The sequence below is a fragment of the Oncorhynchus tshawytscha genome, linkage group LG07, assembly GCF_018296145.1.
Source record: "Oncorhynchus tshawytscha isolate Ot180627B linkage group LG07, Otsh_v2.0, whole genome shotgun sequence".
Lineage (NCBI taxonomy): Eukaryota > Metazoa > Chordata > Actinopteri > Salmoniformes > Salmonidae > Oncorhynchus > Oncorhynchus tshawytscha.
In genome coordinates this window covers 42,910,854-43,042,269 of record NC_056435.1, presented here as the reverse complement: position 1 = coordinate 43,042,269, position 131,416 = coordinate 42,910,854, and the positions used below count along the sequence as shown (strand labels likewise).

General features: G+C 44.1%; 9 protein-coding genes and 2 pseudogenes across 24 annotated transcripts; 7 read left to right on the top strand and 4 right to left on the bottom strand.

Moving 5' to 3' along the window:
• The first annotated feature begins 22,067 nt into the window (after nucleotides 1-22,067).
• On the top strand, nucleotides 22,068-24,092 carry LOC112255272 (olfactory receptor class A-like protein 4). The gene is made up of 4 exons (XM_042323710.1): nucleotides 22,068-22,343; nucleotides 22,708-22,971; nucleotides 23,147-23,401; nucleotides 23,544-24,092. The coding sequence occupies exons 1-4, from the start codon at nucleotides 22,068-22,070 to the stop codon at nucleotides 23,754-23,756; spliced, it is 1,008 nt and encodes a 335-aa protein (XP_042179644.1). The 3' UTR covers nucleotides 23,757-24,092.
• LOC112255271 lies at nucleotides 23,927-27,355 on the bottom strand (annotated as a pseudogene).
• Nucleotides 27,356-30,341: 2,986 nt separating this feature from the next.
• Nucleotides 30,342-32,916, top strand: LOC112255486. The gene is made up of 2 exons (XM_024428466.2): nucleotides 30,342-30,603; nucleotides 30,850-32,916. Exon 2 carries the CDS (start codon nucleotides 31,026-31,028, stop codon nucleotides 32,139-32,141), a length of 1,116 nt encoding a protein of 371 aa, XP_024284234.1. The 5' UTR covers nucleotides 30,342-30,603; nucleotides 30,850-31,025; the 3' UTR covers nucleotides 32,142-32,916.
• A 1,217-nt stretch (nucleotides 32,917-34,133) lies between these two features.
• Nucleotides 34,134-39,050, top strand: LOC112254550 (RNA polymerase II subunit A C-terminal domain phosphatase SSU72). Of its 2 annotated transcripts, none has more exons than XM_024427233.2 (5): nucleotides 34,134-34,427; nucleotides 35,518-35,661; nucleotides 37,117-37,256; nucleotides 37,425-37,543; nucleotides 37,878-39,050. In XM_024427233.2, exons 1-5 carry the CDS (start codon nucleotides 34,348-34,350, stop codon nucleotides 37,977-37,979), a joined length of 585 nt encoding a protein of 194 aa, XP_024283001.1. In that variant the 5' UTR covers nucleotides 34,134-34,347; the 3' UTR covers nucleotides 37,980-39,050. The 2 variants fall into 2 exon arrangements, with proteins under 2 accessions (XP_024283001.1, XP_024283002.1); XM_024427234.2 differs by lacking the exon at nucleotides 34,134-34,427 and adding an exon at nucleotides 34,438-34,934.
• A 902-nt stretch (nucleotides 39,051-39,952) lies between these two features.
• LOC112254549 (transmembrane protein 240-like) lies at nucleotides 39,953-49,733 on the top strand. Its single transcript, XM_042324449.1, has 4 exons — nucleotides 39,953-40,652; nucleotides 40,942-41,048; nucleotides 46,805-47,013; nucleotides 48,144-49,733. Exons 1-4 carry the CDS (start codon nucleotides 40,626-40,628, stop codon nucleotides 48,287-48,289), a joined length of 489 nt encoding a protein of 162 aa, XP_042180383.1. The 5' UTR covers nucleotides 39,953-40,625; the 3' UTR covers nucleotides 48,290-49,733.
• LOC112255270 lies at nucleotides 49,667-56,809 on the bottom strand (annotated as a pseudogene).
• Nucleotides 56,810-58,844: 2,035 nt separating this feature from the next.
• Nucleotides 58,845-68,876, top strand: LOC112254548 (succinate dehydrogenase [ubiquinone] iron-sulfur subunit, mitochondrial). The gene is made up of 8 exons (XM_024427231.2): nucleotides 58,845-58,966; nucleotides 65,405-65,538; nucleotides 66,721-66,806; nucleotides 67,181-67,317; nucleotides 67,428-67,544; nucleotides 67,679-67,780; nucleotides 67,923-68,045; nucleotides 68,165-68,876. Exons 1-8 carry the CDS (start codon nucleotides 58,895-58,897, stop codon nucleotides 68,243-68,245), a joined length of 852 nt encoding a protein of 283 aa, XP_024282999.1. The 5' UTR covers nucleotides 58,845-58,894; the 3' UTR covers nucleotides 68,246-68,876.
• Nucleotides 68,877-71,080: 2,204 nt separating this feature from the next.
• LOC112254546 (microfibrillar-associated protein 2) lies at nucleotides 71,081-77,116 on the top strand. Of its 4 annotated transcripts, none has more exons than XM_024427227.2 (9): nucleotides 71,081-71,205; nucleotides 72,875-72,935; nucleotides 73,117-73,167; nucleotides 75,184-75,210; nucleotides 75,350-75,433; nucleotides 75,574-75,609; nucleotides 75,754-75,841; nucleotides 75,938-76,011; nucleotides 76,163-77,116. In XM_024427227.2, the coding sequence occupies exons 2-9, from the start codon at nucleotides 72,905-72,907 to the stop codon at nucleotides 76,264-76,266; spliced, it is 495 nt and encodes a 164-aa protein (XP_024282995.1). In that variant the 5' UTR covers nucleotides 71,081-71,205; nucleotides 72,875-72,904; the 3' UTR covers nucleotides 76,267-77,116. The 4 variants fall into 4 exon arrangements, with proteins under 4 accessions (XP_024282995.1, XP_024282997.1, XP_024282998.1 ...); XM_024427228.2 differs by having other exon boundaries at nucleotides 71,089-71,205; nucleotides 72,860-72,935; XM_024427229.2 differs by lacking the exon at nucleotides 73,117-73,167.
• Nucleotides 77,117-77,821: 705 nt separating this feature from the next.
• Nucleotides 77,822-106,387, bottom strand: LOC112254545 (rootletin). 3 transcript variants are annotated; one of them, XM_024427224.2, is made up of 38 exons: nucleotides 106,010-106,387; nucleotides 105,467-105,593; nucleotides 105,185-105,330; nucleotides 94,793-94,984; nucleotides 94,602-94,625; nucleotides 94,319-94,402; nucleotides 94,095-94,195; nucleotides 93,834-93,999; nucleotides 93,623-93,729; nucleotides 93,263-93,490; nucleotides 92,968-93,058; nucleotides 92,794-92,880; nucleotides 92,481-92,693; nucleotides 92,034-92,233; nucleotides 91,574-91,756; nucleotides 91,319-91,463; nucleotides 91,011-91,157; nucleotides 90,554-90,784; nucleotides 90,175-90,368; nucleotides 89,974-90,101; nucleotides 89,514-89,683; nucleotides 89,041-89,220; nucleotides 88,752-88,886; nucleotides 88,484-88,627; nucleotides 88,158-88,396; nucleotides 87,836-87,995; nucleotides 87,466-87,633; nucleotides 86,889-87,324; nucleotides 86,601-86,767; nucleotides 86,243-86,363; nucleotides 85,892-86,055; nucleotides 84,692-84,907; nucleotides 84,306-84,530; nucleotides 84,023-84,172; nucleotides 83,654-83,854; nucleotides 82,229-82,360; nucleotides 78,787-78,960; nucleotides 77,822-78,692 (listed from the first exon to the last, which is right to left on the bottom strand). In XM_024427224.2, exons 1-38 carry the CDS (start codon nucleotides 106,061-106,063, stop codon nucleotides 78,606-78,608), a joined length of 6,117 nt encoding a protein of 2,038 aa, XP_024282992.1. In that variant the 5' UTR covers nucleotides 106,064-106,387; the 3' UTR covers nucleotides 77,822-78,605. The 3 variants fall into 3 exon arrangements, with proteins under 3 accessions (XP_024282992.1, XP_024282993.1, XP_042180382.1); XM_024427225.2 differs by lacking the exon at nucleotides 94,602-94,625; XM_042324448.1 differs by lacking the exons at nucleotides 105,467-105,593; nucleotides 106,010-106,387 and having other exon boundaries at nucleotides 77,823-78,692; nucleotides 105,153-105,306.
• Nucleotides 106,388-108,989: 2,602 nt separating this feature from the next.
• On the bottom strand, nucleotides 108,990-113,830 carry LOC112254544 (adaptin ear-binding coat-associated protein 2). 4 transcript variants are annotated; one of them, XM_042324447.1, is made up of 8 exons: nucleotides 113,778-113,830; nucleotides 111,705-111,805; nucleotides 111,455-111,559; nucleotides 111,193-111,274; nucleotides 110,966-111,074; nucleotides 110,703-110,844; nucleotides 110,497-110,581; nucleotides 108,990-110,237 (listed from the first exon to the last, which is right to left on the bottom strand). In XM_042324447.1, the coding sequence occupies exons 1-8, from the start codon at nucleotides 113,813-113,815 to the stop codon at nucleotides 110,198-110,200; spliced, it is 702 nt and encodes a 233-aa protein (XP_042180381.1). In that variant the 5' UTR covers nucleotides 113,816-113,830; the 3' UTR covers nucleotides 108,990-110,197. The 4 variants fall into 4 exon arrangements, with proteins under 4 accessions (XP_042180381.1, XP_024282991.1, XP_042180379.1 ...); XM_024427223.2 differs by lacking the exon at nucleotides 113,778-113,830 and adding an exon at nucleotides 113,311-113,461; XM_042324445.1 differs by lacking the exon at nucleotides 113,778-113,830 and adding an exon at nucleotides 112,623-112,765.
• Nucleotides 113,831-117,674: 3,844 nt separating this feature from the next.
• On the top strand, nucleotides 117,675-126,859 carry LOC112254543 (prolyl 3-hydroxylase 1). 7 transcript variants are annotated; one of them, XM_042324443.1, is made up of 16 exons: nucleotides 117,675-118,246; nucleotides 119,445-119,597; nucleotides 121,610-121,799; nucleotides 121,894-122,025; nucleotides 122,176-122,315; nucleotides 122,528-122,617; nucleotides 122,730-122,782; nucleotides 123,049-123,170; nucleotides 123,270-123,397; nucleotides 123,567-123,662; nucleotides 123,919-124,087; nucleotides 124,299-124,416; nucleotides 124,648-124,723; nucleotides 124,851-124,991; nucleotides 125,183-125,833; nucleotides 125,918-126,859. In XM_042324443.1, exons 1-16 carry the CDS (start codon nucleotides 117,785-117,787, stop codon nucleotides 126,086-126,088), a joined length of 2,892 nt encoding a protein of 963 aa, XP_042180377.1. In that variant the 5' UTR covers nucleotides 117,675-117,784; the 3' UTR covers nucleotides 126,089-126,859. The 7 variants fall into 7 exon arrangements, 4 of the variants coding, with proteins under 4 accessions (XP_042180377.1, XP_042180376.1, XP_042180375.1 ...); XM_042324442.1 differs by having other exon boundaries at nucleotides 125,183-125,875; XR_006083746.1 differs by having other exon boundaries at nucleotides 117,676-118,246; nucleotides 125,183-126,157; nucleotides 126,193-126,859.
• Nucleotides 126,860-131,416: the final 4,557 nt, after the last annotated feature.

The following is a 131,416-nucleotide window of genomic DNA, read 5'->3' as shown; positions in this document are numbered from 1 at the left end:
TGCATTCCTCCACTATTTCCTCCTGTTGACATTTGACCCTCCTCAGCTTGTCATTTCCCAGAGCCACCACCATAGGGCTCAACCCCACAAACAGAGAAGTAGAGAAGTGGGACACAGTCAGCAGACCCTCCGCATGGTGCCCCCCGTTATGGTTCTAGTACGTCACCATCGCAACCACAAACAGCGTCATCATGATCACATGACTACCTCTCTCCTACTGAATAGTGAAAACAGTTTATTTTGCCTTCTTTCCTAGAAGGCCAGAATCCCGGAATCGCCTCTTTACTGTTGACGTTGAGAGTGGTGTTTTGCGGGTACTATTTAATGAAGCTGCCAGTTGATGACTTGTGAGGAGTCTGTTTCTCAAACTAGACACTCTAATGTACTTGTCCTCTTGCTCAGTTGTGCAATGGGGCCTCCCACTCCTCTTTCTATTCTGGTTAGAGACAGTTTGTGCTGTTCTGTGAAGGGAGTAGTACACAGCGTTATATGAGATCTTCAGTTTCTTGGCAATTTCTCTCATAGAATAGCCTAATTTCTCAGAACAAGAATAGACTGACGAATTTCAGAAGGAAGTTCTTTGTTTCTGGCTTCATTTTGAGCCTCTAATCGAACCCACAAATGCTGATGCTCCAGATACTCAACTAGTCTAAAGGCGGCCAGTTGTATTACTTATTTAATCAGAACAACAGTTTTCATCTGTGCTAACATAATTGCCAAAGGGTTTTCTAATGATCAATTGTCCTTTTAAAATGATAAACTTGGATTAGCTAACACAAAGTGCCATTGGAACACAGGAGTGATGGTTGCTGATAATAGGCCTCTGTACACCTATGTAGATATTCCATAAAAAATCTGCCATTTCCAGCTACAATAGTCATTTACAACATTAATAATGTCTACACTGTATCTCTGTGTAAAGGGTGCGTGTCGGTGGCAGGGAAGTCAGGCGCAGGAAAACTAACTTAGTATAAACGGAGTCGTTTAATAAGTGTTCATAAAACTCCAAAAACCAAAATATTCAAAAATAATAATAGAAGTGGGTACAAAACCCGTCGCACACCGACACGACTTGCACATAACATACAATAAAACAATCTCCGACAAGGACATGAGGGGAAACAAAGGGTTAACCTGGGATATGTGGGAAGCTTGCGTCCCACTTCGCCAAAAGCCAGTGAAATTGCAGGGCACCAAATTCAAAACAACAGAAATCCCATAATTACATTTCCTCAAACATACAAATATTTTACACCATTTTAAAGATAAACTTCTTGTAAATTCAGCCACAGTGTCCGATTTCAAATAGGCTTTGGGGCGAAAGCACACCAAACGATTATGTTAGGTCAGCACCTAGTCACAGAAAACCATAAAGCCATTTTCCAGCCAAGGAGAGCCCTCATAAAAGTCAGAAATAGCAATTCAATTAATCACTAACCTTTGATGATCTTCATCAGATGGCACTCACAGGACTTCATGTTACACAATAAATGTGTGTTTTGTTCGATAAAGTTCATCTTTATGTCCAAAACCTCATTTAAAATTGGTGTGTTATGTTCAGAAATGCATTGTCTCAATCAAACATCCGGTGAAAGTGCAGAGAGCCACATCAAATTACAGAAATACACATAATAAAAATTGATAAAAGAAACAGGTGTTATGCATGGAATTATAGATAAACTTCTCCTTAATGCAGCCGCTGTGTCAGATTTCAAAAAGACTTTACGGCAAAAGCACACCTTGCGATTATGTTTGGTCAGCGTCAAGTCACAGAAAAACATACAGTCATTTTCCAAAGAAGGAGAGGTGCCACAAAAGTCAGAAATAGTATTATAAATAGTCACTTACCTTTGATGACCTTCATCAGAATGCACTCCCAGGAATCCCAGTTCTACAATAAATGTTTGTTTTGTTCGATAAAGACCATAATTTATGTCCAAATACCTCCTTTTTGTTCGCTCGTTTAGTTCACAAATCCAAACTCACGAGGCGTGGGCAAGTCCAGGTTAAAGTTCAAACGAAAAATCCAAAAAGTTATATTACAGTTCGTAGAAACGTGTCAAACGATGTATAGAATCAATCTTTAGGGTGTTTTTATCATAAATCTTCAATGTTTCAACCGGACAATTCCTTTGTCTTTAGAAAGGGAAAGGAACGCAGCTAACTCTCACAGGCCCGCGCGAGACTGAGCTCATGGCATTCTGCCAGACACCTGGTTGAAACAGCTGTCATTCTCTCCCCTTTCACAGTAGAAGCTTGAAACAAGGTTCTAAAGACTGGTGACATCTAGTGGAAGCCTTAGGAAGTATTAGGAAATATTACCCCATAGACACTGTATATTCGATAGGCAATTGACTTGAAAAACTACAAACCTCAGATTTCCCACTTCCTAGTTGGATTTTTTCTCAGGTTTTTGCCTGTCATATGAGTTCTGTTACTCACAGACATCATTCAAATAGTTTTAGAAACTTCAGAGTGTTTTATATCCAAATCCACTAATTAAATGCATATTCTAGCTTTTGGGCCTGAGTAGCAGGCAGTTTACTCTGGGCACCTTATTATCCAAGCTACTCAATACTGCCCCCCAGTCCCAAAGAAGTTAAATACACAACATGTAATTGATGGGATTGGAGGAAGACAAGACAAAACCAATGGAAAATGAAAAATGATCAGTGATGGCTAGAAGGTCGGTGACGTCAACCGCCAAACACCACCCGAAAAGGAGAGGGGCCGACTTCGGCGGAAGTCGTGATAGTACACCCCCCTGACACGCGGCTCCAGCAACACGTCAGCACCGACCTCGGGGATGACCCGGAGGGTGAGGCGCTAGGCGATCCGGATGGAGACGGTGGAAATCTCACAGCATCGAAGGATCCAACACGTCCTCCACCGGAACCCAGCATCTCTCCTCCGGACCATACCCCTCCCAGTCCACGAGGCAATGAAGGCCCCTCAACTGACATCTTGAATCCAGTATGGAATGAACGGAGTACGCCTGGGCCCTCTCGATGTCCAGAGGGGGGCAGAGGAACCTCCCGCACCTCAGACTCCTGGAGAAGGCCAGCCATCACCTGCCTGAGGAGAGACACATGGAACGAGGGGTTAATGCGGTAATCGGGGGGAAGCTGTAACCTGTAACATACCTCGTTCACTCTCCTCAGGACTTTAAATGGCCCCACAAACTGTGGACCCAGCTTATGACAGGGCAGGTGGAGGGGCAGGTGGAGGGTTGAGAGCCAGACCCGGTCCCCCGGTGCGAACACCAGGGTCTCACTGCGGTAACGGTCTGCACCAACTTTCTGGCTCAGCACAGCGCGCTGAAGATGGACATGGGCGGCGTCCCATGTTTCCTTCACGCGCCAGAACCAGTCATCCACCGCAGCAGCCTCGGTCTGACTCTGATGCCAAGGAGCCAGAACCGGCTGATACCCCAATACACGCTGGAAGGGAGAAAGGTTAGTGGAGGAGTGGCGGAGCGAGTTCTGGGCCATCTCTGCCCAGGGCACGAACGCTGCCCACTCCCCCGGCTGGTCCTGGCAATAAAACCTCAGAAACCTACCCATATCCTGGTTAACTCTCTCCACCTGCCTGTTACCTCAGGTTTTCACCCCGAGGGTAAGGCTGACCGAGACCCCCAGACCTTCCATGAACGCCTTCCATACCCTCGATGTGAACTGGGGACCCTGATCAGACACTATATCCTCAGGCACCCCGTTGTGCCAGAAGATGTGTGTAAATAGAGCCTCCGCAGTCTGTAGGGAGACTGGGCAAAGGGAGGAGACGACAGGACTTAGAAAAACGATACACAACGACCAGGATCGTGGTGTTACCCTGTGAAGGAGGAAGATCAGTCAGGAAATCCACCGACAGGTGCGACCATGGCCATTGTGGAACGGGTAAGGGTTGTAACTTACCTCTGGGCAGGTGTCTAGGAGCCTTGCACTGGGCGCACACCGAACAGGAGGTAACATAAACCCTCACGTCCTTAGCTAAAGTGGGCCATCAGTACTTCCCACTAAGACAGCGCACCGTCTGACCGATACCAGGATGACCAGAGGAGGGTGAAGTATGGGCCCAATAGATTAGCCGGTCGCGGACAGCAGACGGAACGTACAGACGCCCAGCCAGACACTGAAGGGGAGCGGGCTCTGTACGCAATGCCTGCTCAATGTCCGCATCCAGCTCCCACACTACCGGTGCCACCAGGCAAGAGGCCGGGAGTATGGGAGTGGGATCCATGGACCGCTCCTCTGTGTCATACAGCCGGGACAATGCCTTAATGTTCTGAGAGCCTGGTCTGTAGGAAAAGGTAAATACAAAACTGGTGAAAAACATCTCCCACATTGCCTGGTGAGGGTTCAGTATCCTCGCCTACCGGATGTACTCGAGATTGCGGTGGTCAGTCCAGATGAGAAAAGGGTGTTTAGCCCCCTCAAGCCAATGTCTCCAAGCCTTCAAGGCCTTGACGACAGCCAACAGCTCCCGGTCCCCCACATCATAGTTTTGCTCTGCCAGGCTGAGCTTCTTCTAGAAAAAGGCACAGGGGCGGAGCTTCAGTGGTGTACCCGAGCGCCGAGAGAGCACTGCTCCTATCCCAGCCTCGGACGCATCCACCTCCACTATGAGCGCCGAAGAGGGATCCGGATGGGCCAACACGGTAGCAGAAGTAAACAGAGCCCTCAGTTGACTAAAAGCCCTGTCCGCCTCAGCTGACCACTGCAAGCGCACCGGGCACCCCTTCAGCAGTGAGGTAATGGGAGCCGCCACCTGACCAAAACCCCGGATAAACCTCCGGTAGTAGTTGGCAAACCCTAAGAACTGCTGCACATCCTTTACCGTGGTGGGAGTCGGTCAATTACGCCCGGCTGCAATGCGGTCACTCTCCATCGAAGGAGACGGACTGTTGGAAGAAAAGACATTTCGTGACGTACAGGTCATGCTCCAACAGGTGACCAAGCACTCTGCGCACCATGGACACATGCTCAGCATGTGTAGCGGAGTATATCAAAATGTCATCAATATACACCACTACACTCTTCCCGTTCAGGTCCCTGAAAATCTTGTCTACAAAGGCTTGGAAGACTGATGGAGCATTCATCAACCCATACGGCATGACGAGGTACTCATAGTGCCCAGAGGTGGTACTGAAAGCCATCTTCCACTCGTCTCCCTCTCGGGTACGCACCAGGTTGTAAGCGCTAATGAGATCTATTTTGGTGAAGAAGCGTGCCCCGTGCATTGACTCTATCGCTGTGGCTATGAGCGGTAGCGGGTAACCATACCTCACAGTGATCTGATTCAGACCCTGATAGTGAATACAAGGGCACAGAACCCCTCCTTCTTCTTCACAAAAAAAGAAACTTGAGGATGCGGGTGAAGTGGAGGACCTAATGTACCCCTGACGCAGGGATTTGGAGACATATGTTTCCATAGCCTCCGTCTCCGCCTTTGAGAGGGGATACATGTGACTCCTTGGAAGTGCAGCGTCTACCAAGAGGTCTATCGCACAATCGCCCGGTCGATGAGGTAGTAATTGAGTCGCCTTCTGTTTGGAGAAGGCGAGAGCCAAATCGGCATATTCAGGGGGGATGCGCACGGTGGAGACCTGGTCTGGACTTTCCACCATTGTAGCACCAACGGAAAGCCCTAAACACCTACCTGAGCACTCTCGCGACCACCTCGCGAGAGCCCTCTGTGGCCAATAAACAGTGGGGTTATGACAAGCTAGCCAGGGTAGGCCCAGCACCACGGGAAACACAGGAGAGTCAATGAAGAAGAGACTAATTCTCTCCGTATGACCCCCCCCCTGCGTCCCCATGCGCAAAGGCGCAGTGACCTCCCTAATCAACCCTGACCCTAATGGTCAACTCTCTAAGGCATGAACGGGGAAGGGCACATCCACGGGAACGATGGGGATCCCTAAACTATAGGCTAAAGCTCTATCAATAAAATTCCCAGCCGCGCCTGAATAGACGAGCGCCTTATGCTGGGAATGGGGGGAAAACTCAGGGGACGTGACAGATACAAACATATGAACAACAGAGGAATCTGGGTGAGAGTGGTGCCGGCTCACCTGGGGTGACGCCAGAGCGCCCTGCCTGCTGCCTCGCATCCCAGAGGAACCAACGTGAACCCCCTCCGGTCTCCCTGCTCACCGCCCCTCCCAGCTGACTGGCAGTGTGACCTCTGCGGCCACAGATGGTACACAAGCGTGAACCCCCTCCTGTCTCCCTGCTCACCGCCCCTCCCAGCTCCATGGGTATCGGAGAGGGAGTGTGGGAAGATGGAACCACCAGACCCTGAAAGTCCGCGAGTAGCCAGCAGGTTGTCCAGCCGGATGGACAGGTCCACCAGCTGGTCAAACGTGAAAGTGGTGTCTCTGCAGGCCAGCTCCCAACGTACGTCCTCGCGCAGACTGCAGCGGTAATGGTCGATCAGGGCCCTGTTGTTCCATCCCGCGCCGGCAGCCAGAGTCCTAAACTCCAGGGCAAACTCCAGGGCGAACTCCTGGGCGCTCCTCGTCTCCTGCCTCAGATGGTAGAGGCGCTCACCCGCTGCTCTACCCTAGGGCGGGTGGTCGAAGACTGCCCGGAAATGGCAGGTGAACTCCTCAAACTGGTCCAACGCCGCATCCCCCTCTCTCCACACGGCGTTGGCCCACTCCAGGGCTCTCCCGGTGATGCACGAGACGAGGGCGGACACCCTTTCACGGTCCGATGGAGCCGGGTGGACGGTGGCCAGATAGAGATTTAACTGCAACAAGAACCTCTGGCAGTTCGCAGCCCTCCCGTCGTACTCCTGGGGCAAGTAGAGACAGATCCCACTGGGTTCAGGCGGGAAAGGGGCGCACAGGGGAGACCCTGGTTGTGCTGGTGGAGGCGCTGGAAGAACTCCCTGTCTCTCCCAGCGGTCCATTTTCTGGACAACGCGATCCATGGCGTCACCAAAATGGTAGAGCATAACTGCATGCTCCTGGACGCGCTCCTCCACCTCAATGGCCGTGGTACCCTCTCCTGCTGACTCCATAGTTATGGTCGGAGATTCTGTAAAGGGTACGTGTCGGTGGCAGGGAAGTCAGGCGCAGGAAAACGAACTTGGTATAAATGGAGTCGTTTAATAAGTGCTCATAAAACTCCAAAAACCAAAATATACAAAAAAATAATATAAGTGGGTACAATACTTGTCACACACCGACACATGACTTGCACATAACATACAATAAAACAATCTCCGACAAAGACATGAGGGGAAACAGAGGGTTAAATACAGAACATGTAATTGATGGGATTGCAACCAGGTTTGAAGGAAGACAAGACAAAACCAATGGAAAATGAAAAATGGATCAGTGATGGCTAGAAGGTCGGTGACGTCGACCGCTGAACACCGCCCGAACAAGGAGAGAGAATTCCAAGAACTGACAGTTTATTTTACACACCTGTTTTACACACCTGGGTTTTAGCGAGTGGAAAAGTGGGGACAAATTGGAGGTTTACTTAGTAGCAATGCAAATATCATGGTACAGCTATATAGACACTCAATCATCATGTTAATTTTTAATGGTACGTTTACAAACATATATTATGATAAATAGAATTGAAACTTGTGTCTCTCATTATGGTAATTGGTGAAATAAATATAGCCAGTTATAATTGTAACGGCTTAGCAGAAAATAAGAATAGACAATCAGTATTCACCTGGCTAAAAGAGAAGGACTATAATATCTATCTTGCTACCATGGAAAGGAAAATACCTGTCTATTTGTGGAAAAATCACCCTGATTAACTCTTTAGTCATATCACAGTTTACCTATTTGCTTATGGTTTTGCTTACACCTAGTGACCTGCTTTTAATTTATATGAACAAAAAATATTCAATTTTATTTGGAATGGCAAGCCAGACGAAATTAAAAGGGCCTATTTATATAATGAATATGAATTCGGAGGGCAGAAATGATTAAATATTAAAGCATTAGACTTCTCACTAAAGGCATCAGTGACAGAAAAGTTATACTTAAATCCGAAATAGTTCTCTAGTAAGTTAGTAAGAATGTCTCACCCCATGTTCAAGAATTTCCTTTTCCCCTTTATTCAGATTACAACTGCTCACTTTCCGTTATTTGAATACGAAATCATCTCCAAAATATCATTATTTTTTAAACAAGCCTTAGATAGTTTGCAATTTCAGTTTAATCCACCTGAAAAAAAAACAGAACAAATAATACAACAAATATTGTGGTTAAACTCAAATATACTAATTGATTTTTTTTTTAAACGTATTTTTCGATAGTAAAAAAGAGGTTTAATCTTTGTAAATGATATCATAAATAGGACTGGTAGAGTTCTTAGACATGCAGCTAACACAGACATATGGAAAAGTCTGCTCTACCTAAAATTACAACCAACTAATTGTAGCATTACTACAAAATAGGAAGAGGCAAGTGTAAGGGGGAAAAAGTAAGGAACTTGTCTGTCAGCCCTGCATTAAAGACCAAAAATGGTTAAAGAAAATTGTGATAAATAAAAATATATACCAGTTTCATTTAAGGACCAGAAAATTGACAGCTGTGCCATATAAATTGGAAATTAGTTGGGAAGAGATTTTCGATTATAAGGTTCTGTATTAATTTTCTTAGTCAGCCTTGTGTTCTGTTTCGTTGTGTTCTTGAACATAGGCCGGTTTCTTTGTGTTCTTGAACGTAGCCCTGTCTTTCATTTTTGTTCATTGATTTCACCTGTGTTGGTTACTCACCTGGTCTCATCTGTTCCTTATTTATTTCAGTTCATTCTGTTTGTGCCTTTGTGAGGTATTGTTCGTTTTGATTCTACTAAGCCGTTTTCTAGCTTGTTTATAAGAATCAGTTATAGCCTTCAGTCTTAGTTGATTCACCTGCCTGTTTGCCTACCTGTGTATGACCATTGCCTGCCTGTGACGACGATTCCTGCCTTCTGTGAAGGCAAAATAAACACCTGCCGTGCTCTGCGTGTGAATCTACACTTTTTCTCCCTGAGTATTCATTACATCGATGTACCGATTCCATGGCACATGGTTCATGAATTGACATGCAAAACAACGCCTAATTCCAAACTTAGAATTTTTATACAAAATTATTGCAACCAATAGAATGTTATATACAGTGCCTTGCAAAAATATTAATCCCCTTGGCGTTTTGTTACATTACAACCTGTAATTTAAATTGATTTTTATTTGGATTTCATGTAATGGACATACACAAAATAGTCCGAATTGGTGTAGTGAAATGAAAAAATAACTTGTTAAAAATAAAAAACAGAAAAGTGGTGCTTGCATATGTACAGTGGCTTGCAAAAGTATTCACCCCCCTTGGCATTTTTCCTATTTTGTTGCATTACAACATGTAATTTAAATTGATTTTTATTTGGATTTCATGTAACGAACATACATAAAATAGACCAAATTGGTGAAGTGAAATTAAAAAAATAACTTGTTTAATATCATTCAAAAATCATTCAAAAATAAACAGAAGTGGTGCATGCATATGGAAGTGGTGCATGTATATGGAAGTGGTGCATGCATATGGAAGTGGTGCATGCATATGGAAGTGGTGCATGCATATGGAAGTGGTGCATGCATATGGATGTGGTGCATGCATATGGAAGTGGTGAATGCATATGAAAGTGGTGCATGCATACAATGGGGCAAAAAAAGTATTTAGTCAGCCACCAATTGTGCACGTTCTCCCACTTAAAATATGAGCGAGGCCTGTAATTTTCATCATAGGTGCACTTCAACTATGACAGACAAAATGAGAAAAAAAATCCAGAAAATCACATTGTAGGATTTTTAATGAATTTATTTGCAAATTATGGTGGAAAATAAGTATTTGGTCACCTACAAACAAGCAATATTGGCTCTGGCTCTCACAGACCTGTAAATTCTTCTTTAAGAGGCTCCTCTGTCCTCCACTCGTTACCTGTATTAATGGCACCTGTTTGAACTTGTTATCAGTATAAAAGACACCTGTCCACAACCTCAAACAGTCACACTCCAAACTCCACTATAGCCAAGACCAAAGAGCACCAGAAAAAAAATTGTAGACCTGCACCAGGATGGGAAGACTGAATCTGCAATAGGTAAGCAGCTTGGTTTGAAGAAATCAACTGTGGGAGCAATTACTAGGAAATGGAAGACATACAAGACCACTGATAATCTCCCTCGATCTGGGGCTCCACGCAAGATCTCACCCCGTGGGGTCAAAATGATCACAAGAACGGTGAGCAAAAATCCCAGAACCACACGGGGGGATCTAGTGAATGACCTGCAGAGAACTGGGACCAAAGTAACAAAGCCTACCATCAGTAACACACTACGCCTCCAGGGACTCAAATCCTGCAGTGTCAGACGTGTCCCCCCTTGCTTAAGCCAGTACATGTCCAGGCCCATCTGAAGTTTGCTAGAGAGCATTTGGATGATCCAGAAGAAGATTGGGAGAATGATACTTCCGGCGCCGACAGAGATGGCCGCCTCGCTTCGCGTTCCTAGGAAACTATGCAGTTTTTTGTTTTTTTACGTGTTATTTCTTACATTAGTACCCCAGGTCATCTTAGGTTTCATTACATACAGTCGAGAAGAACTACTGAATAAAAGATCAGCGTCAACTCACCATCAGTACGACCAAGAATATGTTTTTCGCGACGCGGATCCTGTGTTCTGCCTTACAAACAGGACAACGGAGTGGATTCCATGCAGCGACCCAAAAAAATGACTCCGAAAAAGAGGGAAACGAGGCGGTCTTCTGGTCAGACTCCGGAGACGGGCACACCATGCACCACTCCCTAGCATTCTTCTTGCCAATGTCCAGTCTCTTGACAACAAGGTTGATGAAATACGAGCAAGGGTAGCATTCCAGAGGGACATCAGAGACTAACGTTCTTTGCTTCACGGAAACATGGCTCACTGGAGAGACGCTATCCGAGGCGGTGCAGCCAACGGGTTTCTCCACGCATCGCGCCGACAGAAACAAACATCTTTCTGGTAAGAAGAGGGGCGGGGGCGTATGCCTTATGGCTAACCTGACATGGTGTGATGAAAGAAACATACAGGAACTCAAATCCTTCTGTTCACCTGATTTAGAATTCCGCACAATCAAATGTAGACCGCATTATCTACCAAGAGAATTCTCTTCGATTATAATCACAGGCGTATATATCCCCCCCAAGCAGACACATCGATGGCTCTGAACGAACTTTATCTAACTCTCTGCAAACTGGAAACCATTTATCCGGAGGCTGCATTCATTGTAGCTGGGGATTTTAACAAGGCTAATCTGAAAACAAGTCTCCCTAAATTTTATCAGCATATCGATTGCGCAACCAGGGGTGAAAAGACCTTGGATCATTGTTACTCTAACTTCCGCGACGCATATAAGGCCCTGCCCCGCCCCCCTTTCGGAAAAGCTGACCACGACTCCATTTTGTTGATCCCTGCCTACAGACAGAAACTAAAACAAGAGGCTCCCACGCTGAGGTCTGTCCAACGCTGGTCTGACCAAGCTGACTCCACACTCCAAGACTGCTTCCATCACGTGGACTGGGAGATGTTTCGTATTGCGTCAGATAACAATATTGACGAATACGCTGATTCGGTGTGCGAGTTCATTAGAACGTGCATTGAAGATGTCGTTCCCATAGCAACGATTAAAACATTCCCTAACCAGAAACCGTGGATTGATGGCAGCATTCGTGTGAAACTGAAAGCGCGAACCACTGCTTTTAATCAGGGCAAGGTGTCTGGTAACATGACCGAATACAAACAGTGCAGCTATTCCCTCCGCAAGGCTATCAAACAAGCTAAGCGTCAGTACAGAGACAAAGTAGAATCTTAATTCAACGGCTCAGACACAAGAGGCATGTGGCAGGGTCTACAGTCAATCACGGACTACAGGAAGAAATCCAGCCCAGTCACGGACCAGGATGTCTTGCTCCCAGGCAGCCTAAATAACTTTTTTGCCCGCTTTGAGGACAATACAGTGCCACTGACACGGCCTGCAACGAAAACATGCGGTCTCTCCTTCACTGCAGCCGAGGTGAGTAAGACATTTAAACGTGTTAACCCTCGCAAGGCTGCAGGCCCAGACGGCATCCCCAGCCGCGCCCTCAGAGCATGCGCAGACCAGCTGGCCGGTGTGTTTACGGACATATTCAATCAATCCCTACACCAGTCTGCTGTTCCCACATGCTTCAAGAGGGCCACCATTGTTCCTGTTCCCAAGAAAGCTAAGGTAACTGAGCTAAACGACTACCGCCCCGTAGCACTCACTTCCGTCGTCATGAAGTGCTTTGAGAGACTAGTCAAGGACCATATCACCTCCACCCTACCTGACACCCTAGACCCACTCCAATTTGCTTACCGCCCAAATAGGTCCACAGACGATGCAATCTCAACCACACCGCACACTGCCCTAACCCATCTGGACAAGAGGAATACCTATGTGAGAATGCTGTTCATCGACTACAGCTCGGCATTCAACACCATAGTACCCTCCAAGCTCGTCATCAAGCTCGAGACCCTGGGTCTCGACCCCGCCCTGTGCAACTGGGTACTGGACTTCCTGACGGGCCGCCCCCAGGTGGTGAGGGTAGGCAACAACATCTCCTCCCCGCTGATCCTCAACACTGGGGCCCCACAAGGGTGCGTTCTGAGCCCTCTCCTGTACTCCCTGTTCACCCACGACTGCGTGGCCACGCACGCCTCCAACTCAATCACCAAGTTTGCGGACGACACAACAGTGGTAGGCTTGATTACCAATAACGACGAGACGGCCTACAGGGAGGAGGTGAGGGCCCTCGGAGTGTGGTGTCAGGAAAATAACCTCACACTCAACGTCAACAAAACTAAGGAGATGATTGTGGACTTCAGGAAACAGCAGAGGGAACACCCCCTATCCACATCGATGGAACAGTAGTGGAGAGGGTAGCAAGTTTTAAGTTCCTCGGCATACACATCACAGACAAACTGAATTGGTCCACTCACACAGACAGCATCGTGAAGAAGGCGCAGCAGCGCCTCTTCAACCTCAGGAGGCTGAAGAAATTCGGCTTGTCACCAAAAGCACTCACAAACTTCTAGATGCACAATCGAGAGCATCCTGGCGGGCTGTATCACCGCCTGGTACGGCAACTGCTCCGCCCACAACCGTAAGGCTCTCCAGAGGGTAGTGAGGTCTGCACAACGCATCACCGGGGGCAAACTACCTGCCCTCCAGGACACCTTACACCACCCGATGTTACAGAAAGGCCATAAAGATCATCAAGGACATCAACCACCCGAGCCACTGCCTGTTCACCCCGCTATCATCCAGAAGGCGAGGTCAGTACAGGTGCATCAAAGCTGGGACCGAGAGACTGAAAAACAGCTTCTATCTCAAGGCCATCAGACTGTTAAACAGCCACCACTAACATTGAGTGGCTGCTGCCAACACACTGACACTGACTCAACTCCAGCCACTTTAATAATGGGAATTGATGGGAAATGATGTAAATATATCACTAGCCACTTTAAACAATGCTACCTTATATAATATATACATACCCTACATTATTCATCTCATATGCATACGTATATACTGTACTCTATATCATCGACTGCATCCTTATGTAATACATGTATCACTAGCCACTTTAACTATGCCACTTTGTTTACATACTCATCTCATATGTATATACTGTACTCGATATCAGCTACTGTATCTTGCCTATGCTGCTCTGTACCATCACTCATTCATATATCCTTATGTACATATTCTTTATCCCCTTACACTGTGTATAAGACAGTAGTTTTGGAATTGTTAGTTAGATTACTTGTTGGTTATTACTGCATTGTCGGAACTAGAAGCACAAGCATTTCGCTACACTCGCATTAACATCTGCTAACCATGTGTATGTGACAAATAAAATTTGATTTTATTTTATTTTATTTGAATGTCATATGGTCAGATGAAACCAAAATATAACTTTTTGGTAAAAACTCAACTTGTCGTGTTTGGAGGACAAAGAATGCTGAGTTGCATCCAAAGAACACCATACCTACTATGAAGCATGGGGGTGGAAACATCATGCCATGCTTTGGGGCTGTTTTTCTAAAAAGGGACCAGCACGACTGATCCGTGTAAAGGAAAGAATAAATGGGGCCATGTACCTGATTCCCTGAAACAGCAAGTTCTCCATGGCCTTCATGATACAGCGGGTCATCAAGTGCGCACTCGAACACTATCTCTTGCAAGACAATGATTATTTTGGACTGTGATGGAATGTGACATTGAGAATCATGTGAAGAACTGCCATCGACACATTGTTCGAAAGACTCCGGAGCCCCATGCTCGAGCTCCACTTGAAAACACTTGCACCTCAGAAGCAATGGAATTGGTTTGTATCAACTTTTGGACTGCAGAACAGAATGACAATAAGTCCATAGATGTTTTAGTTGTAACTGACCACTTCACAAAAATCGCCCATGCATTCCCATGCAAGAACCAGTCTGCAAAGCAATTAGCTCGTCGCCTGTGGAATGACTCTGCATATTTGGATTTCCCAGGTGTATTCACTCTGACCAGGGAGACCATTTAGAAAGCAGGCTGATAAAAGAAATGTTGGAGTTTGCTGGCGTGGAGTAATCACACACTACTCCCTACCATCCTATCCTTTGGGGCAGCAGGGTAGCCTAGTGGTTAGAGCGTTGGGCTAGTAACCGAAAGGTTGCAAGTTCGTATCCCCGAGCTGACAAGGTACAAATCTGTTGTTCTGCCCCTGAACAAGGGCCGTCATTGAAAATAAGAATTTGTTCTTAACTGACTTACCTAGTTAAATAAAGGTAAAATAATAATAAATCCTATGGGTAATGGGATTACAGAACACTTCAATAAAACCCTTGGTGGTATGATCAGAGCTCTGCCTCCAAAGTCCAAAGCCATGTGGCTCCAAATGCTTCCAACTGGCTTCGCACCATTTATCTCATGGTTGGGAGGATCCCATGACTTCCTGTTGATGTCATGTTTCAGAATGTCCTCGCAGACAACAGTGTAATCTGGAGTTTGTATCACACTTGAAGTGAATGAAGCAGCTCAAATAGCTCAGAAGCACAGCCTTTATGAACATACACGCCATGAAAAGCTCTAGAACCGCAAGGTAAGGTAGGAGACAAAGTGCTACTCGCTAACAGGGGTGAAAGAGGAAAAAGGAAGATTGCAGATAGATGGGACAACCCTATATGAAGTGAAACCAGACATCAACGTGTACAGGATCAAGTATCTACAGACAACCAAAGAGAAAGTTGCTCACAGGAACGTTCCTTCCACTGGACAGGGGAATTGATGAAAACTCTGAGGACAATGAAGCTGTGGAAGTGTACCTGAGATACCTGATGAAGAAGAGGACTGTGATACCTGATGAAGAAGAGGACTGTGATACACGGACAGTAAACTGGCTCATGCAAACCGCTGAAAGCGATGAACGAGTCAAAACAAGAGTTGGATAGATCTATTAGACATCCAAAAAGTCTTATCTGTGAAATCAATGACGAAGTCATAGATGATTCAGATTCGTCAGTTAGCACTTTGCTTTCCTTCGTCATAAGCGTGTTTGCAGTGTAGAGGAGTAGAGAATGTGTCAAGAGGATAAGCAGAAGCCAAGCTGACACAAAGAAAGTGTTTTCCAAGTACTTAAAGTATTATAGTACGTCATAGTGTGAGAGGTGTACAAGGCATCTCTTTAGTCTGCGTTAGGTTTGGGCCTTGGTACCTCCCCATTATCACGCACTTCCAAGAGAAGAGTTTTACAATTGACATGTACAATAGTGCTCTATCAGATGACCATTGAGTTGAATTGTTTATTTTTTCTATTGATGTGCTTTCCAATTTTGTAGAATTAGAAATGTATTAAGCTGACATTACATCATAAAATCCACCTTTTACATCGTACATTAGCAATTTATGTTATTAGTAAATACTGTTGTTAGTTTGGCGTCAAATAAGTCACTCTTTATATGTTATTTGCTGAATCTCAGTTTTTCATGTGGGTTTTATGCTAGCTAAAGTTCCCTCTTTGAAGTTGGTAGCTAACTCAAAAATGCATCTTCTTTCTGAGTGCTATTTGTATCCCATCAACTACTGACCATTAATCCATACTGTTTGTCCCATCATTGCAGTAAATTTATGACAAATGTATAATGTATATGCTTTATGAACTCATGAGCACCAGTCAAGGTATTAGCCTAGTTTTGTTAGTTTAGGAAAATATGTGGTACATTCCAGGTGTATTGTATTTCTTCGCAACAAGAGTGTGACATTGAATAATTTTTCAGGTTAATTTGACATATTTTGTATCCTAAAATGGATGTTATTTTATTCTGATGTTGTAAATATGAGATTACACATGGAAACTTGGTATTTATTTTTATTATAGTAAATGAGGAATTATTAGAAATAGTTAAATCCACTATACAATCACAATGACTTTGATAATATAATATACAGCAGATTTATGGAGAATTGCTGTGGGAGTGCTATTTATATCCCATCGACAACTGACCGTTCATCCATACTGTGTGTCCCATGATTTTAGCTTTGTAAAAAAAATGAGCTATCCATCCATTACTCCTTCCTGTGTTGACTTACTGACCTGAGGGACTGTCACGATCGTTTGTATAGATGGTCCAAGGTGTAGCGTAAGTTGAGTTCCACATAATGTTTAATAATGAAACTTTGCAAAACAAACAAACAAAACAACAAATCGTGACAACAGAGGTGCTACATACACTTACTCAAAACAATATCCCATAACACATAGGTGGAAAAATGCTACTTAAGTATGATCTCCAATTAGAGACAACGATAGCCAGCTGCCTCTAATTGGGAATCATACCAACACACCAACATAGAAAAAACGAACTAGAACCCTACATAGAAAATATAAACTAGACTAAATCCCTAGTTACGCCTTGACCTACTCTACCATAGAAAATAAAGGCTTCCTATGGTCAGGACGTGACAGGGACGGGACCAGGAAGGTCACATTAGTGCACAACACATTAACTGTCTGTGACTAGGCGAAAAAAACCTTCCAAGCCGAACCTTCATATTATAAACGCTAATCGCTACACACCGCCTACATCGTCGTCACCATATTAGCTAACATTAAGTCAACAACATAACTACTAGAACTAACACATTAGTAAACCCGCTACAATCATGCAGTGTGGGCCCCGGTGGCATTAAATTAATAAAACCCTTAAGCTACCTTGACTTAGATGAGTTCCAGTGTTGGATAGCCATAGCCAGTTAGGTACCATAGAATCCCTCTCGGTTTGAGTCGGATGTTTGAGTAGGCTAAACTAGCTAGCTGCATTCACTAGCTAAGCTCTCTCTTGCTTCTCCTTCATTTTTGAAGAAATGAATATGTTCAAAACTGTTCAACTACTGTTTTTCTCTCTCATAGTGGACAAAATCTAAATTGCGCCTAGTTAGATTTGGGTATGTCATTTTAAGCGAAAATGGGAAAAAAGGGTCCTATCCTTAAGAGATTTTTAACTGACTCGCTTTTCAAAGACGTCTAGAAATGCACACGTTTTGTGCTCTTGTAGGAAGCAATCACTCCCCCATTGCTGACTACAAATGATATACAGTATAACTGGGCTAATAACTCACTCACTAGCAAAGGATATGAACGAATGTGTACACTGCGCTACATGTAGCTTTAGCTTTGATCTCAAGACAAGCTCATTCTGTAAAAACAGTCCAGTTCAAAGTGAATATATATATATATATATGGTAGTGTTCTATTTGCAGTGGTGGAAAAAGTACCCAATTGTCATACTTGAGTAAAAGGAAAGATGCCTTAATAAAAAATAACTCAAGTAAAAGTGAAAGATACGCAGTAAAATACTACTTGAGTAAAAGTCTAAAAGTAATTGGTTTTAAATATACTTAAGTATCAAAAGTAAATGTTATTGCTAAAATATAGTTAAGTATCAAAAGTAAAAGTATAAATAATTAAACATTCATTTTATTAAGCAAATCAGATGGCACCATTTTCTTGTTATTTTAATGTATGGATAGCCAGGGGCACACTCCAACACTCAGACATAATTTACAAACTAAGCATGAGTCCGCCAGATCAGAGGCAGTAAGATGACCAGGGATGTTTTCTTGATAAGTGCGTAAATTGGACCATTTTCCTGTCCTGCTAAACATTCAAAATGTAATGAGTACTTTTGAGTGTCAGGAAAAATGTATGTAAAATTAAAAGTACATTATTTTATTTAGGAATGTAGTGAAGTAAAAGTAAAAGTTGTCAAAAATATGAATAGTAAAGTAAAGTACAGGTACCACGAAAAACTACTTAAGTAGTACTTTAAAGTATTTTTCCTTAAGTACTTTACACCACTGTCTATTTGCATATAGGCCTACTGCAACCGCACCGATTATGCCGCACGGGTCGGTCTGTGTAGAGTGCGTTGCGTGCCCGAGACGTGTTTATCAATGCAATCCTACTCGGATGCGTTCTGCCTACAACAAAATATCTTGTAGCCTATAGTTAGTTTTTTTTCGGTATGTTGCATCGAAAGGGGCTAATGTAACGTTGATTCGATCACAATTCCCACGGTAATGGGAAACATTGATAGAGTGAACTAATGGGGAAAACTCTAGAAAGTTGAGTGAAGTTCAATCAAAACTCTTATCCCAGGGTTAAATTTTCAGAAGACTACTGCAGGTTTTCTTCTAACTTTTCACCTGGGTTTGCTGATGACAAATGTACCCAAACATTATGCTGCCACTACAATACTTGAAAAGACTGCAAGGGTTGTGTAGACTTTCACTAGGCACTCTATGATCATTAGCACATGGTTGTGGGCTATCAGATATGAATCTTAATATATAGTCTAGAATTAGCTGCAAAATGTAACTTTTTGGACAGACCAAATTCACCTGGGGCGGCAGGTGGTTAGAGTGGTTAGAGCATTGGGCCAGTAACCAAAAGGTTGTTAGATCAAATCCTGAGCTGATAAGGTAATAAACTGTCTTTCTACCCCTGAACAAGGCAGTTAACCCACTGTTCCTAGGCTGCCATTGTAAATTAGAATTTGTTCTTAACTGAAATGTCTAGTTAAATAGAGGTTGAATAAAAAACATGGAAATGTGAGTTACAGATCTGTCATTATCATTGAAAACAAGTTTAAAAAGCAATAGATCTGTTCTATGTGCTCTGTTTCTATGCTTCCTGTTCTTACGTTTCATTTTTTAATTTTTTACTTTCTGTTTTCTACACCAGCTTCAAACAGCTGAAAATCCAATATAGTCGTTTAATTAAATATATTTTACAGCAGTTTAGGTTGTACAATGATTGTCTACACTATACTTGCATGTTTTGTCATATGAATTGAAATTAGGAGAACTATTAGAATTTTAGCAAACAGGAAATGGCGGAGCAATTTCTGCACAGTCCATCTTTAAATATGCTTTGTCGAAAGTAACAATTTTTGGGGGCAACAAATAGTGACTTTGGAGCTGACTACAACTATTTCAATAAAGATCCCCAGAAATGTCTAATTGTTTTAACTATTAGAATACAGATCTCAGAAAGTAACTACATTTTTAAAACTATTTGAAAACATCTGAAAACGCAACTACTTAAAAAAATACATTTGAACACTTTTGATTACTTATTTTCAGAAACTATTGGATTGGCTGCTTTCAACAAATGGCAGGGCTGTATCTGGAATTGGCAAAAAGAATGCACACACAATTTCCTATACTATTCCAATCTATCTGACAGTAGATCATATTTGATCTACACAATACATTTCGAGCTGAACATTCTGTAAATGCCCATTCTCGCAAATGTTCATTGCCCCAGGTGTAGATAATAATTTTAAACCAAATATATTTAGTACAGATAAGTATTAATAAGTTCTAATGCTCAATTACTGTATAACTCTTTCAACATGCCACTGAAAAGGTCAAAAGTTGCAATTCATTGTATTAAAATATTAAAAATACTACAGACAAATTCATAGCTATGCTTAGCAAAAACAACTTGGAACCTCTTTGTCCATCTGAGGGTAAGTGTTCTTGTTTCAAACACACACTGTACCATCTTTAAATGGATAGTTTACTCAGGATATAAACGGACATGATTTTCCACCAAACCCAGATTTCCGCCAAACCCAGATTGGTCCATCGGACTGCCAGATGAGAAAGTGTGATTTATCCCTTTACACCACTCCAGGCGACGCTTGGCATTGCGCATGGTGATCTTAGACTTGTGTGTGGCTGCTAATGAAGCTCCAGACGAACAGTTCTTGTGCTCATGTTGCTTCCAGAGGCAGGAACTCGGTAGTGAGTGTTGCAACTCAGGACAGACAATGTTTACGCGCTACGTGCTTCAGCACTCTGCGGTCTAGTTCTGTGAGCTCGTGTGGCCTACCACTTCTCGGCTGAGCCGTTGTTGCTCCTAGATGTTGCTCCTGGTCTTCTTAGTTCATTGACTTTCTTTGAACCAGAAAAAAAGTGTCTTGCTTCCTCTTCTGTCTCTGACTCCACTCCTTTTTTGGGACAGTTGGGACAGAAGAGGAAGCGAGAAATCAGACCAGACCCAGTTGCTAATGCATTGGTGCCTATGGAAGAACCAGAACTGTGACATTTTTTTTCAATTGTAAATGGACCAAGTAGGACGTTTCATTTATCCACCATATTTGGTTGGGACACTTTTTCCGGCTATCGGGGAGTTTTCATTCAGTTCGTTTTTCAGTTCATTTATCTAAAGCAATCCCTTTAATTAGAATTTGATTGGCACAATACTAGTATAGCCTATGGAGAATGCTTTCAGAATATGGAGATCAATGAAAGATAGCCATCAAAACATATACATATTCATGTCCGTTTCAGAACCCATGCATAGATTTAAAAACATTATGATATTACACACCTCTGCCACACCTCCATTATTGGGATCTCCACCCCAAAAGCGTAACTGGTTGGCACATGCGTTTCCCCATGCTTAAAATCCGTGCGGAGAGGAAAAAGTCTGAATTTCCCCCCAAAGATCATAGTCCAACGCTTTTGTTCAAACAATATATGAAATGCTTTTTAGATGATCTCTTGTCTTGTTTTATGAATGGAATCATCAAGTGAGGACTTCGTATTGAGCACCATAAACAAAGGCACCTCTCTATTCGTCCCTGGGGGAGCTAGTGTGGCATTATAATGAACCTAGATAGCTGTTAAGGCAGCATGTTTCAATTAGGCTAGTTGATTAATCTCTTGTGTTCCATTTTTATGCACTCTCAGCTTGGTAGCAGAAATCTGAGGTTGAAAGACTGACATTCCCATGGGTATACCCACTGGGCAAAACTGATTGATTCAATGTTGTTTCCATGTCATTTCAACCCCAAAAATCAATGTGGTGACATCAAATCAACTTGGAAAACTGATTGGATTTGCAAAAAGTCACCAACATAAGGACATTTTTCACCAAACTATTAACCTAAATCCAATGACATGGTGACATTTTCTGTTGATTTCATGTTGAGTTCATGTTAGTTGACAACTCAACCAAATGTAAATCAAAACTAGACATTGAACTGACGTCTGTGCCCGGTGGGTACTGTGTACCTGAACTAGCACAGGTTGGGTGGGTAACTAGGGAAAGACCCCTTTGCTGTGGTTTTAGGTGGATGTGTATGGCAGGAACTACTTTGTATTTATCTGGTGTCCATGGTGATTTGACATTGGTAGTTCTGTGGGAGGTTGGGCTTGTGTTCAATGCTACAGAAATAGGGAGTGTCTATACAGGTGTAGCTATAATAGATGGGAAGCAATCAATATATGAGTTTTGCACATTTGTATTTATGATCTATGACCAACAGGGTGTTCATATTTGGAATAAAACATCTAGCAGTGGATTAGAGGCTGCAGACAGATACTGGAATATAACTACTCTTAGAAGAAACTTTTGATAACAAACTGGGAAAACAGATTAAGATGCAGAGAGACTGAAGAGTATTCTACCCAGAACTCTAACTCCAATTCAGTAGCTGAGATGGAGAGCCCAATGCCAGAGTTGAGAGAGTTGGAGCCTGTGGGTGTGGGTCTCCGTGTCACCACGTCTCCCACCCAGACCGCATTCTACATAATCTTGGTCCTACTGGGCATTGTGGGTAACACCACGGTGATTGGCGTGATCTTGGACAGCGTGTTCAAAGACCCCAGTGGAGTACGTAACTCAGATATCATCCTGATGAACATGGTCTTGTCCAACCTGCTGGTGTCTGTTCTGAGGAACGTCCTGCTAGTCATCTCTGACCTGGGGCTGGAGGTAAGGAGCTGGATGGGAATGTGGCAGGGGTCGGGCACTCTGGCAGGGCATGCCATGAAGAATGAGGGCTGTATGTGGGTGCTTGAAACAAGGGGGAAGGAGGTATGCTGATTATGTGTGGTTTGGGCTCTAAGTAAAATGGTTGTGATACTTGAGATATGGGAAAGATTTGGGCTAGTCTTTGAGTAATTGTAGTTTAAAATGCTAGGGTTATGGCGGGTGGTGTGGCTGTAACTAGAGATATGCCATGTGAAAATAAAGCAATCTGACAATATACCATGCCATACTTACTGATAAGAGCATTGTTCAGGTCGGCACTATAGTGTACACACACATAAAACCTCACACCCAGCTCTCTCTCTAGCTGAACTCTTCCAGAGACGGGTGTCACGTCCTGATGGGGGTGTGGGTGTGGCTTCGCTCAGTCAACGTGTGGTCAACACTCTTCCTCAGTGCTTTCCACTTCCAGACACTGAGACGCGTGGCCCCTCCCCCTGGGACTGTTCACGGACCCCGCAGGCCCCCCAAGACCCTCCTGATTAGCCTGGGCCTCATCTGGTTCCTCAACCTAATCTATGCTATACCTGCACACATCTACTCTACCAAGGGGAACAAGAACAGCACAGAGGTAGGACCCTGATTCAATACAAGCGGAGAGATAGACAATTGTGAAGTGTATTCCTCTTTGAATTGTGGGAAAATGTCTTATACCCCTTCTCTACCTTCTCTTCCCTCCCCATCCCATCTCGTCTCCTCGTCTCCTCTTCCCTCCACGCTCCCTCTCGCCTCCCCCTCCCCTCCAGACCCTGATGTTGGTCAGCAGCACCACGCGCCCCCTGCTGGGCTGTGTGTGGAACTTCCCCTCCAGCTACAACGGCCTGGCATATGCCACCACCTCCATGGTGATCCACGAGATCCTGCCTATCATCCTGATGGCCATCACCAACCTGGGCTCCCTCTACACACTCTACACCCACGGCAGGACCCACAACCCAGCACACATGACCCAGGACGCGCCCGTCATCAAGAGGATACCGGCTGAGAGACGGGCTGCCAAGGTGAGAGAGACTGGAATGATTCAGAATGATGTCTTGTTGTGTGTGGCCTGCCACCTTGTTATTGTGGATGGAAAGAAGTACAACATGTCATTTGGACCTGTAACATTGTTATTGTTGTTAAAATGAGGAATTTTCTCTCCAGGTGATTCTAGCCCTCATCATGCTCTTCATTGGGTCTTGGGGAACCAGCATAATTTCTATAAACTACTTCAACTACAACCGAGGTTTGTCAGCCGGGTTCCTTCTGGTTATAGCTCGCTTTGCCAACACTATCTTCATCGCCATTTCACCCATCGTGCTGGCAGTGGGTCACCGGCGGCTGCGTGCTGTCGTTAAGTCTTTTCTTACTCACTGACAGGTCCCACACCCTGAATCACACTGCAACTGACATTATGGGGAAGTCAGTGGAATAATAATAGTACACCTGCCTTAACATAGCCTAACAATACATTAGAATTACGTGGTTGTTGGCATTCCTCTCTATACGGTGGCAACCATTTGATTCTCTTCCAGAGGCAGACTGTTTTAACATGGCACCTATGAGAGACAAACCCATTAATTTATTTTTTATCACAATTTCTATTGATTTATCAGTACTGAGGAACAGCACTGTCAGTTGTTCAGAGGAGTTTAATAGAAAAGGTTGTAGAGTTCATCATTGCAATGAAATGTGTTCATCTGTACATGTCAGTGAGACTACGTTAACACAATTTATTTCTGGAAACCTGCTCTTTTGTGAGCGACAGAATGTTTATGATGTATAGACTTACGTGAAAGGGCACTCCTATCTATAGATAGTTGTTGTTACATGTTCTGTCTTGTTTGCTCTTTAAAAAAACAGTCAAAATAAAGGCCTTTATTTGTACCATCTCTCAATCTCTGAGCCTCTATGCCAGAGGCTCCTCTACATGAAGCTCATTGAGAGGGAGTGAACAGTCCAACAGGATCTGTCTTTGCAGAATGTGAGAACTTATCACAATATTTCAACACTCCAGATCTTAAACATTCCATGACTTTAAATGTTCTAAGGTATTTATTTGGTTATTACTTATTTATACAGGATTTGTATATATATGTGGACATTTAAAAACAGAATGAGGGGAAGGCAAGCACTGGTTATTTAATTATTCCATACAAAGTCGTACTCATTTATTCAGTCACATATTTGTTTTAATAATTTGATATTTGCTTCAACTCTCTCCTCTACTTTTATTACCTCTCTCCTACTGAATAGTGAAAACAGTTTATTTTACCTTCTTTCCCATTGTGTCTGGAGCTCTGCATTCCTCCACTATTTCCTCCTGTTGACATTTGACCCTCCTCAGCTTGTCATTTCCCAGAGCCACCACCATAGGGCTCAACCCCACAAACAGAGAAGTAGAGAAGTGGGACACAGTCAGCAGACCCTCCGCATGGTGCCCCCCGTTATGGTTCTAGTACGTCACCATCGCAACCACAAACAGCGTCATCATGATCACATGACTACCCTTGCGTTCACTGACCACATGACTGTCCAGCTCTCCCTGCATCCCCCCCCCCTGCCTTGCCCGTCGTGCTTGGCCAGTGTAGGCAGGTTGGTGCCCACCATCAGCACCAGTGGAGCCACCTTGTTGAGGGCCAGGGAGGAGGAGGCGAAGGCTGAGCCATGCTCCTCAGAGGGGAAATCCCACACACAGCCCAGCAGGGACGGGCTGCCAAGGTGAGAGAGACAGGAATGATTCAGAATGATGTCTTGTTGTGTGTGGCCTGCCACCTGGTTATTGTGGATGGATAGAAGTACAACATGTCATTTGGACCTGTAACATTGTTATTGTTGTTAAAATGAGGAATTTTCTCTCCAGGTGATTCTAGCCCTCATCATGCTCTTCATTGGGTCTTGGGGAACCAGCATAATTTCTATAAACTACTTCAACTACAACCGAGGTTTGTCAGCCGGGTTCCTTCTGGTTATAGCTCGCTTTGCCAACACTATCTTCATCGCCATTTCACCCATCGTGCTGGCAGTGGGTCACCGGCGGCTGCGTGCTGTCGTTAAGTCTTTTCTTACTCACTGACAGGTCCCACACCCTGAATCACACTGCAACTGACATTATGGGGAAGTCAGTGGAATAATAATAGTACACCTGCCTTAACATAGCCTAACAATACATTAGAATTACGTGGTTGTTGGCATTCCTCTCTATACGGTGGCAACCATTTGATTCTCTTCCAGAGGCAGACTGTTTTAACATGGCACCTATGAGAGACAAACCCATTAATTTATTTTTTATCACAATTTCTATTGATTTATCAGTACTGAGGAACAGCACTGTCAGTTGTTCAGAGGAGTTTAATAGAAAAGGTTGTAGAGTTCATCATTGCAATGAAATGTGTTCATCTGTACATGTCAGTGAGACTACGTTAACACAATTTATTTCTGGAAACCTGCTCTTTTGTGAGCGACAGAATGTTTATGATGTATAGACTTACGTGAAAGGGCACTCCTATCTATAGATAGTTGTTGTTACATGTTCTGTCTTGTTTGCTCTTTAAAAAAACAGTCAAAATAAAGGCCTTTATTTGTACCATCTCTCAATCTCTGAGCCTCTATGCCAGAAGCTCCTCTACATGAAGCTCATTGAGAGGGAGTGAACAGTCCAACAGGATCTGTCTTTGCAGAATGTGAGAACTTATCACAATATTTCAACACTCCAGATCTTAAACATTCCATGACTTTAAATGTTCTAAGGTATTTATTTGGTTATTACTTATTTATACAGGATTTGTATATATATGTGGACATTTAAAAACAGAATGAGGGGAAGGCAAGCACTGGTTATTTAATTATTCCATACAAAGTCGTACTCATTTATTCAGTCACATATTTGTTTTAATAATTTGATATTTGCTTCAACTCTCTCCTCTACTTTTATTACCTCTCTCCTACTGAATAGTGAAAACAGTTTATTTTACCTTCTTTCCCATTGTGTCTGGAGCTCTGCATTCCTCCACTATTTCCTCCTGTTGACATTTGACCCTCCTCAGCTTGTCATTTCCCAGAGCCACCACCATAGGGCTCAACCCCACAAACAGAGAAGTAGAGAAGTGGGACACAGTCAGCAGACCCTCCGCATGGTGCCCCCGTTATGGTTCTAGTACGTCACCATCGCAACCACAAACAGCGTCATCATGATCACATGACTACCCTTGCGTTCACTGACCACATGACTGTCCAGCTCTCCCTGCATCCCCCCCCCTGCCTTGCCCGTCGTGCTTGGCCAGTGTAGGCAGGTTGGTGCCCACCATCAGCACCAGTGGAGCCACCTTGTTGAGGGCCAGGGAGGAGGAGGCGAAGGCTGAGCCATGCTCCTCAGAGGGGAAATCCCACACACAGCCCAGCAGGGGCCTGGTGGTGTAGCTAATGACCATCAGCTCCACCATGGTGTTGCCGTGGACCTGGGTGGTGTTGACCAGCACCAGCAGGGAGAAGGCCAGGTTGACCCCGTAGACCAGCTCCGGGCCCACCCACACCCTCTTCCTTTCACGTTGCTGTGCTAGGGACCCCACAGCTCCTGGCTCAGTAGCCCACGGCCCGCCACCACACCCACTGCAGCAAGAAGAGGTGGCATCAGTCCAGGGCCAGGGACACGTCCAGACACAAAGACGGGCACCGTGAGGAACAGAGACGTCAGCAGGTTGGCAAGCGACAGGTTCACCAGGATTGTGTCAGAGGGAGGGAGCCGACAAGAGAGACTTTTAATGGCCGAGGAACACCTGAGAGAGAGGGAGAGAGAAAGAGTATAATGAACTACTATACTAATTATGTGATGTTATCTCAGGCGGAGATATTTCATGACTATTGACAGTTAGGGTTCTATTTCTCCTCACCTCATGGATGAACAGTATGTTTCACAGGATGCCAGAAAAGACCAGCAACCCAAACAGAATAGTATCTACAGTGAGGACCTTTGACATCGTATCCTCAGCATGGCGCCACAATTTCTTTGTTATTCATTGCCTACATGTATTATTACTATTCTAGGGTCTCAATTTTACCTCTGCCTCTATCCTGTTAATTGTGAACTATTTATATAGACACCTACACGCCCTCATACACAAACAAAGCCATCCCAAAAACAAACTCAGCATCTTCAGTGTTGCTGACCTGGCTCAGGGTAAATTAACTCCAATCATTTGTCGCCTAGGTAGGCCTTCCATGACCTTGCCTGCTGCTTAGGTATGCAGATTTGTCACTGCATTGGCCAGCAGCGAACACACACCACTTACACACCACTAGTTCCCCCTTTGCTGGTATAACAGCCTCCACTCTTCTGGGAAGGCTTTCCACTAGATGTTGGAACATTGCTGTGGGGACTTGCTTCCATTCAGCCACAAGAGCATTAGGGCGGTTGAGAACTGATGTTGGGCGATTAGACCTGGCTCGTAGTCGGCGTTCCAATTCATCCCAAAGGTGTTCGATGGGGTTGAGGTCAGGGCTCTGTGCAGGCCAATCAAGTTTTTCCACACCGATCTCGACAAATAGTTTCTGTATGGACCTCGCATTGTGCACGGGGGCATTGTCATGCTGAAACAGAAAAGGGCCTTCCCTAAACTGCTGCCACAAAGTTGGAAGCACAGAATCATCTATAACGTTATTGATTAAGATTTCCCTTCACTGGAACTAAGAGGCCTAGCCCAAACCCTGAAAAACAGCCCCAGACCATTATTCCTCCTCCACAAAAAGGTACAGTTGGCAATATGCATTGGGGCAGGTAGCGTTCTCCTGGCATCTACCAAACCCAAATTCCGGAGTCCAATGGTGGCGAGCTTTACACCACTCTTAGGCTTGTACTGTATGTGGCTGCTTGGCCATAGAAACCCATTTCATGAAGCTTCCTGCGACTAGTTATTGTGCTGAAGTTGCTTCCAGAGGCAGTCTGAAACTCGGTAGTGAGTGTTGGACCCGAGTACAGCTATACAGCTAATAGCTAAATCCACCCATTTGCAGGGGTGTCCACGTACTTTTGTATATATAGTGTATCAACTCATACCACACAGACAGGTCACATCAACAAGACATGTGAGGCTGACTAACACCTGAGACCATCTATACTATAAAGATATACAAATGGTTTCATGCCAATCTTAGCTCATTTGAGAGAGCGTTCAGGCGTGTATTTCTTTGTTGCCCTTTAACAACCCTGGCTGTAAGTTGTCAATTCAAACAAATAAAACATGGCTAAATCGACCCATTTTAAAAGGGGTATGTGACTGTGGCAGATATCTGTTGGCCCATACGTGTATGTTTAGATGTTTGTGTGTTATGTCATCATCCCGCACATTGTTATCTCCCATTGCTCAGAGGGGAGGATCGTAGAGAGTCATCATTAGACTCATTTACCCAGCATCCCCCGGGGGCTTCCCAGCGGTCTTATTAAAATCATCTCCTCCACTGATGCTGCACACTGTTCCTGTCCTCTCCCTTGGCACTACTACCTTGCAGGCTTGCCAATTTGTTCCTTTTGGGAATGGACATATAATCATTACCTCCAATAACCTCCACATAGAACTGCTGAGTCAAAACTGATCAAAGACTAAATGTTCTCAAATTAAAGATCTTCAGAGAAAGATATGAAGCTTTTTGTGACCATTATAACTGCCAGTAGGTGTTGTTAAACTGTGAGTTTTATTACCTATATGATGATTAGCAATGAATGAGTATTTAGATTGATGTAATCCAGCTCTGATTATCCTTGTTATATTTCTCCATAATTATTTCAAAGATTAAATACTATTTTAAAGGAGTTATAAGGAGGTTGTTTATCTAACCAGACATGAATGTTTCAGCAAAAACTTCAGAAGTGTTTGAATGTGTACAAAAGAAACAATGGCTTGTTGTAGACCGACTATCAATTATTACCACTTGAGGTCACTGTACACTCTAAAAAGAAAAGGTTCCTGGAGTATCCTTTAGGGGTTCTTCAACTTGAAACTGTGGGGGAACCCCTATAAATTATTCAAAGAACTCCTTTTAATGGATCCTGGAGAAACCCTTTGAAGAACCTTTTGGGGTTAATTTTTTAACTCCCCTACTATTATTATTGTTATTATTAATAATAATATGCATAACAACAAGAACAATAACACAATATTTGAGTTGTCTGTGTTTTTTATGATTTTAGTGGCAATTCATAATAAAAAAATCTAAATATGAGGTAATAGGTGATCAGTTCAGTCATCTGCACCCAATACAGCTAGCCTTCAACATATTCTTATAGCCTAAATATTCTTAACTCTTTGTTGATTGATACCCATTGAATTGTGTCCATTTTCTGTTTTAGAAAGATTTGCACAAATATGAAAAGATAGAGAGTATCATTGTAAAACAATGTGAATATAGATCATACAAGGGACAACCCTTGCACCTGCTGTCCTTTCAAATTCAAATTGAAGTTGGGCAGTTAGGTTCCTGCAAGAACCCCTACCAACTAAGGAGGTTCCTTGATTCATTTTCAGTGCCAAGGACCCTGAGGGTCTTTGAAAAACTTTGAGGATCTTAGAAGAACCCTTGTTGAATCCCTGATTATTAGAGTCTAGGTTTGGAAATCGCATCACATCAAAACAAACCATAGTCCTAGATTTCAGCTTTACATTATAGCCCACTATTGACAATATCCAGATGTTCGTTAGTATTGGTAACATCTGCCTATATCATGACGAATGTGTTATAAACTGTTATCAGAGTTTATTTTCCTACAATTTTGAATAAGTATGAATATATCATGCTTAGGCTATTACAAGACAATTATGCCTGATAATAAGAAACTTTTTTTTTGCACAAAACAATCTCAGTATATTGCATTTCCAATAATCTGCCTGATTTGATAGTATGGACAAAAGACTACACACAGCAGCATTGAATACTACAGCCTAGCACCCTATGTGGTAGTAAGGAGTGGGAGTTAACTGGAGGAAGGTCGGTTGGGTGGAAGGATGGAAAGGCACAAAAAAACAGAAAGGGTGGCAGGGAAATTAAGATTGGAGTAGGGACTTGAAATGATGACTCATGTAATTGACTGCTGATGACTACGCTACAAACATTCTGACAGACACAAAAACACACACTCTTCCTCACGACAACCATCACAGACAGCCAGACAGGAGAAGACAAATGTACCTGAAAAGATAATTGCCGCCGTCTTCGTTCTCGAAAACCTAGAAATGTAAGTTCTCTCTCAATAGCAAATTGCATCTTACATTTATTGCCGTTTACATTAACCATTCTAATAAGCGGTGTGACCTATTTATTGGTCTGTTGAGTGCGTGCGTAACCAACATGTGGTGTATGGCTTAAAACAAAGCATTCGTAAGTGATAGCAGTCTGGCTCATTCTCTAAAAGTGTGGTCTGTATCAATCAGCCATCTATTATTCTGTGGTATATAATTTTTATTGTCCAATTTTACCGCAGATTGTTCTCGTGCTGGCCATCGGGGGAATACAGCGCTTTGATGGTGGTGTAGGACTGTGTAATGGAAGCCACCTGCCCCCATAAATCTCTTTTTCGACTCGGATCTCCGCCGACAGTAACGGTGCTGTCCACTATGCATTTGCACTAAATACAGTGAACTGGCAAGAAGAGAAGAAATGAGAAGAAAATCGCTGGTTGCCTTCTCGGCAGTACTGTTCTGTCTGTGCCGCGCGACAATCGTCTCCAACCGGACGCGCGGCGGCCGCGACGCGCAAACTTCATCCACATCATCAGACAAGGGAAGCGATGAGGATGTGGCTGTCTCCCCAATCTCTGGCCAACAGCATATCTACAATGTTGATTATTTCAGTAAGAATGAATCAATGGGCTCACCAAGGCAGCAGGGGGACTTCAGCCATAGGAATGGCACTTCCTCCATCAAAACCAGCAGAGGAAATACAGGCACCACTAAGATATTTGGCAGGCCAGACCATGTTCAAGGTGGAACAGGGTGGGCCATGGACGGAGGAGTGGCACCAATATGTGCCTACAGGGTGATGGAGGAGGGAATCGGGGGGCGGCTGTGTTTTCGACACACACAGCTGGGGTTCAGGTGTCATCGTGGAGACTGCCGGACTGTTCCATCAGCAGGAGGGTCCCTGGTGGCCAACATTTTGACCAACGGCAGCGTGCTACTACAGTGGACATATGAAGATCTGAGGGGAGAGGCTCAAAGGACAAATAAAGGAAACACAGCTGGACATGACCTAGATAAACAAGAGACAGAGACTAGAGGAACAAGTGTAGAGGGACAGAAAGGGGCCCCTGGGACAGGGCTTGGGGAAGAGAGCAGGTTTGTAACTGCCCCACCAAAGAAGGTATTCGGTGGACGACGTGTCAGAAGGGGTGGGTTTGGGCTAAGCTGCTGGTGGAACGGGAGCTACACCCAGTTTGAGTGCGCTAACACCCATCTTGGCTCTGGTTGCAGGGACTTCTTGCTGACTGAGCTGCATGAGAACGTCCCTTACCGCATCTGCCTGCATCCGCTTGCCTCCACCCATACCCCACAGCTCCACTCAGAAGGAGCAGGCCAGAGGGAGGACCTGTGGGACTGTGTGGAGTTCACTGTCTCACCCTTGCGCATGCAGGACATTGTGATTGCCATGACAACGGTGGGAGGAGCCATCTGTGTGATGCTGGTCATCATCTGCCTGCTGGTGGCGTACATCACTGAGAACATCATGAGCCCCATGACACAGCACTCACACTCCACATACCACTCTTACCACTAATGTCACTCACACAAACACGCACGCATGTGTGTGCACACACACGTAACCTTATTCAGCAATATCGCAGTCATTTATTTTAATCTCACATCTAAATCAATACACTAAAAACCCATTTATGTAACATACTGTGGTTGAACACCCACACACACCTAATAAAAATCTCACTCGGATTCAGGGCATTGCACCTTACACACTAGTAGATCTGTAAGCTTGTGGAAGAATGATGAACTAAGCCTCACAACAGACCACCACACTTTCAAATACTATGAAATACTGTTCAAATGATAGGGCTCAGAGAATTCCGTTTGTGTGAGCATTAATTTGTGTGTTTATTTTTCTCTTGTGTATTTATCTCATTAGCCTTTATGCTAGTAATCAATGTGCTCTGTATTAGAGATAGTAAGCTGCTAGTCAGTAGGCCTACCTAAGAGTGAAACATGGTCTATAGTTGAGCAATATTATGAACCAGTATTTAGAACGATTCCTCTTTTTTGGGGTCCAGTTATATATTTGCAGTAATTACATATGTTCAGTGGTAAGTAATAATTGCAAGCACATTAGGTAATTGAATGAATGATTTCTTACTTTTCACCTCAGAGAGGGTTAATTTAATTCATGTCAACAATACACCCTCAGGCACCCAATAATGATTCCTATTTGCCTTACCTTCTCCTGGATGTAGAGATCTATGTATACTGAACATCCCTGTTAGTGAGCATTTCTCCTTTGCCAAGATAATCCATCATACTGACAGGTGAGGCATATCAAGAAGCTGATTAAACATCATGATCATTACACTGGTGCACCTTGTGCTGGGGACAATAAAAGGCCACTCTAAAATGTGCAGTTTTGTCACACAACACAATGCCACATGTCTCAAGTTTTGAAGGAGCATGCAATTTACATGCTGACTGCAGAAATGTCCACCAGAGCTGTTGCCAGAGAATTGAATGTTAATTTCTCTACCATAAGCCAACTCCAACATTGTTTTAGAGAATTTGGCAGAACATCCAACCGGCCTCAAAACCACAGATCACGTGTAACCACACCAGCCCGGGACCTCCTCATCCAACTTCTTCACCTGCGGGATCGTCTGAGACCAGCCACCCAGACAGCTGATGAAACTGAGGAGTATTTCTGTCTGTAATAAAAAAAAAACTTGTTAGGAACAACCCATTCTGATTGGCTGGGCCTGGCTCCCCAGTGGGTGGGCCTATGCCCTTCCATGTCCACCCATGGCTGTGCCCCTGCCCAGTCATGTGAAATGCATAGATTAGGGCCTAATGAATTTATTTCAATTTACTGATTTCCTTATATGAACTGTAACTCAGTAAAATCTTCGAAATTGTTGCATGTTGTGTTTATATTTTTGTTGTAGACTTTCAACAGGCTGGTCTGCTCTGCAGTCTGCCAAATATACTGTGCCAACCTCTAGTTTAGGAGGCCCTGTGGAACCAATAAAACACTGCGAGCATATGATTTTTGTATGTGTAAATGGGTACAGAAAAATATTATTATTTGTGTCTATCCATCTATCTATCCATCCATTGTAAAACATAAAATATAGATGGCTATGCCTAGGCTTTTTGTACAATTAATGTAGGATACATGTGGCACAGTGGGGGCTCCCAAGTGGCGCAGTGACCTAAGGCACTGCATCTCAGTGCTAGAGGCATCACTACAGACACCCTGGCTCGAATCCAGGCTGTATCACAACCAGCCATGATTGGGAGTTCATTAGTGCAGTGCACAATTGGCCCTGCATCATCTGGGTTTGGCTGGTGTAATTGTAAATAAGAATTTGTTCTTTAACTGACTTGCCTAGTTAAATAAAGATTAAATAAAATCAAAAGTGGCCGTCTTTTCCAGCATCATCAGGGCTTGGGAACACTTGAGAAGTTTATGTTTGGATGACGTCATGTATGCACAGGAGGAAAAAAATCGATTTGGTATGAAGCCCTGCCCCCTATGACATCAACTGTAAAACCTTGGTTAAAAGTCCCCGCCGCCATTTTAACAGGCTCACAGAAAGAAGATTGTAACATCGCCTTGAAACGTTTACACCCCGTTGTATTTGCTTAGTTAGCTAGATCAAAGGCCTTCACAGCAGTCTTTTTGTAATAGTTACATTTCTACCACATTTTAACTAGTTGTGTGCTGTACTTAACATTCGATTGCTAGTTATTTCAGAAAAATAGCATTCGCAATGCCGAGCCACCCGCTGCGCGTGGCGGTTGTGTGCTCGAGCAACCAGAACCGCAGCATGGAAGCGCACAACATCCTCAGGTAACATTACTGGAAGAAAACTAAACAACGACGACATGCCAAGAAGCAAGGACCTTTGGTTTTCATCGGCCTGGGTCTTTTACCTGGCTGAGAGCTCACCCTCCTCGACACAACAATGGGCTTACTACGCAGACCGCAGCCTGTTTCCGGCAAACGACGCATTTTATTACAATACACAATGGCTAACTTCCATATTTACACGACAGAGACGTATACTTATTTATTTTTGTATCAAGCTCAACTAGTTCCCAGTGGCACACATGGAGATAAAGCTAATTTATTTTTCTTCGCCGGTGTTACGAATACCGGAAGTAGGGCATTTTTTTGTTAAGTGCAGTGGCCATCCGCATAGCCTCCGTCAGTCACTAGCTGGAGGTAGCTAGATCAAACTCTGACTAGAACTAGGCAACCAACCAGTGAACTACCTGAAATTGTAAAAAGATGGTGAAATATAAAAATAAAAAAAATAGGGAGACCTGCCATGCATCACCTACAACGTACTTTCAGGTTCGGGATTATTCCATGAAAGCGTCATAAAGTAGTTGTCACTCAACAGCCTCTACATTCAAAATTGAGAAACTTTTTAGGTAGGGTAAAGGTCAAATCAAACGCAGCCTCTACATTCAAAATGTATAAACTTTTTTTTAGGTAGGGTAAAGGTCAAATCAAACACGATCGAGCATTGCTTTGCCTCGACGCGAGAGAAATATACTTGCTTTCTAATTTGTAGCGCATGAAGCTTTTGACGGCGTTGTCGTTCGCGACCAGTCTTTTCTCGAGTCTACGCAAAGCAATGCTTGTTTGTGTTTCGTTTGATTTGTTTGGCCTTAACACCAAACAAATGTATCTTAGACTAATTTGTCATTTTACTGAGTAAATAAAAGTTGGAAAATCTCCATGCGTGGGGAGAAAGGTAAGGAGAGCCTGCCTATTGGGGAATGACGCCTGTGATATGGCTCTTGAGATGAGATTACTTTATTGATGGTGACTGATCCACACATTTCCCCTTCTGTGGTCTATATGCTTTTTGTCTTGCATGTGCTGGTCTGTAAGTAACCGTTTCCCCCCATCATTCTCTTTGTTTATACAGCAAGCGAGGCTTTGAAGTTCGCTCTTTTGGGACAGGGTCCCATGTGAAGCTACCTGGTCCTGCACCGGACAAGCCCAATGTGTACGACTTCAAAACCACTTATGAACAGATGTACAACGACCTGGTCCGCAAGGACAAGGAGCTGTATCCCCTGCACTCTTGCATTCACACACAGACACAACATAAACACAGCCCTACCTCTTCATGTTTCTTTTCTGCAGTGAGTTATTATCTTTATCTTCACAGAAAAATATACAGAATTAGAAGTATGAAATTGTTAAGGGTTTCACAGTGTTTATTGTTGGGAGATTTTGTAGGTAAGGGTGTCCTTCACTAACCTGATCTCAGATCTGTTTGTGCTCTTGCGAACACCATTGCTGCCCCTGTTAATCCAAACATTGGCATGACAGACTGACAAGAAGCTCGCATGATAGCACATAGACTGCCACTCAGGCTAGTCCATTGCATCTATTTTTGAGATGTCTCACATGCTGTCACAATGCTTTTTTAACAATGGTGGTGCGCTTGGAATATTTTACCTTCAGCAGGTTTCAACATGTAAACAAGTAGCCATTTACCCTCTATAACCAGGTAGGTTGATTCGGGGCCAAGAAACCAACACTTCTAGGGAACATATCCTAGTCTTTCCATATCAGGACCTGGATGTAGACTTTAAACAAAAGAGGAGGGCTGGTTTGTATAACACTATGTATTTGACCCAACTAGTTGTCAGTGTAGTTTTTTTATCCTACATATTCTTTAGCCAAGGGCACTACTTTTGTATGTGAACATTCTTTCCTTCTGTGCTGTGTCAGTAAATGCTTTCACATGCAAAGAAGTGTAGCCCCTCCCCCCACTACAGGGCTCTCAACCATTTGCTCTTCAGAAAATAAATTAGCCATTGGAGCCAACTCCTTTGAATAGGCATACATTCATACGGCAACTCTGGAACCCACATGGACCAACCTTAAATGGACTCCTACTCCCTTCACACCTAAGATCTGAGAAAATTAGATATGTTTAAGCATTACCATATTGTAGATGCCTATTAAATCCTATCAGGTCTACTGAAGTACATGGTGGGGTAGGCGCTAGCGATCCATTTGGGATTCAGTGTATTTAAAACATTTCAGTGTTGGAAGACCTGCTCAGTAGTGCTTTGGGGTGGGTATGGTTAAAGAGGTATGTTTAAATGTACAAAACTTTATTTTTGTGCAAGAGATATCTGCATGCTCGTAAAAAGAAAGGCTATATATTAATTTTTAGTGGGAACGCCATAGCACTCCTTTCACTTGCCAAGTCCCTATTTGGGAGTATACAAGAGTGGGACCTATTCATCTCGGTTTTTGCTCTAAAAAATAGCATTTTTTTTTCAATTTAAATTGATAGTTCAAGTTATTTGAGGCCAGTTACAATAAGTGTTATTAGTTACATTTATTAGAAGCTTCCAAAGATCAAATACATTTTGAGTGAGTTTTTGCCTCTAGGGGGCATTGTGTCTTGAGTATTCACAGTGACTGACACCTTAAGTTTCATATGTTTGAGGTCTTGTGTGTTGGTCTTTCGTCTTGCTGTGTTCCTTGACCCTGAGCACCTCAGATACACACAGAATGGAATCCTGCACATGCTGGACCGCAACAAGCGGATCAAGTCCCGACCGGAACGCTTCCAGAGCTGTAAGGACCAGTTTGACCTGGTCATCACCTGTGAGGAGAGGGTCTACGACCAAGTGCTAGAGGGTGAGAAGGGACCTGGGACAGAAGGGGAGGTTGGGGGCTTCTCATGTCAAGTTGTGAAATATCAATTAGGAATAGTGAATACGCTTAAAATAAAGTTAGTCTCGGGCTAGGTCACTCTGGATTCATGTTAATCAACGATCACTATTCTCCCCAATTTCTCCCACTCAGACCTGAGCTCTCGGGAGCAGGAGACTTTCACGCCGGTTCACGTCATCAACGTGGACATCCAGGACAACCACGAGGAGGCCACACTGGGGGCTTTCCTCATCTGTGAGCTGTGTCAGTGTGTGAGTGTCTCTGCCTGCCTGGCCACCAGCAACCATTATCACAGGATTACACTGTTACATTGTCATAGCATGGATATATGGTAGTATGGGTACATAGTGTCACGTTGTTGCTACAGTGGGATATGTGTTTCTGCAAGATACATGGTGTGTCTGACCATAATGATTTGGAACGTAGGTGCGCAAATTATATTGGCGATAAATACATGCTTAAATGTTGTATGAGTAAGTGGTATGTCACTGTAATTCTATTACACTGAGCCCTAAAGTGTATGGATGTCTTGCCTTGACCCATGTAGCAGGTGTTGTATGTCTGACCATCCCTTCCCTCTCTCAGATCCAGCACACGGATGATATGGAAAACGAGATGGACGAGCTGCTGCAGGAGTTTGAGGACAAGAGCAACAGGCCTTTCCTCCACACTGTCTGCTTCTACTGATGCCCATGCTACCAAATCTGCAATATCATATGCCCCCTGACCAAACATGCACGTTTATACACAAACTCATGCATACTTCCATATACACTTACTGATTACCTTTCACACACACATCCTCTGCTGTTGGTCAGGGCTGAGGGGACAGGGATGAATGCGCTCAAGTAGGCAGGCTCATCCCTCCTGCTCTGCCTTTCCTCCTCAGGGCCAAGGTGGGCCCAAGGTCCTCCCCCATCCTACAGTGAAACCACTGACACGCCTTCCCACAAAGAGAAATGCCCCTTTTTTTCAAACACGTCCTCCTCTACCTCTAAAGGAGGATGTTTTTCTAAGTCTTGCACAGGGATGCTGATTGCTGCGCAACAATGAATTTAATTCATTTTTAAGAATGATGAATAGATATTGTTTTTATGAAGTATGATTTGTCACATTTACTCTCGATGGTGGAGAGTAGTATTGTTGCCACGGATGGGATAGAGTTGAGACTGGTTAGGCATGAATGTGTGTGTGTGTGTGTGTGTGTATACCAGTAGTTAATTAGGAATTCATCAAAATAGGGGGATAATGAACCAAATAGAGACCACAAGGTTCTCTTTTGCCCTCGTTTCCATTATGTTTTGATTCATGTTTAAAAACTCAGATCTGCTACCTTTTCAGGGTAATATTTTTTTTCTTTTGAAAACTGAAAAGAATGAAAATATTGTAATTATTTGCAAGCTGAGAGTTCAGTCCAGAGTGCCTGAATATTTCTGTATGTACATATGAATCCATTAAATGAACAAACATCTCTAGAAAAACTTGATGAATTGACTTATTTTTAGTGCATTGCACAGATCCTGGATACACCACTCTGCATGCAGATGGAAGATTTTAATTAACAAATGTACCTTGTAAAGGTTCTATAGCCCAATGACCGCATTCATAAAGATGGCAAAAAATGTCCTCTTCCATCTGCTGATGTCCATGGCAACATGATACTGTATATACCATTTCAAATATGTGTTTTATCCCAGGACTTTTTATGCAGTTACCCATGGCATTAACAGCATGCCCAATAAAAATGTTCAGTCCTGAGCTTACTCCAATTTCACTGACTAATGATGAGCAATACAGTTGTTATATTCGGTGCACAGAAACAATTGAATGGCAGGAACACAGTAGCCTGGCCCACCTTGAGTTGCACATGGACTATAATGTCAGAGAATATTATTTGACTGATGCTGCAGTTTGTTCATACTGGGAGAGAAGAGGAAAGGATGGGAGGGCTGCAAGGTCACTGATTTATGGGTAATGCAAAAAGAAAGTCACCGGAGACCGAACTAGGGTTGAAGTGACATTCCCATATCCTAACCTCCCCCTGTCATCTCTAGTGACACAAATGGATAAATGACCTTGTCCTTGCCTCACAATAGGCCTATAAGACCAGGGTGGTTTGGTTTGTCATGGCAATATAATAAGGCAAAAGCTGATTCTGTGACATTTTAGATTTCAGGTGACTGGTGTAGGCCTACGCTCGTCATGGTGCTATATCGTTAGCTGGCACGCTTCGCGGCGCTGTCCATGGTGCTGAATTGTTTATGTGTACGACCTTATAAGGAGACACTGGTTCCATGCAGGTTAGAGAGTCAGGACAACGTTAAGAAAAAGCCTTTCAATATGTGACACTCTATTATTAACCAGGGCTGGCATTCCCGGGGCCCCAATCCACTCAGGCCCAATTCATCTTCTTCTTGTTTGCTTTTCCCTGAGAGACGTCGGCAATAAAGTGAATGTGTTGTCATAAACGAAGCCCAGCCCAACAGAATGGTTCAGAATACATATTTAAACTGCTGATTGTCAGAGAGAGAGTATGCATACCAGTTATGTTAATTCGTTGTTAATTTATGTTGAAGCATGCTATTATAAACTAAACCCTTGACATATGAATAGGCGGACCTACTGAGCTTTTGGGGGCAAATATGGGGTGGAAATTAATTCAGCCTATAATTTGTTTCTCTGAAGGAGTCCAAAAATGCCTCCGCTATTATGAACTGGATAATGCACAGTGGGAGGCTCCGTATTCTCTTTCAGCTGGGCCAAAGTAGCCTATCCTGTCGGACTATGAGAAATGATAGATAGCCTGACAATGAACAAACACCTGCTAGAGGGAGCTAACACGGAAAACGACTTGATTGGAGAAGAAAACACGAATCGATGATTCCTTGCCTAATGCTAGTGGATGCGTCCAGGTAAATAGGCTACACCAGGAAATGTGCAGTGGCTGGCATCACAGCAACGTATGGATCGCGACTTCGTCCTGATATCAACTGTGTTGCCGTGCTCTGGAATAGCCTAACAATTTTTCTGACATACGCTACAGCTTTCACACCACGCCTCCCCGTTGCACGCACCTCGATTAACCATCTTCGCTGGTGCACAGAGTGCTTTTCAAAAGGGAGCGAAAATGAGACTGGTCCTCATCTCCTCATGTCGCGGAGAAAGGAACATTGGATAGACGATGCAATGATGGGTAGTTGGACACTGATGCTGCATCCATGAGCGCCTTCACTTCAGGGTGTTGTTTTTGGCACAGGTATCACAGGATAGTTCTGGAGGGAAAGCAAAAAACTGGAAGTTTTGATTCAATAGTGCACAACCGCCACGATCTTGATGATTTTGGGGGATTTATTTGTGATGGTAAGAAGAACACCGTTATCCTCATTCCCCACACTCCCTTATGTGTAACAATTGAATCTGTTCAAAGCTGTCAAATGGATATTTCAAACGACCTAGACATCAACGTGGCCTACATGAGGCGAAACAATCACTAAACTGTCAAGGAAAACATTGTTTTCTGGAGTAACTACACTTAATTATTTTTTAAATTTACATTTTTGTGTGTCATCTACCTGAGAACTCGGGCAACATATGCTGTTATGGGAATGCGGCTGGTTTTGTCCCAGTTGACTTCAGTGGTTCTTTTCAGGCTGTAGCGTGTCTAACGGACATGAACGCGCTACTGGACCGCTTTCACAACTATATTTTACCACATTTACGAGGGGAGGATCACGTCTGCCATTGCAACTGTGGAAGGTAAAACAAACTTTCCAAAATAATGTGATTTAATGTTATGCAAAACAAGAGCATACATAAACAGTTTGTTTACAACTACACTGTAAAACCAAGTGTTTAGGATCTGAGCACATAACTAAACCCATTTCTGTAACACTTTTTAAACGCATCATTCGCTGTAACCCTTTTAAACACATGAACACGTGTATTCAGCACAGGGCGTTAAGGTTTTAAACACTTAACACTGGGGGTATTATTTTAACACTGTAGGGTAAAGTCATATTTGCATTCTTCCCAGCATGCCTTTCAAGTGAATGTGAGAGATACCCACCAATGACTCTATTTGATAGTGACAGAGGCATGGTTGTTGCATTCAATCACTTATATTCCTGAAGCGTTCACCTGGTGACTGTCTATGTGAATGTGTTCAAATGAAAAGTAAACCCTTTATGAAGACAAATTATACATTTAATACCATAAATCCTTTAGTTATGACCTAGTTATTGACATTGTGGTTTGAAAATCCTGGCTCATGGGCCACATCAGACCTGCAAGACACAATATGCTGGTTTGTGAAGTGATTAGTAATTCCTATCGGAATCCAGCCAGAGGGAGGATACCCAAGAATTGCACTATTTTATCACCCACAACCTGCACTCAGAATGACTGCTATGGTGAAGGACTAAACAAACACGACTACCTAAAATATCTAAACTGGAACAACCATCTCAGTAATGGGTGCAATAAATTCAAGTGACAGATTGGATTAGTTTAGAAAATGTAAGTTATTTATCTCAAAACAAATGTATTTTTGTCATAGGTGCCGAATACAACTGATCTGGACTTTACCGTGAAATGCTTGCTTAGGAGCCCTTCCCAACAATGCAGAGTTTAAAGATAACAAATAAAATAGTAACACAAGAGGAATAAAATAAAATACACAGGAATGGAGCTATGTACAGGCAGTACCAGTACCAGATCAGTACCAGATTAGTACCAGAGGTATTTGAGGTAGATATGTACATAAAGACAAGGTAAAGTGATAGATAATAATAAGAGTAACCTAAATACCAGAGCAGCAGCAGCAAATTATGGGTGTAAAAGTGTGTGTATGTATGTGTGCTTGTGTTGTGTCGGTCTGCATGTGCGTGTTATGTGTGTGTGTGTGTGCGTATGCGTATGCAGTGTATGTGAATGTGTGTGGGTTTTGTGTGGGAATGTCAATGTACTGTGTGTGAGGGTGTATATGGTTTGTATACAGTATATAGTCCAGTGAGTGTGTGTAGGGTCAGTGCAAGATAGAATCAATGCCACTAGTTTGGGTACCATTCATTAAGTGACATGTCACACTGGGAATGTAGACCTGGTAATTTCCATCATGTACAAGAGCATAGTTCAACATAGTTCAACAGCGGTTTCATACATCGTTGATGTACAGACTGTAATGAGATGATAAAAGTGATAGGAGATTCTGTAGGCTACATGCAGATAATGCATTATTGCAGATGCTTTAACATCACTAGTTCACCAGTGATCTCTGAGGTGAGTCGACATAAACAGAACTGTCAACATTCTTTGTTTATAAATAACAACAAAATGTTGATGGACCATCCACCATAAACAGTGCACTATCACCTGCACACTGTATCTGTCACCTTACCCATATTTCAGCAGAACTGAACAGGACATTTAATTCAATAAATCTTTACAATCGCGTGGTGTTTTGTTACTCAACTGGGTTGAGTTAATTTCTGTTTACTTTCTCGGATAGAAAAAAAGATGTGGGAGTGGCTTCATTATTATTATATTTCCCAGCATGCTTTGTTTCAGGTTGATTTTAAGAATAGTTAGAATAGTTTTAATATCTCTGTTTTCTCATGTACATTGATTGATTAATTGATCTTATACTATATTGATTGTATACTATACATACTATATTGATTGTATACTATACATACTATACACAGTAACTATAAGAACGTATCCAAACCAAAAACCATGGATTACAAGCAATATCCGCGCTGGGCTAAAGGCTAGGGATGGGACACGGACGCGTACAAGAAAGTCTGCTACGACATCCGATGAGACATCAAACATGAGAAAAAACAATATAGGAGGAAGGTGGAATCCTATTACACCCGCTCAGATGCTCATCGTACGTGGCAGGGTTTGCAGACAATAACGGATTACCAAGGGAATCCCAGCCATGAGTTCCCCAGCGATGCAGAACTCCCAAACGAGCTACATGGCTTTTGTTTTTCTGGAAAAAAAACAGTTTATCCAGATGCCTGTGTGACTTCGCTCTTCGTGGCTGATGTGAGCAAAATGTTTAAATAGGCTAACAATCACAAGACCGCCGAGCCAGACTGAATACCAGGGCATGTTCTCAAAGCATGCACAGAACAGCTGGCAAGTGTCTTCACAGACATGTTCAATCTATCCTTGTCTGTAATCCCAACATGTTTCAAATTGACCACCACTGCTCCCATGAGCTCCAATGTAACCTACCTAAATGACTATCGCCCTGTAGCACTCACATCTGTACTTATGAAGTGCTTTGAAAGGCTGGTCATGTCACACATCAATACCATCATCCCAGACAGCCTAGACCCCCTCCAATTTGTGTACTGCCCCAACAGATCCAAAGATGACACAATCTCAATTGCACTTCACACTACCCTCTCCCAACTGGACAAGAGGGGAAATAACTATGTGAGAATGCTGTTCATAAACTACAGCTCAGCGTTCAACACCATAGTCCCCTCCAAACTCATCACCAAGCAAGGAACCCTGGGACTGAACCCTTCCCTCTGCACCTGGATCTTGGACTTCCTGACGGCTGCTGCCAGGTGGTGAGGGTACGCAATAACACCTCCACCACGCTGACCCTCAACACAGGGGCCCCTCAGGTGTGTGTGCTTAGTCCCCTCTTGTACTCCCTGTTCACCCACGACTGCGTGGCCACACACGACTCCAACGCCATCAAGATTTTCTGACGAGACGATGGTGGTAGGCCTGATCACCGACGGCGATGAGTCAGCCTAAAGGGAGGAGGTCAGAGACTTAGCAGTGTGGTGCCAAGACAACAACCTGTCCCTCAATGTCAGTAAGACCAAGGAGTTGATTGTGGACTATAGGAGAAAGAGGGGAGAGCACGCCTCCATCTACATCGACAGGGCTGTTATGGAGCGGGTCGAGAGCTCCAAGTTCCTTGGCGTCCACATCACTAAGGACTTAACATGGTCCACCCCCCGCACAGTCATGAAGAGGGCACAGCAGCGCCTCTTCCCCCTCAAGAGGCTGAAAAGATTTGGCATGGGCCCTGAGATCCTCAAAAAGTTATACAGCAGCATATTGGCTGGCTGCATCACCACTTGGTATGGCAAATGCACCGCCATTGACCCCAAAGCGCTACAGAGGGTGGTGCGGACAGCCCAGCACATCACTGATGCCGAGATCCCTGCCATCTGGGACCTTTATATCAGGCGGTGTCAGAGGAAGGCCTGAGAAATTGCCAGACTCCAGCCATCCAAGCCATAGACGGTTCACTCTGCTACCGTCTGACAAACGGTACCGGAGCATCGGTTCTCAGATCAACAGGCTCCGAGACAGCTTCTACCCCCAAGCCATAAGACTGCTAAATAGCCAGACTGCTAAATAGATAAATCCTCTTAAGGATTATCCCCTTTTTTCCCATTTTTGAGATTTAATAAAAGAGTCTACAAAGTTCGACAATGGCTCTAGCATTGAGCCTATTCCTGCAACCACTGGTCTGCCTGGATAGTTGCCTTGTCGTGTTTTAAGTTTGTGTAATTTCGGTAAAATGTATAAGCATGGACGTATGGCACATTTGCAGCAAAGATATTCATATTCAGGTTTTGAGATAAGGTTGTTTAATAGGGCTCCAGATTAGAGCAAGCCCTATTACATTTCACATTACACTTCACTGACCTGAAGCATGACATTTCCACCTTTAGATTTTGTAGCATAGGGAAAGTTAAGATATCAGACAGGGGAGGAGATATTAATAATACTCTGAGTAAAAAATAATGTTTTGGGATTTTCACCCTCCAGATATTATTTCCTAAAGGACTTAATGATGAAATGCCTATGTATGTTATGTTGTGAATTTGAACATGACATATGTGTCTCTTGTAGATTATTCTGACGTTTTTTGTATGATGTACCCAGTGACTAAATAAAACTTACTATGTCCTCAGTGAGATTTTACAGACGTGTTCAATACGCCTTATTTATACACTTTTGTAATATTTATGAAATGCATATTGTTGTATTTGGTAGCACTTATTTGTTTTTCCTTTGCCTCCAACCCCCTTCGATGTGTAGAACGGATGTGGGTGGGGCCAGGTCTACATAAGGGTGCAAATTTAAAAAATCAACAAAGCTCTGACGAAGGCCGTGTGGCCGATACGTAAGCTTATTAAAGATCAGTGATACTATCAAGAGCAGTGTGCGGTTTCCTTTTTCCTTCATCTTGTTCAATCCTTGCCATGCACCTGCAAATAAGATTGCTCAGATGTGAGTGCCTTTTGAATTTTGTACCATCAGGTTTGAAAGGCCATAATGTATTATTCCAGCCCCGGTGCAATTTAGATTTTGGCAACTAGATGGCATTAGTGTATGTGCAAAGTTTTAGACTGATCCAACAAACCATTTCATTTCTGTTCAAACTTTTGTAACAAGACTGCCAAAATGTGCCTAATTAGTTTATTAAAACACGTCACTTGTCAAGTTTTCCATCAACTCCTAAGGTTTCCGTTTACTCACTCAGATAGAAAAAGATGTGGGAGTTGCCTCATTATTATATTTTCCAGCATGCTTTGTTGCATGTTGATTTTAAGAAAAGTTTGTTTTAGTATCTCTGCTTTCTCATGCACATTGATTGATTAATTGATATTATACCATATTGATTGACTTGTTTGTTTGTGCTCTCCACATCCTCCTTTTTTTGTTGGCACATACAGTACCTTTCTCCCTTGCAACTCTCTGGCCACTGGGGACAGACACAGTTTTACTGTCTAGTTTTTGTTTGACTTGTCAACTAACGAGAATTCAACATTCACGTCATTGGATTTAGGTTAAAAGTTGGGTGAAAAAAAGACTAAATTCCCTTACGTTGATTACTTTTTGAAAATCCAATCAGTTTTCCATGTTGATTCAACGTCATCACAATGTAATTGTGGTTGAAATTATGTGGAGACCACATTGATCCAACAAGTTTTTGTCTAGTGGTTGCCCACGTCAACACTCTTCTTGCTGCTATGGTTTCTCTCTACTGGAGGTGATTCCTGCAGCCCAGTGGTAGAGGGGGCTGGTCCACATGCACCCCCCATGCCCCACCTCCCATGGGGCAGTGAGGCCAGCTGTTAGTGATGCGTTTCCTGTGCTGCCCTCCAGCTGCAGCTGTTCACCGCTCAATGATGGGGCTGACAGCAGCACGCCCACCCAACCCCATCCATCCATCCAACCATCCCACTCACCCACACACAGCACTACAGCAAAGTACATAGAACCACACATGGCCTAACCATATACAGTCTTTGTATGGTAGATTTAATTACTCCCTTATGTCATTGTATCTTCCTCAATGCACTTTTTACTCCCCCCCATCCTCCTGTCCCTCCTCTCTTCTTTCGTTCTACTCCCTCCCCTTTTCCTCCCTCCCCGCTCCACGTGTCCTGCTCCCTTCTCTCTTCTCCTTGTCTCCTCACCTCCCCGCCTCCCCTCTCCCTCTGTCACCTCCCTCTGGGCTTCAGGCACCATGTACACTATGTGATCCCGTATGATGGGGACCAGTCTCTGGTGGACTCTGCAGAGAACTACTTTGTGAGTGACAGTGTGACCAAGCAGGAGCTGGACCTGATGTTGGGGCTGCTACTGGGCTTCCTCCTCAGCTGGCTGCTGCTGTGCCTGGATGGGGCGCTGCACGCTGCCCTCAGACGTTGGAGGGCCAAACAGCACCATGGTGAGTCAGCAGGGGGACACAACACAACAGGCCGTCTCCGAGAGGCAGAGAGACAATGTATGGGGAGCTGGTCTCAAAAGCCTTGCACAGCTTTGAGTTTCAAAAATAGCAGCAGTAGAAAGTTAGTAAGGAATACAGATTTTTTGTTCATGGGGTGGGGGTAAAAATAGGATGTTCTTTGGATAAGTGAGGGAATGTATAGGAGAACAAATGTCTAAAGGTGCAAAGGTGTGATGACTCAACTTTGAATTAGCCTTGTTTGATGAAAACTGCAGTATCGTGGGCAGCCTCTGTTCCGGAGACTACAGTACAGTGTGTAAACCTGTCTATGGTTCAATGACTTTTTATAAGTGTGACTCAGCCATCGACCCACTTTATCACAATATTCCCCAGCTTGCTGCTGTTTCTCTTTTGATTTCCTAAAATTCATTTTAGATCAGTGTTTTTCAGGCTTATATATGACAGTGGGAGCCCCCCCCTCCTCAGATTTCTACATTAAACTGTTGGCACTGATAAAGTCATCATACATTCTTCCCCTTTAGTCTAGTCACAGTTTTTCCATATTTCTCTATCCAGTTGTGGGATTAGTATAATTCCCAGCCAGAGCTGCTTGCCGTGTATGAAGTGATGGAGTTGGTTGGTGTAGAAATTAGTCATGTATAGCTTCATGTCTTTTCAAATGGATCTTTCCTCTAATGCACACACACACAGCATTTATTTGAGTGTCTGTGGTTTTAAAACTGTGATTTCAGAGTAGACTTACTGCAATGTTTCAGTGTCTTGTGATTTCTCTTTCTCCTCTCTCTGTATAGATTTGTAATCCCTCTCCCTCGCTTAAAATTCAGTATTTATCTCTCCCTTCCATCTCACCAATTAAATTCATGTTATTTAATTCTGTCTATCCTGTGAAAAGTCTGTGGGCTTTAGTAGTTTGGTGGAGTGGTCTCGTCTTCTCTCAATCCCCCCTCTCACCAGTAACCGAGAGGTAGCTATCTTGAATCCCAGAGCCAGCAAGTGAAAAAGATGCATGCACACTCACACACAAACTAACTGGAGGACACATCCTTAATCTTTCAATCAATGTCGTACATCTTCCCCAACCCACATCTTTTTTCCTTTACTGTGTCCAGATGCGTTCTCCTGGTCATGGGTTCCCCGCTTCTGTAACCTGGGGAGAAGGGTGCACATGAGAAAGCTAGAGGACTCAAGTGGGAACATGGTGCACATTAAGCAGAAGCTGTACCACAACGGACACCCCAGCCCACGCCACCTCTGAGAGCATTGGACTGGCTGAGACCATAGACTGAGACCTGCTGACAACTGACCAACCAGACACAAAGGCAGCTAAACAAAGACTATTCAAGATATACCCTTCAAACCATACTGTTTCTTATTGCCACTGGATAGAACACTTTAACTGGCCCAATGGCCTTCACACACAGTGCAAAACTCCTCACCGTCCATATTTTTCTTGACTGGAAATGATTTCATGTAAAAGGATGTAGGTAATGGAGGGTCCAGTTAGTAGTGGGGTTAGTAATTTGATAAAAGCGTGTCAGTTTTTCAAAATAGTATATATATATATATATATATATTTGGTTTTAGAATGTGAATTTTGCTAGAAGTGGGGATAGGGTGTATATTTTGCTTGGGGTTTGTCCGTTTGTAGCAGTTTGTTTATTTTGCCTGAATATGCCCATTTTGAAATAAAAATATTTATTTTGCTTGAGGGTGGTCAAATTTTGAGAGGGATTTGTGTATTGGTAGTACTTTGTCTATTTTAAAAACTTGGCATGTGAAAGCTGTACTGAAAGGGGCCTAGGGAATGTATTTTTCGTGGGTGGGTGTCATTTCTTTCTTGGTTATTGATGTCAATAATTACACATTATATGGGGTGTGGAAGAGAACATAAATGCTGCCTGCTCATCTAACTGTGTGGTGTGTACAGTATATGCAGTGTGCCAACATTAAAGAGCCATTAGGAATGGCACTGTTGTGTATGTGTGTGTTGATAATTAAGGGGTTAAAGGTTTTATTTGATATTTGGTCCAGAGGGTCATCACCATGGAAACCTGGAGATGAAATTCCAAGAAGGAGGGTTACACTCAGGAACTCTTTATAGTTGACAAAATACTTCACACTGAACAGCCAGCTCTAGAGTGCCTCCATAATAGTAGCTTTGAAAGGGACTGCCTGTGGTGTATTAACTCATATCACAGGTGCCACACAGGTGCCACATGCTCTTGTCATGGCATTGAAGAGTGATACTGTATGAGGACTGTAACCCATTGGGATCCTGAGTGTTCCTCCCTTATGAATTAGTCTCTAGGGAAGGGAGCGGGATGTAGCACCCTTTCACTTCCCTGCACCTCCCCAGCCCACCCCCGTCTCTCTGTGCAGACATCGGTGTTGTAAAAATTAAATGGTTGTTTCATTAAAACTGACCACTGGAGGTTAACAGTGACAGAGTCCTGGTGTGTCATTACACAGGTTCAAGATATAGTTCGTCACCATCTGTTGGTCACATGATTTTTACAATTATTAACATAGGTGCAGCCATTGTAAGAAACCTGGATTATTTTCATCCACACCATCTGAATAATAGAGTATCATCTCTTACAGTCCACATTAACATCAATATTATTAGACAGTGTTTCCATATAAAGTATACTTTTTATACAAATCATATATTATCACAGCTCTCCAACCACTCCAGGATTGTTTCATGATCTGTTAGTGCCTCCATCCCTCCTCCCCGTCCCCCATCTCTTTCAGTCAGACAGACGTATACAGACAGTCAGGAGGAGTCCTCCTGTAAACCCATTAATCCCAAAAAGCAACCCTCTTTCTTCCTTCCCCTAATGTTAAACTGGAGTCCTATCCTTGGTAGGAGTTTCTGTCCCACCCTCACTGCTAGGGGCTGCATCAGTTTGGGCTACGTCCCCACCTCCGCAGGCAGGGTGATACTGTCTGAGGAAGGTGGGGCCGATTCTGCAGGTAGAGGCACCTCCAATTTCAGCTCCTCCCGCTTGACAGGGGTCTCCGGTCTGCTGTCCATCTCCAGGACCGGGTTGAGTACTCATGAGGCTGTGGTGGCTCCCATAGAAGTAGAGCCTATATTGCTGCTGTCTCAGTTGGTCCAGTGCTGTGAGAGGCTGTGCTCTTGGCCCCAGCCTCCCCGTGCAGCCAGTCCATCTTCTGGAGGTGCTGCCGCACGGCGTCGTCCACCCGAGCATCAATCATGGGCTCCGTTAGGACGCCATCCTCTGAGGAGTATGCTGCCGCCTACAGGAGGACATAAAATACATTAAATTATTACATTAAATCTAAATAAAAGATTTTATCATTACAGTTCTTGTCCACAGAATGAGTCTCACAGGAGAGATGAACATGACACAGCAGAAGGGGAGTAACAGTGACATACATAGTGATCTACTTCCCAGCTCTGCTTCTATAAATAGTTGGGAGAATAAATGGGTCTGGACTTCCTTGGTAAACAAATCACCTTGGGTCAGAATTGCCTGCTGTGGCCATCCCTAACCTTTCATCTATCTATGACCCTCTACACAGGCTCTCCTAACAACAAATCATTTATGTCAAATTGGCGTAATTGGATAATTCTGGTTGTTATCGTTTCAAAAAGCATTGACCTATGAACAACAGGGGAAACGCATCACATACCTGCCAGGCCACGCCCAGTTTAGAGATCTCTCTGCCCGACATGCCCTCTGCCTGCTCAGCGATGTCTGAGCACTTCTGACCATAGTCAAATTGAGCCAGCTTCATTCTCCTGCAGGGACAAACAGAGGAACATGGAGACATAGAGAGGGATTACAGACAGATACGGATCTGAATGACATCCTGTCTGGCAGAATGGAAACAAGTCTGCGTTATGAGGTCTTGTCTGACTCTTATCTGGGGACCCACTCCTTAAGTGTCCAAGCTCCCTCCACCAGCTGGCTCGGTTGTCTGAGTGTTGTTGAGCCTGGTCCAGCTTCCTGTGCCCGGTGTGTAAATCTCCCCCTGCCCCTCAGGCCCTCAAAGCCCCACTGTAATTAGTGACTCAGCATGGCTACGGCTGACTGGGATCCTGCTGCTGCTTACTGCTGGGACACCTGCTCTTAAAGACCTGCTCCTGACACTCCACAGCTAGAGCTTATTTTGAAGAAAAATAGAGAGGGGCCTCCTTCCACCAAGGCACTCAAAAGTTAATGCCCGTCCACATGTGTGCGTGGGTAGGTGTGTGTGTGTCAAGGAATGTGGATGACTCCAAGTATGTCTGGGAGTAGTTAATTACTTGGCATTAGAACTTGTTCCATTATACATCCCAGTGTGTGTGTGCTTGTGAGAGTGCCCTATTTAAACCTGTGCTGCTGTGCTGTGTGGGCGTAACGCTGTATGACTCACTGTCTCCCCTCTGTGGCAGGCTCAAGCACGTACCTGTCAAAGTACACCAGCCTCTCATCAGGACCCGGCAGGGAAAAGTTGACTATCTCATCAATGTGGTCGTCGATGGCCCATCAAACTGCTCCAGCTGTTTACTAGCCAGCACCATACTAGCCAGCATCATGAACCTGGAGGAAGACAACACACCAGTGGGCTACTAGGGTTAGAATGCTGTGGTATTTGAGGAAGTTTGTACATCAGAATTCAGGGTGTTGGGCATAGATATGGTGAATTTAGAGTGAATGAGGACTGACTTGTTGCTCTGCTCTCCAGTGCGGTACAGGAATGTGTTCAAAGTTGTTCTGAGCTCTTCACTGATCTTCTCCTGCAAACAAAAAGACACAAACCTTGAATTTTATTTTCCAATATTTCAACAAGATCATTGTTTTGGTTTTGCTATCATTTCAATACAGGAAGGTACAAATACCTGGGTTCAAATAGTATTTGAAATAGCTCAATTACTTTCATACATTCGAAGTAAGTACTAAGATATCTTATATTTGAAAAGGCAAGTAGTTGAATATTTTACTTTATTTGGAAATACACTTGGAAAGTATTTGAAAATAAAAAATAAATATTTGAAAATGCATTTAATCCAGATATTTGAAAATAGTATTTAAGATAAGTATTTGAAAATACTCTCAAATACAATTTGGTAGAGTACTAATTTTATTTTTTACAAATAACCATTCAAATACTCTAATAAAAGTTATTGTTTTAGCCTGTGTATTTTAAAATACTCAAACACACAGAAAAAGGTATTTTAAATACCAGATACTCAAATACATATGTATTTGATCCCGGGTTGTACACAACACACTTACGGTAGATCTCTTGCAAAGGAATGCAATCGGCTTCATCAACAAACAGCAACAGGCTGTGTCAGACAGGACACAGGAGGGCATTAGCAGAGCTGCACTGGTCTTAATTCGTTCTCTGTATATAATTTCAAGTGCATGTCTGTTTATGGCAAGTTAAAATGTATATTATGTAGATACTTACGTTACATGGTTATATCATGGTTACATTTACATTAAGTTCTATCAATAGTATGATAGCACTGCAAGTGAGGGTAGCATACCCACGGCGACTGGTGTTGGCCCAGTCAAAGACTTTGTGCATGGCGGTGACACCCTCACAACCCAGGGGCGCCATATCTCCACCCGTCATGTTGGCATAGTCCATCCCAGAGTGCACGGCTAGCTTCTACTCAAACCACAGAGAGACAGTTACCAACATAACACCTCTTGTCAAAGTCAAGGTGATTCTGTAAGGGGCCTACCTTAGTGAAGAGGGTCTTTCCAGTACCTGGGGGGCCGTACATGAGGATGTTCCTGTAGAGCCCACTGTTCTGCCGTGTGTTCCTAGTTGCTATGGCGATGTCACGTACACACTCTTCTAAGTTAGGCTGTGGGGAGTGGAGGGAATCATTCATATCAGGGAGATCCACATTTTGTCTCAAAGCAGGGCTGTAAAAACATATATTCACTCTACACAAGATGTGTACACAGCATTCTCTATTAATGTCTCTTTAATACATGTGCTGGGTATAATATCTCCCAGGTATAGTTGTGTTGAGACTGTATAAGGTATGACTCTCTGGTGCTCAGGTGTGTGCTGAGTGTTGGTACTCACACTGAGCACTACTCCCTCCAGGGCATCCTGAGGTTTGCTTGTCAGGCGCTTTGAAATCTATAAGAGAGGAAAAATAAGAAAATGTACCTCACCATCACTTCATAGTACTTCTACATAAGTGTTTAGCTAACTTAATTTAATTGCAATAAAAAATATAAAAATAAACACAAAAAGCATCAGACACAGGACTTCTACAATGCACAGCAGGGCCGCTCTATCTTGGTGGGGTGCTTGATTGCCTCCGCCACAGCGATGCGAGACGTCTCTCTGACCAAAGAGGCCTTACCGAGCCGGGCCTCAATGTAGCGCCCTGCCACAGCTGTGGCGTTCCGGGCAGAATATACACCCACAGCCAGCAGGGTCAGTCCTGCCACCTAGTGGTGTGAGGGAACAAATACACTACATTTAGAGACACTCCAACAACAGCTTAGATCAGATATAAATAAACCTTTAAGATATCAGGTACTTATTTAGGAGTCATTGGCAGTTTACATATTAATGAACATAAATGAGGAAGTAGAGTGGAAGGCAGGTCTCACCGTAGCTGTGACTTTATCCCAGTCTGACACAAAGGCCTGGAATCCTTCCCCAAACACAGCACCTGCAGTCCTGAAATGACAGAAATATACAAAGACAGTCAGGTATCCAATATAGTATCTTTCTGTATGGTCTGTAATGTAATACACTAAGTCTGTCTCACCGTACAGTATGTGCTCTGCTGCCTTGAAGTGGATCTGCTCGCGGATGAGGTCTGCGTTTTCCCGTTCAACACATGCACGTGCTTTAGACTCTGCCTCTACACGTAGCAGCTCATTCTTGTGCCTCAGCTGCATCTCGTGCTCGATTGTTGCTATGTGGAGCGGGTAAATCAGTGGATATAATATCATTATACCATAGCATTGTTGAATACTTGTTTCTTATTGGCTTGAAGGACATTCTAGAGCGTGCATTATTTCTCTATAGAACACATACCCCCTCATTGATCATCCCTTACACATTTTGTGATTGCCAGACCCCATATGGCTAAAATGAGCAGTGAAAATCGAAGCAGAACCATATTCCTGGAGGCTGTGTGACTGTATTATACGGGGTCAGTACCTTTCCTCATAGCCTCCTGTTTAAGCACAGAGTCCTCCTGTTTTTCGAAGGTTGTCCTCATTCAGGGCTTGCTGAGGACACAGAAGAGAGGCGACACTCAGTCAGGTGGACACAGCATTTTCACTCTACTTCTTTCTAGCCTAAACAGGACTGAGTAGATATTGCAGCTAATGGCAGTTGGTCTTACCTGTTGCTTGAGTTGATCGTCATACCTCTGTCTGGCAAGTCTGTCTTTGAACTGTGCTCTCTGTAAAGGGATATGAGGAGACGGTAACCATAGTAACATGTTAGTCGCCCTCTGGTGGACAGATATGTAACCCCTATATGTAAGCTCCTCTCCAGCTCTCATTGTAGCCTGTTTCAGAATTAAAGCTAATTGTGCAAACAATTTCAAGCTCTAAACTTACCGACACAATTGTACTCTCTACAAACTCAAAGACATCTAACAACTACAAAGCAAATGCTTGCTTCTACAGTTTACCCATACCTCTGCATTATGATCCATGCTATGAGCCCATCATTGACTCCATACTCTGCAGTATAATGAATACTACTGCACAATCACCCTTTCTGCAGTATCACTAAACCCTCTCAGTACCAGCTCTCTCACCGATTGATGCAGCTTGGTCTCCTCCCTGACAGTTTTCCTTCTCTCCTCCCCTTGAATACACAGCTGACCCCCCCCCCCTTCAGCTGCTCCACTGCTGCCCCATACCTCTTCCACCATCACACACAGAGGGAACACAAATAGCATGATCAGATATTGGATTAATAGTATAATGTATTTGGTGTCCTACACATTACTCTGCATGTGCCTTGTTTAGTGCAACAGTATCTTGATTTCGGTCTTCAAGAGACATACATTTAATTTAATGACAGTAGACTATATTCAAACTAATTAGAAGTTCCAGAAAAATCTACTTAATGTTCTGGAAAATAATGTAATACAAGGTTTTAAACCTGACTGAATTAAGGTATACAAAATGTAATGTAACTAGAACTATCTGGCAAACTGAACTGTATGAAGGAATACCCTTTGCACCTTTCACCTTGAATGCACTCTCGATCAACTTCCAACATGAATGAAAATGTGCAGCACAACGTTCAATGTGATACATGCCATTCTCGTTTACTATAGTGTTGTCCTACTGATAGCTTTCATGAAGACTAATTAACTAGATAAGGTAATCTCCTAGCTAGTTTCCACTGTTATCTATGTAAAAACACCGGCCGGTGTTGCATCAGCATCACTGCTGCGGGTGCATCGCTCTTTCTTTAATGATTACCAATATGTCTCTAGTTAGCTACTAGTTACACAGTCCTATATAATCTAGTTATCATGCAAGACACTTACTAGACTTGTCGAGCTTCTTTACCGCCTGGGTCGCTCGCTCTGGCCCTGTTGGGTCGAAATTGCTCCATTTGTCCTTGGGTTTATCGCCACCACCACCGGAGCTGCCAACCCGTGGAGGGGGTGGCGCTGGAACTGGGAATTCTGAGCTTATTCAGGCAGAGCAGCCAGAAAACATGAAAATAAACTGCTGGCCCAGGCAGGTGGAAGTGATCAGGCTTGGCAGTCTATCACTACACTTCCTTCACACGCGTGTCATGCTGCCGTCTTTGAACAAGCACAATAAATATGAAATAATAATTTTAAAAATTATCCCGTGCTCATTGGTTTGGGAAAACACTATTCCTCTGATTGTTTGTCCTTTGTTGAGATCAAACATATAGCCCATCCGTAAGAGGCTATGGTAGCCGCAGTGGTCTAAAACGTAAGTCTTATAATAACTCTGAATAACCACACTGGAAGGCCATTTGAGACAATGAATGTGATAGTTGCATCATTTGCGGAGTTTTTTTGTACTTCTGTCAACAGAACGCATTTTAAATTAATTGCATTTTACATAAAGCTTACATTGAGAGCTGTTTAGATTTAAGAAATACATTGCAGTAGCATTTCAGGGAAACCTGAATCTTTTCAAAACGTTCTCGAACAAATTCATTGACAGGAACTAAATACTTATTAACGTCTATGTAACAGTACTATAATTACTTGGGACAGTAGTTTAAAATGATCTTGCTTAGGTGAAGTCCTTTAGTAGTCCGTCTTGAAAACCCTAAATTGAGTCATCTCTCGAGGAGAAAGTGCATCGTTTTTTTTGTTGTAATATTAGCAACAACATCAGAACACTGAATAAGTAGCAAAATGTTTTATTTAGTAGACAATGATTTTCATTCTTCTTTTTTTTTTTACAGGAAAACAGGCAAACACACAATCACACATATGTACATAGACACAAGGCATTACAAATGAAGGCCAAGTATTCCCCCTCCGTCATACGTCTCCTATGAATGCTATCATATTGAGTGAGGTGTGGAGTGATTACGTCAACATCTCTCCAGCAGCCATGATTCAGAAAGGGAGTAATATGGTGGCAGGGCAGCACTGTGTTGGTCGTATTGCTAGTAAGGAAACTGGGTTATTAGGTGTGTGGGCCCTTGCTTAGATAAGCAAATAGGTGGTATAGAGTCAAATGCAATTGCCTGTGGAGGAGGTGGCTAAATCACTGTAGTGTGACAATGCATGAGACCACACCAGGAGGCTCTTTGCCATCGCCTAATGCTGCACCAAATCCCTCCTGTTGCCTCACCCTAACCAGCTTTGCAAGAGACAGGAATGACTTAGGCTCTGTGATGGCAAGGTCGCTCAGAACACTACTCTGTAAGGGGAGAGAAGAGGAGGGATGGACACAAATCTTAGGAGATCCTAGGAAAGGGCGAGAGATGATCTGAGTAACAACAGTAAGGGCGAAGGAATGGGATGAGAGGCTTTTTACAGTTCAGTATATACAATCGTGTGACAACATTCACTCTGTACCATTCATCCATATTTGTTAATAATATTAAACATTTTCAGTGAATCCCCTCCAGCTAAGGTTTTTCTGTTCTACGATAAGTGTCTGCTGTGCTCTGATTTCATATGGTTGTGAGCTGGAGCAACATTGTAAATCAAACCTTGGGAACAAAAATGCCTTACAGAGGTGTACTGAATTATCATGAGCTGGAACGGAGAGATAGTGTGTAAATAGGTTAAGACATATTGTAGGCCAGGGTTCTCCAACTGGTGACCCGTGGGAGATTTTATTTGGTCCCCCAACTTTTATTTAATTTTTTAGTTGGACATGAAAGACTGTAAAAAATACCAGCTATTCAGCTCCAAGTGATTTACATTTTTGAAATCTGTTCCAAAGTATTCCCATGCATGCACAACTATACATGAGATGCACTAACTGGACAAAAGTATGTGGACACCCCTTTAAATTAGTGGATTGTGCTATTTCAGCCACACCCATTGCTGATAGGTGTATTACATTGAGCACACAGCCATTCAATCTCCATAGACAAACATTGACAGTAGAATGGCCCGCACTAAAGAGCTCAGTAACTTTCAACGTCGCACCGTCTTAGGATGTCACCTTTCCAACAAATGTCTGCCCTGTTAGAGCTGCACTGGTCAAATGTAAGTGCTGTTATTGTGAAATGGAAACGTCTAGGAGCAAGTAGTAGGCCACACAAGCTCAGACTGCGAGCCAGGCCTAATCGTCCAAAATCTGTGCCTGACCTCACTAATGCTCGTGGCTGAATGGAAGCAAGTCCCAGTAGCAATCTTCCAAAATCTAGTGGAAAGCCTTCCCAGAAAGGTGGAGGTTTTCATAGCAGCAAAGGGGGGGGACCAACTCCATATGAATGCCCATGATTTTGAAATGAGATCTTTAATGACCCGGTGTCCACATACTAGTGTATATGTGATCATATACAAATGTAAACTAGATTTGAAATGATGTTTTAGTAAAATATTATATCTCTTTGGGCTTCTTGTGGTCAATTTGCTGTCTACAAATGATTTGTAATTATATTCCGGCCCAAAATGCTTCGTCTGTAACTAGTTAGGTAGCCATTTTAGCAAGCTTCATAACTAACCATAACATTAATTGATGAGTTACCTGTAGTGTGAAACTGTCACTACGTTGAGTAAATGTTGCATACAAAGTAAATTCTGTAATGTCATTTAAATAGAATAGCTAGCTAAATGGCTACAGTGCTAATTTACCCGTGCATTACTGAGAACTTTTTGTACCTTCTATTATCTATCAGACCCACGATTGCGGATGCAACAAGATAAAGTTTTTTTTTAAACACCACCTTTAACGATTTTTGCTACAATCCTGTCGTTTTCCCCTTTGCCAACCTCACTGGATTATATGATTTTAATAATGCTGTAATGTTGATCTCAAAGAGTATCTGCCGTTAACTTCATTGACTACGCACGCGCGTAGTGGTCCCACATTTATTTTAGCAAAACATCAAGTAAAACTCTTAGTTTACTGTTTTACATACACTGTACATGTGGAATATCATGTGCATAGTATGTGCATGTACATTTATTTAAACAGACAATCATTTGTGACATCTGTATATTGGAAGAGGGTTTAAAATGCAGATAGCCTCTTTGTACCGAGCGTTGCGCAAATGATCTAATCTGCAAATCAATCATATAGTGACAATATAATTTTCGCAAATCTGCATAGTTTCGTAAAACCAAAGACGTTTAACACTGATCACAGATCAGTTTTTATTAAAGGAAATACCGCAGTGCATTCAGGGACAGCAGATACCAGAGAAACACAGATTGCGCAAGATGTCGGTCGTTTGTCTATCGTCTTTGGGTCGCTGTAGTACGGTGGCATTCCGTTCTTCCACTGGAATGGTGGTAAGGCTGTGTTAAGACTGTGTCCATTTGAACGATTGACGTGCGCTTGCTTGTCAGCTAGAATACCCATAGACACTAATGGCTTTAGCAAAGATTTGTATAACTAACCCAAGATCGACCAGAGCCTGTTGTTTCCAATGGGAACAAATTAATCACAGTGGGCAGAACAATCAAGGAGGTGGGCAGAGCCAAGCACGAAGTAATAAAATCCTATTGGCGCGTTCAAGCATATTTCATTTAGGGAATTATGTGCCCGTGTGCAATAACTCAATTCGCCCTTGCACTACTTCTAAACAACGCAATTTTGTGGAACTTTGGCAAAGGTCAAAGTCTACAAAATGCAGACCACTGTTTGTTACAGATGACAGTTTTGGAAGCAGAACAGTGTGTAGATCAGCAGAATGTTGGTTAAAATCCATCTCACTCCATTTATCCCACTTCGTTTCCTCTCATCACCATATTGGTAGTGAGTGTGAACGCTAACCGGATGTTTTACATTTATACATCCGGTAAAATATTTGGCACATCTGTGTCTCTTTTGACGATAATATCTTCTGATCTTGGATATTTTGTTAAGAGCCCTGACGCTTACTCTAAACATGAACACCCATCGCTTTCCTTATGGTTTTGGAATTATAAGGAATGTATCTTTCATAACGGTGAGAAATACCTTTCTATAGTGTTAGGGTTCCCACATGGCCATATTTCCATGTATTTCCATGTTACAGCGCTTGTTTACGGAAAACAGACTACCTGTGCTTAATAAGCTATTTGTGTCTCCTAATGTAACAGTATAACTTTAGTACGTCCCCTCGCCCCGACCCGGGCGCGAACCAGGGACCCTCTGCACACGTCAACAACAGTTTACCCATCGCTCTACAAAAGCCACGGCCTCTGCAGAGCAAGGGGAACCACTACTTCAAGGTCTCAGAGCAAGTGACGTCACGGATTGAAACGCTATTAGCGTGCACCACCGCTAACTAGCTAGCCATTTCACATCCGTTACATTAACACTTGTGCGTAAATGGAAGGTATGCCAATATCGTGTTGTCACTGAAAAATACTGTGGTTGCAACTGTTAGTGTACAGTACTTGTATGTTTTCAATTTGTAAACTTATTTGTGATATTAAAGTAGAGGGATTTATGTTTCTAGAACCGTAATATTACAGCAAATGAGAATCGATTCACATTTAAATTGAGTATTTGGCTGTTTTGGCTTCTTCTGTGGAATTTATATGGAGGTTGGCAACCAACTTTAAGGTGCATTACCGCCTCCAACTGGACTGGAGTGTGGACCAGAGACAGAACTGAGGGAAGGTCTGAATCCTACCCATTATTCTCTAAGTCTAAGGAAACAAAATGCATAATTAAATACTACATCCCCTGAAGATGAACCCCAGCAGTTAACTTAATATTGGTTCTTCAACCCCATTACTCCTTAAATCGAATAACAATCTCTTTCCCTCCCATATTGCTGGCACTAAAATATGTGTTCCACTGTCTCCATCTCTTCCTGACAATCACACTTCCCAGTCAGATGTTTTCCTACCAATTTCAATGTACTTTTGAGCCTTGTGTGTCCCAATCTCAGCCTGTGTGTCCCAATCTCAGCCTTGTGTGTCCCAATCTCAGCCTTGTGATGACCCCTTCCTCCCTTCTCACCTCGACCTGAGGACCTCCCTGCATCTTATGCTGGTGTCTTCCCTTTCCCTCCCTGTTCCACAAATCTTTTCATTTGTTTTTAACCATTGTTCTTATTAACCCCTTGGCTTCTGCTTTACTGATTGACAATTCCATCTCAACTTTAGGATGTTTAGTGAGTCTGCTTGGTGTTAACATCCATCTCCTCATTTCCCTCTACTCCCACATGAGCTGGTACCCAGAGGAACTGTTCTGTGAGCTTGTGTGGCCTACCACGTCACGGCTGAGCCGTTGTTGCTCCTAGAGGTTTCCACTACACAATAACCACACTTACAGTTGACCAGGGCAGACATTTTACGAACTGACTTGTTGGAAAGGTGCAATGTTGAAAGTTATTGAGCTCTTCAGTACAGGCCAAATTACGTTTTTATAAAAACGTAATGCTATGTGACCTCTGTCAAATTGTGCAACGTAATCCACTGTTTTCCAATGGTGTATGAAATTAGTGACTTCAAAAATGCACTACCACTAGATACTTCTATAAATGTCAATTATCTAATGCTTACTTTGTACCTGTGTTTATCCTGATTTGTTATAGAGTTGGAATCCATAGATTTTATTTTAAAAATGTCACTCTGTTTCCCCTGCCAAAATGAAAAAAATGTCCCATGCTATGACAAGGTTGCTCCTTCTCCGTTTATCAAACAACGGCTCACTTGGCAGAGGTCGCAGTTTGCTGCACGCACAAAACAAGTATTAGACAACAGGGATCTTGATCTATGACTCGGGAGGGGATTGATTGTTTCTGCTGTAACCAAGAAGCTTGATCTTGCAAGCTAGACACTTGGTGAGCAAGTTAGCAAACCAAATGCATAGCTGGAGCCCTGTGCTTGAGCGAAATGATTTGACCTTAGTGAAACCAGTGGTGATTTTAGCATTTCAATCTTGGCGGGGCAAAAAAAATAGAAAGTGGGATGCATGCCAGCAAAACCACTACAAAACACAATACATTAATTTCCCTATAGCGGTGACAAACGGTGCCCACAAACTGTTAGGGCCTATATAAAGCTGTCCCAACAACAGTCCCAACATCTTACCACTGCTACACCTGGTTATCAGCGGAGCCTTGTCTGGCAGCGAAACAATTCATTCAGTCTCAATTACTGCCTTTAAAAAAACATAGCTGATATTAAACAAATGTGGTTTCTAGTGACAATTGAGATGTACAAACTATGGCATAAGGGGACAACGAACGGATAAGAGGCAATCTGTAATTTCGATTAAGACATTAATGAGCGAGCCAGGACGGATGTAGTCAACATAACTATCTGTTTAGCACTTTTGAAATGAACAGCAACATAATTCAGAACATAGGCCGTTCTTAGTGTTCTCCCTGTACATCAAGTTAGAACCGTAGGATAAATTAAAGGGGGCATATAAGCAGACAATGAAAGCTCTCACAATATTCGATTATTACATTTCTCTAAAACAGGTTATAGGCTACATGTGCAGCACCAAGTCAGTACAATAGGTGAAATTAAGAGGGGTTAATATACCAAATTATTAGGGTGAGTCACATGGACTACTAACATCTTACTACACAACATACACTTAGTATTATTTCTTATCTACAGTATAAATATTTCCATAGCATATTACATAATTTGTGCAGCAGCATGCAATACATTTTTGCAATCACCTTTGTTGTCCTGTGCTCACTTGAACAGGAAGGGGGTGTGGTGGTCCTTGGTGGGCAAATGTTGTCATGAAAGTCTGGCATTCTCTGGATTTATGGTGCTTTCAAAACAACTGGGAACTCGGGGTGGGTTGAATCATGATGACGTCATTGATCTTCAGGTCGTTGCTCTAGAAAGGATGGATTTACAATTCCGAGTTGGATGACAGTTCCAAACGTATTTTCCCATTTGGAGCTTGTTTATTCCTGACTTCCCAGTTGTCTTCAACTCACTAAAGCGGCACAAATCATGCTTCATTAACAGCATGGCCAATGTTGAATGTTTATCATTTTAAACTTGGAAAAGAGCCCCTTTATCCCAGATTTGGGACCACACAGCCACTCCACTGAATAAGCAGGCTAGTGATTGCTTTGCAATGCTTGCAGTTAGCCACTGTCACTGATTCCTTCCAAACCACTCATTATTGAATTTGCAATTTCCAACTTGTCTAATGTTTGTGGCCGATGAGCACCGCTCATATAGCTATAATTACATTGTTTGCACACTGATATGTGACATGTTTTAATGCCAAAATAACATGCAAAACAGGTAAGCCCCCCCCCCTAAAAAGTTTTAAATGTGGGGGACAAAAAGCCCTGAATGATGGGTCAACACTGAGTGACATTTACAGTGATAAGATATTTACCTCTCAAACAGTAGTGAACTTCAAGTGTAACTTGATCACCTCTTGTGCTGCTCGAGTGGATCGTCATGAAGCAATTTAAATATATATACACTGCTCAAAAAATAAAGGGAACACTTAAACAACACAATGTAACTCCAAGTCAATCACACTTCTGTGAAATCAAACTGTCCACTTAGGAAGCAACACTGATTGACAATCAATTCACATGCTGTTGTGCAAATGGAATAGACAACAGGTGGAAATTATAGGCAATTAGCAAGACACCCCCAATAAAGGAGTGGTTCTGCAGGTGGTGACCACAGACCACTTCTCAGTTCCTATGCTTCCTGGCTGATGTTTTGGTCACTTTTGAATGCTGGCGGTGCTTTCACTCTAGTGGTAGCATGAGACGGAGTCTACAACACACACAAGTGGCTCAGGTAGTGCAGCTCATCCAGGATGGCACATCAATACGAGCTGTGGCAAGAAGGTTTGCTGTGTCTGTTAGCGTAGTGTCCAGAGCATGGAGGCGCTACCAAGAGACAGGCCAGTACATTAGGAGACGTGGAGGAGGCCCTAGGAGGGCAACAACCCAGCAGCAGGACCGCTACCTCCGCCTTTGTGCAAGGAGGAGCACTGCCAGAGCCTTGCAAAATGACCTCCAGCAGGCCACAAATGTGCATGTGCTCAAACGGTCAGAAACAGACTCCATGAGGGCCCAACCTCCACAGGTGGGGGTTGTGCTTACAGCCCAACACCGTGCAGGACGTTTGGCATTTGCCAGACAACACCAAGATTGGCAAATTCGCCACTGGCGCCCTGTGCTCTTCACAGATGAAAGCAGGTTCACACTGAGCACATGTGACAGATGTGACAGAGTCTGGAGACGCCGTGGAGAACGTTCTGCTGCCTGCAACATCCTCCAGCATGACCGGCTTGGCGGTGGGTCAGTCATGGTGTGGGGTGGCATTTCTTTGGGGGGCCGCACAGCTCCATGTGCTCGCCAGAGGTAGCCTGACTGCCATTAGGTACCGAGATGAGATCCTCAGACCCCTTGTGAGACCATATGCTGGTGCGGTTGGCCCTGGGTTCCTCCTAATGCAAGACAATGCTAGACCTCATGTGGCTGGAGTGTGTCAGCAGTTCCTGCAAGAGGAAGGCATTGATGCTATGGACTGGCCCGCCCGTTCCCAGACCTGAATCCAATTGAGCACATCTGGGACATCATGTCTCGCTCCATCCACCAACGTTGCACCACAGACTGTCCAGGAGTTGGCAGATGCTTTAGTCCAGGTCTGGGAGGAGATCCCTCAGGAGACCATCCACCACCTCATCAGAAGCATGCCCAGGCGTTGTAGGGAGGTCATACAGGCACGTGGAGGCCACACACACAATACTGAACCTCATTTTGTCTTGTTTTAAGGACATTACATCAAAGTTGGATCAGCCTGTAGTGTGGTTTTCCACTTTAATTTTGAGTGTGACTCCAAATCCAGACCTCCATGGGTTGATAAATTTGATTTCCATTGATAGTTTTTACGTGATTTTTGTTGTCAGCACATTCAACTATGTAAAGAAAAATATTTAATAAGAAAATGTCATTCATTCAGATCTAGCATGTGTTATTTTAGTGTTCCCTTTGTTTTTTTGAGCAGTGTATATATAAACTGTATTGAGAAACAAGCCATGGGTATTTCAAAACATATGTGTTATATACCAGGGATCATCAACTAGATTTAGCCATGGGCTGAAGATCTTTTCTTTAGCGTATAATCAGGGGGCCGGAACATAATTTCAAATCATTTGTAGACTGCAAGAAGCCCAAACAGATATATTTAACTAAACATAATAATTTAAAACCCTGTTTATATTTGTATATGACCAGAGTATACAGAACATTAAGAACACCTGCTCTTTCCATGACAGACCAGGTGGAATTTGTGACATCAATAAGGGATCATTTGTTAGTGCCACGTCAATCAGTGTAGATGAAGGGGAGGAGAGAGGTTAAAGAAGGATTTGTTGAGCATTAAAATCCAGCAGGTTGCAGCTCTCGACACAAACTGGTGCGCCTGGCGCCTACTACCATACCCTGTTCAAAGACACTTAACTTTTTTGTCTTGCCCATTCATCCTCTGAATGGCACATATACACATGTCTCAAGGCTTAAAAATCCTTCTTGAATCTGTTTCCTCTCCTTCATCTACACTGATTGAAGTGGATTTAACAAGTGACATCAATAAAGGATCATAGCTTTCTCCTGGTCGAGCAGGTGTTCTTAATGTTGTGTATACACTCGACACTGCCAATACACATTCTTCTACCAGGAGCATTGAGTCGTCAGTCATGAAGAAGCTGTTCAATCCCACAGCTTGTAATGTGGTTCATGACAGACAGGCTGAGCTCTCCTCATTCTCTCTCCTCTGTTACTTCAGGCGGTTCGGTACTCCCAGACAGCGGCGGCCACAGCACCCCAGCCCAGAGTCAAGAAGTTCCAGGTGTACCGCTGGGACCCAGACACGGTGGGGGATAAGCCCCGCATGCAGACCTTTGAGATTGATCTCAACACGTGAGTACAGCCCGCCTTATCAGTTGAACACTTCCATTAGGTTATTGGAACAGGCACTTTGTAATTTATCACAGTTTCAGATCTTGTTAGTACAGACCTCCCCTTGTGTTTGCTGGTGATGGAGTACTCGTTGTATATAGACTCATTATTGTTAAGGTACTGTGCTATTTCCTATTATTATTATTTTTTTTACTGAGTGTTGTTGGGGAAGGGCTTGTAAGTAAGCATTTCAAGGTATAAAAGTATACAAAGTACACACCTGTTGCATTCGGCGCATGTGACAAATATTTGGATTTGTTCGAGAGGGAATCATAAGCACCCTTCATATGGAATTAAGGAGGATAACCCAGATACTCTGGACAGGTACCCAGTCCTCTTCCTGTTCTTTCTCCATCTGTCCAATCCTGTTGGCTCAGTTCTGTCAATGAGGCATTGTGACAAAAATACCCTGGAGTACTATCATAGCATTTGTATAGTATACTGAACAAAAAATATAAACGCAACATGTAAAGTCTTTGTCCCATGTTTCATAAGCTGAAATAAAAGATCCAAGAAATTGTCCATCTGCACAAAAAGCTTATTTCTCAAAATGTTTTTGCACTAATTTGTTTATATCCCTGATAGTGAGCATTTGCCAAGATAATCAGGTGTGGCATATCAAGAAGCTGATTAAACAGCATGATCATTACACAGGTTAACTTTGTGCTGCGGACAATAAAAGGCCATTCTAAAATGTGCAGTTTTGTCACACAACACAATACCACAGATATCTCAAGTTTTGAGTAAGTGTGCAATTGGCATGCCATCTGGAGGGATTTCCACCAGAGCTGTTGCCAGATAATTGAATCTTCATTTCTATACCATAAGCCGCCTCCAACGTTGTTTTAGAGAATTTGGCAGTCCATCTAACCGGTCTCACAACCGCAAACCACGTGTAACCATGACCTCCACTTCCGACTTCTTCACCTGTGGGATCGTCTGAGGGGGTGCTTAGCTGTATTTCTGTCTGTAATAAAGGCATTTTGTGGGGAAAAACAAATTCTGGTTGGCTGGGCCTTGCTCCCCAGTGGGTGGGTCTATTTTTGTTCAGTATATAGGTGTCAATCCTGTTCTCATACATCTTCAGTGTACAGATGAGGTTCTTAACAATAAGTGGACTGTCTGCTTCCCTCCTTTCCACAGCTGTGGCCCCATGGTATTGGACGCCCTCATCAAGATAAAGAATGAGATGGACGGCACTCTGACCTTCCGTCGCTCCTGCAGAGAGGGTCAGTGTGTGGAGGGAAGTAGGGTTATTTTGGGGATACTGATGAATAGAGGAAATGGTTGAGATGATTCTAGTGGTGAATCACTAATGTTCTTTGGGGAGTGAGAGAAGAGCTGGGATTAGTGTTCTTAAATGTTGGTTTACTGTGTTTTTGTTACGTTAGGGATTTAGATGTCGTCAAGGTTGGAAAGTGTGTCCAGGATGGAATTCTTAGAACAGGTTGTCCAGGGGTGATACCAGATCAGGTTTATTCTAGTGACTGACTATCCTCCAATGGACATGCCCCTGTCAAGGAAAAATAACACGGATCCGTTCCTTTTGCAACTTCATATAATGTGAGTAAGGCAGTGTTTGTATGTGTTTGCTATGGTGCAGGTATCTGTGGATCCTGTGCAATGAACATCAATGGAGGCAACACACTGGCCTGTCTGAACAAGATTGACACCAACACCAGCAAGGCTACCAAGATCTACCCTCTGCCACACATGTATGTGGTCAAAGATCTGGTCCCTGTGAGTATCATCATTCCATACAAGCTTGTCACACACTGGCTATATTATTTTAATTGTCAATCCCACATTAAAGTTGCAGTGAGTTTGTGATGGCGTTCTTTTGGTTGCAGGACATGAGTAATTTCTATGCTCAGTACAAGTCAATCGAGCCCTACCTGAAGAAGAAGGATGAGACAAATGAGGGAAAGGAACAGTACCATCAGACTGTGGAGGACAGACAAAAACTGGTACACCCAAATTACTTCTGGTTCATTGACAATGAGCAGAATTTAGATGGTTGAACAGAGTGCTGCAACTGTGTCCATTTTGTCAAAATGTCTTCTGTGCTCTCTTTTTTTACTGTCCTGTCTCTCCCTGTCAGGACGGGCTGTATGAATGTATTCTGTGTGCGTGCTGCAGCACCAGCTGCCCCAGCTACTGGTGGAATGGAGACAAGTACCTGGGACCTGCTGTCCTTATGCAGGTCTGTGCTTTTGTGTATGAGTTTAGACTAGTCTGACTAGTTTGATTCAGAGTTGTTGTATTTTGATCAACGGGACACTGATGAGTGAATGTGCGTATGCACCTTGGACTGTTTGTGAGCTCACATGGCTGTCCTTCTCCAGGCCTACCGTTGGATGATCGACTCAAGAGACGAGTTCACAGAGGAGCGTCTCTCCAAGCTGCAGGATCCTTTCTCTCTCTACCGCTGTCACACCATCATGAACTGCACTAAAACCTGCCCCAAGGTAACCTCGGTCTAATAAACATTACTCCTCCCTTCAAAGGGTAAACTTCACTGCTCACTAGCACTCACTTCTACTTTCTCATTATTGTCAAATTCATCACCTCTCTCTTACACTTACAGGGCCTGAACCCAGGGAAGGCGATTGCAGAGATTAAGAAGATGATGGCCACTTACAAGGAGAAGAAATCAGCTGTTGCTTGAACTCTGGGGTCATGACCCTTGACCCCCCGACCCTCCCTTTACATTAATCTACAATTAAGATGCCCTACCAGTGAGGTCTACTGGGCCTGCACACTTGTGAACTTCACCAACTCCACACTCCAGCACTACATCTCTCGAGTCGATCATCCAACAGTAGGTCTGGGGCAGCAGGGTAGACTAGTGAGGTGTTGGGCTAGTAACCGAAAGGTTGCAAGTTCAAATCCCAGCGCTGACAAGGTACAATTCTGTTCTGCCCCTGAACAAGACAGTTAACTCACTGTCATTGAAAATAAGAATTTGTTCTGAACTGACCTAGTTAAATAAAGGTATAATAAAAAAAATAAAAAAATTGGACTCCAAGGGAACAGTTGGGAGAGATGTGAGACATGACCTGCTAACTTCACTAGAATGATGGTTCATTCCCATTGTTTGGTCTGGTGTGGGTGGGTTTGAGTTCAGAGGGTGATGGATTCACAGACAAGAAATATCTGTTGCTCATCCATCATAACTATATACAGTTGAAGTCGGAAGTTAATACACCTTATACATTTAAACTCCGTTTTCACAATTCCTGACATTTAATCCTAGTAAAAATTCCCTGTCTTTGGTTCAGTTAGGATCACCACTTTATTTTAAGAATGTGAAATGTTAGAATAATGGTAGTGATTTATTTAAGCTTTTATTTCTTTCATCACATTCCCAGTGGGTCAGAAGTTTACATACACTCAATTAGTATTTGGTAGCATTGCCTTTAAATTGTTTCATTTGGGTCAAACGTTTTAAGTAGCCTTCATCAAGCTTCCCACAATACGTTGGGTGAATTTTGGCCCATTCCTCCTGACAGAGCTGGTGTAAAGGAGTCAGGTTTGAAGGCCTCCTTGCTCGCACACACTTTTTCAATTTTGCCCACAAATTGTCTATAGGATTGAGGTCAGGGCTTTGTGATGGCCACTCCAATACCTTTACTTTGTTGTCCTGAAGCCATTTTGCCACAACTTTGGAAGTATGCTTTGGGTCATTGTCCATTTGGGACCAAGCTTTAACTTATTGACTGATGTCTTGAGATATTGCTTCAGTATATCCACATAACTTTCCTACCTCATGATGCCATCTATTTTGTGAAGTGCACCAGTCCCTCCTGCAGCAAAGCACCCCCACAACATGATGCTGCCACCCCCGTGCTTCACGGTTGGGATGGTGTTCTCCAGCTTGCAAGCCTCCCCATTTTTACTCCAAACATAACTATGGTCATTATGGCCAAACAGTACAATTTTTGTTTCATCAGACCAGAGGGCATTTGTCCAAAAAGTACGATCTTTGTCCCCATGTGCAGTTGCAAACCGTAATCTGTCTTTTTTATGCGGCTTTGGAGCAGTGGCTTCTTCCTTACTGTGCGGCCTTTGAGGTTATGTCGATATAGGCCGTGTTACTGTGGATATAGATACTTTTGTACCTGTTTCCTCCAGCATCTTCACAAGGTCCTTTGCTGTTGTTCTGGGGTTGATTTGCACTTTTCATACTAAAGTATGTTCATCTCTAGGAGAGAGAATGCGTCTCCTTCCTGAGCGGTATGACGGCTGCGTGGTCCCATGGTGTTTATACTTGCGTACTATTGTTTGTACAGATGAACGTGGTGACTTCAGGCGTTTGGAAATTGCTCCAAAGGATGAACCAGACTTGTGGAGGTCTTGGCTGGTTTCTTTTGATTTTCCCATGATGTCAAGCAAAGAGGCACTGAGTTTGAAGTTAGGCCTTGAAATACATCCACAGGTACACCTCCAATGGACTCAAATGATGTCAATTAGCCAATCAGAAGCTTCTAAAGCCATGACACCATTTTCTGGAATTTCCCAAGCTGTTTAAAGACACAATCAACTTAGTGTATGTAAACTTCTGACCCACTGGAATTGTGATTTAAGTGAAATAATTTGTCTGTAAACAATTGTTGGAAATATTACTTGTGTCATGCTCAACGTAAAGTCCTAACCGACTTGCCAGAACTATAGTTTGTTAACAAGAAATTTGTGGAGGGGTTGAAAAATGAGTTTAATTGACTCCAACCTAAGTGTATATAAACTTCTGACTTCAACTGTGAGTATATATAAATATATATATATAACGGGAGTCTTTGTTTTAATGTGTAATAAATGTAATGCTTTAATGCCTACCGTTGTATCCCTGGTTATTATGCCTGCTTGTGATCAAACGTGCTGTCTGTCCTATACTATTTTGTTAAAATTAATTTTTAACATCACATTCATTGTGGAGTGCTGAAGAAGCATGTACAGCATTAAAATGTCAATTGGTTTTAAGATCAGCTCAAGTCAACAAAAAAACCCTGCTTTGCTTATTAAACTTTGCATGCTCTGTTTGTCAGTCCTGAAGTTTGTATTGGACTTTTTAAAGGTGCTCTCTGCACGTTGTCATGGGCAGCACCAGATATATTGAGATGAGCGAGATGCAGCACTTTGCTGTCACACAGTACTGCACATGTACACCAGTTCGATTTACGCTGTGGTAACCAGGGAACCAAAACAGTGGAGCACTCGTCCTTAATCGCTTTTAGTTGTTGCAGAAATCGACCCACTAGGCTAGTGCACTGTGTCATATACGTGTGTGGAATTTCAATCCATGTCCTCTAGGTGTCAGCCTTTCACAGACTAATCCTGGAGTAGAGAGTCATGCACACTCATAGTGAAAAGGGAGAACAAAATGGGCCACTAGAATCAATCATGTCTACTGCTTTCAATCCTATTTATCCAGCCTGAAGGTTAGGGGGTTTATGTGCAGTCAGTCAGTGCCATGGTCTCCTGACTGTGATTGGCGGGAGTGGGCGATGGGACAGACAGAGGTGGGGAGAGGGGGCTTGAAGGCGGGGCGTTACAATGTGGCGCTCGGTCAGACTGCTGAAGACGGACGCATGAGACTTGCGGATCGCCGGAGAAAAGAAAAATAACGAGGTAAGAGCTACAAATTGATGCAAGTTGTTAAAATGAATATGTCCAAATATTAAATAATTGCAAAAACAGCATAAATGTATTTGTAATCATGTGCGCTTATTTTTTTATTAATTTTACTATTTGAATTCAAAGGTCAAGGGAGTAGTAGGTAGGCTACAGAGTTGTGGAGTTTTTAACCATTTGTCATGGTGGTGTGCGATATGAAATATGCATATACAGTATGTATCCATCATCAGTACTGGAAGTTATAGCCTACCTCTACAACTTTTATCAAATCACGCAATTCACGACATGGTTGGGTCTAATGGAATGTAGTTATTTGACAAGTATTTCAATCATTTAATTTGTTCAGAATGGTACTTTATTTGAAGATTGTTCTAAACTGACTTGAGGTTGTTTATTGGTCGTCTGTTTATACTGGATGGGGCTATCTGCACTCCAGGGGTGGGGTTATTGCTGGAGGCCATGACAATACAATGGAGAGGGGCTGGCCAACATAAATAAAACAGAGGAAAATGAGAAAATGAATGAGGGATATTAAAGAGTATTAGAGGGAGAGGGGAGGGGATTAGAGCCAGGGGGAGAGATGGAGGGAAATTATATGCACTTTTAAAATTTTTACATAGCACTTGAAAACAAACAAACTGTTTAGTAGGAATGAGAGGAAAGATAAGGAGGGACATGGCTCTCCCCTTTCATGGTGGCATTGTTCCCAAGTCCTTATGCTTTGGGGGAGGGGGTCGGGGAGGGCTGGGGAGGGGGAGAAATGAAATGGGGTTGAGGAGGGGGGTGTAATAGCTCCCAGATGTGTGCTGTGAAAACATATGGTTTCCAATAGCCACTGTGATGCACAAGAGGAATGTCTGAACACACACACACAGACACACACACACTTTGGTGACATATACCTTCATACATACATGTACACTCACACATTACATCCAATCATATGCATATGTATGCCACACACCTCATAATATGAAACATATGTGATGACACTCACACATACGGATGATCACATGATAAGTGCACAAAACCGACATAAGCTGGACTGTCTGATTGTGTGCAGTACAGTTAAGCAGAAGCAGAGGAGTATTTGCTTATTCTACAAGAAAAGTGCTTTCTTCTTGAGAGAGAGAGAGAGAGAGAGAGAGAGAGAGAGAGAAAGAGGTGAGGGGGAGTGGTTAAGGGAAATGACAGAGGGTGACAGAGGGAAAATGAGAGACGTGGAGAGAGGGATATAGAAGATGGTGGAGGGGCTCAGTGGTTATTTTCCTGGAATTTAGCCACTGGTCTGTCTGCTTTAGAGCGTTTCACAGTGGAACAGAGAAAAGGAGAAAAACAGAGGGATTGTTAAGAAAGACAGACGTGCCACATTCTTTCTGTCCAAGTTTTCCTTTTTCCCCCTGACTTTATGGGGCCAGGGCAGGGCAGAATGAAGGAGAGAGTGGAGGAGGTGGAGGGGAGGTGAGTCCAGGGAAAGGGAAGAGGTGAGGCTAGAATGCAAGACAGGAGAGATGGAAGGGAAAAGACAAGAGGCTCATGGCTAAAGATTCTGAAAAGTGACATAGAAATACTTCTATGATGCGTGAACACTATGTGACAGATCTCTCTATATCACTTGGAATCAGTAACTCATTTGACAATGTATAAGGTCTCTCTTCCTCAGTGTCAGTCTACCTCCACACAGAAAACGACCATGAGAGTCCTCCTACTGCTCTCCATGCCAGGTGAGTCTAGCACATTACATAATATACACAACATACACAACTCTACTGTAGTGTACACACAACAATAGACCAACCTAATACTCATTCTACACAATACTGTTTTTCACATTGTGCTTAGCACCACCACAAAACACTTGTCCAGCACCTTTGCCTAAACATTTAGCTAACTTTGCCTCAACAGTCCTTCTGCTAGCCCAGCCCCCACTCTACCAAGAACCCTTTCCTTTCCTGGGTGAGTTCATCCATGTCATTACTACACTATCTGTCCATGTGTACAAACACACAGTGACTCAGTACTGTCTCACCACATTTGGTCTTTTTCACATCTTTTGTCTACCTGCCCTGAGGGTAAACCATGACAAATGTTCAATTTGACCAGGCAGGTGGAAACATGTCATGTCCTGTGTGTGGCATGGAGAGCAGTAGGAAGACTCTTATGTTTGCTCTCTATTTTAAATTACATTTTTAAATGTAACCTTTATTTAATTAGGCAAGTCAGTTAATAACAAATTCTTATTTACATTGACGGCCCACACCGGCCCAACCCGGACGACGCTGGACCATGGGTCCTGTGTGGAGGTAGACTGATAGTGAGGAGGAGAGAGAAAACCTTATACATTTCCATTTGGCTCATTCATCCCCCTCCTCTCCTCTGTAACTATTACCCAGGTTGTTGCTGTAAATGAGAATGTGTTCTCAGTCAACTTACCTAGTAAAAATGAGGATAAAATAAGTAAAATACAAATAAATACACTATATATACAAAAGTATTTGGAAACCCATTCAAATGAGTGGGTTCAGTGACACCTGTTGCTAACAGGTGTCCACATTTGAGCATACAGCCATGCAATCTCCATAGACAAACATTGGCAGTAGAATGGCCTTACTGAAGAGTTCAGTGACCTTCAACGTTGCAGCGTCATTGGATGCCACCTTACCAACAAGTCAGTTTGCAAAATTTCTGCCCGCTAGAGCTTCCCTGGTGAACTGTAAGTGCTGTTATTGTGTAGTGGAAACTTTTAGGAGCAACAACGGCTCAGTCGCAAAGTGGTAGGCCACACAAGCTCACAGAACTGGGCCGACGACTGATGAAGTGTGTAGCTCATAAAAATTATCTGTCCTTGGTTGCAACACTCACTACCAAGTTCCAAACTGCCACTGGAAGCAACGCCAGCACAAGAACAGTTCATCAGGAGCTTCATGAAACTGGTTTTCATGGCCAAGCAGCCGCACACAAGCCTAAGATCACTATGCGCAATGCTAAGCATCGGCTGGAGTGGTGTAAACCTCACCGCCATTGGACTCTGAAGCAGTGGAATCGCGTTCTCTGGAGTGATGAATCACGCTTCACCATCTGGCATTCCGACGGATAAATCTGGGTTTTGTGGATGCCAGTAGAACGCTACCTGCCCCAATGCATAGTGCCAACTGTAAAGTTTGGTGGAGAAGGAATAATGGTTCAGGCTAGGCCCCTTAGTTCCATTGAAGGGAAATCTTAACGCTACAGCATACATTGACATTGTAGACGATTCTGTGCTCCCAACTTTGTGTCAACAGTTTGGGGAAGGCTCTTTCATGTTTCAGCATTTCAATGCCGCCGTGCACAAAGCGAGGTCCATACAGAAATGGTTTGTTGAGATCGGTATGGAAGAACTTGACTGGCCTGCACAGAGCTCTGACCTCAACCACATCGAAAGCCTTTGGGATGAATTGGAACGCCGACTGCGAGCCAGCATCAGTGCCCGACCTCGCTAATGCTCTTGTAGCTGAATGGAGGCCCCGCAGCAATGTTCCAACATCTAGTGGAAAGCCTTCCCAGAAGAGTGGAGGCTGTTATTGCATCCAAGGGGGGAAACTCTATATTAATGCCCATGATTTTGGAATGAGATGTTCGACAAGCAGGCCATGTAGTGTAAATGTAGTGTAAATAATGGTCATGTAGTGTAAATAATGTCACTAGTCTTTTGTAAATTTCACTTACTATTTCATCATTTGCTAACATCTTGAATATGAAGGAATGCATAAAGACAATCGCCTATACATTTCCTCTCAATTTTGAAAGCAGGTGGTCAAAATCCCCACTGTATTTGAGTAGATATCTGTCATGAAGGTTTGCTTGCTTGTCTCTGTCTGTCTGTCCGTCCGTCCGTCCGTCCGTCTGTTTGTTTGTTGTAAGATTTTCACATGTTACCAGTCAATGTAACAAAAGCATATCTCATACTGTACCGTTGTTCATTTTGCTTCACAGAGGACTATGACCCTGATTATTTTCCTGGTAAGATACTTGTATGAGCTTGTTACCTATATTACTCTGGTAGTATCATCAGTTTTGATAAAAACGTAGTTTTGATAAACTGATGTAGAAAGCTTCTCTGCCCTTTGATGATGTACTGAAAACTCTCTCTCCCTGTCAGAGAATCCTGACACGGATGTCCAGCAGCAGGTCTTGTTACATGGTCCTCGACCATTCCCTGAGCCAGAACGTCCTGGTCCATCTGGTACGTACCCACCTCTCATTATCTACTCTTCAACATGTATTATCTACAGTTCAACATCTATACCCACTGTCATGTTCTGTTGTCACATTAACAGAAGTATTCCATTTCAATGGGAGTTGAGTTTCTGTTTTGTTTTCCAGAGCCAGAGACAGAGCCTACAGAACCTGGCCCCCTAGGTAAGAAACATAGGGAGAGAGGGGAAGGGAGGGCCCGTGTGTAAAGTGATTCATGAATGATTGGCTTTGTGTTGAAGTATTATTGTGATATCTATAGGGTTGTATGTATTTTCTTGCATGGCTCACTTGTTTTGTGTTGTGTAGATTGCCGAGAAGAGCAGTACCCCTGCACCAGACTCTACTCTATTCACAAGCCATGCAAACAGTGTCTGAATAGCCTCTGTTTCTACAGGTATGCTACTGCACCTTAGTTTTTACCATGAGGGTATTGACAGTGGATTTATATAGTGTTCAATATCACACTGTAACCCCGTTACTCTCTCCTCAGCTTGCGAAGGGTGTATGTGATCAACAAGGAGGTGTGTGTCAGGACCGTGTGTGCGCATGAAGAGCTGCTAAGAGGTGGTCAGCCTACACTTTTTCTGGTTTATGGTGCACAACCCACTGTCCCTAATAAAGAAAAGCACCCACACACCCACACGGACACTCTCAGACGTGGACACGGACAGTACAGGAGCAAACTTGTAACCCTTCTCTCTCTCTCTCTCTGTAGCTGACATGTGCCGTGACCAGTTCTCTCGTTGTGGTGTAGCGGCGGTGAGTGGCCAGTGTGGGTCACTGGGGAGCAGCTGTGGGAAGAGCTGTGGAGGCTGTTGAGAACATGGACACATCAGTGAGAACTCCAGCCCAAATACTGCCACATCTCTTAGGGTCCACATCCCACCCCCTACACCCTTCTCTTCCTCTGTCCCATCTCTTTTCCTGTTTAATCTTCGACTGTATTCCACATAATCTTTGGTTCCAAAAAACTCCTCTATTTGTTTATTTTCTCTACTTCTCTAGTGACTTTCCCCGTCATCCCTTTTTTCATCTCTCTTTCAGAATTATACATAATGCAAGGTGGGATCAGTAGAATGTGTGTATGTCTAAACATATTATTTCATATTCAACAGAACATTGATGACTGTATAACATAACATAACTGGTGCTATAAAATCACTAACATACTGGTGCTAAGGAATTGAAATCAGCACTCAAGAGATGCACATAAAACAATCTTGATCTTGTTTTTTTTTGCCTTACTGTATCCTATATTCTACATCATTGTGTGGTGTTTGTTGTTGTTTACTGTACCTTTGTTGAAATCAGTCATAGTAGTGAGGGTACAGCAAGAGTGGCAGCCACTGTGCACTGACCTCAACAACAGAGGCATTATCAGCACTCAATCATCATCCCACTGCCTCTGCACTTCCTGGGTGGCGAGCATCCACAATCAGACTTGAAGAGACGGATTCTGACCTGACGCCTGATCTCTCCTGAAAGTGTTTTTGTGTAACACGGTCGGCCACATGACTAGAGCTACGGTGGCTGGTGACCTTGCAGTGAGTGCATAGTTTCACATATCAGAGGCAAGAAGTGGCGGCTCATAAATTGTTACTGTACTACTGCTTTGTAAAACCCTTTCACTATAATGGAGGAGAAAATAAATGTTTTTTTTTTACTACAACTTCAGCTTGGAGTGATTTTATTGTGATGAGTTTGTTTGTTGGCACTACGGATCAATCTGCCCTGTTGAGCTGGTTGTCATTGTAGTCAAAGATCCTTGATAAACATTAATATCTTCCAGATACACAACTGTTCCCTCATTTTCAAATCCACATGATTGATGCATGTGCATTCAACCCTATACATAATCCTAATAGTTATCAATAATGCACTTCGATATGTGCTATTTCTAGTTTGTTACAAGTATACTGAACAAAAATAAGACGCAACATGTAAAGTGTTGGTCCCATGAGCTGAAATAAAAGATCCAAGAAAATGTTCATACACACAAAAAGCTTATTTCTCTCAAATTGGGCACACATTTGTTTACATCCCTGTTACTGAGCATTTCCCCTTTGCCAAGATAACCCATCCACCTGATAGTTGTGGCATATCAAGGATCTGATTAAACAGCATGATCATTACACAGGTGCACCTTGTGCTGGGGACAATAAAAGGCTACTAAAATGTAGTTTTATCACACAACACAATGCCACAGATGTCTCAAGTTCTGAGGGAGTGTGCAATTGGCATGCTGACTGCAAAAACCAGAGCTGTTGCCAAATAATTAAATGTTAATTTCTCTACCATAATCTGCCTCCAACATTGTTTTAGAGAATTTGGCAGTACATCCAACTGGCCTCACAACTGCAGACCACGTGCAACCCAGGACCTCCACATCCAGCTTCTTCACCTGCGGGATCGTCTGAGGAGGGGGATGGGGGGTTCTGAGGATTATTTCTGTCTGTAATAAAACTTATTTTTTTGTGGGGAAAACTCATTCCGATTGGCTGGGTTTGGCTCACAAGTGGGTGGGCCTACGCCCTCCCATGGCTGTGCACCTGCCCAGTCATGTGAAATCCATAGATTAAGACCCAATGAATTTAGTACAATTGACTGATTTCCTTCTATGAACTGTTACCCAGTAAAATCTTTGAAATTGTTGCATTAATATTTTTGTTCAGTACACACACACATCTAAAATCACAAACAGTACACACATACAGTGCATAAATATTTCATCTCATGTCTATATATCATGTGCTCTACATATAATAGTGTCCATCTATTAGTCCAGGCAAACTAGTTGGGTCAATCTCAACCAAATACTAGCAAGATGGACGGTACAGTAGTTTCTTCATAGGACTGATCAATTTGTTGCCTAGTGCTCAAACAGTGACTCAGACTGTTCTCCCATTGTATGCTGGTGTGTGTGTGGAAGGGAACCCTGGTCAACTGTATATACTGGCAGAGATGAGGATCTCATTCCTCTGTTGTGCTGGATGACACTTTTATCACCCACAGTCTCCTCCCGTGGCGTCGCTGACTTTCTCCCTGAGTAGGAGGAGAGGCGTGTGTCAAGACAGAGGAGCTGATGATGTGATACTGGTTCTGGAGCTGTTAGTGGGCTGTAGTACCCATGGAGGGACACAGGGAGCGCTGCTCAGTGCTCAGTTCCCCCCAGATATGAGGGAGGTGGGTAGAGAGGGCTGTCTACGACTCATCTCCTGCTGTAGCTGGTCCTTCAGAGTGGACACCTGTGGGACGGACAGAGAGGGTCAGGGACTGACACACAGACATTCATGGTTTGTCTTCTTGCCCTTTAACCTCTAACCTTGTGCGTGTACATACCTGCTCCTCCAGGCCTTTGACACGGTGGCGGTGGGCTCTGTCCCGGGCAGCCAGAATCCTTTCTAACTCCCTCTGGGCGACCCTCAGCTTCTCCGCCTCACGCAGCACCTCATCATGCTGGAGGACAGAGCTCTCACTCTCATTGTGGGACTGCTCCATCTCAGCCAGCTGGGCCTGGATACACAGAGAGACATAGAAACAGATAGAGAGGAGTGTTAATCACTGGGCCACAGAAACACCAAGTCAGAGACTTAGGGAAAGAGTAGTTTTCTAGGTGCTAACAAGAGGTATGTCAACAATACATGGCATAGTAGTTCGGGGATACAGAGTAAAAAATATGCCTGTGCTGATTATGTCTATATCCGCCTGCAAATACAGGACTAGTAAAGGTCTGTTAATACAGGACTAGTAAAGGTCTGTTAATACAGGACTAGTAAAGGTCTGTTAATACAGGACTAGTAAAGGTCTGTTAATACAGGACTAGTACAGAACATTTTTAACTAAATGTATTTGAGTATTAACCAACATTTGTATCTTGAGTCTGATAATTATCTGTACAAAAAAAGTTAATCTGATAATACTTGATATATGTCTTCCAGTTTCTTGGAATACTTTGCAAACGCAACTTATTTCTATGTGAAAACTGAAACGGTCTATTCATTCCTTTTCCATTTTAGTAGATGCTCTTATCTAGAGAAACTTAGCAGTGAGTGCATATATTTTCATACTTGTCCCGTGTGGGAATTGAACCCACAACACTAGCATTGCAAGCACCATGCTCTAGCCACATTGCAAGCACCATGCTCTAGCCACATTGCAAGCGCCATGCTATAGCCACATTGCAAGCACCATGCTCTAGCCACATTGCAAGCACCATGCTCTAGCCACATTGCAAGCACCATGCTCTAGCCACATTGCAAGCACCATGCTCTAGCCACATTGCAAGCACCATGCTCTAGCCACATTGCAAGCACCATGCTCTAGCCACATTGCAAGCGCCATGCTCTAGCCACATTGCAAGCACCATGCTCTAGCCACATTGCAAGCACCATGCTCTAGCCACATTGCAAGCGCCATGCTATAGCCACATTGCAAGCACCATGCTCTAGCCACATTGCAAACACCATGCTCTAGCCACATTGCAAGCACCATGCTCTAGCCACATTGCAAGCACCATGCTCTAGCCACATTGCAAGCACCATGCTCTAGCCACATTGCAAGCACCATGCTCTAGCCACATTGCAGGCACCATGCTCTAGCCACATTGCAAGCACCATGCTCTAGCCACATTGCAAGCACCATGCTCTAGCCACATTGCAGGCACCATGCTATAGCCACATTGCAAGCACCATGCTCTAGCCACATTGCAAGCACCATGCTCTAGCCACATTGCAAGCGCCATGCTATAGCCACATTGCAAGCACCATGCTCTAGCCACATTGCAAACACCATGCTCTAGCCACATTGCAAGCACCATGCTCTAGCCACATTGCAAGCACCATGCTCTAGCCACATTGCAAGCACCATGCTCTAGCCACATTGCAGGCACCATGCTCTAGCCACATTGCAAGCACCATGCTCTAGCCACATTGCAAGCACCATGCTCTAGCCACATTGCAGGCACCATGCTCTAGCCACATTGCAAGCACCATGCTCTAGCCACATTGCAAGCACCATGCTCTAGCCACATTGCAAGCACCATGCTCTAGCCACATCATCACAAACCATTTGATGTACTCCATTACTGTACTGTTTTTCTTCATGGTGATGGAAAGTCTACAGGTACAAACCTAGATGACCAGCCTATGTACAATACACTAATGTACATTTACATTGTGTAAAAAGTGGTTTATAAGGAAGTTAAATTAATACTGCACAAAAAGTGGTTGTTTTCCATGTTATTTGATCAAAAACAATCTGTAATTTGATGTGGATGTTTTGTGTCTTTGTTCATAACTTTGCAACTTTTGATGTAAATGTTTGAGGACAGTTTTTTTTTGGTTCTTTCTGTATTCCATTAGAATGACAATCACAGAGAAAGGGACTGGGTTATGTTCTTTCTGTATTCCATTAGAATGACAATCACAGAGAAAGGGACTGGGTTATGTTCTTTCTGTATCCCATTAGAATGACAATCACAGAGAAAGGGACTGGGTTATGTTCTTTCTGTATTCCATTAGAATGACAATCACAGAGAAAGGGACTGGGTTATGTTCTTTCTGTATTCCATTAGAATGACAATCACAGAGAAAGGGACTGGGTTATGTTCTTTCTGTATTCCATTAGAATGACAATCACAGAGAAAGGGACTGGGTTATGTTCTTTCTGTATTCCATTAGAATGACAATCACAGAGAAAGGGACTGGGTTATGTTCTTTCTGTACCCCATTAGAATGACAATCACAGAGAAAGGGACTGGGTTATGTTCTTTCTGTATTCCATTAGAATGACAATCACAGAGAAAGGGACTGGAAACAACTCTTACAATTCCAACTATTTAACAAAGTCTCCACAGTAAAATACTATTCAACAGTGGCCTACTAGCTAGGCTACATCATGTCATTTATGTACAAAATGTATGTCAAGGATGATGTGCACGTTGTTATAAAACTTCAGTCGTAACAGACACCATCAGGGTCCAGACCAAGGACAAACAAGCCAAACAATTCTGCTTAACATTAGACATCTAACTAGCAGCAGATGCTTTTAGGTCCAGAGGGCCTGGGGCTTCAGCCATTTTGTAGTGATTCCAACTCACGCCTGCATGGGGTTTCATTTAGCTTAAATTTAAAGTGAACACGACCCCCGGAGCTCAGGGAATAACAGACATGAAGAGGAAAGTACAATAATCTGCAACAAAAGCACCATCTCACCTGACTAACCCCCTCACTTATCTGTACAGAGAATTTCAGACAAACTACAAAGTAGAAATGATCCTGGTCTTCTATTATAGCAATGACTAGACAAACACCGGACATAAAGACACTCGCCATAGAAAATGTTATTTTCTTTCTTACATCCACCAACTTCTCCTTTCACAAAGCAGTCAAATAAAACATGTACACCAACATCAGCCAATCGCCTCAGTAAATGAGGGTTGGGGGAGGGGTTGATTGTTATCTTACAATCATATGCTATGGGACTTGACTTTGATGAATGCTTTGCATTATCAAATTGAGTTTGACCCCAGTAAAATACTAATGTGTGCGCCTAGGAAAACATTACCACATTGACCCACACAGAACCAACCAACTAAATAAAGGTCAAGTTAATATAACTAACGCTTGACTCAGCAGGGGAAATAAGATGACTCACATGTTGAGGAAACACTCAGCCACATCTCATGACAGTCACTGTCACCTTACTGCTACCCCCTGAAGTAAAGTTCACCTTTCTTTGCCTTTCTCTACAGTTTACATTCTCCCTACTAGTACCTGCCCACCTGTAGCACTGCTATCTGTCTCTGTGCGTTCTGCAGCTCCTGCTCGGCAGTGGTGAGGGAGCGATCCAGGAGGCCCTTCTCTGCAGACAGACGCATGCTACCCTCCTCAGTCTTCAGCTTCTGACGCTCCACCTGACAAGAGACAGTCCCAAACGGTCACAATCACCTCAGTGCCACTCAAAGGTTAGAGTCCATTTCATATTTAATTCAGTCAATTCCGCATTTTAATAGAAAATTAGATTTGGCATTTTAGTCACTTAGCATACACTCTTATCCAGAGCGACTTACAATTAGTGAGTTAATCTCAAGATAGTGAGAAAACCACCTATTACAGTCGTAGGAAGTACATGATCCCCCTCAATAAAGTAGTTACATTTTCCCCTCAATAAAGTAGCTACATTTTCCCCTCAATAAAGTAGTTACATTTTCCCTCAATAAAGTCAGTGCTAGTGTAATAGTATAGCTTCCGTCCCTCTCCTCGCCCCTACCTAGGCTCGAACCAGGGACCCTCTGCACGCATCGACAACAGCCACCCTCGAAGCACCGTTACCCATCGCGCCACAAAAGCCGCGGCCCTCGCAGAACAAGGGGAACAACTACTTCAAGGTCTCAGAGTGCATGACGTCGCCGATTGAAACGCTATTAGCGCGCACCACCGCTAACTAGCTAGCCATTTCACATCGGATACACTTGTAAGAAAAGACAAGTGCCGTGGGATTTATTTCAGATACTCTTTGAAGAGGTAGGGTTTCAGACGTTTTTGAAAAATGAGTAGGGACTCCACTGTCCTGACGTTAGGGGGAAGCTCGTTCCACCATTGGGGTGCCAGGATAGAAAATAGCCTTGACTGTGCTGAGTGGGAGTTGACCCCCTGTAGGGGGGGGAGGGCCAAGAGACCAGAGGTGGCAGAACAGAGCACTCGGTTGGGGTGTAGGGTTTGAGCATAGCCTAAAGGTAGGAAGGGGCAGTTTGCCTTGCTGCTCCTTAGGCAAGCACCAAGGTTTTGAAGCGGATGCGAGCTTCGACTGGAAGCCAGTGGAGTGTGCGGAGGAGTGGGGTGACATGGGACAACTTGGGAAGGTTGAACACCAGGCGGGATGCGGCATTCGGGATAAGTTGTAGTGGTTTGATGGCACAAGCGGGGAACCCAGCCAACAGTGAGTTGCAGTAAGTCTACACGGGAGATGACAAGTACCTGGATTAGGACCTGCACCACTTCCTGTGTGAGGAAAGGTCGTACTTTACAGATATTGTAAAGCATGAATCTACAGGAGCGAGTCAATGCATTGATGATGTTTACAGAGAACGACAAGGGGTGGGTGCAAGTCAATATTAGGAAGGTGTTCTTAATATTTCCAGACTCTGTGTATATTCCTGATGGCTGTTGTGTTTGGTGTTTATCTCACGGTCTTGTCTTCGTCTCACCTTGTCCAGTGTATTTCTCAATGCATTTTTGTCCTTCTCCAGGCGGACAGCCTGTCTCTCCGCATCTTTCTTCTCGGTCTCCAGCACGGCCACGGCCCTCTGCAGCCCCCGCAGCCTCTCCTCTGCAGCTGCTCTCTCTGCCTGGGCTGACTGGGCACTGTACTGGGCCTCTGTCAGACTGGTGGACCGTTGACGCAGGGCCTACAGGACAGACAGGGTGAAGGAACAGCTACACAGATGAGAATCAGGCCTATGTCTCTTTCTCTCTCGCTCTTTTTCTCCATTTCAATTCTTCACATGCCCCCGCTATGTCTTTACCCCTATCCTTCAGGTAATGATTATGTATGGGTAAAAGTCTCTCTCACACACCTCCTGTGTGTGGGCCAGCTCTGCCTCCAGCTCTCCTCGTCTCAGCTCGCTCTGGGTCAGCTCAGTCTGAAGGCTCTGCACTCGCTCAGTGAGGGCCACCATGCCTCTCTTCCCCTCCGCCAGGGAGGCCCGTGCTACATCCACTCGTTCCTGAACACAGCAACACTCCATTCACTGCTCATTACAATTTGCTGTAATCCTATTTAAATTACAGGGATGAACCTTGACAACAAACACTTGAAATTCATCCCTACTGTCCCATCAATGGTTCCTCTCCGCCCACCTGTAGATGCCTGCGGTCCTGCTCGGCCAGCCCCAGGGTCTTCTGCAGTGCGACCAGGCGCCCCTGGGTGGCGCTGTGGGCAGCCGTGGCCTCCTGGAGGCTCTGTGAAAGGTTCTGGGTCTTCTCTCTGAGACAGGCCTCTCCTTCATGGACTTTAGACAGAGCTTGGCTCAGCCTTTCCACCTCTCTCTTGAGCGACGTCACACGGCTCTCCCCCTCTGCCACCTGGGACAGATCCACAACACAGTGTGTATTAGTGCTTTGAGTGTGTATACGGTTTAAGTGTATTCCCATTTGATTCTGGTTAAATCTCAGCATAACCTTCCTCTATCAGGGATGTATTTGTTCATAGACATGTGGGTAAGAGTGTCCATCCAGTGTGCTACCTGTTTGAGTAGTACGTCATGGCGCTCCTGGGTGGCCTGGCTCTCAGCCTCCCTGTCCCCGAGGCTCAGTTTGAGTCTATGCAGCTCCCCCTCCAGGCTGCGTCTCCCCAGCTCCACCCTGGTCCCCCGGGCCTCGGCAGTCTCCAGGGCCTCCTGCAGTCTCCTCCGCTCAGCCTCCAGACGCACCTCGCCCGCACGCTGCTTACTCAACTGGTCCTACAGGGAGGAGGGCGAGAAAGAGAAGGAGAGAGTGAGAGAGACAATGTGAGAGAGAAAGATCTGAAACTGGCAGTCACATGTCAAAGCCAGCCAGTCCATACAGATACAGTATGTGACAGTCTGACAGCAGAAAGGCTGCTTGTCTAATGAGAGGGCTAGAGACTAGAGCAGCCATACACAACGACTACATTGATTTTGTTGAGTCACTCAGGTACACATAAGACATGGCAAAGTGTAGAATTGCAGGAAATTTGCTTTAAAACGGCAAAAATGTTTCTCCACCAACAAGAGAGGTGTGAACAGTTTGGGGGTCGCATGGGTCACGATGTGGGGGTTTGTTACTAAGCCAAGTAATGACTATATCCATCTGGACCTATGCCATTTAGGGAATGTGTGTGACTGGACTTTCTCAAATAGTAGTTTATCCCTGCTGTAGAGAGCTATAGAACTAGACATGAGGGGCAAACACAGACACTCCACAAACACTCTCACAGAGAGGCCAGACAGACATTAACACACAGCTGGCCACATCCCTCCCTCCTTCTCTCAACTCACTCTAATGCTCAAAGCCCCCCTCTTTTTCTAACCAAATTTAACCCCTTTCTTTCCAGCAACAGAAAGCATTCACCTGACCATTTGATTTGGACCCTCTAACTATAATCATAAATTCTCTCTCATAAGCAGAGAGCACTTTTCTTGTGTTTCCTAGGGTTGTGTGAGGGCTGGACATATGGAGTTGCTTTGGCCAGAGATATGACATGACGTTGTGTTTAATTACTCAGTGTTCTGTGGCATCTGTTGTTATGACAGACACCGTCAGTTTTCTGCTCCCTGCAGGGTCACCATACGACAGTGTTGGCAGGTCAGTGTGCAGCATTGTGTTAGCAGACATAAGAATCCTAGTTCTTCCACATACAGTAAGTATGTGTTTATGTGAGAGTATGTTTACTTCAGGTGTGTTTCAGTCTCTGCAATGTGTACCTGTGTATGTTTCCTCTCCGTCTCTGCAGTCTGCAGGGCTCTCTCCAGAACCTTGACTCTGTCAGTGAGGGCCCTCCTCTCCCTCTCTCCCCTCCTCACCGTCTCCTCCTGCTGCTGGAGCATGGCCTGGGTGGAGCTCAGACGCCCGTCAACACAACGCTTACCTGGACGGAAACACACAGACAGTCACAACACTGGAGCATTCACAGACAAGGTCTATATGCCAATGTGTGCATAATATGAGCCCTTCCTGGGTCATTGGATGGCTGTGAATGACTTCACTGTGTAAATGACTCTCTTGGCCCTCTTATGGTTTGTGTGTGTGCCCGTGTGCATGTGTGTGTGGCTCACCCTCCTGGCACTCCTGCAGTGTGTTGTGTAGCTGAGAAAGGTGGTTCTGGGCGGAGTCTCTCTCCCCCGTCATCTCCTCCAGCACACTCTGTAGCGCCCCCAACTGGCACCGAGCCTCGTCCTGAAAACAACATGAAACACAGTTCAACAACCCCGTCATGCACTGACAGACCATTTCTATCTTATAAATTCACATTTCAGAGATTTATTGTACAATTGTTTAGCACAGAGAAATCACTTAGTTCGGAAAAAAAAGTCTTAATATATGTTAATATATGTGTCTGACGGAATGGTAAATAAAATGTCAAATCAATATGTTTATATGATACTGGACTGACATGCATCATGTCTACAGTACCCTCTCTCTCCGAGAGTCTCGGATGTCCTGGAGGAAGTCTCTGAGGCCGCAGCGCAGCGTCTCAGGGTCCAGCTCAGGCAGAGGCATGGGGAGGGGCGTGTCACCCCGTTCTGGGGAGATCTGCCTGGAGCAGCCCAACGTGTTGTCAGGGGTCGAACCTCCAAAATCTGGAAGAAAAAAGTATAACTCCAATCCCATCAAGTATTCTACAGGACTTTGTTTGTCTCTGTAAATACAATACATTACAGCCTGCTTTCACACTGATGTTTGGCAAGGGTTCACCCTCACCTTTAGGGGGCGACAGTGAGCAGCGTAGGGGCGAGAGGCTACGGTGACGTGTGATGCTGCTGTGGGATGCTGCTGGGGAGCTCCCCCTGGGGCTCCTGCCCCAGCTGGCACTGCTTCGGCCCCCCACTCCGATGCCCAGTGTACGGGTCAGCGCCGACTGCAGGCTGCCCAGGCGGAACTCCAGCTCCCTGCGTCCGGCCTCGGACCGGGCCAGCTCTGCCTCGGTGGCTGCCAGGCGGCCCTGGGCCTCGCTGAGCTGCAGGCTAGACAGGGTGAGGGAGTCCTGGGCTGTCTGGGCCCGCAGGGACAGGTTCCTGGCCTCATCTTGGAGCTTCTTCTCACAGCCCCGGGCCTCCTGCAGCTGGGCCGTCAGCTCCCTCTCACAACCCCGACAGCCTGACTCTGACTCTGTCAGACGCCTCTGGAGGATGGACAGCTGGATGGAGGAGAAAGAGAGGGGGAGGGATAGAGAGGTGCAGCAGAAAGGGATGTGCAGAGGGAGGTTGATTAAGTTTTATGTTTAACCAAGCCTAAACTCTCCCTCTACACCCTCCTCAATGTCTTCCACCATCCTCACCTCTTTCTTGATGGAGGTCATGGCTGTGTCAGCCTCGACCAGCTTCTGTTTGAGAGAGAACATCGCCCTCCCTCTCTCCTCCTCTCTCTGCTCCTCCAGGGAGAGACGTGTCTGCAGCTCAGCCACCTCCTTCCCTTTCTGTTCCTTCTCTCCATCAAGCACCTTCACCTGATGGAGTGATCAGATGGAGGACAAGTTATAGACTATGTCTAAGCCAAAGTCTGGAGTTTTTCCTGGTAAGATCACGTGGATAGCAAAAACTCAATGCCTAGTCAAGTTATTTAGAGTGTTCCACTGCATTTAAGGTAAACCGATAAATGTAAAATTATAAAAAGATTATTTCAGAAATGTGACCGTGTGTGTGATGGACCTGTCTGCGTATCTCCTGCAGCTCTCTCCAGGCCTCCAGTCGTGACCTCTCAACCTCTCTCAAACAGCTGCGGAGTTCAGCCACCTCTCTCTGGGCAGACGACAGGCTCTCCTCCAGAACAGCCAGCCGCTGCTCCTTCTCCTCACATTGACGCTTTACACTGACACACACACAATATTAGTACTGCAACTACTGCAGTGAGAGTTCGGTCAAACTAAAATGTCAAACATTACACACTTTTGTATAGATGCTTTCTTTAGGATTTACGACCCAACAGTGACACTAGAACTGAACATGTGGGAGGTGTGCAGCCAAGCTCTACCTGATTCTTTCAGTATCTGCACTTCTCAGTGTCTCTCTCAGTTGGGCATTTGATAGGCTGAGAGTGTCTCTCTCCTTGGTGACATCACCGAGGGTGCGCCGTAGCTCCACACCGTCCCTTCTGTACCCCTCTCCAGTGTCCCGGGTTTGGTTGAGGCGCCTTTCCATCTCCATCATGTCCCGCCTCACCTGGTCTCGGCTCTCCTCACTGGCTGAGAGAGAAGCTCTGCACTCCTCCAACTGGAAGAGGAAGTTAGGGAGAGTGGTGAAGAAATGTTGAACCAGAAATGGTCACCGGCTCCATCCCTGACTCTAACCGTCCCTTACCTCTTTGAGTGCAATGTCCGTGTGTGTTTGTAGGTCAGTGCAGTTCTCCTGCAGCCTGTGTAGCTCCCGATCATGAACACTGTCAGCATCCTCCAGCTGAGAGCGAAGCTCCAGTAACTCAATGGTCAGAGCTCCCACTGAGGCCTATAGACAAAAGTCAGGGAGACGTTAGAGTTTGGACACATACATGTTTAGCCTTTTAATGTAATTTAGAACAATTCAGGATAGTACAGAATGGACACAGAGTTCTAAAGCGGTCTAGAATTACCCTCTCCTGGTCTTTGTAATGAGCTGCCTCTCTGGCTAGTCTGTCCAGCTCCAGGGCTGCAGTACCCAGCTCTGCCTGCAGGATGGACACTCTCTCAGACAGCACAGCCTTCTCTGTTTCCTTCTGGGACAGCATCTGACAGAGGGCAATAGAAAGGGCCTCTAGAACAGGGCATATGGATCACAACCTCATGAAGGTAGTTATCTCTTATCACTATTTGCTCTGCACTTCATTACAAAGTCTGATCTCTATTACATGGTGTCTGTCTGGTCTCTCAGTTGTGACTGACCTGTTGTTTCTCTGTCTCTGCCTGTAGCAGACTCTGGTCTCTGTCGTGCTGCAGACTCCTCACTTCATCTCTCAGGTCTTCCCGGTCTCTCTCGGCTCTGAGGTGCTGCTCTTCGGCCTCCTGTCTGACTCGGCGTAGTGCCCCCTCCTGTTCAGACTCCAGACTGTGACGCAGGGCCTCCTGGAGAACAAACACACTCCGTTGTTGATGTTCATTGTAAGGCCCTGACCAGCCCAAATAAAGAACACGAACAACTGAGTAGAATCAAGACACACATTGAGACACCTTCGGCAAAAGAAAGAAAAATAACTATAATGCTAATAGTACTGGATACAAGTAAAACCATCCATACAATACTCTTACTGCTAGAGCAGAAACCTCTCCAAACAGACCTAGACAGTTTAGTACACTACTGTAGGCCGTCACTGTAAATAAGAATTCTACAGAGTCTGAGAACCCCCATCCCCCCGCACCTTCTCAGCGGTCAGTCTCTCTGCCTCCTCCTGGTGGTCATTGATGGTGGTGCGTAGGGCCTTCTGGAACTCCTGCTGGGTGCTGCTCAGGGCCTGGCTCAGAGCCGCTCTCTCCCTCTCACTCTGTGCCAGTGCATTCTCCCCATCAGCACGCACACGCCTCAGCTCCGCTACACAGGACAATAGGGGACATGATGAGCAGTTTCACACTGGTGTTCAGACAGTCATGTAATGGCTATAGCATAATTTCTCCTCAACTCCTTTTTACTAACACTTGATCTGGTTTCCCCTCGTTCTTTTGATGTTCTATGGCTTCATCAATGCTCCTCAATATTTCATTCTAACATATCAATACTTCCGTCTTCCTTGTTGATGCGCTCTCTGCCACACTGCCACTACCATCTTGTTTTCACTCATTTGGTTCCTCCTCCTGTCCTCTCTCTCTCTCTCCATTTCTCACCAGTGTTTGTCTCACAGCGCAGACGCAAGCTCTGGATCTCTGTCTCCAGCTGCTCTCTGCCAGACTCCAGCTGCACCAGCTGCTGCTGCTCCTCAAACAGGCTGGTCTCCAGGGCCTCCCGCTCCGACCTGCAGGGGCACGACACACACATTAGGGACCAATTCTTCAACACACACACACGTGCACACACACAGATCTCACCTGAATGTGGCCAGCTCCTCAGTCAGGTTGGTGTTCTCTCTCTCTGACGCAGTTAGCTGGACCACCAGCCCCGCCCTCTCTCTAGCCAGCTCCACTCTGCCCCGCCCTACTTCCTCCAGGGCCACGCCCTGCCTCTGTTCCTCACCCCGGGCCATACCCAACTCCGCCCCCAGAGAGCTCACCTCGCCACACAACTGTCAGCAGAAATACACAGGTACATGCAGTAAAACTGTACACATTTACAGACATATTCAATGGAACAATGAGGTTTCAGAACTCAGTGATGATCATGCTTTGTTAATTACTGAAGCTCTTTCTTGCTGAAAAGACACATTATCATATGCCACTTTCCCATTCAGAGTGGAGACTCATCATTTACCTGAGTGACTTTGTCCTGCAGCTTCACTCTATCTGCCCGGAGACTCTGAAGCTCCGCCTCCATCCCCACCCTGCTCAGCTCGGACTCTTGCAGTGATTGGTGGAGGGCGAGGCGGGCGGTGTCCAGCTCTAGTCTGTCCTGCTCCACTCGGACCAGCTCATCTCTGATGGTCAGCTTCTCCTGCTCCGCCTCACGCTTCTGGGAGTGCAGATGGGCCTTCTCCTCCTCCAGCTGAGAGACAGACAGAGAGAGAGAAACATGGACACGTATGAGAGTGTGAACAGGTGAGGAAGGCCTCAATTGAAGAGGTCCAGGAAGGCATACCATGATACCTATCCTATAGAATAGGCCAGAGAGATGCTTTGTTTTGATGGTTACTCTTGCATCAGTCCTATATGACTTCACCCACAAGTGTTAGTCACATGTTGATTAAGGTGTTGGTCCCACTGTGTCTTACCTGGCAGATGATGGAGTTGAGGTCAGACTTGTCCTGGGCCAGGCCCTCGTTCATGCTGCCCATCTTGGCCAGAGAGTCTTGGAGGGCAGCCTCCTCAGAGTGAAGCTTATTGACCAGCAGAGAGAGCTCTGCATTACTGCTCTCAGCCTGTGGTAGGGAGGATAAAACATACAGGACAGAGAGAGGATGGGTGAAATTTTAAGGGATGAACTTTCAAGGAGTGGAAGTCAAAGGAGGAACAAATAGTAACATCCAAACAAGAGGATCCAGAGAGTTTGAGTGATATCATCCGTGTCTGTGTGTCTTACCCGGTTCAGAGCCTCAGTGAGCTGGGTCTTCTCCCCCTCCAGCAGCTGCTTCTCTACCTCTGCCTGGTGGTGGATCTCTCTCACTACAGACAGCTCCCCTCGCTGGACAGACGCCCGGCTCTCACTCTGCTCCCACTGCTTCTGACTGTGGGGTCAGCGACAGCGTTAGACACAGAGACATGACCACAGTGTTCGTTTTCCATTCACACACCCTATCAATGACAATTGGTTTCGCTGATCTCTTCTCTCACTCACACTCGTTCGGTCTCAGCCTTGGCTCGGTCTCTCTCCTGCAGAACGGCCTCCTTCTCCTCTCTCTCGTGATCCCTCTCTCTCTGGGCCGACGTCACGGCCTGCTGCAGCTTTTCACAGTCCATTTGCAGGATCTGGGCCTTGATCAGAGCTGTCTGGGCTGCCTTCTCCACAGCCATCTTCTCGCTGAGAGGACAGACACACAGACACAGAGGACAACAGGACATGGTGATTAGAGATTTCTGTAAAACTGTATGAAAGGATAGATGTGCGCTTCCTCAAAATAAATTGAACTGCTAGTGCTTATATTATATGTAGCATTAGCTACTCCTCTTCTCTAGCTACTCCACATGAAGGCCTGTTCTTTAACCAGTGCACTGAGGGAAGACAGTTCCTGGTGCTAAAGGGTTTTCCATCACCCAAGTTGTTTTATAAGTCTGCTTGCGGACTCTCCTGGTTGTACCTAGCCAGTGTGTCTCTGTCTTGTTTCAGACGTTCTCTCTCTCTCTGCGTGGTGTCTTTTTCTATCTGAAATCCATCCCTCTCTCCCTGCAGGGTCCGACTGCGCTGCTCTGCCTCTCGCTTGGCTGACTCCGCCTCTGCGAGCTGTCTGCGCAGTGTCTGCAATGATGAATGGGCAGAGGACAGGCACCCCCGGACCTCCTGTGGATCAGAGAGAGAGGACAGAGTGGGACACTGAACACTGGATGCTGAAAGTGATACAGAGGAATTAAGAGACATGACAACTTTTATAGGAAATGTTTGTATAGGAAAGTTGGACAATGTAACATTGTAATAAAGCATGCTAGAAGAAGCTTAAATTCCCAATCCCAGGGAATGACTACAGTAAAACCACTTAGATAGTAGAAGATGTGTTAATGTGTCCAGCTGCAGCAGAGGGACAGGGTACCTGCAGCTGGAGATGTCTGCTGTTGACAGCAGAGCGCAGGGCAGACAGGCTGGCTTCTGGGATGGGTGCCAACGAGGAGTAGCGTCTGGGAGAGATGGATCGCCGTGATGACGAGGAGCGGTGAGGGGAGGAGCCACGGAGCAGAGCCAATAGAGGAGCTCCGGTGTTCTCCTGGTCTGCCTCTGATGACGAGTCCCCATCGGACAGGACAGTCTAGGGAGGGGTTTAAATGTGGAGGTTGGTCAAAGTTTGCTGTGTGTGTGTGTATATGTGTGTGTGCGCGTGCATGTGTATAAGTGAGAGACTGCTGTACCTGTGCGATGTCTCTCAGTGTGTCCAGCAGTGTTTCAGTATGAGCTCTCATCACCTGCATGTCTGTCTCATCGTTGCCATTCTGCTCCTGTAGGAGGATAGAACCATAGTGTGGGGTATGATGGCTAATGGCTACAGGGAGTTTCTATGCTGGGGTCACACAGGCCAATCTCACCTCCAGTCTCCTGGTCAGAGAGGCCATGTCTCTGTCTCTCTCCTCAGTCTGCCCCTTCAGCCTCTCCCACTCTTGCACTGCATCTGACAGTCTGACCACACACACACACATGCGCACACACACACACACTCACACGCACACGCACACACACACACACACACACACACCATTGAATCTCTAAGATGCACATTACACTTCACCCTCTTGATTTAAAAGGTCAAAAGTAGTGTTCTATTTAGGGTGCCATTTGAGACACTGCCAATGACTGAGCAGAGTGTTCAACTCTGTCCCTGACCTGGCGTTGAGCTCGGCCCTCTCTGCGTCTGTCCTGGTCTGCAGGCTCATCATCTCGGCCACCCGTTCTCTGAGCTGCAGCTCCAGCTGCCCCCGCAGCGCCACCTCCCGCTCCAGAGCCAGGGCCGCCCCTCCCTCCCGGTTGCGCATCGTGGAGGACAGGCCAGAGCAGGATGACTGGATAGAGTGGGAGGTCTGTACCAGCTCGTTACGCATGTCAGACAGGTCTCTGGCAGAGGGAAAGGGGCCGAGGGCGAAATATGAAAGAATAAAAATTCCATAGAGCACAAATGTCGTGGCAACTTCACAATATAAAATGAGGTGCATTTGTGCAGTTTGTTGTGCAGTTAGTTGTTCTGACCTCTCTGTAGCGCTCTTCAGATCAGACACCTGCCTCAGGAAGCCCACCACCTGTCGCCATAGGCACAGTAGACGACTGTGCTCACTGCTGAAATAACTGTGGAAAGACTAAGAGAGAAATTGTGAAATGGCATGTGACAGAAAATAAGAAAATTGTTTCTTATATAAAAAATTAAAACAGCCATCCGCAAAAACCCATTTCTAATACCCACCTCCTCCTCCCTCCTCCAATCAGACTCCCTCTGCTCCAGCTCCTCCCTGGATTTAGACCAATCAGCAGTGAGCCTGCGTATGTCCTGGCTGAGTGCCTCATTGGCCAGTCCTGCCTGCTCCAACTGCTCTCTCAGCATGGCGTTCACTGCAGACAGACTGCTGCTCCTGTAGAGCATAACACGGCATTGCATCAATTGCATTGAATTCTGTATGCCATTAGTTTCATTACTGATTGGCCCAGGCAGATTACAATCACTAACCTTTGCTGCTCCTCCTCCAACCGAATCAGAGCATTTTCCAAGTCGCAGCATGGATCCACCTCTTCTCCGCGGTGACTGTTGCTGGACAGATCACAACGACCCTAAAGAGAAATAAGAATCACAGTTACGCATCCGATGTGAATTGTAGATTAACTCACTGCTGCAACTAAATGCATGGTTCGTTGTTTCAGAATGTCTCCATAGTGGTGTAGAGCAGTACGAACACTCAGTCTGTGCTGCTCCAGCTCTGAGGACTTCTCCACTAGAGTCTGCTCTAGATCTCCACACCTCTTCTTGTACTGCAGGACCTGGAGGGGAGGACACAGTGAGGTGATCTACTCTCTGACTGGTGACATAATATAGATTACATTAGATCCTATTTGTCATCATAAAATGTTTAATTCTTAGTAGAAGAGTATATAAGGCAGTGATGTCATAAAGGAAGACATCTATGAGGTTCATGAACTCACTTCCCAAATTAAAACCATAAAAAAACACAGCCATTACCTGTTTTGTGTTCATTTGTGTGTTCTTCAATAAAAATAAAGTAAATAAAAAACACAAAAAACACGCCATTAGGCTCAACCTGTTAACAAGGTTGGCAGACAATTACAGACTTACAAATGAACTAGTAAAACACTCTTTACCCTTCAAATGAAATGGAGGTGAACGGAAACAAATGCATCATAGTGTGATACCTTGGCCTGCAGCTTCTGCACCAGCTGAGCCTGTCTCTGCTGGCCCTCCTGGTAGGCTGTGAGTTTACGCTTGTAGGCCGCCTGCTCCTCATCCAGACGCCGGCGCAGGTCCACGTTCTGCTGAGCCAGGCTGCGAGACTCTGGTGAATCCTGCTCCCCGTCACCCGTCTCCAGGCAGAGCGCATGCTCTAGCTACGTAGATTAAAACACATAACAGAGAGGTTGACGGGGTGATGTGACACAGGGGGAGTCACACTGTAACCCCTGTTGCTTACTGTTTTTCTTCGGGATTGCAAGGTATGCTATGTGGTCGGACCTAGAAAGTCAAATAAGATATGCTGAAATGTTTTACCATAATTCTCTGTTATAAATGCATAATTAATTATTGCAAGGAGCAAGACGATTCCATTTGCATCTACGTAACCCTATCAGGAACCAAATGGTTTCTTAGAGGGCTCAGTGATTGAGGGGTTGTAAGCAGGCCTCCAGGCACGGCTCCAGGATGAAATGCCTGAGGGGGCATTTTAAATCCATGGTGGGCACAACTAGTATTGCTTTATAGAGTCTTAATAAAACAAGAGATTGGTCCTACTATGACATACAAGTGTATCTGAAATGCAGCCATAGCTGCGGTAGACCTACACCTAACAGAATGAGCACCAGTAGGACACAAGCTTCATAATGTAAACATCAATTACTACAACTATAGGCTGCATTAGTCTAATTTGTGACACTACGCAATGAGCATAATCTACAGTAAGCCAAACCTCCACATCTCCAAGTGTGCAACATTTTCTATGGGAGAGTTTCAGAAAAGCAAACTAAATCCAACTATATTCATAGCTGGTGTGAAATGTCCTACATGACAGTAGCCAATTAAAATCTGCCGCGAATAAGAGTAAATGCCCATTCAGAGAGTGTTACGGATACAGGTATCCTGTGTGTATTTGTTTTCTCTCCTTCTACCCATGTCACACGTGGCAGTCATCAGTTGCTAATCAGTTGCCAATCTAAAGACACACCTGCTCCTTTTCCCTTAGCCAGTCACATCCCCTTTCCCTTGGTTTAAAAGAAACCCAATCAGTTGTCTCTCTAGCTATCTCTCTTTTGTTGTTGTGCCTACATGTCACATTTGTCCATTATTATGTGAGTATGTATTGTTGTGGTGTATGACTGTTTGTTTGTTGGTGGGAAAAGGGGATACCAAACCAAGTCGCCCATGGCCATACGTTACCTGTAGGAAAACTTTGTCTAAGAACCCTAGTTAGATAGAACTGGGTGGACCACCCACTGTATTTTATTGGTTAGTTAGCTAGCTGTTCATGAAGCAGGTTAGACTACCTTAGTTTTTTGTTGTTGATATATATTAGTTCTTTCCTTGGGTCCAGCTCAGCCCCCCACACCCCCACCACCCATTACCGTGTGTTTGAACAATAAACCTTAAGTGTTTGACAGTAGAATTAGGTTGTCTGTTATTAGTTCTCACTGTTCCTTTTCACTTATGATTTGAATGAGATATGTTACGGGTCTCGTTTCCATCCCCCCTAGACTGCAGGGCCAAAGGGATTCGTAACAGAGAGCAACACACACGTTATAGCAAGAGAGCAGGGAGGGGCGATAAAGTAAGCTGCGTGCCTTCATAGGCTATTGTAAAAGTGATGTCAATATTAGAGGTCGACCGATTATGATTTTTCAACGCCGATACCGATTTACCGGAGGGCCAAAAAAGCCGGTGCCGATTAATCAGCCGATTTTTTTGCATTTATTTGTAATAATGACAATTACAACAATACTGAATGAACACTTATTTTAACTTCATATAATACATCAATAAAATCAATTTAGCCTCAAATAAATAATGAAACATGTTTAATTTGGTTTAAATAAGGCAAAAACAAAGTGTTGGAGAATAAAGTAAAAGTGCAATATGTGCCATGTAAGAAAGCTAACGTTTAAGTTCCTTGCTCAGGACATGAGAACATATGAAATCTGGTGGTTCCTTTTAACATGAGTCTTCAATATTCCCAGGTAAGAAGTTTTAGGTTGTAGTTATTATAGGAATTATAGGACTATTTCTCTCTATACCATTTGTATTTCATTAACCTTTGACTATTGGATGTTCTTATAGGCACTTTAGTATTGCCAGTGTAACAGTATAACTTCCGTCCCTCTACTCGCCCCTACCTGGGCTCGAACCAGGAACACAACGACAACTGCCATCCTCAAAGCAGCGTTACCCATGCAGAGCAAAGGGAACAACTACTCCAAGTCTCAGAGCGAGTGACGTTTGCAACGCTATTAGCGCGGACCCCGCTAACTAGCTAGCCATTTCACATCGGTTACATGAGCCTAATCTCAGGAGTTGATAGGCTTGAAGTCATAAACAGCACAATGCTTGACGCACAACGAAGAGCTGCTGGCAAAACGCACAAAAATGCTGTTTGAATGAATGCTTACGAGCCTGCTGCTGTCTACCATCGCTCAGTCAGACTGCTCTATCAAATCCTAGACTTACTTATAACATAATAACACCCCGAAATACGAGCCTTTGGTCATTAATATGGTCGAATCCAGAAACTATCATCTCAAAAACAAGACGTTTATTCTTTCAGTGAAATACGGAACCGTTCCGTATTTTATCTAAGGGGTGGCATCCATTAGTCGAAATATTCCTGTTACATTGCACAACCTTCAATGTTGTCATAATTACATAAAATTCTGGCAAATTATGCGGCCCAAACTGTTGCATATACACTGACTCAGCGTGCAATGAACGCAAGAGAAGTGACACAATTTCACATGGTTAATATTGCCTGCTAACCTGGATTTCTTTTAGCTAAATATGCAGGTTTAGAAATATATACTTCTGTGTATTGATTTTAAGAAAGGCATTGATGTTTATGGTTAGGTACACATTGGAGCAACGATACGCACCGCATCAACTATATGCAACGCAGGACACGCTAGATAAACTAATAATATCATCAACCATGTGTAGTTAACTAGTGATTATGATTGATTGATTGTTTTTTATAAGATAAGTTTAATGCTAGCTAGCAACTTAGCTTGGCTTTCTGCATTCACGTAACAGGCAGGCTCCTCGTGGAGTGCAATAAGAGGCAGGTGGTTAGAGCATTGGACTAGTTAACTGTAAGGTTGCAAGATTGAATCCCCCGAACTGACAAGGTGAAAATCTGTCGTTCTGCCCCTGAACGAGGCAGTTAACCCACCGTTCCTAGGCCGTCATTGAAAATAAGAATGTGTTCTTAACTGACTTGCCTAGTTAAATAAAGATTTTAAATTATATAAAATTAAAATAAAATAAATCAGCAAAATCAGTGTCCAAAAATACAGATTTCCGATTGTTATGAAAACTTGAAATCGGCCCTAGTTCATCGGCCATTCCGATTAATCGGTCGACCTCTAGTCAATACTATCACAGAACAACTGTTTGTAATGCAAATGAATGATAAGAGTGAACGTTTGTCTACCTCTTTTAGTAGGCTACACACGGTATTGGTCCTATACTACAACATACAAAATGTAAAAACATGTCCAGTTTCTAGTTGACAATGCAGTAATAACCAACGAGTAATCGAACCTAACAATTCCAAAACTACTACCTTATACACACAAGTGTAAAGGGATAAAGAATATGTACATAAAGATATGAATGAGTGATGGTACAGAACGGCATAGGCAAGATGCAGTAGATGGTATCGAGTACAGTATATACATATGAGATGGGTAATGTAGGCTATGTAAACAAAGTGGCATAGTTAAAGTGGCTAGTGATACATGTATTACAAGATGCAGTAGATGATATAGAGTACAGTATATACATATACCTATGAGATGAGTAATGTAGGGTCAGGGACTAAGAGGAGACTGGCTCATAATAATGGCTGGAACGGAGCTAATGGAATGGCATCAAACACATGGAAACCATGTGTTTGATGTATTTGATACCATTCCACTGATTCCGCTCCAGTCATTACCACGAGCCAGTCCTCCCAATTAAGGTGCTACCAACCTCCTGTGATGTAGGCCTATTAGTATACACCAGGAATAATGAATAATAACCAGTAGTATATTCCAGGAATAACGAATCATAACCAGTAGTATCTACCAGGAATAATGAATCATATATTAACAATAAAAGATGTTTGGTGAATCTATGAATTATGTATGACCACTGGTGTCATTGCAACTCAAAATATATTTTTTTATAGAATATTTTCACATTTCTTTCATCACTCAAAATCTTGCCAAAGCATATTCTGTAGGAAGGGTTAATATTAATTTAAAATATTTGACAGGATTTATATGAATCGGGTCATGAACATATGAACTCTGAAATGAACAAGGGAGAGGTTAAACATAGGCTAAGTCTGGCATAAGCTTATTCCCACACTTTACGATAACTCTGTTGCAGTGGTTTTAGGTAGTCTCCATACAGGCTATTCCCTCCATCGCGACACTGCTGCTCAGTTGAAGAGCGTGTGATCTCCATGCAGCACCACAGCACCATGCGCCATTGGAAGAGCACCCCTCAGCCTCAGAAGATGCTCTTCTGGATGCAGGAGGTCATAGAGTCATTATACCCTAATGTAGGACTATATGCCTACTAGACAAATAAAGTGCAGAGCATGCATGATGTGTGCAACTGGTGTCTTGCGGAATCATTTTAGAACTCTATTTGTGTTTTATAACTATTTATTATAGGCCTACCCTTAAAATGCTTCTAAATAAATGTTCAACCAAATAGTAGCACAAGAAGCACATGCAGTGGCTGATAGGGAAAACAGATCTGGCAATAAGAATGGGCTATAGATAGTCTTGACCATTTGGGAACCCTTGGCTATTTCGCTCAGGACAGGTTATAGCTAAGACTTTATCCATATTTTGTTTTGTCTCATTTATTGATATGGATATAGCCTCTGCGTGATGGGGTTGTGCAACGCAAATGGCTATAACAAGCCTAATTTAAGTCCTACAGTCCGTGCTCCCAAATACTGGAAAAAGTGAGATTCATTAGGTTTCATGATCACCACTGTAACGGTTTTCTAGTGGTGATGAAGGAGAGTCGGACCAAACTGCAGCGTGTCGATTGCGATCCATATTTATTAAACAAAACGTAAACACGACTAAACACTAAACACGACTAAACACTAAACACGACAAAACACTAAACGTAATGAAAACCGAAAACAGCCTATCTAGTGCAAACTAACAGAGAGTACAAGTAAGACACTAAGGACAATCACCCACGACAAACTCAAAGAATATGGCTGCCTAAATATGGTTCCCAATCAGAGACAACGATAAGCACCTGCCTCTGATTGAGAACCACTCCAGACAGCCATAGACCTTGCTAGACAACCCACTAAGCTACAATCCCAATACCACCACCAAAACCCCAAGACAAACACACCACAATTACAAACCCCATGCCACACCCTGGCCTGACCAAATACATAAAGATAAACACAAAATACTTTGACCAGGGCGTGACAGAACCCCCCTAAGGTGCGGACTCCCGAACGCACCTCAAAACAATAGGGAGGGTCCGGGTGGGCGTCTGTCCATGGTGGCGGCTCCGGCGCGGGACGTGGACCCCACTCCTTTAATGTCTTAGTCCCCTCTCCCTTCGTCCCTGGATAGTCCACCCTCGCCGCCGACCATGGCCTAGTAGTCCCCACCCAGAATCCCACTGGACTGAGGAGCAGATCGGGACTGAAGGACAGCTCGGGACCGAGGCAGCTCGGGACTGAGGGGAAGCTCGGGAGTGAGAGAAAGCTCAGGAGTGAGAGGAAGCTCAGGAGTGAGAGGAAGCTCAGGAGTGAGAGGAAGCTCAGGAGTGAGAGGAAGCTCAGGAGTGAGAGGAAGCTCAGGAGTGAGAGGAAGCTCAGGAGTGAGAGGAAGCTCAGGAGTGAGAGGAAGCTCAGGCAGGTAGATAGATCTACCAGCTCCTGGCTGGCTGGTGGTTTCAGCAGATCCTGGCTGACTGGCAGATCCTGGCTGACTGGCAGATCTGGAAGAGTCTTGTTGACTGGCAGATCTGGAAGAGTCTGGTTGACTGGCAGATCTGGAAGAGTCTGGTTGACTGGCAGATCTGGAAGAGTCTGGTTGACTGGCAGATCTGGAAGAGTCTGGTTGACTGGCAGATCTGGAAGAGTCTGGTTGACTGGCAGATCTGGAAGAGTCTGGCTGACTGGTAGATCTGGCGGCGCTGGGCAGACTGGCGGCGCTGGGCAGACTGGCGGCGCTGGGCAGACTGGCGTTGCTGGGCAGACTGGCGGCGCTGGGCAGACTGGCGGCGCTGGGCATACTGGCGGTGCTGGGCAGACTGGCGGTGCTGGGCAGACTGACGACGCTGGGCAGACTGACGACGCTGGGCAGACTGACGACGCTGGGCAGACTGGCGATGCTGGGCAGACTGGCGATGCTGGGCAGACTGGCGATGCTGGGCAGACTGACGGCGCTGGGCAGACTGGCGACGCTGGGCAGACTGGCGATGCTGGGCAGACTGGCGATGCTGGGCAAACTGACGGCGCTGGGCAGACTGGCGACGCTGGGCAGACTGGGGGCACTGGCGGCGCTGGGCAGACTGGCGGCACTAGCTGCTCCATATAGGCTGACAGCTCTGGCGGCTTCTTACAGACTGACCGCTCTGGCGGCTCCGGGCTGACTGGCAGCTCCTTGCAGACTGGCAGCTCCTTACAGACTGGCAGCTCCGTGCAGACTGACAGCTCCGTGCAGACTGACAGCTCCTTGCAGACTGGCAGCTCCATGCAGACTGGCAGCTCCATGCAGACTGGCAGCTCCATGCAGACTGGCTGCTCTATGTAGACTGACAGCTCTGGCTGCTTCATGCAGACTGACATCTCTGGCTGCTCCATGTAGACTGGCTGCTTCATGCAGACTGGCAGCTCGGGCTGCTTCATGTAGACTGACAGCTCTGGCTGCTCCATGCGGACTGACAGCTCTGGCTGCTCCATGTAGACTGACTGCTTCATGCAGACTGGGAGCTCGGGCTGCTTCATGTAGACTGACAGCTCTGGCTGCTCCATGCAGACTGACAGCTCTGACTGTTCCATGCAGACTGACAGCTCTGGCTGCTTCATGCAGACTGGCAGCTCTGGCTGCTCCATGTAGACTGGCAGCTCTGGCTGCGCTGAACAGGCGGGAGACTCCGGCAGCGTAGGAGAGGAGAAAGGCTCTGACTGCGCTGAACAGGCGGGAGACTCCGGCAGCGTAGGAGAGGAGAAAGGCTCTGGCTGCGCTAAACAGGCGGGAGACTCTGGCAGCGCTGGAGATGAGGAAGGCTCTAACAGCGCTAGATAGGCGGGAGACTCCGGCAGCGCAGGAGAGGAGAAAGGCTCTGGCTGCGCTAAACAGGCGGGAGGCTCCGGCAGCGCTGTAGAGGAGGAAGGCTCTGGCTGCGCTGAACAGGCGGGAGGCTCCGGCAGCGCTGGAGATGAGGAAAGCTCTAACAGCGCTAGAGAGGCGAGGCGCACTGTAGGCCTGATGCGTGGTGCTGGTACTGGTGGTACTGGACCGAGGACACGCACAGGAAGCCTGGAGCGGGGAGCTGCTACCGGAGGACTGGAGTGTGGAGGTGGCACAGGATGGGCTAGACCGTGAAGGCGTACTGGAGATCTTGAGAGCAGTGTTGGCACAGGATGTGCAAGGCTAGGGATGTGCACAGGAGGCCTGGTGCGTGAGGCTGGCACCAACTTCACCAGCCGACTAACACGCACCTCAGGACGAGTATGGAGCGCTAACCCAGGTGCCATCAAATCCCCAACACGTTCCGTCGGGCGAATTCCATGCAAAAAGCACCAACACAGCAACTCCCTCATTTCTCTCTCTTCCAATTTCCCCATTAACTCCTTCACAGTCTCTGGTTCTGGTCTCCTCCTTGGCTCCTCACGATAAACAGGAGAGTTGGCTCAGGTCTGACTCCTGACTCTGCCACACTCTCCCTGAGCCCCCCAAGAAATTTTTGGGGCTGATTCTCAGGCTTCCATCCGCTACGCCGTGCTGCCTCCTCATATCTGCGCCTCTCAGCTTTCGCCGCCTCCAGTTCTTCCTTGGGGCGGCGATATTCTCCAGGCTGAGCCCAGGGTCCTTTACCGTCCAGTTCTTCCTCCCATGTCCATTTCTCCAGGTGGTGCAGCCTCTCCCACTGCAGCTGCTGCTGCTCCTGCTGCTGCTGCCTCTGTTGCCTCTCCTGTGGTTCCTGCCTGTTAACACGCTGCTTGGTCCGTTGGTGGTGGGTGATTCTGTAACGGTTTTCTAGTGGTGATGAAGGAGAGTCGGACCAAACTGCAGCGTGTCGATTGCGATCCATATTTATTAAACAAAACGTAAACACGACTAAACACTAAACACGACTAAACACTAAACACGACAAAACACTAAACGTAATGAAAACCGAAAACAGCCTATCTAGTGCAAACTAACAGAGAGTACAAGTAAGACACTAAGGACAATCACCCACGACAAACTCAAAGAATATGGCTGCCTAAATATGGTTCCCAATCAGAGACAACGATAAGCACCTGCCTCTGATTGAGAACCACTCCAGACAGCCATAGACCTTGCTAGACAACCCACTAAGCTACAATCCCAATACCACCACCAAAACCCCAAGACAAACACACCACAATTACAAAAACCCCATGCCACACCCTGGCCTGACCAAATACATAAAGATAAACACAAAATACTTTGACCAGGGCGTGACAACCACAGTAGCCCCACACTGCTATAAATATTAAATATACAATAATATGGCTATTAAATAACACACAACAGCATGGCATATTTAGATAGTGGAATAGGCCTAGCCTAAATCATATTTACTTCCTATTATGCAGCTCAGGCGGTTATTCTAGACAAGGTCTTCTGTGGCTTTATAGTTTCATTCTCTCACAAGTCATTTTCTGAAGGCCCAAGCCAATACTACGCCACCTACTGGTATAACAGTGCTATCGAATGCCGTTCTAAAACATGCTCTAGACTTTTATTTTGGAAATGAAACCGGAAGCTGTAAAGCAACTCTAACATCTGGGCTAGAGTTGCTTGATTGACTATCTAACTTCAAATAGCTACATTCGGTTCATGTCCTTTGCAGATGCCACATTCCTAACAAAAGTTTGTACGTATATCAGTAACTGAGTAAAGGGAGACGTAAAGTAAGAATTGAACTTGTAAATGTTCATTCATAGTCGTAGCATAGGGTCTGTACGTTTAAAGAACTAATTACGTTTCATGCATAGCTTTTCTTACGTTCCTAACAATTTACGTATGAATTTTTTTACGATTCTAACTATATGTACATTCAACCTTTTGGCAGCCACCTGGTTCCATATGGCAGGCCCAGTTTTGCTGCATTGGCAAAACCAGGCATGGTAATTCATATACCATTTGTTTTGTTTATGATGGCCTCTCCATGGAGAACACCCCAGTTCGGTAGTAAACACAAACCTGTCTCTATAGGAACCTCTGTAGGTCCCAACAACTGTATCTATACAGATAAGCCTCTCTGCATTCTACATTTACGCATTAAGCAGTGACGTGTATTCATTATATACTAGAGGTACATTTACAGTAGTCTCATTTGTCAGAAGAGTCACTCATTTAAAAAAATATAATATTTTCATTTAACCTTTATTTAACCTTTATTTATGCATTTTAACTGCAGGCTAGCCAAATCATTGTCACCATGAAGAAAACTGATTAAAGATAACATGGTAGATATTTCCTGTTTGTGTTTTGGCTAATAATCTTTGATGTTCACCCACATTTAACGCCATACTAATGAGTCCCCCCCTCTAGCCTGACCCCCCTCTGTTCCCCACTAAAGCCCCTGTTTACAATCACCAGGGGTGACAAACGCCATAGCAACATGCCACTTCACTTCATTCCTGTCCCCGTAACCAAGGAGACGGACAAAATTCTCCAGAGCAGACAAAGAAAATAATGAAAGGAACATTGGGAATGGTGTAAATTGGTATTTGTTATATGTGCCTGTCAAATGTCCCTTTGACTGTGGCCTGCTTGGTCTTTACAGTGCCAGGTGTATGGCAACTCAACCTACTATTTCTTTACGGGAATTATTAGAGACCACAATGGTGGGTCAAGCATTTAAACCCACCACATATATGGCCTCTCGAAGCCAGGTTAGTGTTGTACTACAACCAGTCCAAACTAATAATTAAGAAGAGAACTCACTAACTAATCCCCACCAAATGCCTCAATTCTCTCTCTCTCAACCTCCATTTTGTTATGTGCTTCACATCCAATCCTGTTATCTTTTCCTGGATAATCTAATTTTATATATTTTACTTACTGGTCTTCTTCCTCCTCTTCTCTGTCTCTTACCCTCTCGCTGATTGCGCTGTATTTGATAGCCAGCTCATCGCGGTCCGCCTTGCTATGGGCCAGCAGGTCTTCCAGCCTTCCCAGCTCTACCTGCAGCACCCGGTTCTCCTCTTGGACAGACATCACTGAGAACCTGGTTCCTGGTGCTGGGGTGGGGTGGGGAGAGAGAGTGCCAGACAACCAATCACGTTAATGAAGAGCACAGCGCTTTGTTCAATATTCAGGACACTAAAATATCACAGATGCATTCAAAGTAGAGTAATCAGATGGTTGGCTACTCACAGCTCTCCTTGAGGTTCTTGGTGACAATCGTTCGTACCCGTGCAGGTAGACACGTAGTTGGGTCTTCTGGGGAGGCACCTCTGACCGTCAGCCTCTTCTCCTCAGACAGCACACTCTCCTCCACCCTCTGGCAGGGAGACAAAGACACATAGTTATAGTTAATCTCCTCAGAGACAGACGAAAACTAAGGGCCCTGCAGATCACAGTGCCACCAGGACAGGTGGCTTCTCAGCAGTCACTCCTGTCTACCAGAGAGCTGTGTTCAGAATAGAACACTGACCTCACACTCTGCAGAGCACGCATACATACACTTTCATAACACAGAGAGCAGATTTCATGGCATCTCTGTCGAAGTGTCAAACCATCAGCATCCTCAGTGAAGACGTCTATTGTAATTGCAACGAGGCTACATACTTATAACATATTGGGTAGCCTATTGATATTTCTATAAAGCTTTACAATAAATTATTTACAGAAGAATATCAATACATGCTAAAAACAACGATAAATAGAAGTGCAATCGTGCACGAGCCATGACATGACCTGTATTACAGATTCCAATTTGGAATCCGAGCTGTAATTTTCCGTGTCGCTCATTGAGAAACGGTTGATTTTAATCCAAAAACAGCAAAAAGAGACGAAAAATAAACGTTCCGCTCCAGTCCCGTGCGCTGGTAGCTTTTTCAAATAGGATTAACCGTTCGATTTAGATCCAAATTAACGGATGCACGCGGTTAAATGCGTATCTAAATGAACGACACACTAGCAACTATAAAACAAAAAAATGTGTCTGCTGTACAGAAAGTTGTGAGTTTGTTGGAATCTCAGAATTTCTCCCACGTCCCACAGGTGCGTCCTGCTCCATCCTCTACAGGACTGTCGGAGAAAGATTGAGGATAAGGGGATTAGCAGACTGTAAATTCCTCCTCCCTACTCCACGAGGAGAGCTTTCAATTCCTATTCTTCGCCTGACCACCCTTGCAGTTTAATTAGATAGCCATGTCCTTCATAAGATAGTTACACTCAATTACAATTAAACAAAATACACAGTATTATTGGATTAAAAACGAGCTGCACATGTTGATGATATCAACTAAATCAATGTAGGATATTTGTAGGGCACACAATAATATAATTTTTTTTCACAGACCCTGCGCGATGAGCTCTGACGTTTTTTAACAAGGCTGTCTGTGTCCTTTCATCATTCCTATCAATGATATAGTTTCTTCAGTCATATTATAGAATATGTGCCAAAGAAGAGTTAGGCTACACAGAATAAAGATGACGAAGGGTACGTTAAGGGACATGCATGATCCACTCTTCTGTGAATGCGAAAAGTCAGTCAGTATTTATAATGTTGCAATAATTAAACACACACCATAATCAACAAGAAGGGAAAAAACAAACAATTTGATCCACTTTACAGTATCTGGTGGCCCAGTTCGAACACCTTCCCTACCACATCACTTCAATGCTTGAAATACCATGGTAACAGACATGCCCACAAAAGAGAAGGACTCAGAATGCCAATACCAGACCCCTCTATTCACAAAGCCCAGCCTTAACCACAGGCCCACAACTTTCAGCATGTTCTCATTTTGAAAGGAGACGTGCATCAAATATTCAACCATTATATTCTGCCGCAAAACTATTGTATATTTGGACAATGTTAAATGTCACACATCATTCAATTTCTCATGTCTTACTCTGGCGTTTTTTTTGGGGGGGGTTAAGAGCCCTCTTGTGGTTTCCCGGCAGGGCTGCATGGAGGCAAGGGTACTAGATACTACATTCAAGGGTACTAGATACTATATTGAGCATGATCTGAATGTTAATCTTTGTGAATAAATTAACTTGGAAACATAGTATTAGGTTAATCATAACTAATATATTATGGCCTACAACTAAGGGCACAGCATTTTTCCTTGTCAGGTCATGCAGAGAGTAAAAACTCCTGGCCTTAAGTGGTCCTTTATTACTAAGCAATTAGCAGTAGAGCTACTGTTCTAATAAGCACTTTAACCAGCTAGGTCTTCCTGGACCTGGGGTAGGCCTATAGCCTATTACAGGTCAAACCAGTTTAACCTGGGTAATGAATCTGGGTGTGGGTCAGTGTTCTACTAGCTGGTAAAGCATGTGTTTTAATACATTTGGCAGTTTTAGCCAAACTCTCTGCTGTATCCCTGAAATGTCTCTGTAAAACTGTACCAGTGGTATCCAAACTAGAGTCCTTGCATTACAAAAACGTACACTATTACCAGCAAGGATGGAGATAGCATCAAGATCATGTCTTAAGTCTTCAGCTGAGCCTTTCGAGCTCAGAGAGCGGAGCTGCTAAGACAGAGAGGCTGCCTGGGCCTCCAACTCATCCAGAGTAGGTCCCGTCTTTCTTGGAGCCAGTCTCATAGCCAGTCATGCTTCACGTAGGCATGTGCCAAAAGTAGCACAATAAATGCTGCTGAAGGGGGAATCCACAGAATGAATGGCATTTTTTAAATTTTACCTTTATTTAACTAGGCAAGTCAGTTAAGAACAAATTCTTATTTTCAATGACGGCCTAGGAATAGTTAACTGTCTTAGCTGTTAACTGCCTGTTTAGGGGCAGAACGACAGTACCTTGTCAGCTCGGGGATTTGAACTTGCAACCTTTTGGTTACTAGTCCAATGATCTAACCACTAGGCTACACTGCTGCCCCATGCTCTAAGCCTAGGCACATCATACAGGTGGAATGGGCATCAACCGAAGCCAAGCAAGCATTGCATTTATTGCAGTAGCATGGATGATCTTCTCCCTGTCTAGACAGAAGTGGAAATACAGATTTGTCTTACAGATCAGATCATCTGTATAACACCCCGTTAATACTGTATGAGGTATAATTATAAAGTAGTCCTGTTGTCAGGGCAATATGTGAATTAAGTAATAACATTGTATGGATATCAGAATATATTTGGGGAAATTCCACACACAATCCCCAAAAGGAATGGATGTTAAGAGCCAAACTCAACTGACTCCATAACAGAGTAGGTGTGAGATGTTCTGAAAACAGACTGGCCAACTGCTGCGAGATTAGTGAGAAGTGATGGTTGCTGATAATGGGCTACACTTATGTAGCTATTCCATTAAAAATCTGCAATTTCCAGCTACAATAGTCATTTACGGTGTTTGTTGCAATATATCATAACAGAACGAGAAATAAAATGACACTGAAAAATAAAAACAATTCTCACTCTACTCTCCCTTGCACCTTCTCCAAAGTAACCACTGTGACAGACAAGTTTTAGTCCAGGCAGTCTTGACACCGTAATAAGACAATCATAATCCTGAATTCTGGTGTCAGATTACACACTTGCACAGCTCCCTCTCTTGTTCACTGAAGCAAAACAGTTGGAGGCTTGTGTATGTCATACGTCAGATAAACACCAGTCATGGAGACCACGTCTAAAGTCAAACTAACTGTGTTAAACAAGCTTACCACTGCTGCATTGCCTGTATCGTGGGAATAAACCTGACAATGCAAACATAAAAGGAAGAACTAAACGACGAATGGTTTATTTACAGTAAACATTTTGCTTTACATTTTATACAGGTGATTTTGATTTGCGTAAGTCACTTGGAGCAAATATTTGTCGCAAATTAAAGCCAAAACCTCAACTCCCCCCATTTCGCTGAAAAGGCACTCCTAGGGTAAAATAAAGGATGACAAACAGAGAAACTCAACAAAAAGGACAGGAAAGGTTGCTAAAGATTTATGATATGTAAACAAATAACAGAAAAGACTAAACGCATCACACACATCTACCAGAATTCTACTTATCTGGTTAACTTCTAAAACACTGTCAATGTTGACTTTCTCTGACCTACCTCCTCATATTTCCCAAAATCCAAACTAGACATTGGTTTGATCTGGCTGCTATACTAACAGGCCCAAGATATCAGATATCAGACTGATAGGAACAGATAATATACTTTATCTTAACCAAGGGGCCAGTTTAAAAGGAGGGTGTGGAGCAACATTGAAGCAGAGTCAACTCCCAACCGTGTGAAAAGACACACACCTGTCCTTCATATTCTCTCAAATAAAACAGTGAGGGACACAAGTTATACTTGAACATAAAAAAATAAGACAAATCCTCACCCTCTCCAACAGAAATAAAAAAGTTAAGGCATACGAATACTAAACTTTACATCAAACGTTGGATGACTCCATGAGATGATGAATGATGCTGGCAGGAGTTAGTAGTATGAGGTGAAGGGTCAGAGATAAGGGGAAAGGTTGACAGCGAGATGTTGACTTCAATATTTTTGTAAAAATGTAGAGACATTTTGAGGGATGGACATATAAAGATAATGAGTGGACCGCCATCCTAAGGTGTTATTAACATGGAATGCACATACTTTTCACCTGGTCAAAGTGACAGCAAAATAGGTAGCAATACTTCAACAACAAAATGAAGTGTCACTTCTGACTGCATAGTTAAAATATCTAAAAAAATAGTAATATTGTCTTTTGTGTCTAAAAAGGATGTGCTGGTCAATCATTGACTTGATAGTTTGAATCTATACATCTGGTATGCAAAATGTGTAGGTAATGTACAGCATCATGTGTCAAGCAACCTGTCAAGTTGACAGAGCTCCCCCACCTCTCATTTCTGTTGCCACAATCATTCTGTCCAGGGAATGTAAGGAGCCTGAGTGTGTGAGAGAGTGTGTGTATGTGGTCCATCTCACAGCTAAAACTGCACCCATCCTTTAGCAGTGTCTTGACTGGAGCTGTGGAGAAGGGGAGATGATGAGGATGATGACAAATGTGAGAATGTCAACATGGATGGATGACAATAAAATGCTAATATGGACACCGCCATCATCACCAAACTGTTTAAAAGCTTCACTCAAGGGGATGAGAGACTTGAACCCGTCAGGGATTTGAGCTAGTAACCCTGTGATTCCCAGTCAGTTTCCCTTGCCACAACACCATTCTGAAGGCCTGCCAACTTCTTTGGTCTAAACCATTAGCTCTTCTAAGACTGACCTGGCGCCAGCCGCTGTGAAGTCTCCCCACAGGTCTGCAGTAGACTGGGCGGCAGGGACCCGGCCTCCGAAATCTAAAAGAGAAGCTGGTGGGGTAAAAACAAAGAGATGATTTAGAATGTTGGGAGGTTATCCATGTTAAGCTGTGAAAGGGCAATGATAAATGGGACATTTTTATAATTGAGCTCTATAGCCTAAAGAGGTCACCTGTGTTGGAGTGTGTAGGTGGAGGTGATTGCTGGCCTCCAGGAGGGGATACAAGGACTGCACCCTTAGCCATTGGTGGAGGAAGGAGAAGGCCACTCCCCATGGGCCGAGACTTGGCACCTGGATCCTTCTTCTTTATGTTCTAAGACAAAGAAAAATGATTACATTTTAAATGTCTTCCTCACTTTTTCTTCACATCTCATTTTGTTTCTCCTCTCCTTTCAACATGTTTCCCATCTATTTCTGTAACCTCAAATGCTCACCCCAATGCTGATCTTGATCGTCTGGCCCTCTTTAAAGCCTAGGTCCAGTTTGGGTGCTGTGCTCTGAGACGCTTCCTCTTTCGCCAGCTCACCTTCCTGTTTTACCCACCTGTAGAAAAGGACAGAGATATGTTTGATCTTATTTCATGCTCCAATGTGAAGATCTATATTGAAAATGGATATTGATACCAGACCAAAGAGAGGACAGGTATGAGAGGTTGACTCACTTGAAGTGGTCTTGAAGAGCCACATTGAAGTCAAAGGAGTCGCCACGATCAGCAAACCCCAGGCCGATAAATGCATGTCGTCCTATATAAAACAGAAGTGCATGAGAAGACAGATGTACAAGCATACTGTATTTAAATGACTAATCTGCAATTAACCTTCCATACCAGACTGTACTGTTTTCTGCTAAAATATATTTTCAGCATATCAGTTTGCATGGTGATGTATTTCTGCTGCTGTCTTTCTGATGTGAAGGCCCCTTACCACTGCCATCCTCTATCCGCACCACAAAATATCTGCTGGAATCTGTGACTGCCTCCACCACACACCCAGGATACTGCTCCACTGGGGCTTGGGCAAACAACTCTCCTAAGAAATACAGAATTCAGTTTGCCTCAAAGTTGGATATGATGGTATGCATCAGAAGCAGACAAGGTGACAGCCAGTACAAGACATGAGCGCAACAGCAGTACTGGCAGATGTAGCCATGACAGTCGGACATCTAGTAGTTAACCTGAGTTTTTGTCCTCTAGCTTGATATAGGCAAGCTTTCCTATGGATATTATTTTCATCCTGCCGGTCCATGCTGGCTCATCCAGCTTCCAGTCAGCTGCTCTGAAAAACAAAGAGAAGCACCATACCTGCATGTCATGACTCAGCTATGTTACAGGGCTATTGGGCCTACTACACAAAAACCCATAATCAAACTGTGTAATGCAATAATTAGTGCAATCTCAAACTATGCAACAGAATGAGTCTTATGCTACATAAATAACATCACACTCTTACCCAGCAAATCAGGAGTATTTGTATATTTTTTGGTTGCCCAAAGAAGTATTATTTTTTATTTGATTTATAAGAGCATACAATTTACAATTATTGACATAAGTGCAGATATATCCTTGTTTTTCTTATTAGAAATAACCCACCACCCCACCAGACTACTTGAATCATTAGCATTTTGGTTGTGTATTCTCTAGATAATATAACATATATTTTTATGAACCTTTATTTAACTAGGCAAGTCAGTTAAGAACAAATTCTTATTTACAATGACTGCCTACCACGGCCAAACCCAGACAACGCTGGGCCTATGGGACTACCAATCAAGGCCGGATGTGACGCAGCCTGGATCTAGCTATAAAATGGTATTAGCTACATATCTTTACATAAGAACCAGGATCGATTTTCACTAGATACACTTTTCCTCTGTAATGTTAGCTAGCTACAGTACTTAACCAAATAAATGTATAAATAAACCAAGATGGACCACAGCCTGCCATGTCAAACGGGAACAAATGAGTAATAGTGGGCAGGGCAAAGCACGAGCTAGCGAGATCCTATCGGCGCGTTCTAGCAGGACATTTGCATATTTCCGTTAGGGAACGCCTACAATGTATAGTGCGCAATAACTTAGGGAAAGTCTACAAACCTTAGCCCACTCTGTTCGTAACTGGTTCTAGTTTTGGGAACAGAAAACTGTATTGAACTCAAATATTTAATCGATGAGAAAATGTACCGAATGTCGGCCAAAATCCATCTATTTTCATCTTCTCCCATTGCCGGTCACTGGACTTCCTCTCACTATCATTTAGTAGTTCACTACCATGTTGTGAGTGGAAACGCCAAACGGATGCTTCACATTTATACATCCGGTGAAACATCTTTCTCATTGTTCTGTGACATAACTGTACCATGACTGACTGAACGTTTGAGCCACCGTAGAATGTACCGTGCTCCCTGCTAACGTTTCCTGTAAAATAATTTGACACAGCAGATGTGTTTAGCATTGCACACCGCTTGAAAATAATGCTGACATGCCTATTTTAACTGTTATATCTTACCTAGCTAGCTCACTAGTAGTAACTAACCTGGCTAGCGCTAGCAGCTAGAGATCCTAACAGTGCCACATTATAACAGATACTGAAAGTTAACTTGCTAATTTCATTAAAACGTTATCATCTTCTCGCCATGTTAATGCATTCAATAACTGAATCATGTCAAGCTAACGTTAGCTAGCAACAACCTTGATGGATCCTCTCCACTTCTTCAGGTTGACATTTGAGTAGTTAGCTAGAAGAAAGTTTATTAACAAAGTCCGGGCCGGAAAAAAAACTCACCGATATCCACGGTTAGTGGCGCGGGGTGGGATCTTGTACACATGAACCTCTGGCTTTACACAGATCACTGACTCGTAACCGCTGTCGTCTGCCAGTGCCATTTTGGCAAGTTAAAACTTCCAAACTTCTAACTGCCATGGGGGAGGGTGAACCAGTCTCAACTGTACAGCTCAAGAGCGACTCTCTTGGAGAGGATGATTACTACAGTAGCGTTCAAAGAGACAACTTTTATGGTGCTTATGACAAGCTACGTTTCCATCCAATAATTGGCGAAATGTTTTCATGGCGAATACTCTAAAATCCGTATAAAAACAATATGTGAATTTTCACACCAGAGATGTGTTATCATGTCACCAGAAGAAGACCCTCGATATTTATTGGAAAGGCGCATCATCCTTGCACTGTCACCACCCTGTGAAGTTCATTATAATTGATTTAATATGTCTTTTAATAAACTGAATGCTTACCCGACGAGTCGTAGTGGGAGGACCACACAACATGCCATTGCGTGACTCCCAAGTTTACTTCGACATGATGGTTATTGCCCCGAGAATTCTTGCATAATTAATTGTACCGACACAAAAGATCCCACATTGTCTAGCATATTTTGTTTTGTCATATGGAACGTTAACCGAAAAAAAGTTGTTTCCATCAGGCCTGTCATGCCTTGTTTTCCCCACAGTTGTGTTAAGTTGGCTGGATGTCTTTTGGATGGTAGACCTTTCTAGATATACATGAGAAACTGTTGAACGTGAAAAACCCAGCAGCGTTGCAGTTCTTGAGACACTCAAACCCGTGCGCCTTGCACCTACTACCATACCCTGTTCAAAGGCACTTAAATATTTTGTCTTGCCCATTCACCCTCTGAATGCCACACATACACAATCCATGTCTCAATATTCTCAAGGCTTAAAAATCCTTTAACCTGTCTCCCTCCCCTTCATTTACATCGATTGAAGTGGCAACAATACGGGATCCTAGCTTTCAACTGGATTCACATGGTCGTTCTATGTCATGGAAAGAGCAGGTGTTCCTACACTCAGTGTATGCTTACATTTTTTTTTAACTGGTACCGGGCTACCTTCAGATGAGGCTTGTGGGCACCCTGGAGCAAAACAACCAACATGTACGTGTTCGTGAGAGTCTCACCTTTCCAGAGTTATTATTAGTGTTTAGCCCAAACGGTTCCGACGCTACATATAGAAGTTGGCAGATTGGCAGTATCAACTTCAGAGTCCAATGATGTTCGTGTGGGTAATATAATAATCATGTTCATGAGAGTCTCATCTTTCCATAGAGTGGTAATAAAAAAGGGGTAAACAAATCAAAATATATTTTATATTTGAGATTCTTCAAAGTATAGTGTAATAGGATGAGCCTTGACTAGAATACAGTATATACAGTGCATTCGTTAAGTATTCAGACCCCTTGACTTTTTCCACATTTTGTTACATTACAGCCTTATTCTAAAATTGATTAAATATTTTTTTCCCTCACCAATCTACATACAATACCCCATAATGAGAAAGCAAAAACAGGTTAAATTTTTTTTGTGAAAATGTATTAAAAACAAAAAAGTTAAATATCACAGTTACATAAGTATTCTGACCCTTTACTCAATACTTTGTACTCAGGTTCTTAGGTATGACGCTACAAGCTTAAGCTTGGCACACTTGTATTTGAGGAGTTTTTCCCATTATTCCCTGCAGATCCTCTCAAGCTCTGACAGGTTGGATGTGGAACATTGCTGCACAGCTATTTCCAGGTCTCTTCAGAGATGTTCAATCGGGTTCAAGTCATGGCTCTGGCTGGGCCACTCAAGGACATTCAGAGACTTGTCCCAAAGCCACTCCTGCGTTGACTTGGCTGTGTGCTTAGGGTCGATGTCCTGATTGAACGTGAACCTTTGCGCCAGTCTGAGGTCCTGAGCACTCTGCAGCAGGTTTTCATCAAGAAACTCTCTGTACTTTGCTCCGTTCATCTCTCCCTCGATTCTGATTAGTATCCCAGTTCCTGCCGCTGAAAAACATCCCCACAGCATGATGCTGCTGCCACCATGCTTCACTGTAGGGATGGTGCTAGGTTTCCTCCAGATGTGACATTTGGCATTCAGGCCAAAGAGTTCAATCTTGTTTTCGTCAGACCAGAGAATCTTGTTTCTCATGGTTTTTAGAGTCCTTTAGGTGCCTTTTGGCTAATTCCAGGCAGGCTGTCATGTGCCTTTTACTGAGGAGTGGCTTCTGTCTGGCCACTCTACCACTGGTGGAGTGCTGCAGAGATGGTTGTCCTTCTGGAAGGTTCTCTAATCTCCACAGAGGAACTCTGGAGCTCTGTCAGAGTGACCATCTGTCATGCCCTGATCTGTTTCACCTGTCCTTGTGCTTGTCTCCACCCCTCTCCAGGTGTTGCTTATTATCCCCTGTGTATTTATCCCTATGTTTCCTGTCTCTCTGTGCCAGTTTGTCTTGTTTTGCCAAGTCAACCAGCATTTGTCCAAGCATATTTTTTCCCGTCTCTATTTTTTTCCCCAGTCCCCCTGGTTGTGACCCTTGCCTGTCCTGACGCCGACCCCGCCTGCCTGACCACTCTGCCTGTTCTGACCTCGAGCCTGCCTATCGCCTGATACTGTTTGGACTCTGACCTGGTTTATGAACTCTCGCCTGTCCCCGATCTGCCTTTTGTCTACCCCTTGTGTTGTAATAAATATCAGAGCTCAACCATCTGCCTCCTGTGTCTGCATTTGGGTCTCGACTTGTGCCCTTATAGTACAAACTGGCCATGACAGACCCAGCAGACTTGGACCAGCTCCGTCACGCTGTCTCCCTGCAGGGAGCCACCATTGGGAGGCATGAGGAGCTACTTTGGGACCTTTTGGAAGGGCTTCGTTCCCTGACGGAGCACCAGGATCAAGGGTTCAAGGCTATAATGGAGCAAATCTGTGAATTAGCTCATAGGCAGCAAGCCACATCTGAGACCTCCCAACCACCCAGTAACCTTTCTACTACTAGTGGATTTGTCCAACCTACCCTGGCTCCCCGCTTGCCTCCTCTGGAGCATTATGCAGGTGATCTTGGTACCTGCCTGACATGTTGTTGCTCTGACATGCACTGTCAACTGTGGGGCCTTAAATAGACAGGTGTGTGCCTTTCCAAATCATGTCCAATAAATTGAATTTACCACAGGTGGACTCCAATCAAGTTGTAGAAACATCTCAAGTATAATCAATGGAAACAGGATGCACCTGAGCTCAATTTAGAGTGTCTGACACTCTAAATTGAGCTCAGGTGCATCCTGTTTCCATTGCGAAGGGTTTGAATACTTACGTAAATAAGGTGTTTCTGTTTTTAATTTGTAATACATTTATAAAAATGTCTAAATATCTGTTTTTGCTTTGTCATTATGGGGTATTGTGTGTAGATTGATTCTGAAAAAAATAATTGTATCCATTTTAGAATAAGGCTGTAACATAACAAAATGTGGAAAAAGGAAAGGGGTATGAATAATTCCCGAATGCACTGTATATATAAAGTATGTAAAATAGTATGTAAACATTATTCAAGTGACCAGTTTTCAATGACTATGTACATAGGGCAGCAGTCTCTAAGGTGCAGGGTAGAGTACCGGGTGATATCTGGCTAGTAACACTGACTAAGGTTCAAGGCAGGGTACTGGGCAGAGCCTGGCTAGTGGTGTCTATTTAACAGTCTGATGGCCTGGAGATAGAAGCAGTTTTTCAGTCTCCCGGTCCCAGCTTTGAGGCACCTGTACTGTGTCCGTCTTCTAGATGGTAGCGGGGTGAACAGGCCGTGGCTCGGGTGGCTGAGGTCATTTCAGACACAGCCAGTGAGTCCTGGCCAGCAACATTCGGGGGTCCCTAGTTAGCAAAAAAAAGACAGTACTATTCAACATGCAGACAACAACAGATAAAGACAACAATTATACTTATCACTCCTGTGGATATCAGGAGTCCTCGAGCTATAGAATTAAGCTTACTGTATATACTATATCTTATGTGTCTCAGAGGAAATGGTCATGATCTGACTCTAGAAACTTTGTAATACCTGCTGACCCCAAATATGTTTTTTTTTTAATACCAGAGAGCCCTTGATTGGTCTATTGTTAAATGGACTAGGCTATTTAGAGTGTGATAACATCTTAGAAAAAATATTTATGAGACACATTTTTGTTAACATACTCAAATAGACAATTTAACAACTGAATATGACCTATATACTTATTGATCATTTTTAAATTGGACCTTGATGTTGTCTGGCCGGCCTGTGAGGAGAGAGTGAACTGGGCCACAGCGGCACTGTGCGTCGTGAGACGGTGGGGCACCTCACAGGGGCTGTTCGTCTCAGCGACTCCCAGTTAATCCCACCCACCGACAGAAGTTTGCAGGCCCCGGCTAAACTTCCAGCTCACTTCTCTGCCGACGACTGCTCCTTTCCACGTAGAGGTCTCATTTTCCAGAATGCTGTGGCGTTTTGTAGTAGCGATTTTAGGCGTTTGCATCCCATATTGCCGTTCGGACGTGCAGCTCAGTAGTAATGTTATTCTGGAACCTTATGATCTGCTGTTCGACACCGCGGTGGAAGCCTACTACAAGGGGGACTGGATGACGGTCATTCTGAACATGGAGAGAGCGCTTCGGAACAAGGCTGCGATTCGCAGGGTGAAGGCGCATTGCCGGATAACTTGTGCCAACCAGAGCGCTTTCGGGGAGCCTTTATCCAGCATGGTTGTGCCAGTACCAGGCGCTGGCTCCGTGGAAGATCTGGGCTTTTTCCAGAAAATTATGAAAAGGGCTGATTGTGTAAATACCTGCGAAAGTGAGAAAATTGGACCACCAACTATCCATAAAGTCACTGAAGATGTGGACCTTGAGTTTAAGAAAAGAACCCCCTACAATTACCTGCAAGTCGCGTACTTCAAGGTATAAAAAGAGTTGATCATATAGGCCCTATAAAGTTATGCATTATACATTTTTATATCTTGCATAGGCTTGCAACAATATATCTTCCACACAGACAGTATCCCATGTTGTGGAGTAAGATGCTCCTGCATCATATCTTATTCCACAACATGTTCATGTTGTTTGAATCTCGGTGCACATTTATCACACTTACATGACAAAATAAGGGTCATGTCACTTTATTTTGTCCAATTTCATTCAAACTTCCCTCAAGCAATTCGTTAACTGTAGGCTACGTGATCTGCTCAGCTTTCCCCAACCCCCCAGCCGGCCGTGCCACGTCTCTAGGTGGAGTCTAGCTATGTAGACAGACCACTTACGTTCTGGCGCTTGATTCTTCTCGATTTTTGGGGCTTGTCATCAAAAAGCGAAGCAACTCAGCAGCTTCTGCATGCTATATACCTGCCATTCAAGAGTTTCTTTAGCTATTGTTAGAATAGGCCTATACATGAACAGGAGAGGCCTAAACCAAACTCAGTTTAAAAGTCTGTTTATAAACGGGTTACTACATTGTAGTAAGAGTAGCTAGTTAAATAAAGTAAATACATGCAACCTATAAGGCCTGCAGTTTCTGAGAGTTGCAGGTCATACATTGTTTATCCATATTGCCTATTTACTAATGCCAATCGATATGAGCAAAATATGTACTGATTTACAAACATAAACACAAAAATCTGTAAAAGAGACACAGTCCCTGGTGGTAGGCAACATTTATCACAGGAGGTTGGTGGCACCTTAATTGGGGAGTACAGGCTTGTGGTAATGACTGGAGCGGAATCAGTGGAATGGTATCAAACACATTAAACACATGGTTTCAAAGTTTGATGCCATTCCAATCGCTCTGTTCCAGCCATTACTATATGCCATCCTACCCTCAGCAGCCTCCACTGAGATTCATGTATACTATAGGAAGCCTATAGGATAATGACTAGTTGCCTGAAACAGCATGCTGGTGATTGCAGCTCACACATTTGTTACATCATTCCAGGAGGTCCTGGCTCCTAGCCAGATGACAGAAGACTTCTGAGACGTGGAGCATTTAGGGAAGCCTTTGGAGTCTTAATGTGCTACTTCTCTTTGTTTGCTTGTTGTGTGAGAGTTATTCATATTATGTTGTGTCATTGTTTTGTTGTACTAAGTATCTCTCTTACCTGTGTAGATCAACAAGCTGGATAAGGCTGTGGCTGCGGCAAACACCTTTTTCCTGGCCAACCCAGACCACATGGAGATGAAGCAGAACCTGGACTATTACAGGATGATGGCAGGAGTACAGCAGGAGGACTTCAAAGACCTGGAGGCCCGGCCGCACATGGTGAGACTGACACTACTCGTCCCTAGTAATGCACCCGTTATAACCGTAACAATGCACCCGTTATAACAGTAACAATGCACCCTTTATAGCAGTAACAATGCACCCGTTATAACAGTAACAATGCTCCCGTTATGACAGTAGCTATGCACCCATTATGACAGTAACAATGCACCTGTTATGACAGTAACAATGCATCCGTTATAACAGTAACAATGCACCCGTTATAACAGTAACTATGCACCCGTTATAACAGTAACAATGCACCCGTTATAACAGTAACAATGCAACCGTTACAACAGTAGCTATGCACCCGTTATAACAGTAGCTATGCACCCATTATGACAGTAACAATGCTCCCGTTATGACAGTAACAATGTACCCATTATAACAGTAACTATGCACCCGTTATAACCGTAACAATGCACCCGTTATAATAGTATCTATGCACCCGTTATAACAGTAACAATGCACCCGCTATAACAGTAACAATGCACCAGTTATCCTAGTGACAACGTATCAGTTATCCCAGTAACAATGAACCCGTTATAACAGTAACTATGCACCAGTTATAACAGTAACTATTCACCAGTTATAATAGTATCTATGCACCAGTTATAACAGTAACTATGCACCAGTTATAACAGTAACTATGCACCAGTTATAACAGTAACTATGCACCAGTTATAACAGTATCTATGCACCAGTTATAACAGTAACAATGAACCCGTTATAATAGTAACTATGCACCAGTTGTAACAGTAACTATGCACCAGTTATAATAGTAACTATGCACCAGTTATAACAGTAAATATGCACCAGTTATAACATTATCTATGCACCAGTTATAACAGCAACTATGCACCAGTTATAACAGTAACTATGCACCAGTTATAATAGTAACTATGCGACAGTTATAACAGTAACTGTGCACCAGTTATCCCAGTAACAATGAACCCGTTATAATAGTAACTATGCACCAGTTATAACAGTAACAATGAACCCGTTATAATAGTAACCAGGCACGAGTTATAACAGTAACAATGAACCCGTTATTGTAGTAACTATGCACCAGTTATAACAGTAACTGTGCACCAGTTATCCCAGTATCAATGAACCCGTTATAATAGTAACTATATACCAGTTATTACAGTAACTATGCACCAGTTATAAGAGTAACTATGCACCAGTTATAACAGTAACTATGCACCAGTTATAACAGTATCTATGCACCAGTTATAACAGCAACTATGCACCAGTTATAACAGTAACTATGCACCAGTTATAATAGTAACTATGCGCCAGTTATAACAGTAACTATGCACCAGTTATCCCAGTAACAATGAACCCGTTATAATAGTAACTATGCACCAGTTATAACAGTAACTATGCACCAGTTATAACAGTAACAATGAACCCGTTATAATAGTGACCAGACACGAGTTATAACAGTAACTATGCACCAGTTATAACAGTAACAATGAACCCGTTATAATAGTAACTATGCACCAGTTATAACAGTAACTATGCGCCAGTTATCCCAGTATCAATGAACCCGTTATAATAGTAACTATGCACCAGTTATAACAGTAACTATGCACCAGTTATAATAGTAACTATGCACCAGTTATAATAGTATCTATACACCAGTTATCCCAGTAACAAAGGACCAGTTATAACAGTAGCTATGCACCAGTTATAACAGTGACTATGCACCAGTTATAATAGTTACTATGCACCAGTTATCCCAGTAACAAAGGACCAGTTATAACAGTAACTATGCACTAGTTATACTACTGACAATGAATCAGTTATGAAGCAGCAACAAAGGACCAGTGATATACCATTTAGAACAGTTAGAATCACACATAGTCAGACTGAAACCATTTACCCTTTTGCTTGGAAAGGGCAGGCATCGGGCACTGGAGAAGTGACAAGGGACCTAATTGGTACAAGGTTGGGGTAGGGTCTAGGATCTGCTGACTCCTTGCTCTGCTCTCTAATCCATCTCTCAGGCAGAGTTCCTTGCAGGGAAGCGGTACTACAGCTCAGACTCGTTCGGTCTGGCCATCGACCACTTTGAGGCGGCAGTGGAGGAGTACTTCAGCGCGGACCAGGAGTGCCGGGCGCTCTGTGAAGGAGCTTACGTCTACGACGGATACAACTACATGGAGTACAGTGCCGACTTGTTCCAGTCCATGACAGGTGAGATAGAGTGTTAAGACAGACTAAATCCCCAAACAACCTCAAGCTAACGTTTTGGATAAAAGCCTAAACCCTGTACCCCTGTCTTTGTCAGACCACTACATGCAGATTCTGAACTGTAAGCAGAAATGTTCTGTGGAGCTAGCCTCCACCGCGGGAAAGGACAAGCCATTTGAGGATTTCCTCCCTTCCCATTTCAACTACCTACAGTTCTCTTACTACAACAGTGAGTCTAAGTCCCTATTCACTGAAAGAATCAGGAGCATTTGCTGCCTGTCTGTATCTGATTGTGCCTGCCTCTCCTCTCATACCAGTCTCTTCTTATCCCTCTCTTTTTCCTACTCTTCCTTCCCCCCTTCCTTCCCCCCTCTCTCAGGTGAGAAGTATGAGCAGGCCATAGAGTGGGCTAAAACCTACCTGCTGTTCCATCCAGAGGAGGAGGTGATGAATCAGAACCTGGCTTACTACTCCGCTGTGCTGGGGGAGGACAAGGCTGCAGCCATATCCGCTAGACTGGTGTGTGTGTGAGCGCGCGCACACACACACGCACGCACACACACACACACACACGCATGCACACACACACACACACACGCACACACACACGCACGCACGCACACACACGCACACACACACACACACACACGCACGCACGCACACACACACACACACACACACACACCTATGCCCCATGCCTCCAACCCACTTTCCTCCATGTCTTCTCTCAGGTGGTGAAACAGCATATTCAGCAGTCCCTGTTGGAAAAGGAGCTACTCTACTTTGCTTATGAAGTGTTTGGAATCACCTTTGTTGATCCGGTAGGTTAACATGTCTCTGATCTTCGCTTGTGTCTCACTGTTTCTACAAGATAGGTGATCACTATCAAGTGGTTTTAGCATGTGATCTTACATCCTTTCCTTCCCTTTGCAGGATTCCTGGACCCCTGCAGACGTCATGCCCCTCAAACTGAGAGAGAAACAGAAGTATGAGAAATACATGTACAGACCAGTAGAGGCTGGTGGATGGAGAAATTGGAGTACTCTCTCATTGTAATGGCTCGAATGGAAAATGATCAAACATACTGCTCCATTCATTCAATTCAAGCCATTACAATGATCCGTCCTCTAATTTAAAGTGACACCAGCATCCACTGGTACATAGTACATACATGTATGCTCTCAATTTCAGAATAGGCTCTGCTCTCCAATTTGTTTGAACCTTTTAACCTGTTCATTGCCGCCCCCTGCAGGGCAGAAAGGGAGACTGCGGCGAGGATCACTGAGGAGATTGGGAATCTGATGAAGGAGATTGAAACTCTGGTGGAGGAGAAGAACAAGGAGTCGACTGACATTGCCAAGATCGTACGAGAAGGTAGGGTTTTTAGAGCATGAAGTTTGGGAATGTCAGTGGACTGTGTAGAAGACTCTGATGTGCACCTCTCTCTATATTCATTCCCTCTGTCCCTACCAGGTGGTCCTTTGTTGTTTGATGACATCAAGATTACTATGTCGTCAAAGCAGCTGAATGGGTCTCAGAGGGTTCTACTGGATGGATTTATCTCGAATGACGAGTGCAGAGAGCTCACCCACCTCTCTAATGTGAGTGGGAGTCAGGGCTAGTTAGTCTGTGTGATTGACTGTGTTTGTGTGTGTTTGACAGTGTGTATGTTGATTGTGTGTTAATGGAGGGTGTGTTTCTGATGGTCCGTGTGTTAAAACTGAATGCATGATTCTGTTATTGTGTGTGTTGACGCTGTGTGTTTGTCAGGCGGCTGCGCTGAAAGGTGATGGGTTTCAAGGCCACCCCTCCCCCCACTCACCCAGCGAGAGCTTCCAAGGAGTCACTGTCCTCAAGGCTATTAAGGTACATTACTGACTCTACACACTACAGCCCTGCTTACCAAACCATAACCCAAACACTACTAACCCAGCACTGCCAACTCTGACCCTAACCCAGTATGTTCAGCTTCCCCCAACCCCAGCTAGCTTCATTCACTAGCCTCAGCTTTATCTCCAACCTATCTAAAGCTGAGCCCCAGCCCAATGGCATCAATGTACAGTTACCAGCGAGTTAGGGATAAGAAAGCACCTATTTCTGATGATCTTGTACTGTTCTATAGTTGGGACAGGAGGGCACTGTGCCCCTGAAGAGTGCCCGCCTGTTTTTTGACATGAGTGAGAAGGTGCGTGGAGTCCTGGAGTCGTACTTCCGTCTGGACTCTCCTCTCTACTTCTCCTACTCCCACCTGGTCTGCCGCTCCGCCATCGACGGTGAGAAAGTGAACTATGGTGGGCACCCAGGGGACAGTATTGTGGCTGACTGCCAGACAGAATGAGTTTAGGTCTTTTTTGGAATTCACCACTATGGGAAAACAACATGTTCTATTTTCTTCAAGTTGTCTATATCAAATCCTGGATGTCATTTAACCCACATTATTCACATGCCTGTCTGAGTGTATAGACATACAGTAAGTTATGTTTCCATCTTCTGTCTGTACAGAGAAGCAGGATGACCGTGACAACCTGAGTCACCCGGTTCATGCAGACAACTGCCTGCTGGTCTCTGAGCTCAACGAGTGCATTAAAGAACCACCTGCATACACAAACAGGGACTATAGGTATACAAACACACACACACACACACACACACACACACACACACACACACACACACACACACACACACACACACACACACACACACACACACACACACACACAGAGAGACTACAGGTACACACACCATGCATATGCTTATAACGTAGGTAAGAGCAACATCTACTGCACTTGCAGGTATCATCATGCACCACTGTCTTTAAAACACTTCTCTTGTTCCTGTTGTGTTTTAGCGCAATCCTCTATCTGAATGATGACTTTGAAGGAGGAGATTTCATTTTCACTGAACTGGATGCCAAAACGGTCACAGTAAGTGTCAATCAATGATGTGGATTTGAGTGCTGCAGAGTATAACCAGTTGTTTCGCCATGATTTATTTTAAGGTATAAGTTAATTGAGCATATGATGACTGATGTCACTGGCCTGTGTTGTCCAGGCGGAGGTTCGTCCTCAGTGTGGTCGTGTGGTTGGGTTCGGTGCTGGGAATGAGAACCCTCACGGGGTAAGAGCGGTCACTAAGGGCCAGAGGTGTGCTGTGGCCCTGTGGTTCACCCTTGACCCCAAACATGAGGAGAAGGTAACATATCTATCAGTTAATTCATCTGGAATCGTGTATATCATGTCTTTCTTTCTATCATTCTATGTTGTGACGGGCTATTTTGTAATCTGAGGGAGAAAGCAACGCTTTCCATTTATTGATCAATCTACATTTCATCAGTTTCTCTTGCTTCAGACTTACCTAATTTGTGTGTGTGTGTGTGTCTCCAGGACCGAATCCAAGCTCAAGAGATGCTGAAGATGTTCTCCTCTCCTACGGACACAGAGTTCACAAAGACAGAGAGCTCACAACCACAGCTTACACCTCTTGACCAGTCTGCGCTTCTTGGTCAAGCTGCAACCCTAGTCCAGGAGCAGGCATACCAACCAGATGACAAACCAGCAGAGAAGAAGCCTGAGGAACCAGCAGAGAAGAAGCCTGAGGAACCAACAGAGAAGAAGCCTGAGGAACCAGCAGAGAAGAAGCCTGAGGAACCAGCAGAGAAGAAGCCTGAGGAACCAGCAGAAACAGTTATTGAAAAGCCATCTGATTATCCAGAGGATAAAAAGAATGAGAAGCCGATAGAGAAGCACGCATCAAAGAACAAAAAAGCCATGACTAAAACAGCAGCTAATGCAGGGGACAAAGCCAACGCTAAGACAGCAGACAAGGCTAAAGCAGGGGACAAAGCCAACGCTAAGACAGTAGACAAGGCTAAAGCAGGGGACAAAGCCAACGCTAAGACAGCAGACAAGGCTAAAGCAGGGGACAAAGCCAACGCTAAGACAGCAGACAAGGCTAAAGCAGGGGACAAAGCCAACGCTAAGACAGCAGACAAGGCTAAAGCAGGGGACAAAGCCAACGCTAAGACAGCAGACAAGGCTAAAGCAGGGGACAAAGCCAACGCTAAGACAGCAGACAAGGCTAAAGCAGGGGACAAAGCCAACGCTAAGACAGCAGACAAGGCTAAAGAAAAACCTGCAGCAAAAACACATGTCAAACAGGCAGCAGACAATAAAGAGCAGAAGCCAGTGACAAAAAAGACAGAGAAAATCCCTGTCAAAAAGGTTTCCAAGGACTCCAAAACTGACCTCAAGTCATCCTCGGACTCACAGACAGACAAGGACGAGCTGTGAGACCAACAGCACCTGTGACTCTTATTCTGTGGTGTCTTTTTTTTCTACTGTTTGAATATATTTGTCAAGGTTGTTTCTGTGGATGTGCTGGATAAAGATCTGAGGTTGTTTCTGTGGATGTGCTGGATAAAGATCTGAGGTTGTTTCTGTGGATGTGCTGGATAAAGATCTGAGGTTGTTTCTGTGGATGTGCTGGATAAAGATCTGAGGTTGTTTGCTGTATTGTTTTGGATGTTGTTTGTCTGCCCAATAATGGTGGTGAGGAACAAGGATATGGTGTTGTAATGTAAGCCATACCGTAATACCAAGGGACTGCAAACTCACTCTGATGGCTGATGTCAACCAACCAATCAATCAAATCAATCAATCAAATTAGATTTCTATAGTGCTTTTTCACAAATACATTTGTCACAAAGTGATAAATTGTAACCACCTTTGAATACCTATCCCAGACTCATGTGAACAGATAATTTATATATATATATATATATATATATATATATATATATATATAAATTATATATATATATATATATATATATATAAATTATATATATATATATATATATAATATGACTTTTGTTTATGATTTTGGATTCTCAGTCTGCTATTTTGTACTGTTTTAAAATATACTGTTCTTTGCCTCAGGAATTGGAAGATGTAATGTCCTCAAAAAACAAAAAACAGGAAAGAACAACAATGAACAAATGTGTCTGAATAGAGACTGATACCTGATTCATGTGGATACGCTAAATAAAAGTACAGTTCTAACATTGGTGTTGCTCTTTAATGTAATACCTCTAGAGAACACTAGGTGGCAGAGAGGAACTAGAATGGCATCTCATGTACATCACACATGGAATATGTACCCATTTTCCTTCTGAATGTGTTGTAAGTATGGACCCTCACGGTTTAACTGTCCGGTTACTACTGGAAAGCCTTAAATCACAGTTACAGCTGTGTGGCGGTCATCGAATTCCCAGGAGACCATGTTGTACGAAAGCCTGTTCAGACTTTTCAGATGTATTTCTTTTTATTTAACTAGGCAATTCAGTTTAGAACAAATTCTTATTTATAATGACGGCTTGCCCCGGCCAAACCCTCTCCTAACCAGGATGACGCTGACACAATTGTGCGCCGCCCTATAGGACTCCCGATCACAGCCGGTTGTGATACAGCCCGGGATCTGTTGTGATGCCTCTAGCACTGAGATGCTGTGCCTTAGACCGCTGTGCCACTCGGGAGCCTGTGTGTGGTCAACATGTCTGTTGTTGATCCCTAGTTAGTCAGCTATCTCCTCAGTAGACTATTCTATTAGGATCATGTTTATATCAAAAATAATGTTCCACCCTACAGCCACATTCTTAGTTTTAAATAGTTGAATTGTATAATTTCTTTGGGGATGTGAGATGAGTTGCTGAGTTTCCCTACAGAATTAGAATGAGTAGAATTGATATTCCAACTCAAAGCCATGTGCCACGGTGTTATTGGTTATCTTCATAGAAATTAGAGATACTCAAACAGTCATTTATGTTCTGTGGACATAACAGCAGAACAACCCTGTCGGTCCAAATGTCAATGTCAAGACAATCAGCAAGTAATATTGACATACTTGTGTGTTGGCCATATTGTGTGTGTCTTGACAAATCATATAGATTTGAGTTAGTCCATTCTGGCCAATGTGTTTCTATGATTCCCCAGCCAGCCCTGAGCCTGTGGGTGGTAATAATGCTGGGTCCTGTGCCACAGCGCCTGTGTGGGTTTAGCATGTGGATGAAGTCATGCCTACATAGAGCAGAGCATGCACGGACAAACACACACACAGGGCTATGCATGTATAGTGCCTTCAGAAAGGATTCATATTTTTCATTTTTGTTGTGTTACAGCCCGAATTCAAAATGGATTGAATATTTTTGTCTCTTCACCCATCTACACACAATACCTCATAATGACAAAGTGAAAACATGTTTTTAGAAAGGTTTGCAAATTTATTTGAAAATGAAATACAAAAATATCTCATTTACATTAGTGTTCACACACCTGAGTCACTACTTTGTAGAAGAACCTTTGGCAGTGATTATGTAACGATGTGCGCTGAGAGTCTGGACGCAAGTTCAAGAAGTGAGTGTTTTAATAAATAAACACAACATAATACAAAATAAGAATCACGAACTACGCACAGACATAACACAGGAACAGAAACAATAACGCCTGGGGAAGGAACCAAAGGGAGTGACATATATAGGGAAGGTAATCAGGGAAGTGATGGGGCCCAGGTGAGTGTCATAATGCACAGATGTGCGTAACGATGGTAACAAGCAGGCTGGTGACCTAGAGGCTGGAGAGGGAGCACACGTGACAGATTACAGCTGTGAGTCTTTCTGGTTAAGTCTCGAAAAGCTTTCCACACCTGGACTGTGCAACATTTGCCCATTACTATTTTAAACATTATTCAAGTTCTGTCAAATTGGTTGCTGATCATTGCTAGACAGGCATTGTCAAGTATTGCCATAGATTTTCAATTAGATTTAAGTCAAAACTTCAACTCAGGAACATTCACTGCCTTCTTGGTAAGCAACTCCAGTGTAGATTTGGCCTTGTGTTTAAGGTTATTGTGCTGCTGAAAGGTGAATTCATCTACCAGTGTCTGATGGAAAGCAAACTGAACCAGGTTTTCCTCTAGAATTTTGCCTGTGCACTTCTTTTTTATCCTGAAAAGCTCCCCAATCCTTAATGATTACAAGCATACCCATAACATGATACAGCCACCACTATGCTTTAAAATACGGAGAGTGGTACTCAGTAATGTGTTATATTGGATTTGCCCAAACATAAAGCTTTGTATTCAGGAAATAAAGTTAATTGCTTTGCCAACAAATATCTGTTTAATCCATTTTAAATTCAGGCTGTAACACAATAAAATGTGGAAAAAGTGAAGGGATGTGAATACTTTCTGAAGGCACTGTAACAGGCCAAACATCCCAGTTATTCAGCATCACAGAAGAGGAGGTGTTTGTCAGTCCAATTGCTGCCCTGCGTAACAAGCCCATGTGGGGATTAGTGTGTGTGTGTGTATACACTAGGTGTACAAAACATTAAGAACACCTTCCTTTTATTGAGTTGGGCCTTCCTCTGACACCACCTGGCATAGAGGTCCTGGATGGCAGAAAGCTTGGCCCCAGTGATGTACTGGGCCGTACGCACTACCCTCTGTAGTGCCTTGCGGTCGGAGGTTGAGCAGTTGCCATACCGGGCGGTGATGCAATCAGCCAGGATGCTCTCGATGGTGCAGCTGTAGAGGTTTTTGAGGATCTGAGGACCCCTACAAAATCTTTTCAGTCTCCTGAGGGGGAATAGTCATTGTCGTGCCCTCTTCACAACTGTCTTGGTGTGTTTGGACCATGTTAGTTTGTTGGTGATGTGGACATCAAGGAACTTGAAACTCTCAACCTGCTCCACTACCGCCCTGCCGATGAGAATGGGGGTGTGCTCAGTCCTCCTTTTTTTGTAGTCCACAATCATCTTATTTGTCTTGATCACGTTAAGGGAGAGGTTGTTATCCTGGCACCATACTGCCAGGTCTCTGACCTCCTTCCGAAATGCTGTCTCAACGTTGTCAGTGATCAGGCCTACCACCGTTGTGTCGTCAGCAAACTTAATGATGGTGTTGGAGTTGTGCTTGGTTATGCAGCCATTGGTGAACAGGGAGTAAAGGAGGGGACTGAGCACGCACCCTTGAGGGGCCCCTGTGTTGAGGATCAGTGTGGCAGATTACCACCTAGGGGGCGGCCCTTCAGGAAGTCCAGGATCCAGTTGCAGAGGGAGGTGTTTAGTCCCAGGGTCCTTAGCTAAGTAATGAGCTTTGAGGGCACTGTGGTGTTGAACGCTGAGCTGTAGTCAATAAATGGCATTCTGTTTCTCGGAGTACACGTCCTTGTAATCCTTCTGGCCCTGCGGCCTTGTGAATGTTGACCTGTTTAAAGGTCTTACTCACATTGGCTACAGAGAGTGTGATCACACAGTCATCTGGAAAAGCTGATGCTGTCATGCATTCTCCAGTGTTGCTTGCCTCGAAGCGAGCATAAAAGTAATTTAGCTTGTCTGGTAGGCTAGTGTCACTGGGCAGCTCGCGGCTGCAAGACCTGCCACATCCGACGAGCGTCGGAGCCGGTGTAGTACAATTCAATCTTAGTCCTGTATTGACGCTTTGCCTGTTTTATGGTTCTGACTGATGTGGTGTACTCCTGAAAGCCATCGGAAGAATCCCGGAACATATTCCAGTCTGTGCTAGCAAAACATTCCTGTAGCTTAGCATCTGCATCCTCTGACCACTTCCTCATTGAGCGAGTCACTGGTACTTCCTGCTTTAATTTTTGCTTGTAAGCAGGAATCAGGAGGATAGAGTTTAGGTCAGATTTGCCAAATGGAGGGCGTGGGAGAGCTTTGTTTGCATCTCTGTGTGGAGTAAAGGTGGTCAAGAGTTTTTTTCCCCTCTGGTTGCAAACTGCTGGTAGAAATAAGGTAAAATAGATTTAAATTTCCCTGCATTAAAGTCACCGGCTGCTAGGAGCGCCGCCGCTGAATAAGCATTTTCCTGTTTGCTTATGGTCAGTCTTAGTGCCGTCTTAGTGCCAGCATCGGTTTGTGGTGGTCAATAGACAGCCATGAAAAATATAGATGAAAACTCTCTTGGTAAATAGTGTGGTCTACAGCTTATCATGATATACTCTACCTCAGGGGAGCAAAACCTTGAGACGTCCTTAATATTAGATTTTGTGCAGCAGCTGTTATTTACAAATCGCACCTACTAACATGGCACCTACTACCAAAAAGCACTGAAATATTTTTGATTTGGGTTGCTTAGATAGGGGTTGTCAAGCAGCTGTGCTGTGTATGAACTGCCCTTCTTCCCCTACTGCCTGGGTGGTGGTGGCATGAACAGGCCTCCTGTGTGTGTGTGTGTGTGTGTGTGTGCGCGTGTGTGTGAGATAGAGAGATTGACTGTGTGTGTCTTGGTCTTTGTCTCTGTAACTCTCTCTGTGCTTTCTTTTTGTTTCTCTGTGTTCTGGGTTGTGAATTCTGAGCCAGAGAGAGACACAGGCTACTTTGTCTCTCTGTGTGTTTGTGGTTTGACCATTGTTTCAAAGACCTGGAAAGAGAGAGAGAGAGAGAGAGAGACAAGAGTACAGTAGACATAGAAGGCAAATCAGAGATTGGTACAGAAGTCTCGCACAGTGCATGCCTATGTTCGAGTCAGCTTTCTGAAGTATCTCTATATGTATGTGTGTGTGTGTGTGTGTGTGTGTGTGTGTGTGTGACTGGATCCAC

Excerpts from the sequence above, each read along its gene's own strand:
- LOC112255486 (XM_024428466.2), top strand. The coding sequence starts at position 31,026 with ATGAGAAGAAAATCGCTGGTTGCCTTCTCGGCAGTACTGTTCTGTCTG.
- LOC112255272 (XM_042323710.1), top strand. The coding sequence starts at position 22,068 with ATGGAGAGCCCAATGCCAGAGTTGAGAGAGTTGGAGCCTGTGGGTGTG. Across the intron at positions 22,344-22,707 it reads TCTCTGACCTGGGGCTGGAG|CTGAACTCTTCCAGAGACGG; the intron begins GTAAGGAGCTGG and ends CTCTCTCTCTAG. Across the intron at positions 23,402-23,543 it reads CTGAGAGACGGGCTGCCAAG|GTGATTCTAGCCCTCATCAT; the intron begins GTGAGAGAGACT and ends TTTTCTCTCCAG.
- LOC112254548 (XM_024427231.2), top strand. The coding sequence starts at position 58,895 with ATGTCGGTCGTTTGTCTATCGTCTTTGGGTCGCTGTAGTACGGTGGCA. Across the intron at positions 67,545-67,678 it reads TGGAGGACAGACAAAAACTG|GACGGGCTGTATGAATGTAT; the intron begins GTACACCCAAAT and ends TCTCCCTGTCAG. Across the intron at positions 67,781-67,922 it reads GACCTGCTGTCCTTATGCAG|GCCTACCGTTGGATGATCGA; the intron begins GTCTGTGCTTTT and ends GTCCTTCTCCAG.
- LOC112254550 (XM_024427233.2), top strand. The coding sequence starts at position 34,348 with ATGCCGAGCCACCCGCTGCGCGTGGCGGTTGTGTGCTCGAGCAACCAG. Across the intron at positions 34,428-35,517 it reads GAAGCGCACAACATCCTCAG|CAAGCGAGGCTTTGAAGTTC; the intron begins GTAACATTACTG and ends TTGTTTATACAG. Across the intron at positions 35,662-37,116 it reads GTCCGCAAGGACAAGGAGCT|ATACACACAGAATGGAATCC; the intron begins GTATCCCCTGCA and ends TGAGCACCTCAG.
- LOC112254544 (XM_042324445.1), bottom strand. The coding sequence starts at position 112,750 with ATGGGAGAAGATGAAAATAGATGGATTTTGGCCGACATTCGGTACATT. Across the intron at positions 111,806-112,622 it reads TACGAACAGAGTGGGCTAAG|AGCAGCTGACTGGAAGCTGG; the intron begins GTTTGTAGACTT and ends TTTGTTTTTCAG. Across the intron at positions 110,582-110,702 it reads ACCTACACACTCCAACACAG|CTTCTCTTTTAGATTTCGGA; the intron begins GTGACCTCTTTA and ends TTACCCCACCAG.
- LOC112254546 (XM_024427227.2), top strand. The coding sequence starts at position 72,905 with ATGAGAGTCCTCCTACTGCTCTCCATGCCAG. Across the intron at positions 75,211-75,349 it reads TGACCCTGATTATTTTCCTG|AGAATCCTGACACGGATGTC; the intron begins GTAAGATACTTG and ends TCTCCCTGTCAG. Across the intron at positions 75,434-75,573 it reads AGAACGTCCTGGTCCATCTG|AGCCAGAGACAGAGCCTACA; the intron begins GTACGTACCCAC and ends TTTGTTTTCCAG.
- LOC112254549 (XM_042324449.1), top strand. The coding sequence starts at position 40,626 with ATGATTTTGGGGGATTTATTTGTGATG. Across the intron at positions 40,653-40,941 it reads TGGGGGATTTATTTGTGATG|GCTGTAGCGTGTCTAACGGA; the intron begins GTAAGAAGAACA and ends GGTTCTTTTCAG. Across the intron at positions 41,049-46,804 it reads TGCCATTGCAACTGTGGAAG|GCACCATGTACACTATGTGA; the intron begins GTAAAACAAACT and ends TCTGGGCTTCAG.
- LOC112254545 (XM_024427224.2), bottom strand. The coding sequence starts at position 106,063 with ATGAGCGACACGGAAAATTACAGCTCGGATTCCAAATTGGAATCTGTA. Across the intron at positions 105,331-105,466 it reads CAAGAACCTCAAGGAGAGCT|CACCAGGAACCAGGTTCTCA; the intron begins GTGAGTAGCCAA and ends ACCCCACCCCAG. Across the intron at positions 86,364-86,600 it reads GAGACTCTCGGAGAGAGAGG|GACGAGGCTCGGTGCCAGTT; the intron begins GTACTGTAGACA and ends TGTTGTTTTCAG.
- LOC112254543 (XM_024427222.2), top strand. The coding sequence starts at position 117,785 with ATGCTGTGGCGTTTTGTAGTAGCGATTTTAGGCGTTTGCATCCCATAT. Across the intron at positions 121,800-121,893 it reads CTTGTTCCAGTCCATGACAG|ACCACTACATGCAGATTCTG; the intron begins GTGAGATAGAGT and ends TGTCTTTGTCAG. Across the intron at positions 122,783-123,048 it reads AAACTGAGAGAGAAACAGAA|GGCAGAAAGGGAGACTGCGG; the intron begins GTATGAGAAATA and ends CGCCCCCTGCAG.